Genomic DNA, 143,272 nt, shown 5'->3' with positions numbered 1-143,272 from the left:
AATTGACCACTAGACGTGTGCCTTTTGTGACATGGTAGCCACCAATGGTGCAGTCTTCATGGAACTCTCTTGGTCCTGAAAGTGGTCCAGGTGGGTATATCCTTAGTGCCTCTTTGATAATGGCTTGAAGGTAGAATAAGTTATTGATATCTGCTTCATTCACTAGTCTTCCTTTACCAACTTTGATGTCCAATTCCTCTTGGGCTTTCTTCAAAGCGTGGCGATTGTTCAATAATAGTGAGAGTGCCCAGGTCAAGGTAACCATGGTTGTGTCGTTGCCTCCTGCTATCATATTCTGTATGGTATAAATTTTTTTTATATATATATTTAAAGAAGTTGTTCATAACCAAAATTAATGGTTCTTAAACACAAATCTACTTAGCTGAGATCATTTATTTAGAATTTCTTACATTAATTTTGATCAAACATAATTGATGTAAATAATTAAGATTACTGTCATTGTTTAAACATATATGCTTGTGCACATAATTTATCCTCGCTAGTATTGTTAAATCAAGATATCTAAGGCTGCAATTGTTTAAGTGGAAAGCGAATTCCACATGTTTTTAGTATTTATTATAGTAAAAAACACACATCAATGGAAAACATTTTCAATGATCAAGGAAAAACAAGCCCAATTGAGCCGAAAACGTTGTCTTACTCTTTAAAAAAATTGAAAATGTTTACTAGAACATTACAAACTTGACAGACCATCACAAATAAACTTCAAATCATCATTAAAAAAATCTTCAAATGATAATCTCTCTCTCTCTCTCTCTCCAAAGGCCAACGGTTGACAGGCATTTGAAATTTTACTCTTTTTTTTTTTTTTTTTTTCTCTATATGACACCACACAACACAAGTCACTAGTTCCACCTAAATTGTCAGGTAGATTTCAAACTTAGGTTCTGCTTTTCCATAAGGCTTTTTCTTTTCATTTGGGATCTGTTTTCCTCACAAAAACCTTCTTCTTCTTTTTCTCATTTTCAAGCCACAATTAAATATAGAATAATAAAAATATTTTTACTCAAAAGAAACCAAAAAGTTGTAAAGTTTCCTAAATAATCAACATTATTATAGACACACCAATTTTTACATTTAATTTTATAATTGGTTGATTTATGCGATTGTAAATGATTAACTAAAAGTGATAAATCCACGTAAATAAAATAGACAGAAAGTGTCAACTACTCACAATCACACGAATGAGCATCAACATGTTGTTGGATGTGGTAATGTGAAATTAGATTTCTCCCTAGAATTATTCCCAAATAATTGATTCAGATACATATAGCATTTTATATTACTTAGGTATACGTACCAAACATGTGGCTTTGTTGACGGTATAAGCATCAAATCCAGCAAGGTCAACACCCTCTAGGATTGAAAGCATGACATCCATGAAATCCTGATGCCCCTTACCCTCACCTGAAGCTCGCCTCTGCTTGTGCTCCTCCAACCACTCAGTAACCAAAAAGTCCATCTCTTTCGCTGTTTTCTTCATGGCCTTTTCATGTCCTCCCAATAATGAATCCAACCATCCAAGCCAAGGAATAGCATCTCCCACAAGAGACAAACCCAACAGGTGAAAGAAGTCCCTAAAAGCCTTTTGACACCTACGAGCCTTAGGTGCCTCTTTCTCATCACTTGTAGCCATGGCACCAAAGAATCGCTTTCCAACAACCATTCTAAGAACCACGTTGAGTGTCAAGTCCCCAAACCATTGCTTCATCTCTAGAGAAACAGAACCTGACCCAATATCCTTCTTCTCGGTCCAGACCTTGTACAGCTCTTTCAAAGAGGTCTCCATCTCTGAGGCTCTAACATCTTTGAGTAACTCAAGCCGACGATTTGAGAGTAGCTCCAAAGCGACTATTTTGCGCATGTCACGCCAAAAAGGACCATAAGGACTGAACCCAAACATGGCATAGTTGTAACTAAAGTGATTAGCACCAATGAATTTGGGGCGAGAACATGCGGCCACATCATTGGTGGTGAAACATTCCTTAGCTATTTCCCAACTACTAACCACCAAAGCTTGATGAACCCCAATTCGGATTGTGTACACTGGTCCATACTTTTCTGCTAAGGCTCCTAAACTTATGTGGGGGAGCAGGGATCCAGTGAATAGGTGCAAGTGACCAATTAGAGGCCATCCTCCAGCAGCTTCTGGTGCTTTTTTCCTCTTAGCAGAACCAATCCTCCTGTTGATAAAGTAGGAAACGATGAATATGGCAATCAATCCAGATATAATATTGGTGTTTAGATGTGGTAAAAGGAAGTCCATTATTGTAGCTTAATCTGTTTTAGGAGATGGATATTTTTGGTTACTCGTAACTTGTAAAAGAACAGATCCCAGATTGACAATTGACATATTTCATATCTGTATCTTGCCTGGATCAATATCTATCTGAGGAATGCATCTTCTATGCAATTGTTATTTTAAGGCCGGACATGGCCTACCATCGTTGATCTTTTGATGTGTTTAATGTATCTTTTTGCATACCCTGACAAGATAGGATAAGATTTAATAATTCGTTTGTTGAATCCTTCAAAGTAAAAAATAAAAAAATCATTTGCAGTAGGTTTATGTGATTCACTAGTTATGAATGATGATGTCCCACTTGTTACTACCCTGACAAGATAGGATAAGATTTAATAATTCGTTTGTTGAATCCTTCAAAGTAAAAAATAAAAAAATCATTTGCAGTAGGTTTATGTGATTCACTAGGATGAATGATGATGTCCCACTTGTTACTACCATGCAGGGGGGAGGGGGGGGGGGGGGGGGAGGGCTCAAGGCCTAGGCAACTTAGGCCTAGGCCTAGGGCCCCACAACCAAAAAAAGAATTCCCTACTAAAAAAGAAGGCCTCATTTCCATTTGTAAAGGCCCAAAATTTTATAAAAATATAATATTTTTTAAATAATTAGTATTTATTTTTTAAGTGATGTTAAAGATACTACAAATTTTACTATAGGTTTAAGTTTAAATTTAACTAACATGTCACCAATCACATAAAAAATTAATTCAAACACAAATAAATTAAGTTGTTGAATTTTATCAATTACAGTCATTATCACATTATATTGTGAACATTTTTTAAACCAATTATTCATTTCTAACAAGGCTTCCAAAATAGGAGACCAATAGAAATTAAAACCAATTGAAACCCTAAAATGTTTCAAAATAAAATGCTGCAAATGTGATAGAACATCAATGATGACTAATCTCCTCTAATAGTTTGAGATCTTAATTTTTGTAAACTAATATCCTACAAAACCACGCTCCAAATAATATTTATCTATCTCTTTCTCTTAAAAAGAATATATAAATTAAAATTTAGGTTACAATTGTACTTAACTATGCATAGTTATATATCCAAGTTATAGTAAGTTTCTTTTAAAAAAAAAAAAAATACTTTTTCTAGTTCTTTTTGTTTAAATTTATGGTTCAACTATGATATTCAATTCTCTGTATGAAATTAACCTTAGTTTAATTATTATTATTCATCAATTTCTGTATTTACATCAAATTAGTCTTAATTTAATTTGTATTATATATATTTATTTAATTAATGTTTACATATAAAAAGGCCTCATATAAAATTTCCGCCTTAGGCCCCAAATTTTGTTAGGCCGGCCCTGGGGGGGTGAGGGGGGCACCTGCCCCCTCTGACTTGTCCTAAAAAGTCTATTATATATATATATATATATATATATATATATATATGCTTATGTAAAGTGAGTTAGCTCCTGACATAAAATAAAAAAAACAAAGAAATAGTTTGTTTAAAAAAAAAGAAACAGTTTTCCTAAACAAATTGTAAATGACATGTAATAAATAATAAAATAACAAATTTTTCAATTGAGAAAGTTTAGAGACACAACAAAATCTCATAATATTTTCACATTATTCTTATTTTTTGTTGAGATGAATCTCAAAATAATTTATTTTATTTTATTCTGACCAATGATGTACTAACACCTCAATTTTTTGTAAAAAAATATTTTGAGATTTTGTGGTGTTACAAAAACAACTCCTTCCACTTTAAACAATCTGACACAAGATAAATGCCACCAAACTAAACTTGTTAAAGCTGTTTACACTTTTGACCAATATTTACTCTTTTTATCATTTTCTTTTTTCACTTACCTAAATTTCCTTCTTTTCTCGTTTGAAGTTCTGCCCATGGAGCTCTAATTACACCTAATAATATCTTGTATGGTACTAAAGCATTAAAATGTCCATTACTCTTTCCTCCTCCATCTCTTGCATTTTCATAGTTTCAAAATTTGAGTTTCTACCCTAAATCCAAAATTTTAAATAATTAAAAGAATAGAGAAAAGTTGAAATTTATTTCCTCAATTTATTTTGAGGAATCAAATTAGATCTCTAAACCTTATGTACATAGATTAATCTCTTACTTTGATGATTGATCATCAATAACTATGAATTAGATGTTTTACAATTGTTTATTTATTTTACAATTGTTTAATTTTGATAGGCTTTGTATGACAATTATTGTTTGTTTATAATTTTATTATTAATATCAATTAATAATGTTAGGTTATTTTTTTATTATTGTCTTTTGATCTTGCCTCCTAAACTAAAATTCTGACTCCGTCACTGCTACCATGGTTTTCAATCCATCTTCCATTTGATTGGTAGATGGAATGAAAGACCTTTGCAACGAAATCGGGTTGAATCTTTGGGTGTACGCTTGCTAGAGAATTCTTGTTCTTCTAATAAAAGCCCTTTTTTTATATATATATAAAGAGGAAAAGCCCATGTTAAAATCATATCATAACATATACTAGTATATAATAAAAACAATGTCCACTTCTTTTATACGAAAGGTTTGGTACTTTTGGGCTTATTTGCAATTCATGGATTATTCTGCAGAGGCTTTTCTTGGTGGGCTTCCTCTTTCTTTAATACATTTTGGGCCTTTCGTGGGGCCGCTTTTGCTTTTTCTTATGGGCTTCATGGTGAAGATTGTTTTCTCCCATTTTTCTCAACTGTAGGTGACCAGGCTTCTGCTAGAGGAATTTTGCAACAAGTCCTCTTTTTAGGCCACTTAGCCGATTCTTCTTTCTTTCCCTGCTCTCTTGGGCTTTTCCCACCAGGCCTGGGGTTCTGTTTGCTGGCCCATGATATTAAAAAAAGGGCATCAACATCAGTTAAGCTACAAAGCCTCTTGACAGTGGCTTAATTCTTTTTGGCAATGCAAGACATTCTATATATTGCACTGTAGTTCGACAAAAATTATAGAAGACTTTAGCCTTTACTTAATGATTCAAAGTTCAGTAATAAAATTTCTTTTTCATAGAGAAAGAAAAATATACAAAAAGATGCTTACTAGATTCAACACCCAGCTGAAACAGTTGAAATTAATGGATGCACAGACAAACTTTTGTTAGTGTGTAATAAGGGTACGTATATCTCAGCTTTTCGTCTGTGGGATTAACAATTCCCAATAAATAATAGAATTCAAGATTGGATCGAGATTGTTAATTTGGACCCAGGCGGGTAGGTCGGCATGTACTTATCCAATTTCTAACCTCTTCTAATAATTTATGTTTGTCACTCATAATTATTTAGGTCAAAAAGTTACGAATGTTAGTAGGTGAAATGTACCAGGGAACCTCGTTGTCGCTTTCTTGAGTGATGACTCAAGAATTTATTGGGGTCAAGTCAATTAGATTGGATAATATCCGAAGACAAGAAAATATCTTTTTTTAAACAAAGCCAAAATTATGTTGAGAAATTTTAATTTAACTTTCTATAATCACTTTAAAATAGAATAATGTTGAGTGTAGTGCTATAAAAATTTGAATGTATCTTCTTTATTATCAATTAATTTTGAGATAAAATAGTCCCCTCAGGATCGGACAAAAAATTAAATTTTTGTCCTTATATTTTAAAGAATATTTTTTTGGTATTTTTGTTTTAAAAACATTCAATTTGGTTTTAGAAAATTTTTATTTGGGTACTTGTCGAGTGATGGAACTTGATGGCATGGCTAACCAATGATTGTCTGGTATATACATTATTAATAAAATAATAATAATAAATATTTAATTAACATTAAAAACTTTTTTTTTGGTATTTTTGTTTTAAAAACATTCAATTTGATTTTAGAAAATTTTTATTTGGGTCCTTGTCGAGTGATGGAACTTGATGGCATGGCTAACCAATGATTGTCTGGTATATACATGATTATTATTAATAATAATAATATTTAATTAACATTAAAAACTACTTTTTTAGTATTTTGTTTTAAAAACATTCAATTTGGTTTTAGAAAAATTTTATTTGGGTCCTTGTCGAGTGATGGAACTTGATGGCATGGCTAACCAATGATCGTCTAGTATATACATGATTAATAATAATTGTAAGTGCACAATTGCACTTACGACAATCACGGCAACGACGAGCCTTAAACATGATAAAATTTGTAGAGTGTGGGGCAAACCTAGGTTAGAAGTGCTGGGAGCTTGATAACAGGTTTTTAGAAACAAATATAGGTAAATAACAAACGATAATTGTAAAAGGATCTCCTCGGACTCGAGCCGAGGACTGCTTCTTTATTATTCCTCTTTATTCCTTAAAGATTACAATTTCTTAATTTTCTTTCTTAGTTTTCGATCCCCCTTCTCCTTGGCCTTTACCCCCCTTTTATACTTCCTTCCCTGATACTTTTTGAACAGTGACTAGAAGTTTCCACCTCACTGTTCAGGGGTCACCTCCCCATTAATGCGGCCAGGGAGGTAGGTGCAGAGCCTTTAATGCGGAGGTGGCAGCCTTTACTCTTGATATTTTATTTAATACTGGTGCATCTAGAAGATTCAGGATGTCCCCTTTTAACCATTAGTCTTTCCAGAGTTGTGCCTTGACCTTTATAATGAAATCTTGAGTTCTCTTGGATCTGTCCGAGGTGAAACTCTCCCTCGGCTGTATCCTCGGCGTATGGGCCAACTCATAGAGTTTAGTCCTGGAGCAGGTCGACCCTCCATGTTACAGCCCAAAGGCCCATATCCCCACTTGGGTCCTTTTACTCCCCACAATAATAATAATAAAATATTTAATTAACATTAAAAACTACTTTATTTGGTATTTTTGTTTAAAAAAATTCAATTTGATTTTAGAAAATTTTTGGCGTAAATGCACTTTTAGTCCCTACATTTTGACGTTTTTTCATTTTAATCTCTACATTTTAATTTTATCACTTTTAGTCCCTAATTCAATTAACGCGTTCTATTTTGGTTCTTTCCGTCAGTCAACCGACAAAAATAGCTGAGCTGCCAGAAGAATTAAAATATTATAAAAATGTCACATCATCCATGACATGTCAGCATATAAATTTAAAAAATTAATTTATTAATTTTAACTAAATAATAAAAATAAAAACTAAATTAAAAACTAAAATTCAAATTAATTAAAATTGTTCTTCATCATTCTTCAATTGTTCTTCACATTCTTTCCAAATCAAACCCAGCAACCAAAAAATCAATCCCATCACAAGAACACAAACCCAATAACTCAAACTCAGATCAGACATCAATGAAAACAAGAACACAAACCCAAGAACTCAAACCCAGATCAGACATCAATGAAAACAAGAAGAAAAAATCCAACAACACCAAACTTTCAAAAACCAAACCCAACCAAATCCGAACCCATAGAACAAATCACAGCCAAATTCCCATCGCCTGCAACCAACAACAGCAACGGCAATCCACAACGAAAACCCCACATCCACCAATAGCAACAACAACCCATCAACACCAACACCAACCCACAACACACATAAGACCCATAACGAGCAAAACTCACAACCCCACGACTACCCACAGCCACCCATAACCCCAACGACCCCACACCGGTCTAAAGCCCACCCACGCAAAGCTGATCTTGAGAAGAGAGAAACCCCATCTTAGCGCCATTCAAGATGCTCTTACCTTGTAGATTGGAGACTTCAGAAACCCCATCTCTTCCTTGTGATGATGGAGATGTACCGAGCCAATCGCAATGACTCATGGGCGAGCTTCTCGAAGATATCGTAGATGAAGCTGTTCATGATCTTCTTCTCGGCCTTCACCGGAGCTTTCTCCGCCGCCACTGGCTTCTTCTCCGCTGGCTTCTTCTCTGCCTTTGTGGGTGCCATTGATTTTTGAGAGAGAGTGAAAATTCTAGAGAGAGATTCGGAATGTGAAAAAGCTTGCAATGAAAAAAATGTGACGAAGAGGTTGGTGGGTTTGTTTGGGAGAGTTTATATAGGGAGGCAAAGTAGGTTCTTATTGGAGGATAGGGTTTGTGTTTGAGTTGGGTTTGTGGTTGAGCTGGATTTGTGTTGAGCAATAAGATCATTGATATCAAATTCTCCCAAACCCAGAAACCCTTGAGCAATAAGATCATTTTGGGATTTTGAATTCCTTCTTTTTATTTTGTTTTTGTGTTCTTTGTGTTTTTAAATTTGAGTTTGTGTTTGGTTATTGGTTGGTTCTGGGTTTGTTTTTGTGTTCTTCGTGTTCTTTGAAATTTGACATCAATGATCTTATCTGTGAATTTGAGCAATAAGATCATTGATAATTCTGTTTTTATTTTTATTATTTAGTTAAAATTAATAAATTAATTTTTTAAATTTATATTCTGACGTGTTATGGATGATGTGGCATTTTATAATATTTTAATTCTTCCGGCAGCCAGCTCAGCTATCTCTGTCGGTTGACTGACGAAAAGGACCAAAATGGAACGCGTTAATTGAATTAGGGACTAAAAATGGTAAAATTAAAATATAAGGACTAAAATGAAAAAACGTCAAAGTGTAGGAACTAAAAGTGCATTTACGCCAAAAATTTTACTTCGATCCTTGTGGAGTGATGGAACTTGATGGCATGGCTAATGAATGATTGTTTGGTATATACATGATTAATAAAATAATAATAATAAAAAATAGTTAATTAACATTAAAAACTACATCAACATTTTAATAAATAAATAAAATTCATCTCAAGAAATAAAAAATGTTTTAAAAATGACTTAAAAAAGAAAACTCAATTTACTACGTTATTATTATTTTTTTTTTACTTCCAATTTCTTGGCAACCAAACACGTACCAAAAATCAAGACTAGTCAACAAAGAAATGGATCAAGAATCTTTTTTCTTTTTTTTCTCTTCCTTCTCTCTCACTCCAAATGAAAACATTGAAAATGTTTTCAAAAAGCACTAGCCACACCAATTATTTGAAAAGTTAATCGCATTTTGTCTGTAATGTTTGAGCGTGTACTTAGAGGCTCTTTTATTTTTTTTGGTAAAGGTTAAAAATTTATATCTATTATAATTTGGAAATATATATTTTTATTTTTAAAACAAATAAAAATGATAAACTTTAGAGATAATCAGTAATTATAATTTCTTTTTTGAACGTAATGGAAAAAAATTCTTAAATTTTAGAAATTTTCTTTTTGAATTCAAAATTAAATTTATTATTTGATATTTATGACCATAATTTTTGGTGAAACTACATTATTGATCCCTGAAATTTACCTTATAAGTATAATTGGTCCATAAAATTTCAAATAAATATTATTTGTCCCTTAAGTTTAAAAAATGGATTATGTTAATCGTTTTGATAACTTCCATAAATTTTATTCTTACATCGATGTGTCATATTATAACTTTTATAATCTGACGTGTAAGTTTGTGAATTTGCCAACTTAGCATGTGACTCATTGGGACCCAGCCAACCCTTCGTCTTCCTCTTCTCTTCTCTTTTCCCAAGCAGGTGTTGCTGCCATTGCCACCACCATTGTTAGCCACTCTTTCCTCTTGTTCCAAACAGTTGTTGTTACTCTATTAGCCAACACAAGCATCTCTATGTCCTTCACCAATCACCGTCAACTGCTAATCCTTAGAGTTCTCTATATTATTTTGTTCTTAAGCTTTATTAATTCCAAGGATCTACAAATGACATAAAATTATTTAAATCTATTTTATTAGTCTTCAAATATTTGAATGATTTTAGGTATTATATTTAGATCTTTTTTTTTTAAGTTTTTGCAAAGCCCAAAATCAATCTCTGTGGGATCATCGGCTTTTTTTTTTTATTGCAAAAATCTTTGTTGGGTTTCTTACCCCCAATCTCAGACTACTCCTATTAACAGGAAGGATTTATGGTCAATGATCCAGATTTGAGAGAGAGGGTAGATCTGCTCACTTTGTCAGCATAACTTTGTTGGCTTTTCGAGGTGCTTTGATGACTCCATTGGAGGACCAAAAGACAGCAAAGTGGAGAAAGGAAAAAATAGGGGAGGAAGGGAGGCCAAAATTCTAAAGCCAAGCAGTTTTTTTTTTTTTTTTAATTATTATAATAAGGGTAAAATGTAAAATTGAGTCTCTAAGATTTTTCAAATTTCATTTCAATCTTTCAATTTTGCTTTTGTTCATTTCAATCCTTTAACTTTCAAGTTTATTCAATTAAGGCTTTTTTATCAACTTTTGTTATATGTTGTGGTTCATATTTCAATTTTATAAATTTTTCTTCAAATTTTTTAAATTAAAAAAATTTAGTTAATGATTGAAAAAAAATTTCCAGATTTTTTTTTCCAAAAATTTTTAACAAAAGTTAACGGAAATGTCTTAATTGAATAAATCTGAAACTTAGAAGACTGAAATAAATGAAAGCAAAGTTAAATGACTTAAATGAAATCTAAAGAAAGTTAAAGGGTTAGTTTTGCATTTTAGCTTTATAATAAATAATAATCAATTAAAGATTATATGACAATCTTATCATTAAATAGGTGACGTATCTTTTGACACCTAAGTTGACACATGCCACGTCATTATTCCATTAGCCACATAGGCAATAAAACTAACCATAGTTAGTAAAAGGACTAACATTGCTTAATTTTTAAACTTGAAGGACTAATAGTACTCACTTAAAACTTAAGGGACGAATTATGCTTAGAGGGTAAATTTCAGGGACCAATAATGTAGTTTTGTCCTATCTTTAAATGAAGTTACCATTCATTAATGAGGGTATTTTTGAACCGCATAAAAATCCAGTTGAAATAGGAGAATCTTCTTTTATATAGTATAGGCGTTTCTTTATTTGATTCCTAGAGAAAGAGAACCTAGGGTTTCAAGAGAAATGATATATTTGATGTTGTGATAAATAATTTGCAGCAATGATGTTTTGCATGTGTCACGAGGAGATAGAATCTCTATCGCCATATCCTGATCAGGGGCCACTAGAATGCTTGTTGAATATGGTGTCTTTGATTATTAAATACAATGATCTGATTATTAAATATGGTGTTTTTTCTTTTCTTTTCTTTTTTTATAACCGATTATTAAACATAACGTCAAGATTGTGGAATGGAGCAAATTGCATTGCTACAAAATTAATTCTAGGGCCTAATATTAAGTTTATGGACTGAAATTCCCTAATGAACTAAACTTTAGCATCCAATATCATATATAATCCTTATTTATTTTACATCAATTTAACAATAACCATAAATTTTTTGTTGGGTAAATCGCATATTTGATCTCTATCCTTTATATCATATTTCAATTTGGTTTTTAACCTTTCAATTGTGTCAATTTGGTCTCTAACCTTTTAATGTCGTGTCAATTTAATCATTGTCACTATCTCTTGGATGGAAATTGTTGATGTGATAAATTGCCAAAAATAAAAAATTAGTTTCCATTAATGTGGCAATAAACTAATTTTTTATTTTGGATGTTTGTCACGTCAACAATTTTCATCTAAAAGATAATAGTAATGACTAAATTGACACAACACTGAAATGTTATGAACTAAATTGACACAATTAAAAAGTTAAGAACCAAATCAAAATATGATATAAAGAATATGTATAAAATACGCAATTTACCCTTTTTTATTTTAGTGGTAAGAGCAATCATAAGTTTCATGCTTGAACTATGTAGCTCAATATAAATATCATAAATTGTACGGCAAAATCTCATTATAATTAAATTATTATTTATTTTAAACTATATTATAATATTTTATTACATTTTGTTTTTTATTAAAACTGGAATTCACACCATGTGCATATATTGGCATTTTACTTGAAATAACTTTTTTTTTTTTCTCTGCTAACTATTTTCTTTAGTTTATATTTATTTCTTTGATTTAGACATGCAGTCAAGGCAAGACATGTTCGCGTGCCCACGCTAGGTTACCATGGCCTAGGCTAAATGCACGCAGGCACGCCCACACTGAGCTATCATGGTCTTGGCAACCTGCATGTAGGGCTGCCAACATGCCCAAAGGAGGTTATTTGGGCATGCCAGCGTGCTTGCGGGCGTGCCCATGTTAGGCTGTCATGGCCTTGGCAACCTACATGTAAGGATGCCATGGACATGCCAGCATGCCTAAAGGAGTTGGGCATGCTAGTGTGCCCACGGGTATGCTTGCGTGCACACTACATTACCTCGCCATATCGAAACATAATACTAGTATATACCACAAAAAAAAAAAAATCATAGAATTGACAATGCCAGCGTGTTACATGTGACAAATTGTTTTAAAATAATATCACTTTCACATAAGTTCATCACTAATACCAATTAATTGTACACAAATTAATAAATAAAAAAAAAGTTTATCTCTAAACTGTTTTGGAAGAAAATTCTTCCAACCCACTACATGCTAATTTATAATACCATTGTATATTAACATCTGCTACTTTTGGTCTCATGATTATATGTCTTATTTAAATAATACACATTAATGAGCTAATTGATGTATATAGAGATTTCATCACAGTGGGTTCTAATTAACTCAATTAGTAAAGTCTTTAATGGTTAAATAAGCATTGATTTGAATAGCGTCCCGCAGCAGGTGTTTGCATTTTTTACTGGGTCTTGTCAGTGCACGGGACCCACAAGTACGGAAAACGAAAAAAAAAAAAGCAATAAATCTGGGTCTCACGACACTATTCACACATTTAAAAATTATTTTGCTACAATGTTGTTAGTTTTCAGTTTTCAGCAATAAGCGATATCCAAACAGACCTTAAGAAATCTAGGGTTCTATCCCTGCCTATACCAAAAACTAACTGATATCTTAGTCTAATGATAAAGAATTATTATCAAGAACAGGTGATATGCCTGAAACTCTCTAAAAACATTAAAATAAATTAAAAATTAAATAAATAAATTGGTAGTATGCTTTGGGCTTGACTCAACGTTCTATTAGGCTATTACAGTGCCACATCTCTGCATAGTTGGTGAGGCCGAATGGATCAGGCCCATTAACTCATTTTCCTGCATTAAACAAATAGTCTTCCTTCTTTTTTTTATATAGAACAAACATACAATGGAGAAGAAAAAAGATTCTAACACAAGGTACACCACAACTCCACTCAAAAACCATTGTAATATATTCATTAAACAAACTATCTAGTTTTGAGTAATATATTCATCAAAGAACACATACTCCTATATGATAACGGAAAAAATAAATAAATAAATAACAATCCGTATTCCATATACATCATGGTAAAAGAGGATTAAAGCTCGGTATGGATTTAGATGTAACTTTTATATTAGTAATTTTCAGTTAAACATCACAGAAAACCTCTAGGACCAGACTGAAACGAGTTTAGCTGAATGGATTATAACTTATAACTCAGTCTAGACTTCAACGTCTTTCCAAAAAACCAATCCAAGTTTCTTTGCCTTTGTTGAGGCCTCATTTTTCTTTTACCAAATCACAATATGGGTCTTATACAAACCTCTTACCTTATTTTATTGGGCTTTAAGATGTGATTATCACCTGCAAATCTAAATGGGCTATAAGACCCACAAATAACCCAGACTTCAGGATCCGCAAACCCGTACGTACTTAAGCTGGGCTAAGCCACTAGTAAATCTAAGTGGGTTGAGAGACTCATGAACAAGCCAGACTTTAAAATCCATAGCCCTTACTTACCTAAACCGGGCTAAATGACCCACTGATTTATTTGGGCTAGAAGATCCATATTCCACTCAGGCTAAATGGTCCATAACCTTAAATACCCCTACTTTATATGGATTTTACCACGCCTAACACCTCATTTATGGTTTAGATTATAATTAAGTGTGTATTTACTATTTAGATCTTGATTATAAGAGCAACCACATCAGCTCTTCAAATTTTTTGTCTATTTTACAAGAAAAAACTTACTTTTTCTACTTTACACATCCACTTCTACAAAATACCCACATCAGTTTATCTATTCTACCCGTTTATTTAATAAAATATTCATTCTTTTTACATTTTTATTATTTCCTTCCCTCTCCTCTATGTGCCTTCTCCGCCCTCTCTACGTCTTCTCCGTCGAGCCATAACCACACCCAGCCACCCTTCAACAAAATCCTTCAGCAAACCACACCCATAGAGCCACACCCACACCCATCTTTCAACAAACCACACCCACCAATCCATTGAGCCACACCCACACCCAAACCCGTTCATTGCCCACCCAATCGGCCACCCACACCCAAACCCATTCAACCCACCCATCAAAATCCCAGCCACCATCAACCCGATCAATACCCACGGACCAATACCCATCAAAACCCACCATCAACCAGATACCCCGCAAATTAATACCCATAAAAACCCACACATCACGTCCCTGAGAGCTCCGCCACGGCATCGTTTCTAGGTTTTATGCGAGTGAGATCGTACCATCTAAGCTCCGCCACGACGTCGTTTGCCTATTAAGATTGTATCGGCGATGAGTGAGATCAGTGGCCTGAGGTGAGATCAGTGAGATCGGTGGCCTGAGGTGAGATCGATGGCCTGATCAGTGGACTGAGGTGAGAGTGGTGAACTGGGGGAGAGATAAAACGATAGAGAGCTGAGAGTGAGACGACACGGTTGAAAGAGAGAGTTGTGAGCTGAGAGAGTTGAGAGGAGAGAGGAGAGAGAAATAAATAATAAAGAAAGGATAAACGAGCTACAGTACCCGTGTAAATATACACGGGTACTGTAGCTCGTTGATGATTTTGTACATCTTTGCACATTTGAACACCCACTAATGTGGGTGTTTTTTTGCTCAAAATGTGTAAATTTTGCACTTTCTTCTATTTTAGAAGACTATAAATGGACTGGTGTGAATGCTCTAAATCAGCTTATTACTTCTTCTTTTTACTATTTATAGATTTCACATGAGTTTCCTACTTATTTGCTTTTACTTTTTATTTATGGTACTTTTACTTTTAGCAAAAAGTTAAATAAGTATCTCTTATTTATCATAAGAGTTGCCCAATCAAATTGTGACCACAACAGTAGCTCCTCTTTCAGTAGTTTTTGTTTAATATTTGAATAGTGTTAAATGAGATTTTGATTATCAGTAGTAGCCCTTATGCTTTTAGTCAAACAATCTAATGTGGTATTATTTAATTGGAATGTGTAATATATGATAGACTTTAACACTACATTTTTATTGAATTAATCTTTTATACTACGTTTTTATTTGGATGATAAATCACCACCTATACCATCTCAAGATTCATGATAAAAGAAATGACGGATACGTACGTATAGCCTCATAATTCATGACATACCATCATTCCTTAAAAGGACTTTTCATTTTTCTTTTCTTTTTTTTGAGTAGTACTAGTTCATCTTTAAAATCTATAATCTGAAATGACAAAGTATCTAATAAAACTAGTTATTGGCTGCACGATTTATTTTCTAATTTATTATAATTTATAAATATTATAAGCAAACATGTTATTAAAAAAATTTAAAAGCATGGTTTATAGGAGAGAATGTGTTATTATTATTATTATTATTATTATTATTATTATATACAGAAGCCCTTTGTTGTTATTTTACGTGGTCTTCTATTAATTTGTGTTTGAATTTGATTAAAAAAATTTGTTTATCTATATATATATATATATATATATATAGAGAGAGAGAGAGAGAGAGAGAGAGAGAGAGAGAGAGTAAATGCTCAAATAAATTGTAACGAATATGTTAAAATAAATTACTAAATTCTTTCAACAAAACAATGTAAAAAAATAAAATAAAATAAAAAGTCTACACACCAATAGTTAATAATAGAAATGACATTAGATTTGCTATTTAAAAAAAAAAAAAAGAGAAAATCAATTGTAAGCTTGCCTATGGAGAACATCAACAATAATAGAACTCTATCATCATTAAGATAGGTAGTGCACCGGATCCATTCCAACATACACATTGTTAATGGAAATGCTTTCTTCATCAACAAAATTCGAATCAATTTGTCTTTTTAAAAGTAAAGTTTGTTTCAACTATATATCTACAATAGAAAAACTCAACCATAAGACCATATATTAATAAATTATAAGCTACTCAGTGTTTGTAGATCAAACGAGTAAATGATGAAAGAAACAATAAATTTTAATGAACAAACAAGGAAATTTAAATGGCTCGGAAATACAATAAAATCACTTTCTTTAGACAGTTTTTGCCTCCACAATAAGTCGTTAAAACTTAAAACTACAAACTTATCTTCAAGATACAATCAAACCTCTTGAAGTCTACAAATAACAATTTTAGAAAAAAAAACATACAAAATTTTTCAAGCGATAACTCACAACTAACCGAGAATCTACTAAAAACGCAATCCATACATTTTCATTTGTTTTTCTATTGTTTCTTTCACTCTGTCTCTTTTAAAGAGATAAAACCGCTCTTCTTCTTCTTCCAAAGTAGAATTAATTACCAACATTCTTTCACTACTAGTAAGATCAAATTTGCATTACAACTTACTTTAAAATACTAAATATCCAAAGGTCAAAAAGGGTGCATGTGATTTTTACTACCCTTCCCACTTAGGAGCATTCTATAAAGCATGGAGACAAACCACCACACTACCAGAGTACAAACCATTTCACGAACATCCTTATTTGTTTTTACATATGTCCAATTAAGAACCTGCTTATGCCAGCAACACTTCAATCTTATTTTATTCATTTACATCTCTAACATTGCCAACAAACACTTCAATAGCCATAGAGTTTGGCCGGGAGGCATGGGGTAAGAAGAACCTCCAATGGAGTTGCTTTTGGAATAGTTAAACCAGGGCTTTCAGTCATGTCAACAGGCTGATCCAATGGGGTTGCAAATTCAAAGGCATGAAGTAGACGAGCAAGTGTCAAGTGAAGGACTTGGATGGCAAATGACACACCAGGGCATGATCTTCTACCAGACCCAAAAGGAATAAGCTCAAAGTTTTGACCTCTAATATCAACATTCACATGGCTTGTGAGAAACCTCTCTGGTTGAAAACTAGACGGATTGGTCCAAACCCTTGGGTCTCTCTGAATCTTCCATACATTCACTACCAAGCGAGTGCCAGCTTTAACATTATAGCCAGCAACATTACAATCTTCCAATGCTTCACGCGGTCCTAAGAGTGGACCAGCTGGGTATAAACGAAGAGTTTCCTTGATAATTGCTTGAAGATAAACAAGGTTTTTTATGTCCGATTCTTCAACTTGTCTGTACATTCCAACATGATGCTCTAATTCTTCTTGTGCCTTCTTCAACACATTTCGATTGTTTAGAAGTAATGAGATGGCCCATGTCAGCGTCCCTGCTGTAGTGTCACTGCCACCAAGGATAAGTGCCTGCATAAAATCTATATGAAAATGCTAACTATGAAACTTTTTTACGTAGGCGAGGTCATATTTTTTATGAACTAATTATAACAGATCAACTACATTAATATGTAAGTATGCATAGTTATATATGGCTTCTGTATTTAATCTACTGCACTGAAAACATTGAACACAAGTTAAATCTTTAAGTAGTCGTATTGCAAATTCATGAGTCATATAGTTAGTTAAAGTAATGAAATTACACATCAAATAATAATGACAAAAGTTAAATAAAAATGACAAAAATTAATGGTTAATATCCAATATACCAGGCAAGTAGACTTGATGCTAGTGTCTGCATCATATCGAAAATTTGAGAGTTGACCTTCTTCCTGAAGTGACAACATGACATCAATGAAATCTTGCTCACCGCTGGCCTTAACCTCACCGGAAACTCTCTTTTGACGATGCTCCTCCAGCCAACCTCCCAATATAGAATCCAACTCCTTAGCAGTCTTCTTCATTGCCTTTTCATGCCCCTGCAAATCCAACCACCCCAGAAATGGAAGTGCATCCGAAACCACAAAAATGCCAATCAGATGAAAGAACTGATTGATTGCTTTTTGACATCTCCTTGCCCCGCCACTGTCAGAGGCAGCTGAGGAACCAAAATAACGTTTCCCCGCAACCATTCTGACCACCACATTTAGTGTCAACTCTTCTAACCAGTGTTTAAGATCAACAAGCAAGGGACAAGAGCCATTTTGAACCCATAAACTGTGGAGCTCCTTTATCCCAATCTCAACTTCAGAGAACCTAACATGCTTGAGCATCTCAAGCCGACGATTAGAGAGAAGTTCAAGTGTTGCAATCTTTCGCATCTCACGCCAGAAGGAGCTGTAGGGTGCGAATCCAAACACAGCATAGTTGTACCCCATGTGCTTTGCAGCTACTGTTGTTGGACGAGAAGCTAGTGCCTTGTCATTGATGGTGAAGCAATCCTTTGCTACTTCCCAGCTACTCACAACAAAAGCTCGGCGACTACCTAGGCGAATATTGAATGCTGAGCCATACTTATCAGCCATTGTTCCTAGTGTTCGGTAGAGAAGCTGATCACCACCACCAAGAAGGTGAAGGTGGCCAATTATAGGCCATGCACCAGCTGGTTCAGGAGCCTCTTTGCTGTTGCTGCATTTCTTTGTCTTTTCAAGCAGTGAATAGAGAAAGACTAAAGAAACTAACACAGCAACAACAGTAAATTGTAGATATGCATCCATGGTTCAGCAGGAAGATAGACATCCAATATGCATGGATATGAATACCCAGTCAAGTTATATATGAGTCCACTCCAACAACAATTTGACTAAATTCAGCAAGACTCATGAGCCATACCAAAGTCTGAAACAATTTCAGGCAAGAGGCATGGCTATCTTTTATTTATCTATAGATTTAGCCCTCAATTATAGGCTATTTATAAATAAAAAATATCAATTTGTTTACCGAATTAAGCAGCCAGATCCATGCGGTGGAACTTATGATATTCACATCTCTGAAATTGACACAGAATGATTTGATTATTAAATCTAGTGTCTATTGTTATTATATAACCAATTATTAAACATATATTGTGTCAGGATTGTCATTTATTTATTTATGTTTCGTGAAAAGTGTCAAGATTGTTGAATGAAGCAAAGCGCACTGCCACAAAATCGGTTTTTATTGAATGCCTAAATAATTTTATATATCTAATTAGGATTTTAGATCCCAATAGAGTCAAATTTTATCAAATCTTAGCCAATTTGATTAGTGTGATTAATTATGTAATAGATTTGAATTAAACAAACATCAACATTCACAAATCAAATGAATACCAAAAATGATGACCCAAGAAATTTTTTGAAACTGTGGTTTTAAAGTAAAAAACTTGAGGAGGATTTAACTTAAACAATCTTCAAAGCAATATTTCACTAATAGAATATAAGTTTGTACAATAGACTTAACCTTAAATCTACTACTACCTCGTGTAGTACTTACTCATGTGACCACACGCAACTCTGAATCCACAGACTCTTTTACTGTGAAACTATTGCACACAAACTCTTCAATTTGGGACTTTGAGATCTCCACTCGAAAGTTTAGATCATCAACTATGGTTGACTTAATGCAGCAACTTTACTTTATAAATGGATCTGTTGTTTTCACAAAGTCACCAGTTGTAGCTCTAAAAGGGTACGAAAAATCTTCAGATCTGTGTACAAAACATTATCCTCTTGAATATGTAAAATCGTGCTTTAGGGTTCTCATTTATATATCCTTAAGATGCATCAAAACCATAGATGTTGAGAAAGAAAGTGAGATTTCAGATGTGCACAAATCTCGATATGTCAAGAGATAACTGAGTCTTTCTGTGCACTTATCTTTGTCTGATTTCTTAAGTCTTCATTAATGCAAAACTTCGTTTGTCTTATTTCAGAATATTTCTACACTAAACCACTTGACAAACTAAGTTTTAAAGGTTATAATTTGTTCATGGTTGTCAACCTAAAAATAAAGACTTTACATATCCCAATAAGCTGGATCCTCGAAAGCATATAGTGGTACGTGGTTATATTTTATTAAAGATTTTAATAAATTATATAATTCCCTTATAATTTAGGGGTGATTTTAAAATTAAACCCTAAATTTTATTTTATATTGTTATCAACACCAAAAACATTGTAAATTGTTTCCAAACACACACTCAATACTTTTAGTTATATGACCTATTTAAGGACTAATGAGATTTATTTAAATAATAATACACGTTAATAGTTTTATGAATGATTACGTAATGGGTTTGACGAGATTCCTTTAAAGGAAAACTTTGTCCACCAATTAATCACATCAATAATAATGAAAAGAGGCAAGGCTATCTTTTATTTATCTATAGATTTAGCCCTCAATTATAGGCTATTTATAAATAAAAAGATATCAATTTGTTTACCGAATTAAGCAGCCAGATCCATGCGGTGGAATATAGTGTCTATTCTTTTTAGATTACCAATTATTAAACATATATAGTGTCAAGATTATTATTTTTATTATTATTTTTATGAAAAGTGTCAAGATTTTATTTTTTATTTTTTTTTTGAGATTGAAAAGTGTCAAGATTGTTGAATGAAGCAAAGTGCATTGCCACAAAATTGGTTTTATTGAATGCCTGAATAATTTTATATATCTTATTAGGGTTTTAGACCCCAATTGAGTAAGATTTTATCAAATCTTAGCCAATTAATTAGTGTGATTAATTATGCAATAGATCTGAATTAAACAAATATCAAACATTCACAAATCACATGAACACTAAGAATGATGACCCAAGAAAACTTTTGAAACTGTAGTTTTAAAGTAAAAAACTTAGGGATGATTTAATCTAAACAATTCTCAATGTAACAATTCATTAATAGAATAGAAGTTTGTACAATAGACTTAACCTTAAATCTACTGCTACCTCATGTAGTACTTACTCACGTGACCACACACAATTCATTAATGCAGCAACTTTACTTTATAAATGGATCTGTTGTTTTCACAAAGTCACCAGTTGTAGCTCTAAAAGGGTACGAAAAATCTTCAGATCTGTGTACAAAACATTATCCTCTTGAATATGTAAAATCGTGCTTTAGGGTTCTCATTTATATATCCTTAAGATGCATCAAAACCATAGATGTTGAGAAAGAAAGTGAGATTTCAGATGTGCACAAATCTCGATATGTCAAGAGATAACTGAGTCTTTCTGTGCACTTATCTTTGTCTGATTTCTTAAGTCTTCATTAATGCAAAACTTCGTTTGTCTTATTTCAGAATATTTCTACACTAAACCACTTGACAAACTAAGTTTTAAAGGTTATAATTTGTTCATGGTTGTCAACCTAAAAATATAGACTTTACATATCCCAATAAGCTGGATCCTAGAAAGCATATAGTGGTACGTGGTTATATTTTATTAAAGATTTTAATAAATTATATAATTCCCTTATAATTTAGGGGTGATTTTAAAATTAAACCCTAAATTTTATTTTATATTGTTATCAACACCAAAAACATTGTAAATTGTTTCCAAACACACACTCAATACTTTTAGTTATATGACCTATTTAAGGACTCATGAGATTTATTTAAATAATAATACACGTTAATAGTTTTATGAATCATTACGTAATGGGTTTGACGAGATTCCTTTAAAGGAAAATATTGTCCACCAATTATTCACTTCAATAATAATGAAAAGAGGCAAGGCTATCTTTTATTTATCTATAGATTTAGCCCTCAATTATAGGCTATTTATAAATAAAAAGATATCAATTTGTTTACCGAATTAAGCAGCCAGATCCATGCGGTGGAATATAGTGTCTATTCTTTTTAGATTACCAATTATTAAACATATATAGTGTCAAGATTATTATTTATTTATTTATTTTTTATGAAAAGTGTCAAGATTTTTTTTTTTTTTTTGAGGCTGAAAAGTGTCAAGATTGTTGAATGAAGCAAAGTGCATTGCCACAAAATCGGTTTTATTGAATGCCTGAATAATTTTATATATCTTATTGGGGTTTTAGACCCCAATTGAGTAAGATTTTATCAAATCTTAGCCAATTAATTAGTGTGATTAATTATGCAATAGATCTGAATTAAACAAATATCAAACATTCACAAATCACATGAACACTAAGAATGATGACCCAAGAAAACTTTTGAAACTGTAGTTTTAAAGTAAAAAACCTAGGGAGGATTTAATCTAAACAATTCTCAATGTAACAATTCATTAATAAAATAGAAGTTTGTACAATAGACTTAACCTTAAATCTACTGCTATCTCATGTAGTATTTACTCACGTGACCACACACAATTCTAAATTTACAAACTCTTCTACTGTGAAATTGTTGCCCACAAACTCTCTAGTTTGTGACTTTGAGATCTCCACTCGAAAATTTAGATCATCAACTATGGTTGACTTTTTTTTTTTTTTTTTTTTTTCAGGAAGAACATAAAGCATATTATTAAGAAAAACCGACAATGTCAACAAGGAAAACAGAAAGAAAAGGTGGTGGAACATCCTTCATCCACACAACAAAATTTGAAATACGTAATGAATGTCTAGCTAAGCTATGGACAACCTTATTACCTTCTCTCTTAAGATGAGAGTAACGTAATTGACTAAAAAACCTAGTAGCCATTCGAATATTATCAATAAGCAAACCATCCGAAGATAAAAACATATAATCATTAATCAGAGCTTCTATTAGAACCTGCGAGTCACCTTCGAGAACCACCTATGAAAAACCCAACTCTGAAGCAAATCGGAGAGTAGCTGCTGTGAAAAACCCAACTCAATCTCCAGAGGATTATAGACTTGGGACACTTGATGGGATAATGAGGCCAAAACTGAACCTTGATCATCTCTGAGTACCACGCCAATCCCAGACCGGTGCTCCTTAATGAAGATTGGCCCATCAAAGTTAGCCTTTACCATGCCAAATGGAGGAGGACGCCACTGACATCAAGACATAGGGGGACGAGAAGGAGGAGCGAGCTACACTGCCAAGAATTCTGCAAGTCTTTCTTTCGCCACATAAGTGATTTGATGGGGACTACAGCTAGGCTAATGCAAGCGATCTTGGTTCCGTTGATTCCAAATAGACCACGCCATGACACAGAAAATGTCCAGAGGAAGCTGTCCTTTAAGAAGCCATGATAACAGCTCTTTGAAACTCAAGAACGTCGTGGTCCTCCAACACACCCACAAATCATCAGCATCCCAAACGACATCAAGTTCTGGGTATAACCACAAAGCATGCAGCGATACTTTACTTTATAATTTGATCTGTTGTTTTCACAAAGTCTCCAGCCATAGCTCCAAAAGGGTATGGAAAATCTCCAGATCTGTGTACAAAACACTGCCCTCTTGAATATGTAAAAGTGTGCTCTAGGGTTCTCATTTAAATATCTTTGAGATCCATCAAAACCCTAGATCCAATAGTTGAGAAAGGAAGTGAGATTTTAGATCTGAACGAATCTTAATCGATTGAGATGTGCATCTCAATCGATGTAGATAAGTGAGTCTTTTTCTACACATAACTTTTTCTGATTTCTTGAGTCTTCATTTATGCAAAACTTCATTTGTCTTGTTTCAGAATATTTCTACACTAAACCACTTGACAAACTAAGTTCTAAAGGTTACAATTTTTTCATGGTTACCAACCTAAAAATATAGACTTTACATATCCTAATAAGTTGGATCCTAGAAAGCAAAATAGTGTTACGAGGTTTATTTTTTAAAATATTTTAATAAATTATATAATTCCCTTATTGATTTAAAAATTAAACCCTAGATTTTATTTTACCTTTTTATTAACTCCAAAAATGTTGTAAATTGTTTCAAATCACACTCAATACTTTTAGTTATATGACCTATTTAAGGACTCATGGGATTTGTTTAAATAATAATACAAGTTAATAATTATATGAATCACCACGTACATAATGGGTTTGTAGAGATTCCTTTAGGGGAAAACTTTGTTCACCAATTAATCACATCAATAATAATGAAAAAAAATTAAAAATTTTGTGTCATATATATATAACCGAAGCATCTGAAGCCTTTGAAGCTCTCACAATTTTCTACGTCAGCACAATATTAAAATAAAATTATCATTTTATTTAAATAAAATTATTATTTTTAGCTTAAATTTAACCAAGAATGAAACTCTAACAAGTCCAACTTAAACTCAAACTCATCATTATCATTTTTTTAAAATAAAATTATTTTTTTTTAATCAAAACTTAATAAGGAGTGAAACTCAAACGTTGATAATCTATATAAAAATAAAAATTAAGATAGGACTAAAAAAAAAAGACTAACGTTGAAAAAAAAAGACTCACGTCGATAATCGTGGATTTGGTTTTTAGGTTGAAATTTCTACTAATTATTTTTTTTATTGTACATGGTTGATAAATTTTTATTTGGTATGTTATATATAAATTTGTTGAATTTGGTTTGGTTCTGAAGTAGAATTTGAGGATTCTATAAATTTTAAGTTTTAAGTCTTGAAATTTTTGGTATTTGCGTATCAGTATATTGATCTTAATTCATCACCTTAAATGCTTTTTATTTAAATTCATGTAATTTTTTGTTTTCTTATTAGAAGCTATATTTTTTGTTGATTAATTATTAATTTAGATTAATTTCAATTAAAATTTTTTTTTTCAGAAAGTCTATTTACTCATTGTTGGATTTTTTTTTTTTTTTTCAGAATCAATAGTTTTTTCATGCATCGCACGGATTAGCGACTAGTTAGACTAATTGATGTACACAGAGATCTCTATTAGGCTGTTACAGAGGCACATGCATCTCTCCATGGTTGGTGAAACTGAATGGATCAGGCCCATAAACTCATTTTCGTGCTTTTTTTTTTTCTTTTTTTAACAAACAAACTATACAGTTTTGAGTAATAATATTCATCAAAGAACTCGTTCTCCTGCTTGATAACGAGAAAGAAAAAAAAATTCACAATCCATAACCATCATCGTAAAAGGATTAAAACTCAGTATGGATTTAGATGTAACTTTTATATTAGTAATTTTCAGTTAAACGTCACAGAAAACCTTTACGGCCAGACAAGCGATTTTAGCTATAGGTTCTAAGTTATAACTCAGTCTAGACTTCAACATCTTTCCAAGCAACCAATCCAAAATTCTTTGACTTCGTTGAGGCCTGATTTTTCTTATACCCAATCACAAGTTGGGTCTTATGCCCAAAAGCCTCTTATATATACCTTGTTTTATTCGGCTTTAAGCCCGAAAGAAAATCAAAAGGCTTTAAGATGTGCTAATCACCTGCAAATCTAAATGGGCTAAATGACCCACAAATAACCCAGAATTCACGATCCGCAACCCGTACTTTAGTTAGGCTTATAAATCCCTTGTAAATCGAAGTGGGCTGAAAGACTCATGAACAAGCCAGACTTTAAAATCCTTAGCCTTTACCTAAACCAGGCTAAATGGCCCACAGATTTATTCGGCTAGAGCCTAGAAGATCCATATTCTCTCAGGTTAAATGGTCCATAACCTTAAATACCCCCACTTTTTGGATTTTACAACCCATAACACCTCATTTATGCAGTTTAAATGCTTTTAGATATTGATTATTAGTCAGTTTATTACTTATTTTTCTTACTATTTGTAAGTTTTAGTAAGTCTTCTACTTTTTATAATTTGGATTTTACATTTTATTTACAGTAGTTTCAGCAGAAATATTTCAGTAAAAAATTAAATAAACTGTTCCTAAATAAACACTTTGTCTCCTAATTTATTGTAGGAGCCGCCCAATCGAAGATTGTGACTGCAACGACAACTTTTCCTTCATAGTTTTTGTTTTTGTTTTGTTTAATATTTGAATAATGTTATATTTTGATATTTATCGTAGGAGCCGCCCAATCGAAGATTGTGACTGCAATGACAACTTTTCCTTCATAGTTTTTGTTTTTGTTTTGTTTAATATTTGAATAATGTTAGATTTTGATATTCATAGTAGCCCTAATGTTTTAGTCAAACAATCTGATGGCGATATTATTTAATCGTAATGTGTAAATATAAACATTTATACTACATCTTTATTGAATTAATTTCTTCCTTTTAACCTAAATTGTTTTCTTTAGAGCAACCACATCAGCTCATCTATAATCTTCTAAAATAGAAAAAAGTACCAATTTTACACATTTTAACTCAAAAAACACCCACATCAATCTTTGTAAAAATGTGCAAATATACACCATGACCGTGTAAATGAACAGTAACCGTGCATATATGCACAGTTACTGTTCACCATGTAAATGATTTTTTTTATTCTTTTTTTTCTCTCCTCTCTCTACTTCTGACTCACCTCACTATGTAAAGAAATGTGTATAATATTTTATTTGAATATTTTACACTATTCACCATGTAAAGAAATGAATATTTTATTTTGAATAAATATGTATAATAGATAGACAAATTGATGTGAGTGTTTTGTAAAAATAGGTATGTAAAATTAAAAAAAAAAAAAAAAAAAAAGTAAGTTTTAGATGTGAAAAATGATAAATAAATAAATAAAAAAATCCGTTTTGGATGCTCTATACAGTATATATTTGCCCATTTTGGATGATAAATCACCACCTATGCCACCTCAAAGATCCATGATAAAAGAAATGACGAATACGTGTAGCCTAAGAATTCATGACATTCCATCATTCCTAGAAAGACTTAGTTGTACTACATCTTTAAAATCTATCATCTGAAATGACAGAGTACGTAATAAAACGGAGAAATGAATTTAAGTTGAAGATGCATTGATGAATTTTGTAATACATACAGTGCCTTGTCAAAAAGCAAAAAAAGTTTTCTGTGCATACAGTGAAAATTGTAAATTGACTGGACACCAACACTACAGCAAAATCTTCATATTACAATACAAAACAGCAAATGATGAGGCGGCAGATGACCATAGAGCAGCACACGTGGTTGAACATCATTAAAAGTATAAATTAAGAACTTGATTTTATGAAAATAAATATATGCACTCCAAGAACAATTCCTAGGACTTTTAGCAAACCCTAATCATTCATGTTTTAGGTCGTACAGAAACAATGGTACACTACGTAAATCTATATGGTGGAATGACCATGATAATGGAGAGAAGGCTGGCTTTAATAATCCAGAGACTCTATGTCAATATGTCATTAACATAATCATGAATGACAAGATTGGTGTTTACCAACAAAAAAAAAATGACAAGATTGGTGATTTTGCTAAGAATATTAATATTAAAAAGGACAATTGTATACATGAATATCGATATTCAATCAACCATCATAGATATCTATGATGGTTTATCGAATAACCATGACATGTAGGGATGGCTGTAAACCAGAGTACAAGACTCTATGCCATTACATAATCATGAATGACATGATTGACAACATTGCAAAGCTCAGTAGGACAATATGTCCCCCAATATCAACCACGGTATGATAGGTTTTTCATCATTTCAAATTTTTAGAATAAAAAAGGTATAAGGATTTTAGGCTTTGAGATTTTTGAAGGACTAAAATCGAGCCCTGAAAGAGGTTTAATTCTCATGTTTTATGTGAGTTGAAAAGTTCATATTGGAATTATAATTCTTGAAAAGTTCATGGGTATTATAATTCTTAGAAACTTTTGTTTAACAAACAATCAATTAACCATTTTTATTTCAAGCTCATGTGAGATTCAGGTCCAATGTAAAATGTAATTACTTCTCATTATCCTCACAAAAATTTTCATCTTTTCACTTTTTAACTTGGTATCTTTTTGTATTCAATAGTTGAGATTATATTTATAAATTTTAGCTTTTAATTTCAATCCTTTAAAATTATTTCAGTCAATAAAATATTCTATATAGGTAGTGCACCGGATCCGTTCCTACATACACACTATTAATGGAAATGCTTTCTTAATCACCAAAATTCGAATCAATTTATCTTTTTGAAAACTAAAGTTTGTTTCAACTATATATCTACATAGGAAAAACTCAACCACAGGACCATAAATATGTTATAAGCTAGTCAGTGTTTGTAGATCAAAATAGTAAATAATGAAAGAAACAATAAATTTTAATGGACAAATAAGGAAATTTTTAATGGCTTAAGGGCACAATAAAATCACTCTCCTCAAACCAGTTTTGCCTCCTCAATAAGTTGTTAAAGCCTTAAAACTACAAACTTATCCTCAAGATACAATCAGATTTCTTGGAGTCCTCAAATAACAATTTTGGAGAAAACACACAAGATTTCAAGTATTACGCTCTGTTTGTTTCAACATTAACATTTTCTGAAAAATGGTTCATTTTTCAAAAAGAATTTTCTAGAAAATTGTCTTATTTTCCAGTGTTTAGTAACGACCTTGAAAATGAGCTTGAAAATGTTTTCTGGTGTTTGGTATGCAATTTTTTAAAATATTTCTTGTATAATTTAAAACATGTATATTATGTAAACTAACTAATGTAATCATTATAAATAAAAAACCAAGAATGAATTTTGTTTTCATACTAAAATTTTGACAATAAATACAATTAAAATTAATTAGTTGTCAAATTTTCATGATCTCTACCACTCATCTTGCTCATATATATAGACAGTAACGTACACACACACACATCAAACATTTGTCTACTATGGTCAACCACAAGTCTTCAATATTACTCTAAATTATGTATTTACATAATGTACTGCATATATAATATATCATCACTGTATAGTATTTGCCATCAAAAAAAGTATTTGCCAACAAATGCAATTCTCCTAAACAATTATCATTCATTATATAAAAATATTATTAGTCCACGGTAAAGATTGTCCCATGTAAAAGCAATTTAGAGCAATATAGGTATTATGTTTAAAATTTTCATCTTTTACTTCATTCATTCATTCTTTCTTCTTCTTCTTTTTTTATTTTTTTTTTCACTTTATGTACGAAAAGAAGTAACTTCTACCTGGAATCCATCAAACCAAAAATTTCTTAGAGAAAAAAAGAAAATCAAGCTTGAAATTCAAAGCAAAGAATTGGGATTTTAGTAGAGAGAAATGAAATAATTACCGTTGTAAATTTGTTCTCCTTTGCAAGTCGGAGCTATTGACCGATTAGTGAAGGAAAAAAAAATCTAATCAGAGAATTGTGTTACAGAGGGGAAGAGAAACATGGAGAAAAGAGAGAAGGGAGACAGTTAAAGAGAGAGATCTATGGGAAGAGGAGAGACCAGAGTTAGTGACAGTGAGAGTGTGTGGAGAGAAAAAGCAAAGGGAAGAAAGAAAAAGTGAGAAAAATTACCATAAAAGAGAGAAGGCGCCAAAAAATTATGTTTCCCATAGTTATAGATGAAGATAATATTTCTTTTGACCAAAAATAGTTTTCCATTGATCAGGTTCTTTTTTGTGCTACCAAACACTATAAAATGTGGAAAACTATTTTTACAGAAGGTTTTCCAGCGAAACAAACAGAGCGTTAGATTCTTAGTCAATCGAGAATCTGCTGAAAGTACAATCGATACATTTTCATTTATTTTTCTATTGTTTCTTTCACTCTATCTCTTTTTAAAAGAGATAAAAAGGCTTTTCTACTTCCAAAGTAGAATTAACCAACATTCTTTCACTACTAAAGTTGGATCAAACTTGCATTACAACTTACTTTAATATACTAAACATCCAATAGTAAAAAAGGGTGCATGTGATGTTTACTACCCTTCCCACTTAGAGGCATCAATCACACCAGTTTAAAAAGAATAAATTACTTCACACATGTAACTTGTGCGACTCTTCTTGACTGACCATGTAATTTGTTATACATATTATGACCAAAGTAGTCTGAATCAATTGTAAATTCATATACTTAACAATAAATTCATTCAAGATTAATATGTTTATTTTATAAATATATGAGCTTACAATTAATTTGGACCACTTAGGTCATAATTAATATGGGTAACATAAACATAATTCCTCACCATAGTAATTGCACAAATTGGAAGTGTATTTTCCTCTTATTCTTTGCCAAATGTAAGATTGATGCCAATGAATATCATAAAGGTACAAATAATAATAATAATAGTAACAATAATGTAAAATAAAGGAAGAGGTAAATTACCAATAAAATCAGCCACATGATTTATGGGTACACTTTCCAGTAGAGGGCTCCCCGCTCCCTTGTCTCATCGTAAAAATGATCTAAAAAAAAAAAAATCAACACACATTGTCATACACGTACTGTCGTAATATAAAATGTTCTTGCTCTGGGGTTCTTTATAATAATAGTTTGGGAAACCAAAGTCGTATATGAATGAATGAGGGGCATGAATGAAGTTGGGATATTCTGTAACACCGCATGGAACGGACACTAAAAAACAATGACCAGCCAGTTACATGCCAAAATAACATCAAACCTTTCGTCCCCCAAAAAACAAAAAATAGTGCCAAGGGACTGTTCTAGTGGTTTTTGTAACATCCATAAGTCTTGCATTCAAAATCATTGGCCAATATATATATTGGAACACAACAAAATATTCCTCCTTATAATTACATAATATATTATATGTGTGGAATAAAATAAAAATTCTACACAAACTCAAAGAAATAATTAGGTGTTTAAAAGAACTCTAAACACTTAGGCAGCAAAACGAAACATAAAATCAAAGAAATTCATATATTTAGGCTTCTGTTTAGTTAAATTTTGCTCTTTATAGTCATTTTCATTTTCATGTTTATTTTCAATGAAAAAGTTAGAGCAAGACCTTGTCAGTTTTGCGACATTTTTTAGAGTCCATAAAATTTGATTTTTAATTTTCTCAATTTCTTTTTTTCCTTTTTGACAATTTCTCTTATTTTCATAAACAAATTTCGTGCTAAACATGAATTAGGATTTTCAATGGTTTCTTAAGGGTCCCCTAATCATATAAAGATTTATTTTCTATAAATTAGTGGTTGTAGCCCATTGGAAATTTAGACTTTGCTTTATAAAATTTTCTTAGAGGTTTTCTCGTTTTCTTTTTTGGTGGATTTCAAGAATATTCATTGTGAATTCAAGGAACATCTTATAGATTTAAAAGTTATTTTCTCAACATAAACATATTTAATACTTTGTGGCTTTTCATATGCGTAAATGGGAATGTAAATTTTAGAGGCTGTGCCCCAAATTTTTCTTTACATTTGGAATATTAGTCATTATTATGATTCCTCTGCTCTAAAGTAAGAATAATACATCTAAATTTAAGTACACACATTCACATTTGCTTCTTTAAAATATATATGCATTTTGCATCATCAAAACCCACTAATTTATTTTACATAATCACTCTTCTAACACACCTGATATCGTTCTTTATTCTGCATTCCCAACACATTAAAAACATATATTTACCACCCAGTTGTTGCTACAGTAACACATGGATATGCTAATAGAGAGGGGGGAATTAAAAATAATGATATACATGGTGCTACAATAATATTTAATTTTAGATGTTACTGTGGTAACATGTATTGTTATCTACAATAATAGATAGCCCAATGGACTGTTTTAATGATTTGGGTTTTTACAATATAATGCAAATTGCACTTTGCATTATCTATTGGAAATGCTATTGATTATTTTAAATATTCTTCTTTATCACCAAAACAGAAAAGAAAAAGAAAATGGGGGAAATTATCTAAAACACCAAAATGCCCTCACTTTGGGAAAGGCAAAAGCAAAAGGCAAAACAACCCCTAGGAAGATAGGACCACAACAAGAAGTTTCAAATATAAAAGTGAAGCAAGCACATGTAGTGGAAGATCTGGGACAAATCGGATAATGAAAATGGACATACTTTTTGTGCAGGAATCTTCTTTCACAAACACATATATAAATATAAAATAATTAATATATACATTGCATACGTGCGTGCGTAATGATGGACAACACGAAATTTAGCGGAATGTACCATGAAGATTTTCATAATTGTCTGGGGACTCTGTCGTGAAGAAATCATTCATTTTCTTCTCAAGAGGACAACATACAATGATGAATGCCTCTTAATTTTCTTTCAACCTTTTTTTTCCTCTTTCATATTACCACCAAGTTTGGGTTGGGTTAACCTTTTCCTTTCTCAAATCCGTCCCTACCTATATATACTGTTGCTTGTAGTCAAATCTAAACTCTAATACCATATTTGAAGGTTCATGAATGTAAAAAAAAAAATGCCCATAAATTGTGCAAGAATGGAATAGAAACCAATAGATATTGTCTCTATTTTGAACCACATATATTTTGAGTGATTATTTTCCAAAAGAGTCTAGGAGGAATGTTTTACGAAGGTTTTCAAAGAGTGCTTAATTTTCTTTCAAGCTTTTGCTCTTTCATATTAGCACAAGGTTAAGCTTGATTGGGTAATGAAGTTAATTAAAGGCCAAGAGTCTACAAAAATTTGTTTAATATATCATCTTTGTACGGATAGGAATACTAGCTATGATTCATAGTGGGTGTCATTGCGGTTGTTTGATGTAAAATGTGAAAAACACTATTCAAAATAGAGTTCTTTGGAGTCTTTGAAGGCTCCTACTTCTTTTTTTGGGGGATAACTAGCTAGGTTATGGGTTTGTTTATTTTCGCTCTGTTTTTTTGTCTGTTGTTCTTAGTGGCAAGGTGTTTTGTGCTAGCTAGCTTTACTAATGTGTTATTTTTGAATTGGTGTCAGGTTTTAATGAAAATTTTCATTTATTAAAAAAAGAAAAGTAAAAATAAATAGTAGAATGGATTCAATTAAAGTGAGTATTCATTTTTTCGATGTGTTTGAAAGTTTATAAAATATGTGAAAGAAAAAAAAAATGTTATTTTTACTATTACAACCTTTGTATTTAATAATTTTAATTTAAGTAAAATAAAAAAACAAAAATATAATTTCTCCATAGTTAATTATAAAAATGGATCACTCTTCTAACTTGGAGGAGCTTTTTGGCCGCACTAACCTCGTTGGTCTTCTTAAAACACAAACCGCCACCACACCATTGGATCAAAATCAGGTTGCATCAATGGTGTCGGTATGGTTATTGAATGCTTCGATTGCTTGAAAGAAAAATAGAAAATAAAATACACAACCATACATACCCAAACATATCTCAAATGAGAAAGAAAACATATTTAGATCTCAAAACTCAGTAGATCTAGAGACCCAAAAGATGCTTTAGTGCGGTGGTTCGAGCTATGTGGTGGTGTAAGAGACCAAAGAGGTCAGGGGAGGAGAATGGTGTGGCCAACTCAGCTTAGGCCAGTTTCATTGATTCCGGTCAAAGCTTGAACAACCCTACCGTTAACTAAACAAAATTTTCTCTTAACCTAGTTTAGTGGAAGGTTTCTCCAACTCACTAATTAGCGACTTAAATGATAATTCACATATATTTTTAGTCATATAAACTATTCAATAATCGTATAACTGATTTAGAGAAATATAAGTGCACAGTGATTTGAACGGTCACATACTAAGTTAGAGAAATCCCCTTGAACCTGACTTGATTTATTCCTCCAAACTGATTTGATTTAAACAGAGAAGATTCACTAAAGAAGTTGACTTGATTTTTGAAGTTTGAGCAAGTAAATTTGGCACTACTAAATACTAATAGGTGAGGAATCAAATTGAACATTTCCCTACAAGGCTACAATCGGAGGATCGAATTAATAATTTAGCCTAAAAAGAATAAAAGAAAAGAAAACTTTTGGATATTTGGTTATTTACGGACTCTGAGTCTCTGACCTGAAAAAAAGGTTTAAAGAAAAAAAAAAGACCAAAAAATTGTTTAGCACATTTATTTTGCTATGACCGGCCCTCATAAAGGGAAACAACAAAAAGGTGTGTGTTCCTGCATGCATGACACTTTTTTTTTCTCATTTCTAGTGAAAGGTCCAAAGACTAAAAGGTTAAAAAGCATTTATTGGTAGTGGGCCGAAGTGGGCAACAATGAATTGAGCAATTGGGTTGCTAAAAACCTCGTCCACAATTTTGTACTGCGTTTGGAGGCAAATTGCACTCTGTAGTATGTAGTATGTACTATCTGTATCTGTTTGTGGATCACTCACAGATAACAAATCTGATTTCTGGGGGGCCTTTTGAAACTCTCAAAATGCGTTGTATGTGTTACTGTCCCTAATCTTCTATAGGATTCAAGTCCATAGCCATCTATATTATGATTAGGTAGAAGGTTAAATCAATTCAACAAGTTTCACCCAAAGGAGGGAGAAGGAGAGAGAGTGATTGAAATCATTGTTCAAGATATTTCACACTAACTTGACCCACCTCTTGTCTTTAATCTGGACCTCTTGTCCTTGATCTGGACCCTCCAATGGGCCTGACTTGGCTCAAGTATGGCCCATGGGTCCATGGACTGAAAACTATCATGATTTTTTACTGAATTTAAGGTCCTTCTGATAAAGCCATCAAAAGAATGCCTTGGAACTCACGGAGCAAAGTGTTTCATATAATAGAGTTGTACCATGTCACTTTTCTTTTTTCCCCTCCAATCGAGACAAAACTCAAATAAATCTGGAACAAAAATCATGCAGAATTAGATAACTTTTTTTCCCCCATATTCACGATGAAATAACATTAACAAATAGGGATATATGCTTTTGCTCGTAGTGTTTAACATTTGAGAAGGGCTAACTCAGTTGAGGACTCAACATAGTCCATTTGCCAATTTGGCCTTCCTAGAGTGAACTCCAGATTAAGCAATGTATTCGATGGTGACATTGAGCTAGAGTCCAACCTCTCCTTCACACTATCAGACACATTAACATGGGGGCCTTCAATATGGTGTCCGTCCTCCTATTTAAAAAAAAATGATAATTAATCATTATATTAATTTACAAAGAACTGAATATTTTACAAAAAGAAACAAAAATTCAACATGTTTGGTCTTGTTTTTGATGATACAAACATATATATTCATATATATACCTTGGTATCCTTTGCCTTGAAATCAGAATATGTCAAAGCATTTTCATGACTTGATCTTCTCCCGCTGCTTGTCTCCATTCTGCTCACAAATTTATTGAGATAATCAAAATTAATATGTTAGGATTAAGAATGAAGACATTAGCACAAAGACAAACAAGAGAGGGAAAAAAATGCAAGGCTGTAGCAGTGCTAGGTAGTGGTTTTTTTGGTAGGTGGGTAGGGATCAATATTCTACGGGAAATTAGTTGTTAATTACTTGGCAAACACAGTACTGAGAGGTTTTAATTTATTTGGAATATTGAGTTAGAAATATAAAAAAAGAATTCTTGGAATCTCAAATATAAAACCTATGTTAACAACGAGATAGAGACCAATTAATTTGCGGAAAAAAGTTTACTACGTTTCTTTAGGTTTTGTCCCTAAAGTTTCTCAATTAAATTTAATTATGCATTTATATTTTGTATATTGACCAATGCGATCAATGTTATCATTTTCAATGGTAATTGAATTCAAATATATGACATTTTTGTCAATGCAAACACATTTTTGAATTTGATCAAACAATGTAAAGTACAGCAATAATATAATTTAAGTATTATCATGGGACAAGATAAAGGTTAATCCTTATTCATCTAGAGAATACAGCACTATTGCAGAGAGATAACATCTTCCTTCCATGAGATCATGCTTAATTATCAACTGATGAATCCTAGTACTACTAAATCATGAGTAAAAATGTATCTAATATCAAAGTTACTTGTTGTTCATCTTCAAAAGTTAATGCTGCGTTAAAACACAAGGCACTAAAGCAGTCCTCCTTATGTACCTTTTTTGTCAGTGTCCACAGACATGGTGAAATCAAGAAAATGGCAACCAAAGATGAAACTTTAATCAACTACTCGATCAGCAAAAAGGCAGCCTAGCTATTACAGAGGTACCCTTTGTGAGCTGTGAGTTAAGAAGCATCCTTAATGTATTCTTTAGATTACAACAGCATTGAGATTTGAACCAAACCCTTGACTTTAAGGACACATTGGGATCAATACTTTCAAAATCTAACGGATATGGGATGTGGGACTTGTTATAAGGGCAAACGTTGATATCACCCTCACTATTCCTATAGAAACCCTAGGCTTTGTTCACCAAAATCTATGACTTGAGACGCTCACTAATAAATCCTCATTATCTACACCATCAACAAAGACAGACACCTTGTTGGACCAAAAAAGTCCTTCCCCTAGGCGTTTGTGAATATTCATGCATGTATATGCTTGCACAAAAAAAAAAAATGTGTGCAAAAAATTAATGACCTATTAACACTAGTATTAACAGTATTATTCACTATTCAAAGAGGTGAAGTTGCATGTTATAAGAAACAAGCATAGGCATTCACCTTTGGGTTTTTTCTAGTGTTGTGATTGGACTAGCCTTCTCACAAGGTAAGACTCCTTCCACATTAACAAGTCCTGGCCTTTGTTTCAATCCAATATCTGTCTGCCCCAAACCTGCAAAATTCATCATAGATATAGAGCAATTGCTCTAGCTTTATCAGACACTGATCCAATAATTCACATGGGACTAAGGTCAGTCCTAGCCCAACTCACAGTGAATCAAATGATAGAGTTTCTGTCGCACTTGGATATATAATATCCAAGCTAGCTCAACAACAAAGAGAATAACAGGAAGAGAAATAAAGCTTGGTGGGGGTCCGTAGGTGTGGGGAAAATCCAATTACCTGATCCTTTGTCAGTGCTCTTCACTGTTCTATACATCTGCATGAACACCATGGAGAAAAAAATGAGACAATAGTCCACATTGCTAAGATTACCCTCTAGATGCCCTTTTGTCCTTACCCTTTGTTTTCACATCCCTCACTACAAATGGATCTTATCAACTACAAAGTCTACAATATAGAAGAATATGTATGATAACTAAAGAGTGAAAAACAAATCTGTGTTCAAAGAAAGGGCGATTTAACAGTACAGTATAACCCCCACCTGCAAATGACTCTTCACGTGAGCTAGGGTTAGATCCTTCACATTCATCAACTCTAACACAGACTTTGGTGTTGCTCCTGTTAACAAGGGGGGAAAAAAACCAAAAAAAAAAGTGAGCTTGTTAAAATGTAAAACAAAAGATGTATAATCAACACTTTTGTGCTACATAAGGGAAAAAATCCTCCTAATAATCATGAGAGATAGAATGAATAGGTCCAAATGCTATTCACAAGAACTTGTAGCTTAGTGACATTCTCCAATTCTTCTTATAAGAAGAACTGAGGTTCAAATAGCCCTACCCACTTGTTATAAGCAAAATATATAAATAAAAATAAGAGTCTGGGACTCGGTCTATATTATTACTTTCATGGCCGCCGAGAAGTTCTACTGCGTGAACAAAATGGGCATGGAGGGTCGTAGTCCATCTCATTCTTGGAGCTCTGACACTTCTTTTCACACCACTAATCAATCTTGCATTTCTCTTGAACTCACGGCCGTAGATTTGAGGTTGATGATTGTGTTGATGATGGTGTTGGTGTTGGTGTTGGTGTTGGTGTTGGTGATGGTGATGGTGATGTTGATGATGGACTCTTGGTAGAAGATATGGGGGACTCAAATCTGACATTTCAAACCCTAAGCTTAACGTGGGCTCAGTAAGACCAAGATTATAAGCCCCAGCTGGGTAGAAGCCGCCATTTTCATGGCTTAAATCGCTTCCACTGCTTCCAGAATCAGTGGTTGAGCTCCTATCACTGTGGAGTACTGCTTTTCTTGTTATCAATCCATCATAGCTCACTTCCTTAGCTTCAAAATCTGCTGAAACTGTTACTGAAGGTGGGCTGATCTGTAAGGAAAGGTCAGGCAAGGGTGATGGAGTAGTACTAGTAGTTCTCATTATAGGGTTTGAGCTAAGAAACATGAGGGCCGTGATAGAGATCTAATAGCTTAATCAAAAGACCCACTCGGGGTTCTTAAATAAACAAAGAAATGAGAGAGCTAAGGAACAAATAAGGAAAAGCAAGAATTGGGATGAGAGAGAAGTGAAAAAGAAGGGTGTGAGTTGTGATTATATCATGAGTGCCTCATGATTTGCATTGGTATTAAGAGAGAGAAGAGGAGGCTAATAAGATAGGCTTTTCAGTAGGATCCTATATACTAGGGTTGATGGAATAGCAAAATATATAGAGAGGTTAATAAGAAGAAAAAAAAGCAGAAACTACTCGTCAGATTAAAAATGCAGGAAAAAGAAAGAAAGAAAGCAGAGTTTTTTTTTTTTTTTTTTGGGGGGGGTGGGGGGGGGGGGGGGATGAAGGCTTGAAGGAAAAGTTTGTGAAAAGGGTAAGTTGTGTATTTATGGGTTCTGAGGGATCAGAGACCTTTCCACAAAGACAGTCACACGGTAACACAGAGAGAGAGAGAGAGAGAGAGAGAGAGAGAGAGAGAGAGGGAGGTCCGTTTTAATAAATACGGAATGAATGATAAAGGAGGACCAGAAATATAATGGTGGTTTCTGAGGGGGAATGGTTGGAATTCGAGAAAACAAAAGGGGTACTGTTCTAAGGAATAATGGAATGGGAATTGAGTCACACTCTCTCTCTCTCTCCCTCACTCACTCTCTCTCTCTCTCTCTCTCTCTCTCTCTCTCTACATTGATGGATCGCGACCCATTTCAATTCTCCTACTCTTTTTGTATCTATCAGATTCTATTTTTATTGTTTATTTCTTATAAGCTTGTCTTGATTTGGTATATTCTCTCTTTTTTTTTTCATTAACGAGGATTGACTGGCAGGCTAAAATATCCTTGTTCAAAGTTTGCCCTTATATAGTTTTTGTTCTTGTGGACGTGGCATGAACGATTGTTAAATTTTGAAGGATTTTTTATTTTGAAAATTCAACACAAACATTATGACTATGTTGCTCATGGCATGAATGATTGGTAAATTTTTAGGTTTTTTTTTTTTTTTTTTGGGGAATATAAGCTTAAGAAACAATGTCTTGGACATTATTATGAGTTTGTGACCATAGTTACACTTTCAAATAGCAAGTAGGAACAAGCCCCCACCACTCAAGAAAATTTATAAAAAAAAGGTTGAAAAAGATTAAGAACTTATATATCGATTTTGTGGATATATAATTTAAATGTGACATATATATATATGACCACTAATGATTTTGTTTAAAATCTAAATTCGGAAAACGAACTTGGTATCATTTTTTATTATTTTGAATTATTCTAGTCAAACAAAAGACCATTATATGTGTGGTTTTTTTTTGGGGGGGGGGGGGGGGTGTCGGGGTCTTGAGGTATAATGTAAATGACTAAATGTATCATATTATTATTAAACCCTTAATAATTTCCTAATGATCACCAGAAAAAGAGCCCTCCATCTTGGGATTCAGTACAACCCTATAACTGAAGCTAAACCGACCATTGCCAGCCCTAGCTAGGCTATATAGTTTCTCTCCATTGACATGAACAGAAGCCAGTGTTAACTGTTCTAAAGTCTTTGGTGCACGTAGCGAAATTGCCAATAAATATCGAGCTGTACACGTGCGAACCTTATTTAACAAAAAGAAAATCAGCAAAATAAAAATGGTCTCGTGAGAAATAAGGAGAGGAATATATATATATATATGGACTAATAGAAAAGAAGTAGTGTCAGAGCGGCTGGGGTGTCCGGCGACACCAGGGTCGCAGCCCCACATGCTATTCTCGATGACCCACTTCTCATTTTAATGTTTAGCGGTACGCGTTTTCCTACTCTCGAGCCACCCTATGGGGTGTTTACTGTGCTTAGTTACTAGTCTTTCACCATCACCTCCTACCACTCAACCTACTGTCAAAGTCTTCTATAATAATTGAGAGCCAAAAAAAGTTTGCTTTCTTATTTCATTTTTTTACTATAAAAACTGGAATAAGAGTGGTTACAAGTAAAACTTTGTTTAAGCATGAGATCCCTTGATATGTGTGTTTCTTATTTGAATAAATCCATTGGTATCTCATTGAACACTAATATAACAATAAATAAAAATGAATAGTTTTAGGGAAGCACTTGTATACTTAATTTTATAACTTGTTGATTTATGTTATTATGCGTAATGTACACTTTTTGTTCACTATTGATTATATGAATCTATCACTTTTTATTAATTATTCATAATCACACAAGTTAACAAGTTGTGACAAATAGTTGTATTTGCAAATAGATTGATCAAAATTTTATAAGCAACCCTATAAAAAATGTACAACTTTGTTAAAGATGGAAGACAAGCCTTCCATTAACTACGATCACAAGTTATCATTTAAATTCTTTGATTGTTGTATTTCATGTGATAATATCATTATTTGAAATAAATCAATTTAATTGTTCAGATTAAATTTATAAATATATGAATTGACACATTACTTAGATTTTTGAAATACATGACACTACATGAATGGTTAAATGTAGGAAATAATTCAAATAAACTCTCTCACTATGAAACTAAAAATAGAGAATCTTGTTCCAAGTTGAGTGTATAAGGTTAATGCCACAATTGAGCTTTAACCTAATGTCATAAAACCCAAACCCAAACCCAAAAATCATGTATAATTGGCGCGTGAGGTAGAATGAAGGTGAAACATGCAGGTGGGTATAGTAGTAGAGTGAAGAAGTATACAAACTTCTTAAGGTTTCAATTCAAAGGCCTAGCTAGTGTTTGTCTAATCTATAATCAACTCTCTCCCTTCCCCAATATTCCCTCTTCCATGTCCAATTATTCCTTTGGCTACATATCCATCTGTGGAGCCCCACCCGCGCGTGCATGGAAACTCACGAAGTGATCGAAAGACCATATTCCACGGCGTCAACATGGGGTTCCCATCACGTGACTTATGGACGTGACCTTGTCTAGGTGATAGGCTCTTCTTTGTTCTCTTCCTTTGTTTCTTACCTATTCTACCTATCTCTCCCGTTTAATATGCTGCATATTCTGTGTTTTGTTTACTTATATATATATATATATGCTCGAAAACCCATGCTCCTTTTGCCTAAACTTTTTATTCCATTTGTTTATATTTGCTGATTACTGTAACAACAAGATGACTAGAAAACGTTAATCATTTGTTAATACTTTCCGAAGCTGCGGTCAGCGCCTGATGCGCTCTAGATTCTCCGGGAAATGAAACTTTTCTAACTTTTTCTATTACTACTTTAATACTAAATCATTAGTGCCAATTAATGCTCTCTCTCTCTCTCTCTCTCTCTCTCTCTCTGTATCACTCTTTTTTCTTTGGTTGGATTATTGAATACTAATAAAGTTTTGCAAGTGTGGGTATTATCCGGTCAACATGTCTCTGTATGGTTCGCTACTTGCAAAAGTTGTCAAAACTCTAGGGCTATATTCCATTATTCCATGTGTTTGTCCTATAAGACCATTTCACAGTTCCTACTCTCTTTCCTATTTTGGATCTTATATACCCATTAGTTTTTTTTTTTTTTTTCTTCCTCTTTCATTTTCTGACAACAAGGACCTCAATCCTTTGGTTTCTCTTTGAAGCTATCTCTTGCGTGTTATTGTCATTAGGCATCTTTATTATCTTAATTCTTAACTTTGTACGTATATATACATACCTTAATCACCGTTTGCTTTTTTCTTCAAATTTGAGATGTTATACACATGCCAAAGATCTCTTCATCACCTAACCACACTCTTGACTATCTTTCAAAAGGGTAAATTCGAATTTGAACTATCAATAGGAGAATTCCATGGTGCATACATTTTTTTTCTTATTATACATACCTAATTAACCTAAATCATTAGATAAGATATTGTCTTATTTCATATATGAACTTGATTATGTGATGTACACATGGTAATAATAGCATTTCAAATTTTTTTTTAGCTAATATGAGTGTCCATAACTCTTTAAACTCCTAGCTATATATTCTTTAGAGTGTGCATAATTTTCTTGAACACATAGTGTGCTACAAGGCTTGAACCTAGTATCTCATGGATTAATATATGACGTGCATTAGACCAACCCCTTAAATTGACTTGTCAAAATTATTGATAATATAGTAAAACTATATACGTGTACATCATGTGAGTAAATTCATTAACCTTCAATAAAAATACTAATAGAAGTTTTGATTTGTCATAAATCTAAAGTTCAAAAGTCTAATTGCTCAAGTTGAATGTGCAAGAATTAAATTGACAATCATGTCAAAGTTCATGGGTGGTACTTATCAAAGTTCATGGGTGCTCAAGTCAAATGTGCAAGATTACACTCCTCCATCTTTTTTTTTTTTGAGGAAATACACTCCTCCATCTTAATCATTAAGTACTCTTTTTTTTTTAGAAATAATTACAACATGTGCTAACCCCACAGCTCAAACCCTTTCCCCCCTAGACCCCCAAGCACTTTGTACATAGGGAGATGTCAATTCAACTACAAAGCATTTGGCAATCATTAAGTACTTAAGTAGAGTGGAGTTACCAATATCTTTAACATTTAAACAAAAATTAGATAGCACTACTTTAATATATATTGAAATTATTGATGATGTAGTAAAAATATTAGTTATTTGACATATGCCACATAACATTAAAATAAACACTTAATTGCTTACCCCTGTAGTGTATGAAAAAATCTATTAAATAATATTCATTAATGATATATTTTTATTAGGAATAAAAAATCAAATGAAATAACTTACAGAAAATGTAGATGTAATTAAATTAAATTAGAAAAGAATAAAAAGAATATATTTAATCATAGCTTGTTTAAGATTAGGTTGCTTTACTCTAATAAAATAAACCCCATCCAAAATTCTCTCTCTCTCTCTCTCTCAAACAAACATGAACACCACAAAAAATGATATTATCACTGGATATCATTTGAATACTTAATTATTTATTTGCCATATATATTCAAAACTATATAAAAGTATTCTCTAAACCTCTGCATATACAAATTGAAAATTTACTTCAATTGTGAATTCAATAATAAGAGAAATCATTTCAAACCTCTTTTTTTATGTAAGGTTTTCTTTCCTTCCTGTCCTCTCTTTTTGGTTGGAACGTGGCTTTGATTAATTCTTAGAAAAGAAATATTGAATTGGTGCTCAAAAGAAAAAATTAGACCAAAAAAAAGAACAGAAAAATTGGGAAGAAATGAAAATGTACTACGGTTGAAAATTAAGGGTTCCTCAACCAAAAAAAAAAAAAAAATATATATATATATATATATATATATATATATATATATACACATATATAAAGAGAGAAATACGAGGATGCGCATAAATTAAAAAAGGAAAAGGAAAAACAATGAAGAGATTTAAATTCCTTGTGGTAGTAGATAAGACAAAATGGAGTTGGAGAAAGGGAAATGAGGGCTTCATAATTAAATCTTGGTGTTCCCAATCTAAGAAAGTCAATGATCCTAATAGAATATATTTATTTATTTATTTTGAGAAATATTTAATTTATTGAGAACTTGACAAAATCAAATTCATTTATTTCACATATAATATAAGTTCGCTTTTAGTTTTCATTTTGACATTTTATTTATTTTTTAATTGCCTCAAAGATAGGAATAGCTAATTTCAAATCACAAGATTTAAAAAATTCCCATGTTTTACTAAGAGATCCCCATCCATAATTAAATCTGCATACTTATTAATGAAATCTGAAGGTTTTACTCCTAGTTTGAATTCTTTCATAAGAAAACAAAAAATGGGCTTAAATTAAATTAAACTAATTACTCATTTTTTATGCATATATATCGTTGTGATGGGTGAGTGGAAAAGCAAAAACTAAAAAGACATTAGTTTGCTGGTTTGACATATAAGATAAGTCCAGCCTATACTTTTTTTTTTTTTTGAGAAACACACACACACACACAAAGTCCAGCCTATACATGACCATAGGCAAAGTTTTTTTTTTTTTCTTTCTTAGCCTAGCTAATCGGAAGAATATTAGCTTCTTCATGGTTATTCGTGAGATTAGGATACAGCCATACAAGCATGTGTTGCATTGAAATTCGAAACTCACCTTCTCCACAGTCCACCCTCATCACCCTCTTCCTTTGAGTATCAATAAAAAGACAAAAAAAGAAAGAAAGTAAGGTATCTCCGAAATCAACGCCGTTTAGGCTCAAGTGCACCGCGACATTACATCATTTATATTCTACTGGGAATAAATTTTGGTCACTATTCCCAAGCAAAATTTCGTCATGTCTTGTGTAGTATGTATTGACTATTTTTTTTCTTCTCAAGTCCCTATAATAAATAATGGTCCTGAGATTTGAGAGCAATGTAAGACCAAGGCTTGATGATAGTGATTTGCTAACAATCATATTGTGATAATAATGAATTCATCATGTGGACAAAAACATGGATACATAGAACTAACTTCAAGAGTTTCAATGTTTCAAAAAAAAAACTTCAAAAGTTTCAACAGCTTTTAGAAAGAAGTCCATCACTTTTTTTGAAGAAACATAATTGACAGCAACATTTCATCAATAAAGAAGTGGGTTCACTGCTTCACAGTTCACCCACACACCACCAGAGCCCACCTAGCTCAGCAGCTGGAGCAAGCTTTTAAATTGGCTATAATGAAACCAATAAATTTAGGAGGGTACAACAAAAATTATTAATTTCATGATTATTAACATGTCCTATTGTAATTGGTGCATAATAAAACTAATATTAATGATGAAAAATAGGAGAGTGACACTACTGTTATCATTCATTAACGAGAGTAACGTTACTCTTATCATTCATTTATGAGTAATGCTATAGATACAAACTATTTTATAACATTTTTATAAACTACTAATGTAATTAATTCTTACTAGTTTTAATATAGAAAATGCTTACAATAACTATTTGGAAAATGTTTTCGTCACATCAATAGCTTGTAAAAATATTATAATTATAAAATAGTTTGTCTGTAACATTACTCTTCATTTACATCGTAGTAAGTTGTGAAAAAAGTTATGATCATTAACACCTTGGTGCATAACAAAGTAAGTTTCTCACTATAATTAATTGAAAAAAAAAAGTGTTTTTTTAATTAGCTCTTTACTAAGAATTAGTAAAAATAGAGCTGTACCCAATTTTTATTTTATTTTATGAAACAGTAATTTAATTAACAGTGAAATAAATAGTACAATCTGTACAAAGACCAAAGGTCACATTCCTAACTAATACAAATTCCTTTGTCCCACTACAAAGCAATAAGCAAAATAACTACTAAAATAAAAGGCTAATTCTAACTGATATAGGTCAGATCATAAGCAAAGTAGCAAACCTTACATAATTAATTTTTGAGTTAGAAACAAATCTCAAAGCTTGTCACTTTCAAGATTCAACGTTTTTCTACTGTCGGGCACCACTAGTAATAAAAATCCTATATCCTATTCGGCAAAACCCCTTTGCCGTTTGCTTTTCGTCAATTAAAGCCCACATGGCTAGGGAATTAATAAAATATAAACTAAAATTAAATTATATAATTTTCTCAGGCTGACTTTTGGCAATTTGTTTTATCATTTTTTGTGCTCTATATAAATAATTTTGAGGATTTAGAAACTAAAAAAATATATTGAGGAGTACAACACAAGTTGAAAACAAAATTTAAATGTGCATAGACACAAATAGCGTACTAAAGAAGTCTTGGACTTTTATGTATCCTTCTTATTAGTAGGAAGAAGAATGTTCTAGTTGCAAATTAAGGTCAGGTCCACGTAAGATCACTATAGCTTGTTACAGACTTTATTCTTTTATTTTGAACAAAATAGGGCATGGGCAATAAGGTTGAATCCAGCTAAGGGTAGCTCCTCTATATATTTTAGGGGTATTAGGATTTTACATTCTAAAGTTTGGCAGTGTTTGAATTTTACACCCTAAAGTTTCATAATTTTGGAATGTAAAATTTAAACACTCACAAACTTTATGAGGTAAAATCCAAATTCTAAAAGTCAGGGTATAAAATTCAAACACCCAAAACTTTAGAGGATAAAATCCAAATTCTGAAATTTCAGGGTATAAAATTCACTCACTCCCAAACCTTAGGGGTGTAATTTACAATTTACCCTAAGAATTTTCAAAAAATAGGTTTGACGAGTCAAGTGTGTCAAACCCTATGGAGAAACTTGACACATAGAGATATATTAGCCAAGGACATATAAAACTTGAATTTTATGCATCCTTCTTATTTGTTGAAGGAAGAATGATTTAATTTTTATTAAAACTGTTAATATTATTATTATTATAGTAACTAATATCTTACATATTTATAAATTTATAAGGTAGTTAATAAATTATACTATTATTATAATTTATAGGAAAAAATTAAATAATTTATTAAAAATGAAATGTTTCATGAATTACTTAATATTTAATTTAATTAATTAATCAATTACTTTAATTTTCTTAAAATGTTTCATTTTCATTTTCATCATTATAATGTAAGATTGCTGATATAGGCATAGAACATCCAAAATAATGTCACTCTGGCCAAGACATACCTTTATTTTGTTTTATAGTATTTTGACTTTTATCGTAAGGATTTTCATTCACTTTTGTAAAAATTCATAATAAGGATATGACTACATTTATATTAAGGATTGTGAGTTAGAAAACAAGTTGACATTTTGACAGCACATTGCCATAATTTTTAAAATAGTTATAGATTGACACCAAGATGCTAATTAGACTCATTATTCATTAACCTCCTCACTACGTGAAATTATTAGACATTGCCAAAAGCTTTATAACTCAACCAGTATCTTATGGTCTTCTAATAAAGACGTTTATAATTCAAATTCTCGCATCTCCAATTATTGAAAACATTAGTTCTTAGGTGGGGCTGAGGTCAAATTATTGGCTCAAGCTCAATCAACCTGAGGGAGTGCTGCTAAGATGCTTAAAATTTGAATTTTCAACGTGCCAGGGAATTATTATAGTCAAGTCCAAATAAGATCACCTAATGTCAATGCCAATTCAAGGTAGTCAATACCGTACCAGTATCGGCCGATATGTACCATACCGGTACATATACCAATATCAAAACGTCTATATTTCGTACCAGTTTAAATACCGGCTGTATCGGCCATGTACTGGCCATAATGGCCAATTTCGGGTAGTACCAGGCGTACTAGCCAGTATAGAAATTTATTTTTTTAAGTTTTGTAATTCTTGAATTTTTGTTATGGTAGAATGATAATTTATTAGTATTATTTGTTTTCTTAGCATGCAATGAACAATTAAGCTTTCTATTTTTTATATTGTGTTTTTGTTTTTCTTTTAATTGATACTAAAATCTAAAACCATGAATAATTTGTTCTGAATTGAGGAAATGATTTATGGTAAAATTTTATATTTATTATAATACACACACACACACACACATATATTTATAAATATAAAAAATAATGGTAAACCCGAAACGGTACACCGGTATTGACCGGTACCGAAATATATCGTTCCACTAATCAAACCGATATAGTCTCCGGTACGAGATTGACTCCCTTGGGCCAATTGCCTTCCCCCTAGCCCCACCAAAAATACCCCACCCCCATTTTCATTTTGAAATAGTTTCTTTTTATATATACATTTATTTATTTTCTTGTTTATTTATATTTATATATATTTTTTTTTTTTCATTAAGAAATTAAAAAATAAAAATATTCTTATTTTATCAAATTTTTAATGTTCCAAAATTATAAAAGAAAAACAAGAATTTTTAAAAATTAAAATAAAGAAGAAATGTTTTAAATGAGAAAATAAACTTATACCTTTTAAAAGGGTTAAACTTTGTTCTTTATGTAATAAATTATTAATTTCACAAAATGAGCATATGAATAATAAAATTTGGAGATAATTATAAAGTAAACACCATTAATTTGATATTATTTTTAAGCTAAAAAGTAAAAACCTATAAATTATAATTGCACAAATACGTGCTATATGGCTTAAAATTGTTAATTAAATCATTTTATGAGTTTAACAAAAACGAAATAAGTTGTACTTGGCTTTATCTAATTTCTAAAAAATCGTTACATAATAATTAAAGGTGAAATTATAAGAATGAAAATTTGCAATATGACTAATTCATATATAAAAATCTAACAAATAAATACAACATAATAAATATGCTATCTATTTATGGGTTTGAAGATTAAAACACTATATAATATTCACACCAATAAAATTTGATTTTTTAGATTAGTCTTACGTACTATATATAGTACGTAAGACTAATTTGAAAAATCAAATTTTATATGTGTATAGACACATGAATGTTAATCATTTTATGATTTTAAGAAAAATGAGATAACCTTTTTTTTTTTTTTTGAGGAAGAAAAATGAGATAAATTATACTTGAGTTTTATCTAATTTTTGAAAATCTTTTTTCTTCTTTTTTTGGATAAGTTTTGAAAATCATTCTATGATAACTATAACTAAATTATTAATTTCAATGAAAAAATGATAAAGTTTTCCTCCAAACTGATTTGGAGAAATCTTTTCTGACCAATACATGGTGATTCATAGAATTATCTATGCGTATTAAATCACATGACTCATTCAATATGTAAGGTTACTAAAAATATATGTGGATAATCGTTTGAATCGCCACATAATGGATTAAAGAATTTTCCTCCAAATTGACTAGTTTGAAAGTAAACCATATCTATATGAAAATATTATTCGGCAACTTGTTTTTATATAATGAATATATTATCTATTTATGAGTTTTCTAACATTGAAGCTCTATATAGTATTGACATAGTATAATTTAATTTATTGTCCAGTAGATCTTAGTATTATATCATTAATGCGTATGCATTGTGGGTGTGCATAATGTGTCTCTACATATGTCTAAGTATATGAACACATGTATGCTACCTACAAATTCTATCCCCTTAAATCAAAATTTGACTAAGCCACTAAAGTGTCCCCATCTGCCCCTCTTTCTCCTAGGGGTAAAAAAAGTGAGTATAATTTTGATGTCCAATTGATCTTAGTATTATATCATTAATGCTTATGCATTGTGGATGTGCATAATGTGCCTCTACATATGTCTAAGTATATGAACACATGTATGCTACCTACAAATTTTTATCCCCTTAAATCAAAATTTGACTAAGCCACTGAGTTGTCCCCATCTGCCCCTCTTTCTCCTAGGGGTAAAAAAGTGAGCCAGAAGATTACCAATTGCCATTGACCAAGGCTTGTCAAAAAGTCCCATTAAATTTCACAGAAGGCCCACAAGATTGGCACATAATTCTTTCTGCATTAATGGAGACTTGAAATGTATATATCACTATCCTTTCATGCGAGTAATAAAGCATGAGTTGGTAATTCAAGAATTTCAAGCCCTTTGTCGTTCGTATTTCGGTTTCAATCACAGTCACAATGGAATTTAGGTGCCATGAAGCTGATGGATGAATTTGTAACATATCAACCAAAGTAGTCCTGTCTCTCTTTTTCTCTCTACCATAACATTCATGTGTTTCAAACCTTTGCATTTTTTTTTTTTTTTTTCTTTTGGATATTTTTATTTTTCTTTGGAATCTAAGGTATATGGTACAGAATGATTCTTTTCTCTTAAGAACTGAAAGTGAAGGAAGAGCTCTAGGAATAATTTTTGGACTGGGGGATGAGATCATATTCATGAGAATGAACAGACAGAGAGGGTGGATAAGGTCTAATATTCCAAACCAGGTCTGAGAGAACGTTTTCCAATAGGACAAAGAACAAAATGGTTTATACGTTTTGGCCTGGGAATTGCATAAAATGCTTTGAGTTTGAGGTCCTCTTCTTCTTTCTGTTTTATTTTTTCTTTGTTGCTGTATAACAAGGTTGGACTATTTCTTTGTCAAGGGACCCACAGAGAGGCAGATCGTCATGTGGGTGTAGCCAGAAACCAGTTCTTGTTGGGTATTTCAGAATGGCCACTGAAATCTGGCCCGTTCATTTTTGGTCTCCAGAGCTGCCCACCTGACCCAGTTGCCAATTATCATCGATGCATTGAACATGAGAATAATAGAAGGGTGAAAACTTTATCACCATGGAGGTGGTAAGGTTTTTACCAATATATTTTTTAGCTTTGACATCTTTGTATACTTTGTATCAAATTGTTATTACTGCTAAAAGTCTCAACACCTCTCAATCCTATCAAGAAATTTAGGACTTGTTTGGATACCATTTATTTTACTGAAAATTGAAAACTAAAAATTAAAAACATGATAGCAAAATAATTTTTAAATGTGTGAATAGTACTGTGAGACCTATTTTTAATGAAAATTTTGCTGAAAAATGAAGTTTGTGGGTTCCGTGAACAGTGCACGAGACCAATAGAAAAACTAAAACGCGCTTCTTAAAAAAAAAAGTCAAAACGCAAACGCCTCAAATTTCATCATTCAAATGGATACTTACTGTTCAAATTATAATTTATTATTCTTGTGAGAATCTGCACTTAGAACATCATTTTTATATATGTCATGAAGTTAACCATTATGAAAAAAGTTATAAAAAATGGGTTTTGTTAGACTTATTGCTAATTGTCATGTTTATCAGTTTATCTTCAAAAATTACTCAACAAATTCTTTAGAGGAAATAAAAAAAGGTTCTCACTGAAGCATTTCATTTTCTTTCATTTTCACTCCAACCCTTTCGTTTTCCTTCAATTTTCTTACCATTTCCCAGAGCTCCAAACCTGGCATATGTCAATGATCTTCTGGTAGTCCAATACTTTATTAGGTACACCAATTACAGAGTGTTGTAGATAGCTTTTTCGTTCGAAAAAATTGTTGCTTATGGTAATTATAGAATACCATCCCCATCGCTTTCGTACTCACATCCCCTCCTACTTTTCTTTATCATTACAAATTTTTTATTTTTTATTTTCCTTTCCTTTTCTATTGCCTAGGGAAAGTGCCTTTAAAAATGCTCGTGAAACTGTCTCTCTATCATTTTCCCACTGTCGTTGCATGGACCACACGAGGTACAGTTTTTGTTTGCTTAAAAAAATTTATTTGGTGCATTGCCTATGTTTTTCATTTCCTCCATTTGAATCATTCTAACAGTGCCATAAATAAAGAATGCCACTTTCATATGCTGTCAATTGTCTTGCTCCTCATCAATAATATATAAGAAAAGAAAAAACTAAACCTTAAAATTGTCAACATCAAACAAAATAATTCCCCAGGATGTCTGTGGGTTTGAACTTTGAACTTGGTACTAAATTCACTGATGACTTTGAACTTTAAATTATTCAAACACTTCTAGTAGCAATGTTCTAGTTCTAACATCTGCAAAATAAATATTATTCTTGAAATAAATACATTGGAAAAGAACAAAAATTGTTGTTAATGTTCTAATTGTGTGCCAACAATATTGAAAATGACATAAAGAGTTGAAAATAGGCAAAAAAAAAAAAAATAGACGTCGTTTCTGTTTGCCGTTGGATGTGACTTTGCAAGAACACTATCCTAGAATTAAGAATTAAACAAAGTAGAATAATGTTTTTGAAGAAGCAAAACAAGCTAAAAATATGGTCATCTTGTTGTTGTCCTTATTGAAATATCATACCCATTTGGATTCTCTATGATATGGTCAATGCAAGGAATGTAATTTTTTTTTTTTTTTTACCTGTCATTTCAATTGGGGGGAGATTAATAATTAGAAAATACAATTAGAACAGTAGAATCTCTCAAAATGGGAAATGCAAGACACATGACTATATCAGATTCTTAAGTACTCCACCCATATTAAAAAAAATGAAGTAAAAAAAAAAAGTCAGATCAAGTAGAATTCATCCAAATGTAGCCTGGAAGGAGTGTCACAGGGTCACAGGCACAACAGCACTCCAGCCAAAATAGAATGAAGAGAGATCATGTGAGGCCAGGGAGAATAGATCACTAGTCAATGATAGCAATGATTTAAACAAAGATGGAGAACTTGGGGTAGATAAGATGGTCCAGGAGTATAATTGCTGGTGATTTTGAGTGTGAAATTGGTCATATCATTGCTGCACAGATGGTCAAGCTATTGCAAAACAAAGTCCCTAGCTTAGATCCTATTAATTGTCTCATACATTTTGAATATATGCACTTCACATGGGAAAAAGGAGGATAGTGATATATGAAATACATCCAGATATAAAACACACCTCCTCCATTTTTTTTTCTTGCTTTTGTTCAAAGATAGAGCTATGTCGTACTAATAATCCTTCTCTGTTTATAAAGAGAAAATTAATGATCGATTACAAACTTTTGTGTCACAATTTAGCTATAATTTTAATCTGACAGATAATAAATGATGAGTTAGTCTGCCACGTAGAATAAGTATGTAAAATGGTGTGATAAAAATTATGAATCTTATGATCCTAAAATAACTCATTCATAAATCTGCCAACTTGAATGGACGAAGTTTGATCCGAGTGTTTTATGGATAGCAATGTACAATGCTTGTGTGTGTGTGTGTGTGTATTTGACTGGTCAAGTTTGGAATTCTAGACCGGGGCCATGATCATAGAGAAGTCCTAGTATTTTCTGAATGGGTTCCTTTTTGGGTCCAACCTTTGTTTACGCTGGGCCTAGACTGACCGCAACTGATTTTATATTGGGCCTAATTCAAAATCATCAAACCAGATAGTGTGGACCCCAAGGCCACCATCCCTCTGTTTTGCACAGTAGTAAACTTCGTCAATCATCAAACAACTAGGCCTTATTTTATTTTATACAGGATGACCTCACTAACACACAACAGGCTTGTTTTTGGTAGCCCATAGCCTTTGGGGTTCAAATTTTCTAAGTAGGATATTGTTATTGGGACCATTCTGAAAGGATTTAGAGGGGTATATATGTATTAGAAAATACAAAGTTACACACACACGTGAAGAAATAGTCAAATTATCAAAGAACTCTAAAAGTCTTTTTTTTTTTTTTTTATAATCTCTAAAAGTCATAATCAAATTTTGATACGCACTACTTTAATTCACTTTTTTTTTAATCATTTTCACTTTTTTTTAATCATTTTCACTTTTTTTTTTTTTATGTTCATATATTTTCTCTTTTTACCCATGTTTTCATCTCTTTCTATTGTATTTGGGAAAACATCATTTTGTTATACTCTCTTTAATATAAAGTGGAATTAAAAAAAAAAAAAACATTTATAGCAAAATAATACTTCATGTTGTTATACTTTCTCTAATTATATAAAGAGAAAAAAAAAAACTCTTTTTTATAGTTCAAAAGTTAGAGAAGGAGATCATCTCCTTTAGAAATGTCAAAATGTATAAATTAAGTTATGAAACTCTAGAAAAAAAAAAAAAAAGGAAATCACTCACATACTCGTAGCAAAACAATGCTATTTTAGTATTGTGAGGGTAAAATGATTAAAATATGTATTTGGGCCTTGGACCTGATTTGGTGGATTAAGTCTGTCCAAGCAAAGCCTTTGAGGCCCGCAAGCCAGTTCATGCTATAAGGGTTGAAGGAGCTGTCAGAGGAGGAGAATCTCCTCGGATGGGTCAAGTAAAAGTCATGGGAAATGCCAAGGTGTTTAGTGGGAGAATTCTGGAATATCTGTTGGGTAAAGGCGTGACCAACACGGTTATTGGAAGGAAGAACGTATGAGAAATATCAAAGGGGAAAAAGCTGCAACTATCACATTAAAGGCCCCACACCTACCTCCCTGACCGCATTAATGGAGAAATGACCTCTGAACAGTAATGTTCAGCCTTCTAGCTAGTGTTTGGAGATTTCAAGAATGTGCTGGATGGGACAAGTATCTAATTGGAAGATCTGTGTTACACGTGGAAGAAGAAAGGAAGAATAAGATGGATATAAAAGAACAAGAGAGGTATGAGAAGAGGAGGGAGACAGGAACGGTAGTTGTAATATTGTTCTTAAGGAGAGAAAGGCAGTACAATTGGTCCTCGGATTACGTCCGAGGAGAGTTTCTTTGCTATTTCCATCTATTGAACATGCGGATAACGGCAATCTAGCCTGATTCTTCTCTTTATCCAACATCCATAGTCTAGGTTTTAAGCCCACACTCTACAAATTTCATTGTATAAGGCTCTTTGGGTCTGAGTCCGTCTAGTGATTGGACTCGGTACAAATTGTGCACTTACAATTGGCGTCGTTTGTGGAGACCTAGTGCTAAAGGAATTAGAACATTATGGCAGGCTTAGGTTCACATCATGCAGAGTCCCAAGGGTCCCAACGTGAGGATCACTTTGAGCATCTTGAGCGTCAGAGGGATCGAGAGGGAAGTGTGCATACGGTATACCCCGGTGCATGCCATTCGCGTGGTGGAAGCAGAGGCACCCATGAGGATGATGTCAAGGCCATGCGGAAGGAGATTGACCACCTTAAGAAAAAGTTACGCCATGTCAAACGAAGGCGAGCCTCACCTCCTTCCAATCCTTCCTCTAGGGGCTCCCAGGGAAGCAGTTACAGTCCAAGGTCTAAGACTCCTCCTAGTGAAACCTTCTCTTACAAGAAGGATGAGCTTCCGGGTTGTAGGCAGGGCGTTGCATCAGATCTCCAAATCCCCTTTCTCACGTAGGATCGAGAAGGAAAAGCTTCCACGACGGTTCACCCAGCCCACTTTCACCATCTATAATGGCAGGACGGACCCAATTGAGCATGTGAGTCATTTTAACCAGAGGATGGCGGTACACTCTCAGAACGAAACCTTGATGTGCAAAGTCTTTCCTTCTAGCCTGGGACCTGTTGCTATGAGATGGTTTAACGGGCTGAAGGTGGGTTCTATTGATTCTTTCATGGAACTCACTAGGGCATTCGCATCTCGGTTCATTACGTGCAGCAGAGTTCCTCGGCCTTTGGACTTATTGTTATCTATGGCCATGAGGGAGGGTGAGACCTTGAAAACGTATTCTGACAGATATTGGAAGATGTTTAATGAAATCAATGGCGATTTTGATGAAGTGGCGATTAACACTTTCAAGGTGGGTCTCCCAACTGATCACGATTTAAGGAAATCTCTGACCAAGAAGCATGTGTGGAGTGTACGTCGGCTCATGGATCGCATTGACAAGTATAAAAGGGTTGAGGAAGACCAACAACAAGGTAAGGGTAAGGCAAAGGTTATCCCTTAGGAGAGGAGGGATTTCAGGTCGGATAGGTACAGTAACAACAGGCCGAGGAGAGATTTCTCTGGGCAATCTGGTTCAGCCACTCCTCAAGTAGTTAACACCGTATTCCGAGAACCAGTGCACCAATTGTTGGAAAAAGTCCGCAAAGAGCATTACTTCAAGTGGCCTAGTAAGATGGCTGGGGACCCTGCGAAGCGAAATCAAAACCTTTTTTGCCAATACCATCAGGATGTAGGCCATAATACTGAGAACTGCCGTACACTTTGGAATCATTTGGAATAGCTGGTCAGTGAAGGAAAGTTAAAGCAACATTTGTATCAACCCAACGGATAAGGAAACCATTTGGGTCCAAATAATCAGAAGAACAACTCATCTCGGCCACCCTTAGGAACGATTAATGTTATCTTCGCTGCACCTGGCAAGACTGGCTCCTATCCTACAAGGGTGATGACGGTGTCACATACTCCGGTCGAGGAGTCTGGCTCGAGGCTAAAAAGAATCAAAGGGAGTACACCTATTTTGGGATTCTCGAATGAGGATAAGGTTGGGACCATTCAACCGCATGACGATGCCCTGGTGGTTACATTGAGGATAGGAAATTATGACGTGAGGAAAGTGGTGGTTAATCAGGGTAGTGGTGCGGATCTTATGTACCCTGACTTATTCAAGGGGCTTAAGTTAAAGCTAGAGGATCTCACTCCCTATGATTTGCTGTTGATAAGCTTTGAAGGGAAAGTTGTCATACCGAAGGGACAAATTCGTTTGCCCGTAAAGTCGGGTCTAGAAACAGTTGATGTAGATTTCATTGTGGTTTATGCATATTCCCCATACACGGCCATCGTCGCAAGGCCTTGGTTGCATGCTCTGGGTGTTGTTTCCTCGACTTTACATGTTAAGGTGAAGTTCCCTTCGGGTGGGTTGATTGAAGAAATTTTTGGGAGCCAATCAATGGCAAGGCAATGCATATCGGCTGCAGTGCTGCATCAAGCTGAATCAGAATCCTCGGCCTCAGCTGTGGAAGACTTATTGCAATTAACAACTCTGGATGCGCCCGGTGCGGTGACAACAGAGAAGGCAACGTGCGAAGAGTTAGAAAGATTTCTTATTGATGATGACCCTGAAAGATTCTTTCAGGTTGGTGGTCGGCTACCGCATCAAGAGAAAATGGAGTTGATTAAGTTTTTAAAAGATAATATTGACGTGTTCGCATGGGATCCCTACGAGGCTCCGGGGGTTGACCCAAGCTTCATTTGCCATCATTTGAATGTCAATCCTGCTATTATTCCCAGGAGGCAACCACCTCGGCGTTCTTCCAAAGAACATGCTGAGGCCATCAAGGAGGAAGTGCTCAAGCTCAAAAGGGCTAGGGCCATTAAAGAAGTTTTCTACTCGGAATAGTTGGCGTATACTATTGTAGTAAAAAAGAAGAGCAGGAAGTGGAGAGTATGCGTGGACTTCACAGACCTGAACAAAACCTGTCCCAAAGACTCATTCCCAATGCCTCGTATCGATCAGCTGGTGGATGCTACGGTTGGGCATCCTCGGATGAGTTTTTTGGATGCCTTCCAAGGCTATCACCAAATACCTTTGGCATTGGATGACCCGCAGAAAACCGCCTTCATTACCCCTACGAGAAATTATCACTATAAAGTGATGCCATTCAATTTGAAAAATGCAGGGGTTACTTACCAAAGGATGATGACCAGGATGTTCAAGTCCCAGCTTAAAAAGACTATTGAGGTATATGTGGATGATATGGTGGTGAAGAGCAAGACGGTACCTATGCATGTGAAAGATTTAGATGACACATTTCAAACGCTTAGGAAGTACAAGTTGCGCCTTAATGCCTCCAAGTGCTCTTTTGGGGTGGGATCTGGTAAGTTCCTAGGCTATATGGTGACTCATAGAGGAATAGAAGTAAATCCAGCATAGGTCAGGGCCATCCATGGCCTGCAATCACCTCGGAATCCGAAGGAAGTTCAAAGGTTGACGGGGATGACTACTACTCTCAGTAGGTTCATTTCTCGGTCTGCTGATAGGTACAGACCTTTTTTCCAGTTGCTAAATAAGTGAAAGGGATTCCAATGGTCTGAGGAGTGTGCTTTGGCTTTTCAACAACTTAAAGAATATCTTTCCAGGCCACCCATCATCTCTCAGCCGGAGGTTGATGAGGTCCTATTTGCATACATAGTTGTAGCTATCCATGCAGTCAGTTTGGTTTTAATTCGGGACGACAGTGGAGTACAGAGACCGGTTTACTACGTTAGCAAATCTTTGAATGAAGTCGAGGTGCGATATCTACCTTTGGAGAAGGCGATTCTGGCCGTAGTTCATGCTACGCAAAAGCTTCCTCATTACTTCCAATCCCACACCGTTGTGGTTTTGACTCAACTTCCTTTCAAGTCGATATTGCGAAGTGCTAACTACTCAGGGAGGATGGCCAAGTGAGGAACTATTCTAGGAGCTTTCGATATCAAATATATGCCTCGCACCTCCGTGAAAGGTCAAGTCCTTGCCAATTTGGTGGCAGAATTCGCCGAACCCTCATTAGAAGAAACTGCACAGGAGTTGCACATGGGTGAAAAATCAGTTGGTATTATCACAGGCAAAGGGCTTCCAATCTGGAAAGCATATGTTAACGGTGCGGCTAACCAGAGAGGGTCAAGCATCGGACTTGTTTTGGTATCCCCTGAAGGAATCACCTTTGAAAAATCGTTGAGATTAGCGTTTTCGGCCACTAATAACGAGGCTGAGTACGAAACTGTCTTAGTTGGTATGGATATGGTCTAGAAAATGGGGGGGAAGTCAGTTCATATGTCCTCGAATTTTCAGTTAATCGTGGGCCAGGTAATGAAAACTATAGAGGTTAGGGATCCGAGAATGCAAGAATACCTAGCTAAGGTCAAGTGTTTACAATCCAAGTTTGACTCTTTTATCCTAACGCATGTCTCTCGAAGTGGAAACACACATGCAGACTCATTGGCCACTTTGGCAACGTCATCAGCTCACGGTTTGCCTAAGATTATCCTCGTCGAAGATTTGCTGAAACCGGCTTTAACAACCGTAAGTGCCATCCGTATCCATCTGATAAGGCTTGAACCTAGCTGGATGGATCTCGTAGTTTCTTTTTTGAAAAGCGATGTTTTGCCTAAGGTAAAGTCTGAAGCAGATAAAATTCGTCGAAAGGCATCTCAATTCTAGTTGTCTGAGGATCAGAAGCTGTATAAACGTTCTTTTTCCGGACCATACCTGTTGTGTGTACACCCTGAAGTGACGGAGGCACTTTTGGAAGAATTGCACAAGAGGATTTGTGGAAGTCATACTGGAGGGAGATCTCTAGCCCATAGAGCTCTGACTCAGGGATATTGGTGGCCCACTATGCAGAGAGATGCTCAGGACTACGCAAGAAAATGTAACAAATGCCAGAGATTTGCTCCTAACATCCATCAGCCTGGAGGTGTCCTTAACCCCTTGTCTAGTCTTTGGCCATTCGCTCAATGGGGGCTGGATATAGTTAGGCCCTTCCCGAGGGCTGTGGGAAATAAAAGATGGTTACTCGTGGGAACTGATTACTTTACCAAGTGGGTTGAAGCTGAGCCTTTATCGAATATTAGGGATGTAGACACCAAGAAATTTATCTGGAAGAACATTATCACTAGATTTGGGATACCTCATACACTTATTTCAGATAATGGCATGCAATTTGATAGTAAAGCTTTCAGGAAGTATTGTAGCGACTTGGGTATCACAAATAGATACTCTACCCCAGCTTATCCTCAGGGAAATGGGCAGGCCGAGGCCGTTAACAAGGTTATAGTTAGTGGACTCAAGAATAGGCTAGATGACGCAAAGAATAGATGGGCAGAAGAGTTACCACACATTTTGTGGACATATCGGACTACATCGCGAAGATCCACAGGAGAAACACCCTTCTCCATGACTTACGGGGCTGAGGCAGTGATACCTTTGGAGTCTAGGTTTCCGACGTTAACGACGAGTTCTTTCAGCCCAGAAAATAACGATGGCCTACTAGAGAAAAACCTAGATCTGGTTGAGAAACTGCGAGAGGCCGCTTTGGTTTAACTGGCTTATTATCAGCAGAAGCTCAAACGAGGATATGATGCTCATGTGAAACTAAGGCCACTTGCACCTGTAGATTTGGTCTTGAGGAAAGTCCTAGGTACTTCTAAAAATCTAGCATGGGGAAAGTTAGCACCTACCTATGAAGGACCATACCGAATCAATTCTGTAGCGGGTATAGGGTCTTATCGCTTAGCTGCTCTAGATGAAAAAATTGTACAACGCCCTTGGAATGTAAATAACCTACGAAGGTATTACTATTAATGAAAGTCACTTTTTTCATGACTGTTTAATTATCATTATATGATACTTCGATTCGTTATCCTGAATATCAAACAGAAACTTGGTCATGTATGGTCCTCGGACCACGTACTTCGTGGAAATTGATATCTTATTGGTTGTTAAACAGAACCTTAGTTACATAGGGTCCTCGGACCTTCTACTTTGGAGAAATTAACACTTCGAGTTACTGATTATGAATATCAAATAGAAACTTGGTCATGTATGGTCCTCGGACCACATACCTCGTAGAAATTGGTATCTTATTGGTTGTTAAACAGAACCTTAGTTATGTCAGGTCCTCGAACCTTCTACTTTGGGGAAATTAACACTTTGAGTTACTGATTATGAATATCAAACAAAAACTTGGTTATGTATGGTCCTCCAACTACGTACCTCGTGGAAATTGATATCTTATTGGTTGTTAAATAGAACCTTAGTTACGTCGGGTCCTCGGACCTTCTACTTTGAGAAAATTAACATTTCGAGTTACTGATTATGAATATCAAACAGAAACTTGGTTATATATGGTCCTCGGACCACGTACCTCATGAAAATTGATATCTTTTTGGTTGTTAAACAGAACCTTAGTTACGTCGGGTCCTCGGATCTTCTACTTTGGAAAAATTAACACTTCGAGTTACTGATTATGAATATCAAACAGAAACTTGGTTATGTATGGTCCTCGAACCACATACCTTGTGAAAATTGATATCTTATTGATTGTAAACAGAACCTTAGTTACGTCAAGTCCTCAGACCTTCTACTTTGGGGAAATTAACAGAAGCCATGCCTCATGAATATTGATGTATTGATAAACCATGGTAAGTTCGATGGATTACTTTATGCCCCAAACTAAATACTAAGTTAAGTCTTACACTGTGTGTTGTTGTATTACATATATTACGGTTTTGAGGTATAATTTATTTGCCGATGATTAAAATTGATAAAGTGTATGTACTTTTATTTGGAGTTATTGGTGATCGAAATGTTGAGTTAGGATATTGAGTTAGTTCTTCCATACATGTAATTTACATTAAGGTAAAACGAATTAGTGTGTTACTATTGGAGATTGGAAATTAGTTAAAGAACAACCTTTTAGGTCTCTCATTAATTCTGTCAAGGGATACATTGGAAATGAAATTTTGAAATAAAAAGGTAAAAGTAAAAGCCCTAATACAAAAATTCGTTACATGAGGAAAATGGGGTCCTAACTGGCCTATGCTTTAAGTCTTGGTGGGGGGATCCTGCTGGGACTTGCTGGCAGCTTCTTTGGTCCTGTCCTCCTCCTCTGTTTGTTTAAGCTCCGCTTCGAATGAGCTTTGGACTTGTTTCCCTTTGTCCTTCGCCACTGGTGGAGGAACGTTTGGCTCGGCGTCCTTGCTCGGGCGCTTCTCGGCTTCCTTACCCTGTTCCTTCTCTTTGTCGAAACCAGCAGGTCCTTTAGGAGTTGGAAGGGGTTCTTGAATGATGGATGACTGCGTTGAAGGCACTATCTCGGGGGTAGATGTGATAGGAGGGAGCTCTTCGAACACTTGGATGCCCCAAGGAATCCAAATGTTCTCAGGTTTCCTTAACTCAGAGGTTGTGGGGATTCCTGCCACGTTCAGGGTTTCTGCCCATACTTGTTGGCAATATTCCCTACATAGCTCTGCCAACTCCTCTGTCAGTCGATCTTCTGTTGCCTCTACCCTTTCATTGTAAGTAGCTTTCTTCGCATCCTCCATAATTTCCTTGAGGTCACGGGCCTCTTCCTTCGCTCGGGCAAACTCCTTATTTAAGTTAGAGTTCTCTTGCTGAGCTTTAGACAGGTCCTCGTCCTTTTGACGCAGAAGTTTGTATTGCCCCTCCACCTGAGTTTTGATCGTTTTGAGACCAGCCTTGGCATCGTTTCTTTCCCTCTTCTCATCTGCCAACTGCTTGGTCAGGTTCTTGTTCTCTGCCAGGGCTTGGCCTAAAGCCTTCTTGGTCTCCATTCTGACCTCCAGTTCAGCTGTAGCCTTTTTCCGAGAATCTTCCACCCATTTCTCTGCAGCAAAGACTTCTTGAATGGCCTGCATTGAAATATTGAACAAGTGCATTATTGTTAAAGCAAATTCAAATTGCGTTTGAACGACTTTATGCAAAAGCATAATGACAGCAGTAATATGGAGGTAGTTGGAGGACACTCACCAAAGCCAAGTCCCTTTTGAGGGAGAGAAAGAGATGCGGCTGACTCATGTTATGTAGAGCTTCCATGTCCTTCGGTAGAAGAAGAGGTTGCTCCAATGCATTAGCCAGATGATGAGCATGTCCTTGTTGGAACGCCTTAATGCTGGACTGGCAAGAAATGGAGGCCCCATCTAACCTTAGCGCGGGAGACCAATTGGCCTGCGTACGGCACACCTCGGCCAGGTCATGGCTTTCCCCACTCTCTACTGAGGAGGCACGCGTTTTACGTTTGCCTACTTTCTGTTGTTGTTATTGTTACTTAAGTTTCTTCCTCTTTTTCTTAGGCTTTGGGATGGGAATCTTAAGATCAAGGAGGAGGGGGTGGTGGCAGAATGGGAGGAGGTTGCGACCCAACCGCGCCCTTTTTGGGAGCCTGTGTGCCCCTCCTCGTCATCAAATTTCTAAGGGTAGACATGTCGTCTTCCTCGGAGGTAGAGTCGGGCTGTGCTATTACCAAACCCTTTATGCCAGAATTTTCTGCAGGCACGTTTTCTTCGTCCGAGAGGATGACGAGTTGATCCTCTCGAGGTCTCTTAGCTTCTTCAAGGCGAAACTGTTCAATTTCCTCGTCAAGCGATTGTTGCGAAGATGACGGTTCTTCTCGGATGGCTGTCGTCTGGGAATGCGCTGAGAGAGGAACTGCTGCGATGGGGCGAGAGTACAATATGACAGAGGGGTCGTCCGGAAGTTCGTGGGCGGAAAGAAAACTCAGTCTTGAAATATCTATCCTTTTACGTCTCTAGTCACCCGCGATGATCGCATTGCCAATCTCTTGGAAGTCGTCTGATAAAGGCTTGTATCCTAATATCAGATGGGCTGCCCTCACTTGCAGACCTTCGTTTACGAAAACTTCGGATCGAAGAACGCGATTAAGGTCCGAGACGCTGCAAAGACTTAGACGTTGCCGTACGTGTTGTTTGTCTGCAAAAACATCCGAAGAGACAAGTATGGTTAGGTCAGCAGCGAATGCCAACTAAAAGGTAATAACAAACAATATAACTAGAAATGGTGAAGTTAATAGGATTAAGTCATAGGTTAGGAAATCTAACTCCTATAGAATCACACCTGGGTCTCCCCATTTGACTGGGCAATGAGGACCGTTAGACCAATTTTTTGAAGCGATTAGGTAGTCTTCTTTCATGCCTTTGTTGGATTTGAGAAGGCAAGATATGAGCCTAACAACGCTAGATTTGGATTTAAGGTAATACCCTACATCTTTAAGTTTATGACACTCGTACATGTAAACAACGTCGTGCCATGTAAGGTTCAGACCCATTTGCTCATTTAGAGCATCGACACAACCTAATATTCTAAACACATTGGGTGTACACTGATCTGGGCATAACCTATAGTTGCGTAAGTACTTGCTGGTTACGTTTTATATGGGAAGGATCATCCCACCCTCTAGGAATGTGATAATGGGGATAATAACTTCTCCCTTTGTTCTAGCGTTACCTATGGCTTCTGCAGGGCAATATCTTAGGCCTACGTCTTGGGGAATATGGTACTTGGCCCGAAAACCCTGCATACCAGAGTCGGTATCTACTAAACACTTAAATCTACCCATTTGGTGGGGGGCAAGAGCAGATGCTAAGAGAGGGAAGAGATGTAATCTATGGCTGAGGACAATGGCCGAGGAGAAATGAATAAAATAGATTGAGAACTTACGGGAAATAGGTGGACGATCCTTCACGAGCTTCTCGAGAGGAAAGAGAATAGGAAATTCTTAGATTTAATTGATTTCTGAAAGGATAGATTGAAGTTCAGTTTCCTAGGCGTTTTTGCGTGTGGGAGGTGGCATTGAATCGGAGTTATCCCGCCCAAATTTTTAGAAGGGATCCGGACCGTTAAATGCGCATCTCACCGTTGAACGTGGGGAACATGGAGTAACTCATAGCCATTAATGCGGGTGTTACGGATTTCGAAGTGTCTGGGACGATTTAAAAGGAGCGATATGACCCTTTCACGTGTGGCGATTCGCAAAGCATGTAAAGGTTGTGCTGTTGGTTCAAAACTCCATTTCTCTCCTCGAATGGGGAGAAAAACGAAGTTTTGAGGGGCTATTGTGAGGGTAAAATGATTAAAATATGAATTTAGGCATTGGGCCTGATTTGGTGAATTAAGCCTGTCCAAGCAGATCCTTTGAGGCCTGCAAGCCAGTTCATGCTACAAGGGTTGAAGGAGCTGTCCGAGGAGGAGAATCTCCTTGGATGGGTCAAGTAAAAGTCATGGGAAATGCCAAGGTGTTTGGTGGGAGAATTCCGGAATATCTGTTGGGTAAAGGCGTGATCCACAAGGTTATTGGAAGGAAGAACGTATGAGAAATATCAGAAGGAGAAAAAGCTGCAATCGCCACATTAAAGGCCCTGCACCTACCTCCCTAGCTGCATTAATGGAGAAATAACCTCTGAACAGTAATGTTCAACCTTCCAGCTAGTGTTTAGAGATTTCAAGAAGATGCTGGATGGGATAAGTATCTAATTGGAAAATCTATGTTACACGTAGAAGAAGAAAGGAAGAATAAGATGGATATAAAAGAACAAGAGAGGTATGAGAAGAGGAGGGAGACTGGAACGGTAGTTGTAATATTGTTCTTAAGGAGAGAAAGGCAGTACAATTGGTTCTCAGATTACGTCCGAGGAGAGTTTCTTTGCTATTTCCATCTATTGAACATGCGGATAACGGCAATCTAGCCTGATTCTTCTCTTTATCCAACATGATGCAGGTTTTAAGCCAGTATTTCTACAAATTTCGTTGTATAGGCTTTCTTTAGATTTTGAGTATACAGTGATTGAGCCGGAGATTACAAATTGTGCACTTACAAGTATAATAAATGTCAATCAAACAATTTTTTCCCCTTAAAATAACTTATTAAAAATAAAAAGTTAAGGTTTAATTTTCAAGAGAGCTTTTATTAATTTTAAAAAATAATAACTTATTATTATTATTATTATCAAATAGAATTATAATTTTTACTTTATGAAAAATTATTGAATACTTCATGAATATAATAAATACATACTCTCATTTCATATGAATTGTGGTTCTACCATAAATTTTAAAGTGAGCGAAACTCAAATTATGTGATATAAAAAAACACTCTGAAACTTTCCAATAATTACCCCCAGTTTACTACCAGTAATTTATTGGAGTATTTTGTTGTTATCAAAAAAGTAATATATCATTTTGCATATTTCTTTCCCACAAGTGCTCACAACTGGTCTGGCACCGGCACACTAATCACCATCAGAAGATTAGAAATTAAGGTTAAACAAATCAGGCCACAACTCCAGCCCTCCATTCCTTATTAGTCGTTTGTTAAATCTCACTATTAATAGTAACTTCAGACACAGAAGAGAAGAGAAGAGAAGAGAAGAGAATGACGGTGTTCCACTTCTTCAACTGCGCAATCCTCACCTTCGGCCCCCACGCCGTTTACTACTCCGCCACTCCCTTGTCAGTTTCCGTTTACTCTTTCTTTTTTTTTTTTTCTTTTTTTTTTTTTTTTTTTAAAGAATTTACATCTGTCTTCTTCTATTCATATTATTATTAATTTTCCCGATCTGTTACATTTCCGGAGCTCAATTCTATGTTATAACGGAAACCCTAACTTATTACAATCCCGATCTGACTTAGGATGTTTATATTCTATTTACTATGATTTTCTGTTTATATTTAGCTCAAACTTTTCCTTCTAATTACAACATTGGAACATGTGTAGTTCTTGTGTTTTTAACATAGTGCTGTGATAACTAAATTAGACCTGAATACTTTTGTGTATAGAATCAATTCGTTGGAGATTGGATAGGGAGTAGGCTAAGGTCATGTGTAATTTATCAATAAATACTACAACAACAAAGCTGCCTTAGTCCCAAATTTATTTGGAGTCCGCTATGGATCCTCAACAGATTAGTACTATTGACGATGTGTATTCTTTTTCTTTAAGTTATTTCTACTAATGTTTTTTTTTTTAGTCTTGTCATTCTTTTGCCTTTGATTGTTCCCTCATCTTGAATTGACTCATTGTTTCTTAAAGAAAAAATTTTCTGTTTTGTCAATTTGTAAATTGGTTTTGCATTAATAATAAATATGCGTGTGCAGATCCGAGTATGATACGCTAGGTACCTCTATTAAGGCAGCTCTTGTCTATCTCGGAACAGCTTTAGTAAAGGTTCGACATTGTTGTTATAGATGCAACTTCTAGCTTATGTTTGGTTTTTCCCTGATGAGCTATATGTTGTGCTAATGCTTTCAACCACTTTTTTTTTTTTTGGGGGGGGGGGGGGGTTTGCAGCTTGTTTGTTTGGCAACCTTCCTAAAGGTATCCGAGAATGATAGCTTTGATCCATACCAGGTACATTTGTCTTTTGGCTTATAAAAATTGCTTGTATTAGTGTGCGTAGGATTACTTGAAGGAATTATTATGGTTTTATTTATTAAATCCAAGGCTTATAGATTTCACTTGTAGTGGGTTCCAATATGTCAACAGCAGAACTTCCATTATTCACATAAAGAAATACACTTATTGTTTCCCTCCAATCCTTCCCTGCCCCAAAATGAGTGTGCGTGTGTCTATAGTTTCGCACCCTAGAATCACTTATCCTTGCTAATTCAGAGCAACCTTCTGTTGAATCAAGGATATTCTAATTTAGCTATGGATGGAATGTAGATAAGTTGTAAAAGTGAAGGGTGAATAGATAAAAAGGATATAATTCTCTGTGTCTGTGTGTGTTTGGGGAGGGGGGGGGGGGTTGAGAGAGAAAGAGTCCTACATTCAATGAACTTTTCGAATTATCATATAAATTTGAATGTCAAAATCCATCTGCAGGTTGCAATGCTTATTATGTCTCCCACAAATCTCTGAATCTGTTGGTTTTCTCTGCAATTAATGCATGTGGACGGATTGAATAATCTCATATCTATATTAGTTGTTGGTGTATATTGGATGGAGAGAGAGAGAGAGAGAGAGAGAGAGAGAGAGAGATGTTCTGGAATTACTCAAATCTAAGTTAACTAGTCTCTAAGTTAGCCAAACCAAACATCTTAAACCTCAAACTTTAGAGGATACCAGATTTCTGATAGATATGCTTATCAACAGTGTTTAAGGATCTGAATGAAACAATAAAAACATTTTATGGTCATACTCCACAACTTTGTCCCACACTCCCACTCACCCTTCATAAGTCTCTGTCTCTACATACAGTTCCCCTAATAGAAGCCCTAAGCTACCAAAGAAAAATATTGCAAAAGGATCTGCTCAGGAAACCTCAGATCCGTTGCCATCCTGAAATGCTTCAGATTGAATGTAACTGCCTCCCCTGCCACTGCTGCCAGTTCACATTGGCTTTCTCAATTTCAACCAGTTTTGATGTTGGTTTACTAGATTAGGCTGCTGCTTTGCGGTATCGGGATCTGGTTGTGACTGACATTTGGGTGTGGTGGTTTGGTGTCTTAAGGTTTATATATATAGATGTAGGTATAATAATTTGGGTTGGTTTGGAATTTGGGACTTTGGTAGAGATGAGGTTGTTGGTAGTATAGGTTTTTTATGGAACTTGTGTCTTTGTAGAGTGGTTATGGTGTTTGGATTTGGCTGTGTGGGGGGGTTTTGTATTTGGAGAAGAATGGGTGGAAGATATTTGGTTTATTCCTTCTTGGGTCTAACCTTTTCTTTCAGATTTATCTCAAAGATAAATTTTTTTGACTGAAAAGAGAAATTCAAACTAAAGAAAGTGGTTGAACCGCTTCTTCTTCTTCTTCTTCTTCTTCTTCTTCTTTTTAAATTAAGAAGAGATTTGGTCCAAGGAACGTAATCATTTTCGGTCATTCACAGCGAATGGAAGTGGGATGAAGGGTTTAATTATGTCATTTTTTGATATCTCACGGATCAATAACACCATAATTGGAACTACAAGGGCCATTTGCAATTGATCAACCCAGGGGGTCTTTTTGCATTTTTCCCAAAATTGGATATGGAACATGGTAATATATTCAAATGCTTGTTAAGAATTTTCAGTTTTGAGGGTTCATGTGCATCACATCTAGGAGAACTACTTCTGCTAATAACAAAAACCAAGTGGCCAATGAGCTCTACCTTAACTGGCTCTTTTCTACTTACAAGTGTTAAGTGGAGGATGAGGTCGTTGGTTTGAGATGCAACTTACCAATCAAAAAAGTAATAGTATGAGTGTGTGTCTATATATATATAAAGGCAAAGATTAGAGAAAATCCAATCAGATTTTAATTGGATTCTCAATTTTGCACCATGTGTCTCATTTAATATTTAATTTTTTGCCAAATGAATTATTGATTGTAAAAATCGAAGAGACCAAATCCAATTAAATTCTAAATTGGATTTTAATCAGAGTCTAATTTTTCGCCACATGTTCATCTAAGTTTCAAATTTTTGTGGCAAGTGAATTATTAGGTACAAAAACCGAAAACTCCAAAAGCAATTACATTCTAAATCGTGTGTGCGTGTGTGTGTGAGAGAGAGATTTAGAAATGTATGGTTTAAAAAAAGTGTAAGCTAATTCCACGTATAATTTGAATCTACTCTAAAAAAGAAAGGTATAATTTGAACCGTATAGTTGTGATTATTTTTAATTGTACACGTACATTTGCTCGAGGTTACACACTAGTTATTATAATAACAAAAACCAAGTGATTTTAAGTGGTGGCTTTGGAGGCTTTCTGTATAGTTTAAAAAGAGTGTAAGGTAAGTCCACATATAATTTGAATCTATTCTAAAAAAGAAAGGTATAATTTGAACCATATAGTTGTTATTATTTTTAATTGTACACGTACATATGCATGAGGTTACACACCAGTTATTACAACAACCAAAACCAAGTGATTTTAAGTGGTGGCTTTGGAGGCCTCCTGTCAGATGCTTGAATATACAATTCTTGATTGCTCTTTGGACTTTGGGCAATTGTGAATAAATAAAGCTCCAGAATAGTGTAGTTATTTTTTCTTTGAAACATGAATTTTCTATTGTATTGACTGAGTTTGAGTTGTTAACCTTCTTTCATTTTCAGGAACTGCTGAAAGCTCTGATTGGTTTTGTAGATGTCGCTGGGCTATACTTTGCCTTGACTCAGTTGACTCACAGGAACATTGCTCAGAATCATAAATTTCAAGCAGTTGGACTTGGTGAGTTAAAGTTAAAATATCTATTTTAAAAATCAGTTGCTTTTTCTTTGAATTCTAAATCAATTTTCAAGCACTTGTCATCTTCGAATATTATCTTTTTGTGACTGCATATTTGTGAACTTATTGGGGTTATGGCACCTTTTCACCTGTTGATAGGGTGGGCTTTTGCTGATTCTGTTCTGCATAGATTGGCACCTCTCTGGGTTGGCGCAAGAGGACTAGAATTTACATGGGATTACATTTTGCAAGGCATTGAAGCAAATGCGAATCTGGTATATTATTCCTTGTTTCTCATCTATTTTCCATTTTTTGTGGCAGCTTCAAACTGTATCCTTAGTTTTGTTTTAGACTTTCAGCTTAGGGGTTTTGGACAGATGGCAGGGCCGGCCCAACAAAATTTGGGGCCTAAGGCAGAAATTTTATATGAGGCCTTTTTAGTAAACATTAATTAAATAAATATATATAATACAAATTAAATTAAGACTAATTTGATGTAAATACAGAAATTGATGAATAATAATAATTAAACTAAGGTTAATTTCATACAGAGGATTGAATATCATAGTTGAACCATAAATTTAAACAAAAAGAACTAGAAAAAATATTATTTTTTTTAAAAAGAAACTTACTATAACTTGGATATATAACTATGCATAGTTAAGTACGGTTGTAACCTAAATTTTAATTTATATATTCTTTTTAAGAGAAAGAGATAGATAAATATTATTTGGTGTATGGTTTTATAGGATATTAGTTTACAAAATTAAGATCTCAAACTATTAGAGGAGATTAGTCATCATTGATGTTCTATCACATTTGCAGCATTTTTTTTAAAACATTTTAGGGTTTCAATTGGTTTTAATTTCTATTGGTCTCCTATTTTGGAAGCCTTGTTAGAAATGAATAATTAGTTTTAAAAATATTCACAATATAATGTGATAATGACTGTAATTGATAAAATTCAACAACTTAATTTATTTGTGTTTGAATTAATTTTTTATGTGATTGGTGACATGTTAGTTAAATTTAAACTTAAACTTAAACCTATAGTAAAATTTGTAGTATCTTTAACATCACTTTAAAAAAAAGTACTAATTATTTAAAAAATGTTATATTTTTATAAAATTTTGGGTTTTTACAAATGAAAATGGGGCCTTTTTTTTAGTGGGGAATTTTTTTTTTGGTTGTGGGGCCTTGCCTAGGCCTAAGTTGCCTAGGCCTTGAGCCGGCACTGACAGATGGTATCCAGTTTGACAGTTGAAAGATTTAGGGGTTGTGTGCATTATGTTGTGTATTTGGCAGGAACGCAATGCTCAAAGTTTTGAGGACCATAAATGGACGATTCCTGAGCTTAAGCTTTTTCTCTTAGAAACTTTGTTTGATTGGATGTTAGCCTTAGGCTCTTTCTCTATGCGTTTTCTTCTGAATACACTTGATCTTTGTACTTTGAGAGCATGATTTTATTGTTCCCGTGTACTCCCTGTGTACTTGGGCTATTTCTTTCAACAATAAGATTGTTATTTATCAGAAAATTTGGCCAGATTATAGGTCATTTTGTTGATGTAGAAACTTGGCTTTCTATATAGCTTCTGACAATATCCTTAGTTCTAGACTTCTAGGTTAGTGGTCTTGGGCAAATGTAAATGATTTTGTATTGGTCAGATTCCAGGGGATTGTAGGTCATTTTGTTGATGAGAAACTTGGCTGTTCCATATTTTAAACTGTTATTTGCATGTTTAGTAAGTTTTTGTGTTTGTTGGTTACTTTTTCTGCCATTATTGGTTTTTTTGAATCTGTTTCTGAATTCAGGTGTTGAGTATATCCCTAGCTGCATTGGGATCTTTGATTTGGCTCCGGAAAAACAAACCCAAGACACTGATTCCCATAATATATGCATGTGCAGTGATTGTGGCAACCATGCCATCTATCACAAGGTGTGCTCCTCAACATTCCTCACCAATGTCTCATTAGAAGTTTTGGGTGTACTTTTGCATAGAAAACAATTGAATTTGAACCATTATTACCACACCTTCATAAACTTTTATAATCCTAAATTCCCTACCAACTACTCATTATGTGTAGTGTAACTCCTATAGCAAAATTCATTCTTATGTGTAGCGATTCATTCTGTTTATGCTCCCCCCCCCCCCCCCCCTCTCTTGTTTTGCAGCTATCTGAGGCGAGGTTTGGGTTGGCATTTTCCAAAGGTGGTTGGCTTTGAACTGTTCACCTCACTTGTGATGGCTTTCATTAGTTGTCAGCTCTTTGCTGCGTGTCAGAAACCCTCCGCCTAAAGTAGCCTATTCTTACCCCTCATATGGCGGACTGTTTGTCAAAGATAGGTCTTCAAGGCGGCATAATTTTCAACGGCACCTAGATTTGATTATTCATTCCCCCTAAGGTGGCGTAGCTGTTTTGCCTGAGCTTCTCATTATTTTTAATTTGGTCTGTAGAAATTGTTGGTCTATTTTCTCTGTAGATGTAGACACTTTTACACATCTTTGAATAGATTTTCTGCTGGGTAACCTCAGTAAAATTTGCTTGGATAGAACTTATCAAGATTTTGGATGGAAATTGAGTTAAGTAAGCTTTACATTCCATGCCTTAACTTTGTGGACCATCCATCCTTAAATATTTTTTTGATAGGTATGGACCATCCATCCTTAAAGCAAAATGGACCTTAACAAAATTGAACTATTAAACTTCTATTTGTGTTTCGTGGACAAACCTGTCCATCTTCAAAGGCAGGAATGGACATTATATCGTTGATGATAGAAATGGAGAATTAGAATACGAAATAAGTTTTGTATCTAATAGGTAATTTATGGGAAATATTACTTATCAAAAAAAAAAATTTATGGGAAATATTAATTTTTTGTTCATTCAATTTCATTCTTTTCAAAGCATTACTTCTAAGAGAGTGAAAAGAATACTTCACTTTAATATAATGAATGAACTTAAAATATCAATTTTATCTATATTGTGATAATAAATAATAGAAAGTGAATAATAATAAAATTTTATATTTATTTATTATTCTTCTTTTATAAAACCATAAAACACACTTAACCCAAAAAAAAAAAAAAAAAACCCGTAAGTCATAAGCTACCAATTTCAGTACAATCAATCTATTCATCAACTCCCAAGCATTGTGCTTCCTTTTTAGCTCCCGCTCGAAATATATGAACTTGCATCACAGTTTGCGTGACAAACTCAAAAATGAAGGTGTCACCTGCTCCAACTTTATTTCCTCTACAAAAGTCAGGCCAACCACTTGTCATGTTCAAAAACCCATCAGCCACCAAATCAAGTCTAACGGGCCATGGGCTTCCACTTGGATCAAGAAGCATTGCCCTCTTCTTGCTACTTAGGTCTTTCTCTATAGCTACGAACTTTGGAATGGTCTGCAAATTTGAAGCATCAAAATACACAAAATTTAAGCTTAGACAGAGCTGTCTCAAGACAAGAAAATTTTATTCTTGCTAAGCAATGTTTCAAGGAACTATACACTAAACTCACCATATAGTATTGGCTATACCAAGTCCAAGTTGCAATAAAGTATGAATTTTCTGATTTGAAAGAAGATATCGACTTCATTCCTGATTCTTTTATATCATCGTTAATAAATTCTTCACCAAACTTACTACATCCAGCTAAACACCATGAAAAAGACGTAATACACACATGATAGAGAAATGCAAATTAAGGATAGTACAAACTTTATTACATAATCTTAAAACCAGTCACTATTAATAAAATAAAAAAAATTAATTCAAACATTTTTTTTTCTTGAAATAACACAAATCATATTTATCGTTACTTTTTATAATAAAATTTGTAATAATATTAGCATATTCCATATTATTTTTTTATAATAAAACATATAATAACAATAGTATTTTTAATATGATAGTGTTAAAACTTAATAATCAAAAGAGAAACAATAAGAAATAATTTAACTCACAAATTATTTTTTTGGAGTTAATTGCTTTTTGTCCAGAGCTCTCTTTGTAAGAATCAGGTTTGAGTTCCTCAATGATGGTGTTTTCTTGAATTTGTTTTCCTTTTTTGATAGAAGGAATTGGATATTCTTCTTTCCTCTTGGCTAACCTCACATCCTTCTCGCATGCATTTCTACCATATATCTTGACTTTAAACATGGAATTACCATCGTATTTGAAAACAAGGAAATCCCCTATGTCCAAAGAATTATCTTTCACAAAGTCATGCCAACCACCCCAAAAGAACAAGTCATTGTTCTCTCTCTCTTCAACTCGTACTACGTAAACTTTTCCAGTTGAGCTTCTAAGCGAGCATTTGGAAAGTAACCTAACATTAAAGTTCTTGACAAATGCAGGTGGTATACACTACAAATAATTGAGCGCAAGTCAATTAAACAGAACATATAAACTCAAGAAAATTTATTTTGGAAGGCAGATGTAAGGAAATCAAAGTATTCTTACTTTTAGAAATGATATTTGAATTTTAGAAATCTTTGTTAGCATTCTATTAATCTAAGAAAAGAAGCTAGGTACATTACCAGTTGCTCAGAGAAGTCACCAATAAGGACCTTGAAAAAGGATGGTCCACTACTTTTGTAACACTCTGGCTTTCTAGCCATTAAGAACTCTTCAAGAATAAGAACAAACTCAAACCCAAATGTTACGCCTAAGCAATTGAGAGATAACGAGATTCCACCCCTAGTTAGCTTTATATACAACAAGGCTTCTGAGTAATTTTTGAGAAGCTCAATGGTTAATTTATGTGCATAGTTCATGCATCTTTGTTTCACGGTGGTTCTCTATTAATGAGTCATTTTAATGAATCAAGAAACAATGTATAGAGGAAAATCGAGGCCACGTCATGAAACTCTTGGTGAGTGCAATTTCTTTTGTCATGTACTAACAAGTAATAACAAACACCATTTTCTGTAGTGTCTAACTGTCTATTGCCTCTTCCTGTTCCCCAAATTTTGCATTAGCATGTAGTTAGGTGAAATGAACACAGTAATCAGACTAATTCAAGGAGCGGAAATTAAAAAACTAGTTTTAGCAGTAACATTAAAACAGGGTTTCAATTATCCAAAAAATAAAAGACATCAAACTCCAAGGAATGGAAAAGAAGGTAAAATGGAATGAGATCTACCATTGAAATGTGTTGCAACATTGAATTAAATAAATAATGACATTACCATCCGATTCTCATTTCAATTTTATAACGACACAACATTTCATTCCATTCAAATTTCAATTTTTATTTTTAATTTTTAATTCAAGGACTGAGATCAACCATCGAAATGTATTGCACTTGGTGCAATCAAATCTTGATTAAAACATCAAATCTTAATTTGTTTTAATCTAGCAAGGTTAGGGACAAACATTTTCACAATCTTCAACTATTCACATGGCATGTTGTGATTGGAACGACAATTTCACTTGACACCATCACGTACATTACTTTTATTTACACAAATCAAAACATACCGCCTCAACAATTATTCAGAAGATTGCACAAAATAAATTTTATGTTGCTACTCGCTAGGCAGATTGTTTCAAAGAGTGATAGCAAACCACAAAGCAAAATTATATAATTAGAGAGGAGTCAGACTCACACTGCATTCCACTAAACATATTAACAAAAACAAGGGTCACTAAACTACTAATTACTACAGTCCCCTTGAAGCATTCACAATAACAGTAAGTAGTCTGGCAATAAACTTATTTGAGCGCACAAAAGGCTTGTATGTTACATAAAGTGCAGTCCACAGGTAGCAGAACAATTTTCCCTCCTCAGATATTCTAGACCACAATGAGGTTGCACATCTTGTATGAGTTACAAGCTTATGCTTCAGTGGATCTTGATTGAATTTTTCCTACCCCTTTTTCGTGGTGGAGTCAATAAAGTCCGAGGGCTAATCTCTTCGACAACCCGGAAAATGCTAACATCCAGGACAGTCAAGCCATCCATTTGACCAGCAGGCTTGAAGAGGCAGGCATCAAATTCCTCAAGGTTGTTGTCTATCACAAAATGTTTCCACCCTCCCGTAATCCCTCCATAACCACGAACTCGATTATGGTTATATCTGGCTCGCCATGTATCCTTATTAAAACGTAGATGGATTTCTTGGTTTTCCAGTGACAGATGATTCGTCGCCCATTCTAAAGGGATGTACTAATCAAGCAATAACGCAAGAACAATTAAGTATACTCATTGAACACAAAGACAGATTTTCAAATAGCAACAAGTGTATCCATTTTAAGTGAGAATTTTGTTCAATATTAAGCTGAAAATGTAGAAGCAATACATGAAAAAGGACAAAAGTAAACACAATGACAAGATTAGCTATATAATCAAAGTTTGCAATAGAGAACACTCACCACAAAGAATCTCTTGTATACATGTGTGGGTCGCATAACAACAAGGTAGGTATCATCGCTTGATGCTGCTTGGGCCAAAAGCAAGGCATTCTTGATCTCATCTTCAGATACAAGCCTTCTATTTGACGAATATTGCGGGCCTTGTGACAAATTCTTAAAGATGGGTGAACATTCAGCATCTGAACCATTCATGAACAAAATACTTTTATCAAACCAACATATTCTTGAACTACACGATTCATTGTTTAAGGATGGCAACTAGCAAGGTAATATAATAGCCACATGCAGCTAAAAAATAGTGGGAAGGGGCCTACAAGGTAATTCCGTATCAAAAACAGATAAGCATAGTATCATATGTGTTAAAAGGTTTACCATCACTTGCAGCGGACTTCACTCCCTCTCCAAAGGTAGCAGGTTCCTTGCTCCCAACACTCCTAGCACTCTTCCGGGTCCTTTTATTACTTACAAGAGAGATGATACATTGTTCTGAAGGCACTGTGACACTGTCATCACTTACATAGTTCAAAGGTGAAGGGCATGCAACACCATCATCCAAAGGGGTATGGACATCGTCAATAGAACCTTCCCTTGTTTTTTTCTTTGTCAAGCATCCATTGTCATTTTCAGTTGGCCCACATTTTCTGACAAAATACAAAGCCCCTTTCTCACACAAGTTCTTTCCATCAAAGATTAAAACATCAAATTGTGACCAACCATTGTACCTAAAGACCAACAAATCAGTCTCTTCCAAAGAATGATCCTTGACAAATTCTTGCCAACCATGGTTAAAGAACAATGTATCATCAATAGTCTTCAATTCTACATCCCATGTTAAACCACTAGGACCTTTAAGAGTCACACTTTGAGGCAGCTTCTTTTTCACATTGTCAACAAATTTTTTGGGGATGGCCTGCAATGTCAATACAAAAATAAGCAAACTTTGAGGATAAAGCTGCAAGAGAGGGGCAAAGTGTTGCAAGAACAACAAACCAGAACTTGAAATAACTGACCAAATGTGAAACATTCCCAGCAAGATATAACCTCAACTAAAATTCATCAATTGTAGCAAAGATTCACTGAAAACTAACTCAAGACTTCTATCCAAAAAAGAAAAAGTAACTCAGGACTCCTTGACTCCATGTTCTCTAAAATGGGAACTAGCCCCATTCATTTTGAATTTAGGATTCCCTCTTTTTGTATGACCAAATTCACAATGAAGATCTTATCTTTTGTAAATTCTAAAATGTCACATCATTAAAAATTTCATTAGTAACTGATTTTAAATAATGTAACCCCACGTGCCCCTTAGGATCTTGGGAAAAGAAAATCTCCACCATGGATTAGCTTTTGTCCATTTCATAAGCAAATACAGAGGTTCTGTGACATAAAATACTGATGTACTTCTAACTTAGAATGTGCTCAATTTGAGTCCAAACAGCATTTAAAAATAACTGAAATCATGTTTTTACATACAAGCACCCCCCCCCCCCCTTCCCCCCAAATCTTTTTTTTTTCTTTCCCTTCAACTGGGTGCACAAAAATTAAAATTAAAAAAAAAAAAAATCATAACACTCTAAATAATGAGCTACCAAGCAGAGGAACCCCAAAGTTTCCAATTTTTCCATGTAAAAGAAAGGACCTTTTACACTCTAAAAGGCATGTTCAACAGCCTTTTTAACGACCATGCAAAGCTACCACCTTTAGTGTTTTTCATAAACATAAAATTTCATAGATCCGAAAAGGTAAAAAAACAAGCTTAAAAAACTTACAAGCTGGCGATCATAATCACCGAGGAGATACTGAGAGAAGTGAATTGTTTGGAAATGGTCCCAATAGATGCCCTCTGCCCATTTGCTCCAATCTTTGCATGTTTCTCCCATTTCCACTAATCAATGGCTCTGGAGTCAAAAATCAAAGATTAAAAGTAAGACTTATAATTATAACTATAAAAATAAACCAAAGATAACATTTTTAAACACAAGAAGCTCCAGACATTGAAAGATCAAAGAAGATTAGACCCACTTTAGCAATTTACTTACCAGAAGCAACACCCACCTCAAAAATTGAAGAGAATTTCTTGCAACAAGTGAAAGAAACTGACTTTACCAGTAGAGAGAGAGAGAGTGAGAGAAGGGTAGTTTCAACAAGTTACGGTGCTGGCTCATTAGCATTACTATTCTTAAAAAAATATATAAAAAAAAATAATGTGACCAATAAAAAATTTATTTTATTTATTTTAATGCATCATTTTACATATATATATATATATATATATATATATAGAAGATTTTACTGTACTCTGAAGCCTAAAGGCAATAATATATCATTTTTTTTCAAAAAAAATTATTGAAAATTAAAAAATTTAACAATGTTTTCAATCCCAATAAATTTTTTCAAAAATAAATTTGTTAATGTACGTACTTATCACCTCATCAGACCTATATATAAAAAATAAATATTACTTTTCTTTTCTTTTCTTTTTGGTTTGGGGGGGTGAATATTACTTTTCAATATATGATACATCTTCTGTTCTTTTATCATTTTACTTATCAAAAGCAGCACCCACCTCAAAAATTGAAGATAATTTTTTGCAATAAGTGAAAGAAACTGACTTTACTAGTACAGAGAGAGAGAGAGGAAGAGGAAAGAAGAACCACGTACAGTGCAAGTGCTAGCTCAGCTACGCTATTTTTTTTTTTTTTTTTTCACCAGCATCAGCGGATCCTTAAAAAAAAAAAAAAAATTTAAAAGCTATTTTGACGTGTCAAAAAAGCTAATAGTGAAGTCACTGTTTCTATAGATCAAAAGGACCAAGAGGTTTCGAATTCCGAAAAGATATCACGGAGAAAGGCATCAAAGGGGCTGCAAGAGGAGTGGAAGAGAGAGAGTTTAATAAATAAAAAATGTAGCTATAGCTCCATTGGTGTAGCATATATTTTAAGTATTGGTAGTACTAAAAATAGCAATATTATTATTTAGTACTACTATTACTAGTGCGCTTAATTATGAAAAACCAATGTATAAATTTTTTAAATATAATATTCAAAAAATAATGAGTAAATGCATCACAAAATAATTCATTCAAACTTGAAAAAATATCTAAATATTACAAATAATTAATCACAATATGTCAAACAAAATAAACCACTACAACTAATAAGTTTATATACTTAAAGTTTTGAAAGTTATATTGGTGGAACAACATTTAGTTAAACAAGTCAAATAGGTTTCATGACTTCAACACAAACACGACATGTTTATTAAATTGGTTCGTTTGTGTCAACTCAAATATGATATAATTCCATTAAGCCTCAACTTTTCGTGTCATGTTCGTGAATCGTGTTGGATTTTGCCACCCCTATAGGGCACCCCACAAGCTTTCACACTATTTGCAACACCTGAAGAGTTAATTGGCACTAATAGAAGAAATTTCTGCTTTCATTGCATATGTTTTTCATTCTTACTTCGATATTAATAAAATACAAAACATCATTCTTCTCCAAAAATAAATAAATAAATAAAAGTGATGAAAACCTAAGCAAAGCTAATCTACTCTAAACGGCACAACGCAGAAAAATCAAAACAAAACTATGCATTAGCAAGTTCTAGGCTAATTTTCAAGACCACAACTCATACATCACATCAAAAATAAGACTCCGGTTCAAGAAATATTGGCCCAATATAGAATAATGAAAGTAATGTGGTGTGTCTTTGTGTTAGAATCCATTTCCCTTGTGTGTGTGTGTTTTTGTTTCTCAAAAAAAAAAGTAAGCTTAGTCTTTTCTTCTTCTTCTTTTTGTTAAAACTATCATTTTGTTTTGAATGTATTAGTTTCTGCTTGGCTGATTGAAGAATTGAATGAAAGAAAAGAAATTTAAAATTTGAATATTTTGCATTGGTTCTATTACTATTAGGCTTGTTGGGATTTGTATTTTTTTTTCTTGACATAGTTAAATTCAAATTAATGCATTCCACCCAAAATAATTTGTTTACTGCATGACTTACAAATGGCAAGTACATCATATCATGCTTTCTAATTTATTTATTTTTCATGTGAAAAAATACAGATTGACCAAACCTAACCCGCAACCCAACTTGCTTTCTAACTTGCGTAAGCTGACCTATTTTTAACCCAAACTCATTTTTGAATTGACCTTACCCGCTTGTCATACCTAACTTTTATTACCTCTACAAAAGTCACCCCACACAAAGATGCCCCTAAAACTAAATTAATATTTGAAAAATAAAATATTTATTTAGTGTTAATAAAGTTTTTTTTTTAATCTCAATAATCACTTTCAATTGTGTTGTTTTGTCGATGACAAGCTTGACCCCATCTCTCAATGTACTAAGTATTCATATTTGAAAACATTTGTGGTATGCTTTACAATGGTAAGGATCGCATCTAATCTATCATTTCTAAATTTTGGATGAGACCTTGATATATAAAATAAGCTGCATGGCATCATATCATCTTGGCAACTTTATGAAAAAATATATTATAATCCTTTACTATATGATTTATAATATCACAAAATTTTCCATAAAAAAAACTTCTAATTCTTAAATTCATCAACAGAAATACATCACGTCATGAAATCTAAATCTCGTATGGTTTATTAAAGAAAACTATGAAAAATAGTCATATCTTTATCCAGCAAATATTCAAATCAAGAAGGAAATAACATTAACCTACGAAGGTTGAAAGCTATATCTATTATATCATTATATGTCCATCTTCTAGTTAGAAACAATTACGTACGTAAACAAAACAAACAAACAAAAACATAACAATACAAAACGCATAGATAAAAATAAAAAAAACACCAACACAAAAAATCTTTTATAAAACTTTTCGGTCCTAACTCCAAAGTCTAAACCATATATATATAGTATTAATAAAAGAAATTCAAAATTTCATTGGATGCCATAGCCCCCCTTTGTATGAGAATAGTTCCATCCCTCGTTGCAATAAAGCATGATATTTCTGAATTCTCAATTGCCCGTTCTTCCTCATCATCACTAACAGTAACAGGTTCCTTGCTAGACATATTATATTCACCTAGACACCGGAAATAGCACATAAGTACAAATATATATAAAGTTTACAAAAACTAGAAATCAAAAGCAAAACAGTAAGATATAGTTTAACTCACAATTTATTTTGTTGGACTTAATTGCTTTCTTTCCAAAGCTCTCTTTTTCTTGGACTGGTTTTCCTTTCTTCTCTAAGGAAATAGGATTGTCATTGTTCTTCTTGACTACCCTTATATCCTTCTCACATGCATTTCTACCATATATCTTTACATTAAAAGTTGATTTACCATCATATTCAAAAACAAGGAAATCCCCTATTTCCAAATAATTATTTTTCACAAAGTCTGGCCAACCATTCCGAAAGAACATTTCATTCCCTCTCACTTCCACTTGTACCATGCAAAATTTCCCAATTGGGCTTCTAATAGTACACTTGGAAAGTGACATACCATTGAAGTTCTTGATAAAAGCAGGTGGTATACGCTACATGTAAATGAAGTAACATTAATTACTTGCATTGTCAACCCAATAGCACAAGTCAATTAAACAAAACATATAATCTTCAGCTATTCAAAAATTTTAACAAAATAAATGTACTAATTAGCTTGTAAGAAAATGTATAATAATAGTCAAAAGCCTTGTAATTGACTGGTAACCTCCTAGTACATATAAATAGATACAACTAGAGTTCAAAACTTCAAATCATCCTCCCCCAATTATCAAATTATCCTTAAAATATATGAACCCCCAAAGTTTTGCAAAATGTTAGTACTACTAATTTGTGAGTTTTATGATAAATATTAAATATAACCAATGCAATTAGACAACAATATTCCTATTTTACCCTTTGCTTGTCTGAATGGAGGATGTACTACTGTCGAGTGCTGATTTTGCACCTCTTCAATAATATATTGATTTCTGATTTTTTTTTTAAAAACTTTTAAAAACACCATAATTTTATGGACTAAAACACTAGACTAATTTTATCTCTTATTTAATTGAGTAAGAGAGTTCTTAATTTACCCTAATCTTATCGCTGAAATCTTTTGAATTTTCCAATTCATCTGATTTGTAAACATGTTCCATCCAATAAATCAAGTACAAAAAACACTATAATAGGAGGCAATGTTCTTTCATTGAGAAATCGTAATAGAGTTCTAATTCTACCCTTAACTTATTGATGGAACCTCTACTTTCTCTTTGAATATTTCGATTTATCAGATTTAAACAAAAAATATGATAAACCAATGATTAAAGACATTATAGTAGTAATGTACGATAATTACCTCTTCATTGGAAAAAAAAAAAAAAAAATCTATTGATGAAATAAATCTAAGAAAAGAGGTGAGGTACATTACCAGTTGTTCAGAGAAGCCATCAATGAGGACCTTGAAAAATGATGGTTTACTACTTTTGTAACGCTCTAGCTATTTAGAACTCCACTCTTCGTCAAGACCAAAAAAAAAAAAAACTCCAACCCAAGTGTTGACACTTTAGGTTCAGGCTTCAGGACTAGGCAATTGAGATATTAAAGAAACGGGAACGAATCCCCTACCCTACATTTATATACACCATGGCTTTCGAGAAAACCTTGAAAAGTTCAAAACTTCAAATTGTTAAATGGCTTAAATTGAGGATATTTTTATTTTTATTTGATAATCCAATAGTTGAGATTGAGAAGATTTGAAGTATTTAAGTATCAACATAGTTGTGGGGGGTAAAATGATTAAAATATGTATTTGGGCCTGATTTGGTGGAGAAAGCCTGTTCAAGCATAGCCTTTGAGGCCTGCAAATCAGTTCATGCTATAAGGGTTGGAGGAGCTGTCCGAGGAGGAGTATCTCCTCGGATGGGCCAAGTAAAGGTCATAGGACATGCTAAGGTGTTTGGAGATAGAACTCCGGAAGATCTGTTGGGTAAAGGTATGATCCACGTGGTTATTGGAAGTAAGAGCATATGATAAATATTAAAGGGGGAAAAGGTTGCTACCACCACATTAAAGACCCTGCACCTACCTCCCTGGCCGCATTAATGGAGAAATGACCTTTGAACAGTAATGTTCAGCCTTCCAGCTGGTGTTTGAAGACTTCAAGAAGATGCCGGATGGGACAAGTATCTAAGGGGAAGATCTGTGTCACACGTGGAAGAAGGAAGGAAGAAGAAGATGGGTATAAGAGGTCAAGAGAGGCACTAGAGGGGAGGGACGAAAAGAACGAGAATTACAACATTTTTCTTAAAGAAAGAAAAGCAATACAAGTGGTCATCGGCTTTCGTCCGAGGAGAGTTCCATTGCTATTTTTGTCTATTGGATACGTGGTTAATGGCAATCTAGTCTGTTTACTTTCTGTCCAATATCCACAACCTAGATTTCAAGCCCACACTCTACAAATTTCATTGTATAGGATTCTTTGGGCCTAAGTCTGCCTGGTGATTGGACCAGGTACAGATTGTCCACCTACAATTGGCGCCGTCTGTGGAAAATCTAGTGTCTGAGGAATTGGAGCGTTATGGCAAGCTCAAATCCACATCACGCAGAGTCTCAAGGGTCCCAGCGTGAAGATCATTTCAAACGCCTCGAGCGTTAGAGCGATCAAGAGGGAAGTGTGCATACGGTGCACCCCAATGGAAGCCATTCGCGTGGTGGAAGCAGAGCCACCCATGAAGATGATGCTAAGACCATGCAGAAGGAGATTGATCACCTTAAGAAAAAGTTGCACTGTGCAAGACGGAGGCGGACGTCATCTCTTTTTTATCCTTCTTCCAAGGGATCCCAAGGAAGCAGTTACAATCCAAGGTTCAGAACCCCTCCTAGAGAAACCTTCTCATTCAAGAAGGATGAGCTTCCAACTCGTGGGCATAAAAAATTCCCCTCCAAGGGCTTGGGAAACAATGCTATGAGCAAGGCGTTGCACCAGATCTCCAAGTCCCCTTTCTCACGCAGAATTGTGAAGGGAAAGCTTCCACGACGTTTTTCCCAACCCACTTTCACCATCTATAATGGCAGGACAGACCTAGTTGAGCACGTCAGTCATTTCAATCAGAGGATGGCGGTACACTCTCAGATCGAGACCTTAATGTGAAAAATTTTCCCCTCTAGCCTGGGGCCAGTGGCTATGAGATGGTTCAACGAGTTGAAGGCGGGTTTTGTTGATTCTTTCATGGAGCTCACTAGGGCATTTGCGTCTCGATTCATCACATGCAGCAGGGTTCCGTGGCCTTTAGACTCATTGTTGTCTATGGTCATGAGGGAGGGTGAGACCTTGAAAACATATTCTGACAGATACTGGGAAATGTTCAACGAAATTGACGGCGATTTTGATGAGGTGGCGGTTAACACTTTCCAGGTAGGCCTTCCAACCGACCACGACCTAAGGAAATCTCTGACCAAAAAGCCTGTACGGAGTGTACGTCGGCTCATAGATCGTATTGACGAGTACAAAAGAGTCGAGGAAGATCAACAGCAAAGTAAGGGGAAAGCGAAGGTTATCCCACAGGAGAGGAGAGATTTCAGGTCGGATAGATACAATAACAACAGGCCGAGGAAAGATTTCCCTAGGCAGCCTGGTTCGGCCACTCCTCAGGTAGTTAGTACCATATTTCGAGAATCAGTGCACCAATTGCTGGAGAAAGTTCGCAAGAAGCCCTACTTCAAGTGGCCTAGTAAGATGGCTGGAGACCCCACGAAGCTGAATCAAAACCTTGTTTGCTAATACCATCAGGATGTCGGCCATACTACCAAGAATTGCAGAACACTTTGGAACCATTTAGAACAGCTTGTCAGTGAAGGAAAATTGAAGCAACATTTATATCAGCCCAATGGGCAAGAAAGCAATTCGGGTTCGAATAACCAGATGAATAATTCATCTCGGCCTCCTTTTGGAGCGATTAATGTCATCCTCGCGACTCTAGGCAGGACCGGTTCCTGTCCTACTAGGGTGATGTCCGTATCACATATCCTCACAGAGGAATTTGGCTCCAAGCCGAAGAGAATCGGAGGTGCTTCTCCGCCTATCTTGGGCTTCTCGGACGAAGATAAAGTTGGAACCATCCAACCGCATGATGACGCCCTAGTGGTTACTCTGAGGATAAGGAACTACGATGTGAAAAGGGTGATGGTCGATCAAGGCAGTGGTGCGGATATTATGTACCTTGATTTGTTTAGGGGGCTTAATTTGAAGCCCGAAGATCTTACGGCTTACGATTCACCATTAATAAGCTTTGAAGCGAATGCCGTCATACCAAAGGGACAAATTCGCTTGCCGATGCAGTCAAGTCCGGAAACAGTTGAGGTGGATTTCATAGTGGTTGACGCTTATTCCCCATATACGACCATCATTGCAAGGCCTTGGTTGCATGCTTTGGGTGTTGTTTCCTCAACTCTGCATGTTAAAGTGAAGTTCCGATCGGGAGGACGAATCAAAGAGATTCTCGGAAGCCAATCAGTAGCAAGGCAGTACATTTTGGCTGCGGTGCTGCGCTAGGCCAAACCGGAATCCTCGACCTCGGTTGCGAGAGGCTTATAGCAATTAACAATTTTGGATACGCCCGATGTGGTGACAGCAGAGGAGGCAACGTGTGAAGAATTAGAGAGATTTGTTATTGATGATGACCCCGAAAGGTTCTTTCAGGTTGGGGTTCGGCTACCACATCGGGAGAAGGTGGAATTGGTGACGTTTCTGAAAAACAATATTGACGTGTTTGCATGGGATCCTTACAAGGCTCCGGGAGTTGATCCAAGTTTCATTTGTCATCATTTGAATGTCAATCCTGCCGTTATTCCCAGGAGGCAACCACCTCGGCGTTCCTCTAAAGAGCATGTCGAGGCTGTCAAGGAAGAGGTGCTTAAGCTCAAAAGGGCTGAGGCTATTAAAGAAGTTTTCTACCCAGAATGGTTGGCGCATACTGTTGTAGTAAAAAAGAAGAACGGGAAGTGGAGAGTGTGTGTGGACTTCACAGACCTGAACAAAGCCTGTCCCAAAGACTCATTTCCAATGTCTCGCATCGATCAACTGGTGGATGTTAGGGTTGGGAATCCTCAGATAAGTTTTTTAGATGCTTTTCAAGACTATCACCAGATACCTTTGGCGCTGGAGGACCAGGAGAAGACCGCCTTCATTACTCCTACGGGAAATTACCATTATAAAGTGATGCCGTTTGGTTTGAAAAATGCAGGGGCTACCTACCAAAGAATGATGACCAGGATGTTCGAGTCGCAGCTTGGAAAGACTATTGAGGTATATGTGGATGATATGGTGGTGAAGAGCAAGATGGTACCTATGCATGTGAAAGATTTGGATGACACTTTTCAAACACTTAGGAAGCACAAGTTGCGCCTTAATGCCTCTAAGTGCTCTTTTGGGGTGGGTTATGGTAAGTTCCTAGGTTACATGGTTACTCATAGAGGAATAGAAGTAAATCCGGCATAGGTCAGGGCCATCCATGGCTTGCAACCACCTTGGAATCCGAAGGAAGTTCAAAAATTGACTGGGATGACTGCTACTCTCAGCAGGTTTATCTCTCGGTCTGCTGATAGGTGCAAACCTTTCTTCCAGTTGCTGAACAAGTGGAAAGGATTCCAATGGACCGAGGAGTGTGCTTTGGCTTTTCAACAACTTAAAGAGTATCTTTCCCAGCCACCCATCATGTCTCGGCCGGAGGTTGATGAAGTCTTGTTTGCATATATAGCTGTAGCTATCCAGGCTGTCAGTTTGGTTTTAATACGGGACGACAGTGGAGTACAAAGACCGGTTTACTACGTTAGCAAATCTTTAGGTGAAGCTGGGATGCGTTATCTACCTTTGGAGAAGGCGATTCTGGCTGTAGTGCTTGCTACTCGAAAGCTTCCACATTATTTCCAATCCCACACTGTTGTGGTTATAACTCAACTTCCTCTCAAGTCGGTATTACGAAGTGCTGACTATTCAGGGAGGATAGCTAAGTGGGGAACTATTTTGGGAGCCTTCGATATCAAGTATATACCTCGCACCTTCGTGAAGGGCCAGGTCTTGGCTGATTTAGTGGCAGAATTTGCCAAACTCTCGTTAGAAGAAACTGCAAAAGAGTTGCACATGGATGAAAAATTAGTTAGCATGATCACGTGCAACGGGCTTCCGGTGTGGAAAGTATATGTTGACGGCGCAGCGAACCAGAGAGGGTTGAGGATCGGGCTTGTTTTGGTATCCCCTGAAGGGATCACCTTTGAAAAATTGCTGAGATTGGTGTTCTCGGCCACCAATAATAAGCCTGAGTACGAAGCTGTCTTAGTTGGTATGGATATGGTTCAGAAAATGGGGGGAAGGTCAGTTCATATGTCCTCGGATTTTCAATTAGTCGTGGGCCAGGTGGTGGGAACCATAGAGGTTAGGGATCCGAGAATGCAAGAATACCTGACCAAGGTCAAATGTTTACAATCCAAGTTTGATTCTTTTATCCTGACGCATGTTTCTAGAAGTGGAAACACACATGTAGACTCATTGGTTACGTTGGCAACATCCTCGGCTCAGGGTTTGCCTAGGATTATCCTCGTCGAAGATTTGCTGAAACCCGCTTCAACAACTGCAAGTGCCATTCATATTCATCAAGTAAGGCTCGGACCTAGCTGGATGGATCTCATAGTTTCTTTTCTAAAAAACAACGTTTTGCCCGAGGAGAAGCCTGAAGAAGAGAAAATTCGTCGAAAGGCACCTCGATTCTAGTTGTTAATATCCACAACCTAGATTTCAAGTCCACACTCTACAAATTTCATTGTATAAGGTTCTTTGAGCCTGAGTCCGCCTAGTGATTGGACAGGGTACAGATTATCCACCTACAGTAGTCAATTTCGTAAAAGAATCTATTTGGATATAGTCAAAGGAACAATATTTTAGTATCAGTATATAATATATGTATATACCCGTTGGTTTACACTTTACACTCTTCAATAAGGATATATCATATCATCATATTACTAAAACATAAATACATTTAATCACACCAGATAATATCTCAATAAAAACTCTATTTCACTTTTTTTTGAGGTTAAAAAAGTACCAAAATCTCATCTCCCTCCTCAACTCCTCTTAGAACAAGGAGTACCGAAGCCCGAACCTCCATTCCAAATGTTACACCAATAAATATTAATTATTTTCCAACTATTTGCCTAATTAATAGCAGTTTTTTCTCCCTCCTTATTTATTGCTTACCAACGGGCAACACCACCATTTCATTGAATTGATTTGAATCCTTCCTTTTTTTAACTTATAAAAACTGAATTATTAAAACAAAAATAAGGAAGCTCAAAAAATTTTTAACGCTGAAACAGAATTTCATTAGTGAAATTAAATAAAATACTCACATTAAAAATAATAATAATAATCTAATGATCCCACCGGGGTGTTATTAGTCAATTTTTTTTGTTCAAACTTCAAAGCCAATTTCGTTTTTCCTAATTCACTTTATATTTCAAAACTTGGACAATTTGCTTAGAAATTATTTTGAGTTGTTTTGTTGATTATTATTATTATTATTATTATTATTATTATTATTATTATTTCTTTAGTCGATATTTGATATTTGATATTTGGCCGATCTTCCCTAACAGGAAGCCTCACATACTGCAGCTGCAAATGTGCAATACACTGTTTTGAAGTTTTCTTGACATATCATCTGTTACTATACTCCTCTCCTCTGTACTTGTTTGTAATTCAATGGAGTTTTATCAAATGAAGAAGAGCAAGTGGAGGTGCCCCGGTGGGAAGCAATAAATAAATAAGTTGTAAAGCAATTAATATTAAAAGAAGTGCTACTTCTGTAAAATTTTCACAATAAATTTTAGGTGATTTTTATAATATAAAAAATAAATCTTAGATGGTTATTTGTTATTACTTCAAATTTAAACCCATCATTGAAATTGATTTTTTTCACTATTAATAACAACAAGTAACAACTTTTCACTTAAAATTTATTGGAAAAATGTGGTAGACATAACATTTCTTTAATAGTGTTATTTTAATATCTAAAAAATGCTCATTTTAATATCTAAAAACTTAATTTATCTATTTTACAGTACAATTTTACAATTTACACTACATTCCAATTCTTATTTTTCACATCACAACCAATACTATTTATTTATGTTTCTTATTTTTCACATCACAACCAATACTATTTATTTATGTTTACTCTCTCTCTCCACCCACATATCCAACCGGCCGACATCACTGTCTCTCCTACACACCACCACACCAAACCAAACAAGAAATAAATGTGCAGTTTTTTTAACATTCTTGTATATGTACAAATTAGTTAATCATTATGTTATATTTTTTAAAAAACTTTTTAATAACATTTTTCTCCATTTATATAAAACAATATTATAATTATGCATTTTAAATCTTTTTATTAAATTACATTTTTCGTATATATATATATATATATATATATATATATATATATATATATATATTATTGTTGAATGCAAAACAAATTATATGTTCAATTACATAAAACTTATAAAAAATAAAAAAATACTTTCATACATTATTTAACCTACAAATTTTACATTATATTTTTACAAAGTAAATACATTTTTCTGCGCATTACATGAACTTGTGACTAGTTTTTTTTTTAACAAAAAACTGTTCACATAACATGTTTGTATTGGAGTGTAACTTTCACCAGGCCTCACCACATTCACTACTTTTATTCATACCACTCAGCAATTATGAAGAAAGACTTAAAAATAAATAAATAAGTTGGCCTATTGTTTCAAAGAATGAGAGCAAGTGGCAACCACAAAGCAAAATTATATAATTAGAGAGGAGTTGTAGCGCATTCCACAAAACATATTTACAAACAAGGGTCACTAAACTACTAATTAATAAAGTTCCCTTGAAGCATCCACAATAACAGTAACTAGTCTGGCAACAAAAGGCTAAATATGTTACATATATAAAGTGCAGTCCAAAGGTAGCAGAACCATTTTCCCTGGCTCAAAATGTAAGATATTCTAGATCACAATGAGGTTGCACATCTTGTAAGAATTACATGCTTATGCTTCAGTGCTCTTGATTGAGTTTCTTCTACCCCTTTTTCGTGGTGGATTCAATAAAGTCCGAGGGCTAATTTCTTGGACAACCCGGAAAATGCTAACATCCAGGATAGTCGAGCCATCCATTTGACCAGCAGCCTTGAACAGGCAGACATCAAGTTCTTCAAGGTTGTTGTCTATAACAAAATGCTTCCACCCACTGGTAATCCCTCCATAACCACGAGCTTGATTATGGTTATATCTGGCTCGCCATGTATCATTTTTATAACGTAGATAGATTTCTTGGTTTTCCAGTGAAAGATGATTTGCCGCCCATTCTAAAGGGATGTACTAATCACACAATAACACAAGAACAATTACTATGTAGAAACATTTTTTTTTAATTGTTATTGAACACCAAGAAAGATTTTCAAATAGCAACAACTATATCAATTTTAAGTGATAATGTTGATCAATATTATGCTGATAATGTCGGAGCAATACAAGAAAAAAGGACAGAAGTAAACACATTGACGAGATTAGCTATATGATGAAAGTTTGCAATAGAGAACATTTACCAGAAAGAATTTCTTGTATACATGCGTGGGTCGCATAACAGCAAGGTAGGTATCATCACTTGATGCTGCTTGGGCCAAAAGCAAGGCATCCTTGATCTCATCTTCAGTTACAAGCCTTCTATTTGACGCATATTGCTGGCCTTGTGCCCCATTCTTAATGGTGGGTGAACATTCCACATCTGAATTATTCATAAACGAAATACTTCTATTAAACCAGTATATCCTTGAACCACATGATTCTTTGTTTCTAGCACGGTACTACAATAGACACATGCAGCTAAAATATGGTGGAAGGGGCCTACAAAGCAATTCTGTATCAAAAATAGGTAAGTGTAGTACCATATGTGTTAAGAGGTTTACCATCACTTGCAGTGGACTTCATTCCCTCCCCACAAGTAGCAGGTTCCTTCCTCCCAACACTTTTAGCACTCTGCCGAGTCCTTTTACCGACCAGAGAGATGATATATTGTTCTGAAGGCGCTGTAGCACTGTCATCACTTACATAGTTCAAAGGTGAAGGGCATCTAACACCATCATCCAAAGGGGTATGAACATCATCGATAGAACCTTCCCTTATTTTTTTCTTAGTCAAGCATCCATTGTCATGTTCAGTTGGCCCACATTTTCTGACAAAATACGAATCCCCCTTCTCACATAAGTTCTTTCCATCAAAGATTAAAACATCAAACTGTGACCAACCATTGTATCTAAAGACCAATAAATCAGTCTCTTCCAAAGAATGATCCTTGACAAATTCTTGCCAACCATGGTTAAAGAACAATGTATCATCAACAGTCTTCAACTCTACATCCCATGTTAAACCACTAGGACCTTTAAGAGTCACACTTTGAGGCAGCTTCTTTTTCAAATTGTCAACAAATTTTTTGGGAATGGCCTGCATAGTCAAAACAAACGTAGGCAAACTAGAGTAAACAATTGAGGACAAAAATGCAAGAAAGGGGCAAAGTGTTGCAAGAACGAAAAACCAGAACCTGGCTGTACTAACTGACCAAAATGTCAAACATTCCCAGCAAGATATAACCTCAACAAAAATTCATCAATTGAAGCAAAGAATGGCATCATCACTATTCAGTGAAAACTAACTCAAGACTTCTATCCAAAAATAAGAAAAAGTAACTCAGGACTCCTTGACACCATGTTCTCTAAAATGAAAACAAATTTATTTTGAACTTCGGATTCTCTTTTTGAATTTAGGACTCCTTGACAGGATGGAGATCGTATCTTTTGTAAATCCTACGATGTCACATAAATTTGAATTTCTTTAGTATCTGATTTTAAATAATGTAACCCTACGTGCGCCTTAGGATTTTTGTGAAAAGTAAATCTTCACTGTGGATTAGCTTTTGTCCATTTCATAAGCAAATACAGAGGTTCTGTGACAGAAAATACTAATATGCTTCTACCTTAAAACATAATACATCTAAACAAAGAGCTACCAAGCAGAGGAACCCCAAAGCGTCCCATACTTCAATGTAAAAGAAAGGACATTTTACATTCTAAAAAGACGTTCAAAAACCTTTTTAAAGACCATGCAAAGCTACCACCTTTAGTGTTCTCATAACTCACAAAATTTCACAGATCAAAATAGGTAAAAGACAAGCCTAAAAAACTTACAAGCTGGCGATCATAATCACCGAGGAGATACTGAGAGAAGTGAATTGTTTGGAAATGGGTCCAATAGATGTCCTCTGCCCATTTGCTCCAATCTTTGCATGTTTCTCCCATTTCCACTAATCAATGGCTCTGGAGTCAAAAATCAAAGATTAAAAGTAAGACTTATAATTATAAAAATAAACCAAAGATAACATTTTCAAACACAAGAAGCTCCAGACATTAAAAGAAGATTAGACCCACTTTAGATGTCCAGCAATTTACTTACCAGAAGCAATACCCACCTCAAATATTGAAGAGAATTTTTTTACAAGAAGTGAAAGTAACACAGAGAGAGAGAGAGAGAGAGAGAGTGAACAGGGTAGTTGAACCAGGGACACTGCAAGACTTGAATCGTAAATAAATGAACCATGAGGGTATGAGTGCAAAAAGACAAGATTCACTGACACAAATCTCCATTATCTATCTATATATAAAAGGTAAAGACTAGCATCTCCCCGAGGAAGCTGCACTAGCAGCACACCTGGACTCCAACAATTGTATGATACAGTAATTTTAGTACTTACTTTTTTTGCTTTGTAGTACTTTTAGGAGGGTGTTAAAATTGCAATTACATCATTCACGTGTATCAGGACGTACCAAAAATTTGCTAAAACTGTAAAATTTTTATTAAACGAACGGAAAAATGGTAAAAATTAATTAAAGTAGTTTAATAAAATTTATAAATAATATTAAAAAGTACAATAAAATTTATATATAATAAAAAAATAAACTAAATAATAAAATAAATTAACAAAAATAAACTAGTCAAACATTATTCAACTATTTATGAATAATTTCTAATATTATTTAGATAACGTGAGACCAGTGTTCCAAGTTCCAACCCTCACAAGTAGACAAGGAATTTCTTGCATTGTTGCATATGATGCATGGAATATATTAGATATGTCCATCTCTTGCATTAATTGGGTTTCGGAAATCGGAATAACTAAGGCCGCATTTGTGTTAGTGTAAAATATTTTTCAGGTGTAAAATGATTTCAGGTGAAAATATTTTTGGAAATGAAAATATTTTTAGGTGTTTGGTGGCATTTTAAAAAATACTTTGAAAAATATTTTCAAGTATTTGGTTGTGATCTTATGAATACTATAGAAAACACACATTTTCTACTTGATGGTCACATTTTCTCAGCTTCTAAACAAATATATAACATCATTTCTCAGCAAATAAACACAAAAGAAACAAAACCCAAAAATAAAAATCATCAAATCCCGGAGAGAAGAAGGAAGAGAGAGAGGCGAGATCGCACGATCGAATGCGAAGGCTTCGATCGCGCGGCGGAGGCTTCGATCGCGCAATCAACGACGAAGGCGAGACGCGCAGCGGAGGCAAGATCGAGTGGCGGAGGCGAGATCGCACGATCGGGGACGACTGGGTTCGAGATCGCGCGGCATTAGAGTTGATCTTTGCTTGATCGGCAGTGAGAGGCACGGCCCCGACAGTGAGATTGTGCGGCGTTGGAGTTAATCTTGGTTCAGTTCTTTTTTTTTCTTTTTTCTGGAAATGGTTTGAAGGTTATGGTTTGGAGATGGGTTTTGGACCGTGGGAAATAGTTTGGAGATGGGTTTTGGACCGTGGGGCTGTACGATCTGAGCTGGCCGGAGCTTGGTTGAGGTGAGCTTGGAGATGGGTTTTGGACTATGTGAGAAGTGTGCTCGAGCTCCCTCTTCAGGTGTGGTTTCCGAAAATTGTTTGAAGGTAAAATCAAAGTGTAAATGATTTTCTGTTCAAATGGGCTTATTTTCCGGTTAAAGCGGAAATGATTTTTCGTTGACCGTATTTTTAGTCCAAACAAACGCAGCCTAAGTGATAAAGAAAATCTTTCAATTGGGCAGTTACAGGAGCACAAATTATTTAACATTTTTTTTTTCATAAACATGATATATTGTGAGTCAAACATCACTTTTTTGCTTGACCTCACCGTAAACAATTTTTTTTCTAATAATAATTACTATAAACATTATTACTTTTAAACAATGTTTTAAAAACCGGACCGGACCGGCCGGTCCGACCGGTTCAATCGGAAAAACCGGTGCAGTCCGGTCCGGTTATATATATCTCAAAACCGGTCAATAACCGGTCAATAACCGGAAATTTTGAAAAAAAACGGTTTTATTCCCGGTTCGGTTTTTAAAACCATGCTTTTAAAGCAATTAAATCCGTATTATATTTTCCATAACAAATAAATAATAAATAAAAGACATCCATATTCTATTTGCGTTTTTAATTATTTTTGCATTTTACTGTAGACACCTAAAAATCCCTCCACACTCGGTTTTTTTTTTTTTTTTTGTGCTAAAGAATCCCTCCACACTCGGCGTTCACTAGTGAGATTTTGCATTTTGCTACATCACCATCTAAAAATAAATGTCTACCGTAGCATGTTATATAAAATAAAATAAAAATTCTCTCTCCTCTATTATCTACAATAACAGTTTTTTTTTTCTTTCCTTTTGTTGCTAATGTGTATAGAATATAGTACTATTTTAATGAGATGAGATGAATTACAAAATAAAGAATAGAATGTATGGTGTATTGTTAGAATAAATGTAAAATAGATAAAGTCATTTTTTTTGAGATGCTTAAATGTTTTTCTTTTCTTTTTTCCATTTTCAGATGTGAAAACTCTTATTATCCAATCACAACATCTCATCTAGGTTGGTGAAAACAAAATTATAAAAAAAATTTGTGCTCCAGACTTTTCTCTATATATAATGTCAATGCTAAAGCAACAGTAAATTTGGTTTATTCAATACGCACTATTTCGCGTGTTCACTTGCTTTGGTGGGGGGGGGGGGGGGTTAAAAATGGCTGATTGAACACACTTTTCATTTTTTTTATATGCATATCAGCTACTCTAAAAAAAAAAAAAGTATTAACACAAAAAATTGCTACAATATTTTTACAATGATTGAGGTATTAATTCCTTATAGGCCAAAATAAAATAATAAAATATCATACTGGAAACAACTACAACTAAAAATAAAGGTATTGTGAAAAAAAAAATGCGACATCCATAACATTTTTCACAATACTTTTATAACAAATCATAGAAGATAAATTGTTATTGGTTACTTTTTTGCCCACCAATAATAACTTGTAACAACATACTATTTATATTTTGTTGTGGACATAACATTTCTCTTGTGAAAATATTAATACAATTTGTTGTTGTCATAACTCATAATATTCTCGCAACTACTAAATTATCAATTCTTTACGAATCAAAATAAAATATAACAAAATTACAGTACTACAAAAATTTTGTACCATTATGTTGTTGTAAGGGCACGATTCACGCCACAACCCAAATGGTATAGACAATGGCTTAAAGAGTCCAAAACAATGAATTTATCAGAGAGTGGACCTCATATTGAACGTTCAATGAGTTAGATGATGAGCTAGTTAATGTCAGAACAAACAAGACATATAATTTAGATAAAGAATGATACTCCTCAGTCAAGTCTGAGGAAGGTCTGTTCTTATATATATGTTTTTCTTGAACATTAAAATTCTTACATAGTACTATTTACTCTCCTTCAATCTCAGATGCCCCCTTCTATCATGGGATTCGTCCCTTTTATATATTCTTCTCCTCTTTCATCTTAACTTTCCACGTGTAGATCAGATTACTAACTTCTTAATACTTGTCCCATTAGCATCTTTTTAAAGTCTTTGTGGGTAGATGTAAAACTGGAAACTATTGTTCAGGTATTACTTCCACATTAATGCGGTCAGGAGGTTAGATGCAAAGCATTCAATGCGGTGATAACAACTTTATACCCAGATCTTTCTCGTCTCTATGGTGACTCACCCCTAACTAAAGCTTATCCTCTCAAGCATGGTTGTCCACTGCTCAGGATTTGATGGGTAGTCGGACTTTAGACCTCTAACCTACTGTTCAAGGAGGACTAACTCCTCGGACAACATCACTCGTTTATTGTGATATGACCTCTTCTTTGGTTTAACAATCTACCTGTCTTCGTCAACATTTATCTATCCTCGGGCTATCTGATGTTTTCGAACGAGGCCCACGGCCCAATATCCTTATATGGGCCCTTCACCCCTACAGTTGTGTTTTTAGATTTTTTTTTTTTTTTTGGTTTAGTCAACTTTGTTTAGCCAAAATATACTGTTTCACATACAGTTTTCTCGTGTTGACTTTTTGAATTTTATTTAAGATAAAGTTTAGCAACAAAATTGATTGTAGCCTTAGATTATAATCTTACTCAATATTTTTTTTATTAGAGGTATTCTACAACCTTACTCAATATTTTTTTTATTAGAGGTGAATTTTGACAAATCCACCATTGAATTATATTTTATTCTTATATCTTTCATGCTTGCAAAATTTTAAGAAAATTAAAGATCAATAGCTATGTCATCAATAAATTGTTTAAATTGTAAGTTTTTGTAATTTAAAATTATGCATAAAATATAAGTTTATAGATCATATAGTACATAATATTCGATTGACACAAAATTTGACATGTGTATTAAGAGCGTAAAGAACATGAAATTCAACAATTAGTTTTTCAAAATATGTAATAATATTTATTATATTTAGTAAGGTTGTAACCTAAGGTTATAACTCACCTCCAATAAAAAGATATTTAGTAAGGTTGTAGCCTAAGGTTACAACTAATTTTATAACTAAACTTTGTCATTTTTTATTGTATTTTTATCTTTATGCACCATTTTAAGTAAAAACACATGGTTTTATACACACACACACACACACAAAAAAAACCTTAGGATAAAAACACATTTCATCCTTTATGTTTTAGATAGTTCACAGTTCACAGTTCATCCTTAAACTTTAAAATCAAGAAATTCTCTTCTTAATATTTTGGAAAAGAGCAAATATGTTATATTGTTATTCTCTCAGTTAAACCCTAATGAAAACTTATGATTCTTAAAATATTACATTGTGTAATGTCTAAAATACTCTTACTAAATTTTAACATTTTAAAAAGTTTCTTAATGTATTTTGAGTTTTAGATGGTAGTAATGATTAGAATGTTGGAATGATGATATAAAATATTTTATTTATTACTTAAAGAATATTGATTTTCTAAGTTTAAACCTTCAAAACTTATAATTTATTTAATGGAAAATTTAAGACACATGCATTTGTTATCTATATATATATATTTTTTTTTTTTTCTTTTTCTTGCCTAAAATGGGTGTTCATTAAAAACTAAGCTAGCTAATCATTGTACCTAGACTTCATGTAAATATAATAAAGAAGAAAATATGAATGAAAATTTTTTCATTGTGTATAGTTGAAGGTATTTGATGAAATGGTTCAATTGTAGCATATGACCTATTTCATTATGAAAATTTAAATATTGTGATAATGTCTTAGCAAAACTCAGCTGCTTATTGTTAGAAGATGATGTTCTTTATTATTCATAGAAGTTTTTAGTGAGTGAATATTGTCATTAGCAAATAAGTACTAAGAAACTATTATAATGAAATAGATATGCATATGTTAAATAACTTGCCTAACTTTGCGTGTGACATACAATTTTTTTTTATTTTTTTTTATGTATATAGTTACATACTTCTTCAAATGGAAATTTTATCTTTATTTTCTCACTCAAGAGGTGCAAGTGTCTTGCTCGTTCCACCCTAACTAGTTGTTTCAAATAGTGCAAGAAATTGGCATCAAGAAAAGAAAATTGTATAACCACACGACTTAAACATATAAACATACAAAGATAGCCCGAGCCTTCACTAAACACATGAACAAAATCACTATTAAAGCTCACTTGAAGCAACCTCAATAAGTAGTGTGGCAACAAGCCTAACTTAAGAATTCAAGAGGCAAATATATTACATAAAAAGTCCATTGGCAGCAGAACCCTCTTTCATGCTCAAAATGTATGATATTCTAGATCACATCAAGGTATCACATCTTATATTAATCACAAGCTTGTGGTTTGGTGCTCTTGATTGATTTTGGTCTACCCCTTTTTGGTGGAGGAGTCAATACAGTCAGAGGAGTAATTTCTTGAACAACCCGGAAAATGCTAACATCCAGGACAAAAAAGCCGTCCATTCGATCAGCAGGCTTGAACAGGCAGACATCAAATTCCTCCAGGTTGTTGTCTAGAACAAAATGTTTCCACCCACTAGTAATCCCTCCGTTACCGCGACCTCGATTATAAAAATATTTGGCTTGCCATGTACCCTTGTTAAAACGAAGATAGATTTCTTGGTTTTCCGTTAAGGGATGATTCATCACCCATTCGGTAGGGATCCACTGATCAAGCAATAAAACAAGCACAATTATAAGGAGGGAAAATAATTAAAAGAAGGTTCATTTAAATCCAAGACAGGAATTCAATCACCAACAAGTACATCCATTTTAAGAAAGTCTGTTTATAAGCTGATAATGTAGAAGCAATATAAAAGGGGACAAAATTAAACATATAGAAAAGATTCATTATACAATCAAAGCCGGTGATAGAGAACATTTACCAAAAAGTGTCTCTTGTATACATGTGTGGGTCGCATAACTACTTGGAAAGTATCATCACTTGATGCTGCTTGGGCCAAAACCAAGGCACTCTTGATCTCATCTTCAGTTACTGGCCTTCTATTTGACGCAAATTGCTGGACTTGTGCCCCATTCTTGTTGGTGGGTGAATCTGCAACATCTAAATCATTCATAAATGAAATATTTCAATCCAATCAGTATATCTTTGGACTACATGATTCTGTGTTTCTAGGATGGCAACTGGCAAGGTACTATAATAGCCATATGCAGCTAAGAAAAATGGTACAACCTAGAGTAGTAATTCCTTCTTAAAAAAAAAAAAAAAATACAATATCAAGATCATGTGTTAAGAAGGTTACCATCACTTGGATTGGACTTCACTCCCTCTCCATTAGTAGCAGGTTTCTTGCTCCCAACACGCCTAGCACTCTGCCGGGTCCTTTTTTTAGCAACCATGGAGTTGATACATTGTTCAGAAGGCACTGTGACACTGTCATCACCCATAGAGTTCACTGGTGAGGTGCATCCAGCATCAACATCCAATGGGGTGCGAACATCATCCATAGAACCTTCCCTTAATCTTTTCTTAGTCAAGCATCTGTTGTCATGTTCAGTTTGCCCACATTTTCTGACAAAATATGAAGCCCCCTTCTCACACAAGTTCTTCCCATCAAAGATTAAAACGTCAAACTGTGACCAACCATTGTACCTAAAGACCAACAAATCAGTCTCTTCCAAAGAATGATCCTTCACAAATTTTTGCCAACCATGGTTAAAGAACGTTGTATCATCATTAGTCGTCAATTCTACATCCCATGTTAAACCACTAGGACCTTTAAGAGTTGCACTTTGAGGCAGCTTCTTTTTCAAATTGTCAGAAAATGTTTTGGGGATGACCTGCAATGTCAACACAAACATGAGCAAACTAGACAATTGAGGATAAAGATGCAAGAGAGGGATAAAGTGTTGCAAGAACAAGAAGCTTAAACTTATAATTGACCAAAATGACAAACATTCACAGCAAGATATAACCTCAACAAAATTCATCTATCAAAGCAAAGAATTGCATCTTCACTCACTATTCACTTAGATGTAAATCAATACTCCTTGACAACATGTTCACCATCAATGGGAACACACCCCCGTAGTTTTGAATTAGGATTCTCTCTTTATGAAATAGACTAATAGAGAGTGACCAATTCACAAAATAACTTTTTTTTTCTTTCACAAATCCTATAATGCCACTGGCCATCATTTAAAGTATCATCCGGCTGATCCATTTTCTGAAAGACTTGCAAAAATCCTTTGTCCCACTTATTGTTATGCTCCACCAATCACAGAATGCCATGTATCTGATTTTTTTTTTTTTTTGCCATTTTAAACTTTGGTTTGTTTATAAAGAAAGTAAAAAGACTTTGGTAAGTTGTAATCCGTGGAGTACAAAGTGATACACAAAAAGTGGGATTGAAGATTTGTATTTGAATGATAACTGATTTTAAATGATATACTGCCACATGCACCTTAAGATTTTGTGAAACGAAAATCTTCACCATGAATTGGCCTTTGTCCATTTCCTAAGCAAATGGAGTGGTTCTGTGACAGAAAATACTGATATAGTTCTAACTTCGAATGGGATCAACTTCAGTTGCCAGGAGTTACCAATGTACATTTAAAAAGGGGGATGAAAACTAAAAGTCATAAGTTTTTTCTTTTCTTATGAAACTGTAATGTAAATTTCATGATTTTTTTATTAAAAAAAGGTGCAACATATTCCACTATTAGTTGCCTTGGTCAGAAATTCTTGGATTTCACCCCCTCCCCTTTTTTGCTTCTCAAAAATTTAAATTTACACAACACATCTAAACAAAGTGCTACCAATATAGTTTTCTCTTACTCCACAAGAACATGTAAGAAGAAGCAGAGGAACCCCAAAGCTTCCGCTTCTTCCATGTAAAAAGAAAGGACATTTTGCACTCTAATAAAAAAAAAGTATCACATTTTAGCAGACCCCCAAATCACTTATGTGGCCATGCAAAGTTGTGTAAAAATACATGGTTTGTAAATTTATACAAATCCTGTTCATTTTGCATTTAGTTTTGAGGATGAAGGAAGAGAATGCATTGCGGGCGTGTGAAGAAAGATAAATAATTAAAAATAAATAAATTTTTTTGATATTTTAATAAAATATAGCGTAAAATAAATAATATGAGGTAGATAATGTTGATAAGTGAGAATGCAAAAAATAAAAATAAAGAGGTTCTTGCGTGCTGGAATAAACAGGAATTTTTGAGCTTTTAACTTACATTCTAAAAGGCAGGTTCAAGAACTTTTTTAACGACCATGCAAAGCTACCACCTTTTAGTGTTTTCAAACTTTTCATAAACATGAAATTCAATAGATCCTAAAAGGGAAAAGATAGTCCTTAAACTTACAAGCTGGCGATCAAAACCACTGAGGAGAAGCTGATAGAAGTGAAACGTTTGGAAATGGGTCCAATAAATGTCCTCTGCCCATTTGCTCCAATCTTTGCATGCATCTCCCATTTCCACTGAACAACGGTTCTGAAGTCAAAAAAATCAAAGGAAAGAAGACAAAAAGTAAGATTTAACAGTAAATAAACCAAAGACAACACTTTTTTTTTTTTTTGACATGCCAAAGACAACACTTTTAAACACAAAGTTGCACTTGATATTGAAAGAAGATTAGACCCACTTAAGAACTCAAGCAATTTTTACTTAACAGAAGCAGCAACTACCTTAAAAAAGAAAAAAAAAAAAGAAAAAGACCCTTTTGCAACAAGTGGAAGGAACTAACTTTACAAGTACAGAAAGAGAGAGACAAAGAGAGAGATATTCGAGGCAGCAGGGAACCATGTACAGTGCAAGACTTGAATAGTGAAATGAAGGTATGAAGCTTTGACTGGCAGTAAGAGAAAAAATAACAAAGGGTGAAACTGACACAAATCTCCATTATTTATTTGAAAAGACTAGACTTTACCCGAGGGTACTGCTGGAGCACTAAAGGTAACCATGGTATGGTACTATTTATTATGGTGTGCAAAACTGAACAGAGAAGTACTCCTTTTTTTTAGTAATTAGGGATATCATTCACAAGGAGAAAATGTTCCCAGCAAACAGAACGATAAAATGTGTGCAATTTTTTTGGCATGTAGTTGTGATAATAATAGTAAGATTTTGTAAATGTGCGCCATTAGGCCACACAATAATTTATTATTTTTTTAAAACTTTTTTTAAAATTTTAACAACTTTTTAATTTTCAAGAAAATTTTTCAAAAATAGAAGAGTACATGTTAACCAAACCATAATAGTAACATACAATAATTTCACTTTTTTTTTTTTTACCATTACCCGTCTTAAAATCGCTTTTGTGGTTATGGTCTTGTATTGCCATAGTAGCACACTTGGAATCCAGTATTACAGATAGGTTCGATGGAAAAAAGTTTTTACCAAATGGAGATTACGTTACCCTTCTTTTTTAAGGCAGGAAAAAAAATTGCTCTCAATTTTATTTTGTTACAGCCTTTAAATACTCATTTAAAACCAAAATTTGTTAGGTAAAACCTAATTTGTAATTTTAGTTATTAATGGAGTCGCAACAAATCTGATTACTGAGACTTTCCCAAAAATGGCTATGGAACTATGGAAGGTGTTTAACATATCACTAAAAAGGAAAATGTTACATAACCACAAAGGATACAATACATACACTGATACACACACATATATACACTGATATAAATTTGAATATATGACATTTGTTCCATTACTGTTGTTCTTTATTACTAGGCTAAAACATCAATTTCTTTGTTTTTTTTTAAAGCAAGGTCCACTTGTATCTTCTTAATAATTCAAACACAATGTTTCCTCCAGGATAATTGGATAAGAATTGACAAAAGATACACAATAGCAAAGCGAACTTGTGTATACCTAATTAATGGTTCAAAAGAAAAAAAAAAAAATTATTCAATACTCTCAAAGCATATCAATGCCTCCTCTTACATAAATGGTAAGTTCTACCATGATTTTAAATGGTGGAACTTACCATTCATGTGAAAGAAGGAATATCACCTTGACATACTATAAGAGTATTAAGTGAATAATTACTTCTCAACAATTACTTCTTTTATCAGCTACAATCTCCACCCAAAAAACCAAAACTGGCTCAAATTTGCAAGTTTCTGCCTCATCTGATTTTGTCAATGCTTAAAAAAGGATCACCCTGCACAAAAAGAGTTCAGGCCTCTGCAAACTGAACTCCCCAAGGAATAAAAGCAAACTTAACAGTAAATTGGTGAACCTAAGAACCTCCTAAACTGCAAAAACTAGACCTTCACTGTAAACTAAATTTTCCAACATTGTATCTAAGGACTTCAGGAAAATACATAGAAATCAAAAGTAACAAGCTGTTGATGGTTTTAACATTCAAAAAGATCATTTAAAGATTGAATTTTGTTTCCCTATAGCATGGGGAGAATTAAGATCGCACATGCACTCCAATTAAAAGAAAAAGGTGCAAATAGCAACACTGACCATAATTATATATACTTCATTAAGGTTGATCTTTTTTACATCAATCATAAAGAAGGCTTATTGCTGGTATATGTCACAAGAGCTAATTCATTATCTGCTCCACTTTGATGGTCAAGCCCTTTCTTACCATTTCCAGATATATGCACGAGCATTTCACATTCGCCAACGAGTTCAAAAATGCAGATATCTCCAATCTTAACATCATTCCCACGAACAAAGGCCATCCACCCACCACAAAAGGTATGGCCCATTCGCCCCTTTGAGTCTGGGACAGAATTCACCGTCCAACATTTTCCTTTTAAATTCCGAAGCACAATCTCTGTTTTGCAGTTAGGGAGATGTGCTGTTGAAAATTGGTATGGGATTTTCTGCAAGATAAACCAATTGGTAAATGGGAATTGATGCCAAAAACCTTTTTCAGGAAAACATAACAAGAAATGTGCAAGCATGGATATACAAGACTCACGAGAGTATATGAACCACTGATGTTGAACTGTTTCATGATCCTCACAAAATTAGGAAAAGATGAAGAAAAAGATCGAGCTGCTCTTTCTTCATCAAGTGCTAACATCATTCTCATACTGCCTTTAGTTTTTGAGCCAACTTCATCTTCGATGACTTTTCTCCTCTGAACTGTATCCATTTAGAGTTTGGAAACTGATTTAGAATAGGAAGGGAAAAAAAGGCATTTTGAACAAATCTTGTAGATGAAAAGTAAAAGATTTGATACACCGTATCCGTATATGGTTGCTAGCAATATGATACACTGGTGCTGCTCTAAACACAGTGAAAATCTAAATACACTAAACTAATATATATATATATATATATATATATATATAGAGAGAGAGAGAGAGAGAGAGAGATGGGTTCAAGTTATACCTAAAGTAACTCTTGTAAAGTTACACCTTTTTTACACCGTAGATTTGTAAGTAATTTAACGGCTAAACGAATATCATTAACTATTACTTTCTATCTCATTCATAATTAAAACTAGTATTTTCTCTCTCTCTCCTTATTTATTGTTTTTTGCATGATTAAAGAGCACACTGCCATTGTTAACAACTTGCATTTCTATACTTGAAAAAAAATAAAATATACAAGAAAAATAACTGAGATAGATAATGCAGCTAAGCCCCCAAACACCATTTGCTTCACTGACTTTTCTCTTCTTCGGAATCACACTTCCAAGGTTTTGTTTGTTCAGCCATGGCTTTGTGTCCTACCCTTCAGCAAATTCAGCAGCTGGGTTCAACTTCACCTTCTCTGACTCCATGTTTCTCTTCTCTTTAATTTTCAATTTCAAATTGTGAATGGATCAATGGTATCATGTGTTAAAAGAAAGACACTGACTTAGAGGCTAAGCTGCCTAAATTGATATAAGAGTGGGATTGACTGTGATACTTGGTTGGAATATCAAAACCGGTGCTAACTATAAACAGTGAACATTATAATAATAGTAATAATAAATTATCTTTTGTTTTTTTAAAGGTAGATATGCAGTGTCAGTTTCTTATAAGTAGTACTCTGCTGCTGTGTTGTTGTTTGTGTTTGTATCCGTATCTGTTAAGATTTTTTTTCAAGTATAGAAATGCAAGTTGTTAACAATGGCAGTGTGCCCTTTAATCAAGCAAAAAACAATAAATAAGGAGAGAGAGAGAAAATACTAGTATTAATTATGAATGAGATAGAAAGTAATAGTTAATGATATTCTTTTAGCCGTTAAATCACTTACAAATCTACGGCGTAAAAAAGGTGTAACTTTACAAGAGTTACATCAGGTATAACTTGAACCCATCTCATATATGTGTGTGTGTGTGTGTATATATATATATATATATATATATAATTACAATTTACAAGTACATAAAGAAAATGACAAGCTTAATTTCTGACCAGAAATATAAGCAACTATGGTCCATTCTTGCAAGCAATTGACCAAGAGAATGTGGAAGTCAAAACCTATGGTGAAGGCACTGATCCTTCTATTGAAACCAATTCCTAACTGCAAATTCAAATAGAATATAGTTAAAAACCTTACCCAACTTTTTGTTGGCAGCTTTTGACTGAGAGCCAACTGGAGCTCTGGTATAAGTCTTTGATGCACTACATTGTTTCCTTACATCAATAGAGAAAGGCACTTCTTGACGTCTCTTTGATGCTTTTGGAGATTTCCCCCTTGTTTTCTTTGGCAAAACTTTCGAAGTTTTATGTGAAGAGGGTGCCCGACCACCACTTGACCTACTACAAACTACTTTTCCATTTTGGCAGTCTAGCCCTTCCCTTCCAACCCCAAGAATGTGCACACGCAATTCACACTCACGTACAAGTTCAAAAACACAGATATCTCCAACCTTGATGTCATTACAACGGACAAAAGCTATCCATCCACCACATAGAGTATGACTTGTATTCACTCTTGTAGTGGGCACAGAATTCACAGTCCAACATTCTCCTTTCAAATTCTGAAGAACAATCTTAATTTTGCTGTTTGGAAGATGTGCCATCGAAAATTTATATGGGATGTTCTGCATGAAAAAAAGCAGTTTGAAAAGAAAATTTGATGAACAGACCGCTTGCAGAAGAAAACAACAATAAACTGAAGTATAGTGAATGATCAGAAAACCCTTGATGATAACCCTGAGTTGCCTAACCCACAACTGCCAAAGGAAGTTGCATATGCAAGAGAAAAAGGAATTTCTGTCAAAAAAGCTGTCCAAACCCACATCTGAACAAGGACAAAATTCATTGCGATAACATAGGGCTTAAGGGTACCAGGGTTTAATTGTGCCAGATTTAATAGGTAAACCCGTTAATTCCCACAGGAGAGCAGCACCATACAACAATTAGTATGTTTCTCAGTATGATGTGACAATAGAAGATAGATGGGTTGTAGAATTCGTTGACCAACAGTTGCACTAAAATATCAGAATCAAGGTAGATTTTTCATCATGTGGGTGCATAAGAATAAGATTACTTTTTGATAGGTAAAAGAATAAGATAAGATTACTAGGCCAAGAAAAGACATTTACTGATATATCACTCCATATTCATAAAATCTTTTAAACCTTGATTTAGAATATAGTGAGCATACTGCATTATGGAGGTAATTTGATGGACAATGCATAAAACTTATATTAAAATATGATTCAATTGAAAGATAGAAACGAGAAAAACAGAAGAAACAACCTACCAGAGTATATGAACCACTGACATTGAAGCTTTTCATGATTCTCACGAAATAGGGGAAAGAGGAAGTAAATGATTGAGCTACTTCTTGTGCTGACAACATCGACAAACAAACTCTACCATGCATGTATAGATCATCTTCTTTTCCGTTCCTACTCTGGATGGAAGCCTTTGTATTGAATTGAACAATATCCAACACTGCAAGCAAGAATGTAAAATTTCATGAATCATATCCATATCCAATCCATCTAAATAATTGTACACATTCATACAAATTTAAGAAGTTTTTTTCTACATGGTTAAAATTTGAGTATGAAGCATATGTAGACCATTTTCTACACAGATAAAAGTACGTTATGCAAATTTGATTCTTTACATTTTTTATCTAACAAGAAAATAATAGACTTCTGCGCCTTATTTTACAAGAAGATTACTCAAAAAACATGGAAAAAGTAGCAGTATTCTGTAGTCCCTAAAGCACTGCCAATTCTGCTGCAGAAGGTGGATTCTTGTCCTCAAAACCCAAGAAATGAACAGTTGGTTTCATTACCTTGCTTTTCCTTGGAAGCTTTTGATTGAGAGACAATAGAAGAATTCCTCAAAGTACTACCACAGTGCCTTGTTTCTTCAGGACAAATTGCTTCTCGCAATGTTTTAGCCATAGCTACCACCTCATGCTTACATACCTCCCCATCATACATATCCACCTTGCCTTCTTGGTTCTTGACTGTGCATCCTAGATGGAGTTGTGATGAGCTACCTCTCAATTTCTTTGGCACGCCTTCAAAAATTTTATCTGAAGGGGAAGCACCCTCATCTCTTTCTCTTTTCTGCCCCATACTATTACCAAGGTCACTAGGATCTTGACTGCACTCAGAATGAAATGCAGCCTCTTTCTCACATGAACTTTTATCAAAAACTTGCACGGTGAAATGCAACTCACCATCATATCTGAAAACCAAAAAATCACCAGATTCTATGAAATGGTCCATAACAAATTCTGGCCATCCTTGATGGAGGAATAAATCATCATTCTGTTGAATTAGCTTCACATGCCATCTGTTCCCACTTGGACCCTCCAATGTAACTAATCCAGATGTTCTGCCTTTCATGTGTCTTACAAATCGTACTGGAATTTTCTGTAACAGATTTGAGTTGTGTCACCATCTAACCGTGCAATACAAATAACATCAAATACTGATAAAAAATAATCATAATAAATCTACTATACTCCCAACAAGATTTAGAGTCCGTTTGGATAGAAATTATTGCTGAAAACTGAAAATTAAAAACTGAAAATACTGTACAAAAATAATTTTTTAATGTGTAAAAATTACTGTTCATCCCAAAAAGTACTGTTCATTGGCCTAAAATCACTGTTCATGTCCAATGAACAGTAACATATGCGCGTGGAAAAAAAAAAAAAAACGTGGACGCAGCTGGAAAACGCTGCATCCAAACGTATTCTTAATCAACACGGCATCTCTTAGCAGATGTATGGAATATATGACAAAGGTGGAATGTTAGAATATTTCTATTGATTGGTAATGTCATATAGGCTCGAGTCAGACATCCAATGGCTTCGATTTGAATTATCCGGCGGATGCCTTATATAGATACAAACAACAGTTTACATATTCGGGATACTTTTAGATGCAACTTGTGGATAAAAGACTTCTAGCGGTCTTTAAATTCACTGACTAGTCTACCTAGGAACTCGCTTCATTTGCTATCTTGCAGTAAGTTATCTGGCATGCCAAAGCCATATTACTTGGAAATAATTATAGACCATAAATTTTGACCGAAGAAAATGAATTATGCAATTAGTTTCTAAAAATGCTATACTTTCTAAAAGCTCTACACTATTTGCAATAGATGCAACATGGGTGACATAAATTTGCAATGATACAAGACAAATTCTATTGTAGCTCTATTTTCTATTTCTTTTTTTTTTCCAAAGCTTCTTTCTTTTGTTCTAGCAACCAAAAGAGACGTACTTCAAGAAGAAAGAACGATGTGATGGCCACCAAACTAAAGACTTTAAGTTGAAATTTTAGCAAACAGATACAAGACTAACATATTTGAAGAAATAAACACCTAACTGGTATTTGCAAGTACAAACCAGATTTCTTATGTTTCACAAATCTTTATCTTTCTATTTTTAGAATCTTAATGCTCCCTCTGTCCTTTTTTTCTTTGCTAAGTAAAAACACATGATAACATAAGATCTTGTCAGGAGTAGCTGGTCAGGATATCACATATTTAGGAAAAATACATATCATTGGGAATCCAAATGATTCTTTTCATCATCCAACATCTAATTTAAAGAAAACATCAATCATGTTACAAATTCAATAGCCGTGTAACCTATCAAGACTACTCTCTCAATTGGTCATGTTAAAAAAAAAAAATGTATCAGCCTTGTCACCAAGAAATATCCTACAAAACTGAGGAAACTCGGAGCTAACGGAAGAATTACAAGTTGGAATAAATACATGTAACAAAAAACTTCAATATAGCCTAATGATAGATTCCATGATAACAATTCTAAGTTTTCGATCACAGAATTGCAATTTTAGGCGTAGTAGCATAACCAAACACTTGACTCACCAAAATAAAATAAAATAAAAACAAATAGAATCAATAGGTACAGAAAAAAGAAAATGAAAAATGAAAACAAGAATGAAAACCTTTGGACGCATGCTTTGAGAGTTGAGAATTTATGAGAAGAAAACGTAGGGGGACGTCTTGCTGCACAAGCCTTGTCCCAAATTGTTATTCCTCTATTCCATTTCGGGACATCCCAAAATGTAGTTCTCTTTGAAAATTCAATAAATAAATTTCCTAACTCGCCTTTCACTTTATTTAAAAACCCAATACCCCTCCTCTTTCACTAAAGTTTAAAAATTAGGGTGGGTAGTTTTGGAAACTTGTACATTTCAATTTAAAAGACAATGCATAAAACAATGTTATCTTAAAAGGTTTGTTTTTTAAAACATGATCAATAATACAGGACAGAGGCAGTATAACCAAAGGGGCCTTTTATACTCTTACACAATTGACACTCACTTATACAATGCCTCACTAATTCTTCCATTAGTACTGCAAGTCTCTATCTCTACTAAATAACTAAATTTTGTAGTGAGAAATGCTCCATCGACAACATTTTCACAATAATCCTAGGCGGCAAGCTGTTACCAGTGGGTAAAAAAGTGATGTTAATAGTGGGCCTAGATTAGAACCCGTAACAATTTGCCACGTAGATCGTTGTGAAAATGTTGTGGATGCATGCAGCATTTCTCTTTTGTAGTTTCTTTTCATGGGTCCCTTTAAATTTTTGTTTTTTAAAATTGTTCCACGGCTAGTTTTGGAATCTCAGTTTTTTTTATCTAATCCAAAAAACTGATACTATTTTCAAGGAATGCCCAAAACTATTTACTACTAACATAACACCATTAACAATAAAAACATAGTTAAGACTATAATCAGCCTAATGCAGGGGTCAAATCCCATCAATATTAACATTAGTAATGAATCAAACACCATCTTCACTATTAAAGGTACTTTTTTTTTTTCAAGGGATTACTAAAAGTGCTTTAGAGTAAAATTAGAATATACACAAATTAGGGTCCAAGACTAACATGCAAAATCAACATCATAGTATTTTCACTAAACCTAAATTTCTCTAACTAATAAAAAAAAATTTTGAAAACACATACATGTATAATGAAAGAAAGAACAAATTTTTATATATAAAAAAAAAAAAGAAGAGAATTTTTCTTATAAAAAAAAAATACCAGTCTTTGAGAGCTGAAAATGGCAGAGTAAACGTCAAAGAAGTGAGGGCGTTTGGCATTTGGCATCTCCTGGCGAGTTTCTTTATCCATCAGAAGCCACTTTCTTTTGTTTTGACTTTGTTTGTGTGAAATTTTCTGAGGAACCAAACAGGTTGCGGAAATTTCTTCTAGGAGAGAGAGAGAGAGAAGAGAAGTTAAAGGAAGAGAAAGTGGGCGTGTTCCATTTGAGATTTTTGATCAAATCGAAACAATATGGGATTTTTCAGAGTGCAGTCATGTAAATGTGTTTCGTGTGTGTTTGTGTTTGTGTTGATCTTTGGTGAAGATGTCAGTGGGTGCACTGGGAAAGAGGAAGGATTGCACGTGTGAGATTTGGAGGGTGTGATTCGCACGTGTGAGAGGTCCATTTTTGTTCCTACCAGGTCATTTGTGTCCCCACAAAACCATGGGAGAAAGCTGATAAAAATAATAATAATAATAATAAATAAAATTAAAAAAAAAACTATGGGAGAAAGGTTTTTGTTTTTGTTTTTGGTTTATCAGTCCTCAGTAGTGGTCAGTAACTTATGTAAGGTTCAACTTCAACAGAATGTTATATTTTAATAGGATTGCTTTGTTAAATACATGAAACAAAATACAGGGACTAAAATTGTATTTTTATCTTAATATACTCGTGTTAGTATATGAAAGCATTTATTTTATGGTTCAAAGAATTTATCACATGATAAGATTTTAATGAAATGTCTAAATATATAATAGAATTTGATAAAGTTTTGATTTAGGATAAAATATAGAATATAACTTAAAATCAGTAACATATATTGTAAGCGAGTCCAACAAGTTAAGCCCACTTAGAGTAGTGGATTTAGGTTAGACGACCCGATACAATTAATTTGTTAGAGGATGCCTTCTCAAAAAAAAAAATATATATAAATTAGTTAGAGGATGAGTTCCTGAGGTCAACTTTAATGTACTAGTATGATTTAAGCTTTAAGTGGATGGGTAAAAGTTAGAGAATTCAAGGAAGAAGACAAGATTTTTAGAATTAACACTTCCTCAAGCCTGGGCGAAGACCAGTTGTTTATATAGATTGTTCAAGTTTTAATCATAGAACAATGTTACACAATATCAGTATTTCTTTTTCACTTTTTCGCCCCCCGTTCTATTGGGACTTCCTTTCTATATATAGTTAGCTGAATTACATCTGAGCCCTCTACTTGCATAGTCACTAACCTTCCTTTAGATGTTTGTTTCATTAAGGTTTGGCTAGAAGTGGTAGAATGTGCTGCAAGCTGTTAAGACACTGTTCATAGGTTATTCTTCCATTAATGTAGCCAGTTGAGTTGGTGCAATGAATTGAATGCAGAAGTGATAGTTCCTTTGTCTGGATACTTCCCTTCTTCTTTACTTGCACGTCTCTACCATCTTCTTCGGCATTCTGTTATCTAGTGCAAGTGGCCTACCCAACAATTCCTGAGGAATGCTCGCTGTGTGTGTGTGTGTGTGTGTGTGAGAGAGAGAGAGAGAGAGAGAGATAGAATAACGATGTGTACAATTGTAAGATCTAAAAAATTCATGTTGCAAAATATTAAAAAGTTTGATAAAAAGTCAAACATTTTTGGTTATATATATATTATTAGTTTTAAGTAAAGATAAAATTCATCCAAACTAAACATAAATTACAACCTACAACATTATCTTTCTTAATTCTTGACTATTAAATCAAAATTCATGAGAAATATCGCATGAGAAAGAGGACAATAAAAAACTACAAAAATCCTAAGAAAGGTTAGTCTTCGCATACAAAACCATTTGTTACATTTATTAACTTCTTTGAATTTGGGCTAAATTTAGTCTAAGGGTTTCATTTGGATGAGAGAGAGAGAGAATAACGATGTGTACAATTGTAAGATCTAAAAAATTCATGTAGCAAAATATTAAAAAGTTTGATAAAAAGTCAAACATTTTTGGTTATATATATATATATATATATATATAGATTATTAGTTTTAAGTAAAGATAAAATTCATCCAAACTAAACATAAATTACAACCTACAACATTATCTTTCTTAATTCTTGACTATTAAATCAAAATTCATGAGAAATATCGCATGAGAAAGAGGACAATCAAAAACTACAAAAATCCTAAGAAAGGTTAGTCTTTCCTTACAAAACCATTTGTTAAATTTATTAACTTTTTTTAATTTGGGCTAAATTTAGTCTAAGGGTTTCATTTGGATGGAGGGGTTGAAAAGTGGGAGGATAGAAAATGGTGAGAGGATGGAAAAATTGGAGGATAAAAAAACATTTTAATTTCTCTCATTTTTGTTTAGTTGGGAATAGAAAAGTTGAGGGATAGAAAAAGTGAGTTTGTATAAATTTACTCATACATCTTTGTAAAAAAATGATGGTCAATTTAAGAAAAAAGTAACAAATAACCAAAAAAAAGAAAGAAAGCAATCACCCAATTTATTAAAAAATATAAATCATGTCCCAAAAAAAATCATGTTTAGTTAAACAAAAACAAAAACAAAAACTATCACACCCACAGCCAGAAAATCAAAAATAGAAAGAAAAAAAAGGCAACGTACAAGAGGAAAACAAGAAAAAAGAAAAAAGAAAAAAGAAGCAACGTGCCTAGGAAAGCACAAAAAGAGGGGGAAAAAAAGAGAAACCTATTCTTATCTATTAAGTAGCCTCATTTTCTCCCTTCAGTTTTTTCTCTATTTTGGTAGAAAACTTTTTTTTAAGTTCTGAGAGAAAATACCCAAGCCCCACTATTTATTTTCATTCCCTTCAGTTTTCTCTCCATTTTGGTAGAAAACTTGTTTGTAAGTCCTGAGAGAAAATATCCAAGTCCCACTATTTATTTTCCTTCCTCTCTGTCCAACCAAATACATTCCAAAATTTTCTTTTCAAAGTTTTCCATCCACCCTATTTCACCTCTAAACAAACACACCCTAAGAGATATTTTGCTTAACAACACCTTACAATTAATGACCAAAGAATAAATTTCAGAGTTAGTTCAACACTTTTTCACTCACACATATTTCTACAACATTTAAACAACGATACTAGAACAATATTACCAAAGTGCCCTAAAGGAATGACTACCAAGACAATCAGAGGCTCATTTCTAAGTGCCCAAAGTTACACAGTAATACTAGTAGCTATCGCAATAGCTCTTGAGAAGCCTATAACCCAACAGCATCAATAATCTCTGATAATATTGCCACTCTCCACCAAATATGGATTAATCAGAGAGGAATCACCAAGGTTGAGTTTAAACCAAGAGCCAGCAAAATTACACCATTTTACTTCTATGACATTCTTGTATCTTATCTTAATTTGCATTAACATAGATTGATAATGTTAAATTGTGCTGTTATGTCATGTTGTTTTAGTCAGCTTTTCTTATGATAAGGGTTTTGGGTTCAAATTTTGTCTACATAAAATAAAAATTATTATCTTTATTTGATGAACAATCATCATGGAACGAGTATTATCAGTTTTAAATCTTATCATAATAAATAAATAATAAACTTACACATTTTTGGTTTAGGTAATCTTTTCCAATAAAATGTATTAGCAAGATGCATTAAGCTAGCGTTCAGACACTGTATTGATAATATATACCACAGAAAAATGTAGCCTGATAAAAATATATTAAAATATAATTCATTATGTCATCTAAATCCAAAAGAATAAAAATAAAAAAAGTCTTAGCAAAAAGTAGCCCTTTTCTAGCAAAAAGTATTTGCAAGATGCATTACGGTAGAGTTCGATAACTCCACACCCAAAAAAAAAAAAAAAAAAAGTCTAGCAAGGGTTAGAAAGTGTATTTTAAGTTTTTAACCAAATTTATTAAAACATAATTCATTATGATAGAATGCATTATTATTAAAAATTGAGATACAAATTGAGTTTTGTTTGGATTAAAAAGAAAATGAGGATCCTAATTTGACCACATCAGACTCGATTTGATCATCTTGATTTCTCGATCTTACAATATCAAACTATTTTTCTTATTCTATTGGCAATACCTATTGTAAGTGCACAATTGCACCTGGCCCCAAGAATAGTTACGGGCTCAGGCCCAATGAGCCTTAAACAATATGAATTTGTAGAGTGTGGGCTTGAAACCCAGGTTAGAAGTGTTTGAGGATTAACTGACAAGCCAAAGATTGCAAACACCTTGAAACAACAAGGAATATTGTAAATCAACCTCCTCGGACGTGAGCCGAGAGTTGTTCTTATATTATCTCTTCCTCTTTTTTCTTTTTCCTTTGGGTTACAAAAAAGTCAGTCCCCTTTTTCTGTTCTAGGTTGCTCCTTAAATACTCTTCTTTTTGATACTTTGTACACGTGTTGCCCCAACTCCCCCTTAGCCTAGATATTTCTTTTCTCAGTGCCTTTGAATAGTAACCAGAAGTTTCCCTTCCACTATTCAGGTGTCACTTCCCCATTAATGCGGCCAGGGTGGTAGGTGCAGGGTCTTTAATGTGGAGGTGACTGCCTTTATCTTTGGTATTTCTCTAACATCGGTGCTTCCAGGACATTCAAGGGTTCACCCCCTTTAACCATTGATCTTGACCGTGTCATTCCCTAAGCTTTACCATGAAGTCCCAAGTTCTCCGGTGTCTGTACGAAGGGAAATTCACCCTCGGCTGGATCCTCGGATCCTCGGCGTATGGGCCGACCCGTAGTACTAACAAGTTCTAAACCCAAGAGCAGGTCGGCCTTCCTTAGCATGGCCCAAAGGCTCGTATCCCCATCAAGGTCTTTTTACTCCCCACACCTATAGGTAGGGATGGCCATGGGTAGGGTATACCCATATCCAATCCAAGTAAATTTATCCATGGATACCCAATTACCTTACCCAATTAGTATCCATACCCAATTGTCACCCAGTTTGTTTACTCATGGATATTCATACCTTACCAAAATCCAATTTTTATAAAATTACCAAATATGCTCAAAAACCACTAAAAAGACCAAAATATCCTCAAACTCACTAAAATGAGCAAAATGTCCATGAACCCTCTAAAATTGCCAAAATATCCTTAATATCTCTAAAATCACCAATTATGCTCAAAAACCACTAAAATGACCAAAATATCTCAAAATCTCTTAAATGAGCAAAATACCCATGAAAATTTTAAAATGACCAGAATACCCCCAAAATCACCAAATTTGCTAAAAAAAACCACTTAAAATGACCAAAATACCCCCTAAACCTATAAAATGATCAAAATATCCCTGAAACCTAAAAAATGACTAAATACCCACGAAACCTAAAAAATATCCAAAATACCCTCAAAACCCAAAAATTACCAAAATACCCCCTAAACTTAAAAATAACCGAAATACCCCTGAAACCTAAAATTTGACCGAAATACCCTTGAAACTTAAAAATTACCAAAATACACCCGAAACCTAAAAAATGACCGAAATAACCCCTAAACCTAAAAAATGACCAAAATATCCCCGAAACCAAAAAACTTACTAAAACACCCTTGAAACTTAAAAATTACCAAAATACCTCTAAAACCTAAAAATTGACCGAAATACCCCATAAACCTGAAAAATGACCAAAATACCCCAAAAACCTATAAAATGACCGAAATACCCCCGAAATCTATAACATGACAAAAATGCCCCTAAAACCTATAAAATGTCTGAAATACCCTCAAACCTATAAAATGACCAAAATACGCCCAAAACCTCTAAAATGACTAAATACGCCCAAAACCTCTAAAATGACCAAAAATAACCCTAAACCTCTAAAATTTGCAAAAATACCCTGAAACCTATAAATCGACCAAAATAGACCTAAACCTCTAAAACAACCAAATACCGCCAGAAAATATCTAAAATGACCAAAACACCCTTGAAACCTTTAAAGTAACTAAAATACCCCCTAAACCTGTAAGATGACCAAAGCAGATTTGTAACCTCTTAAATTATGAAAATAGAGGTTTGGGGTATTTTGAATGTTTCAAAGGCATTTTTGTCAATATTAAAGAATCTAAGAATAATTCAGTCATTTTGTAGGTTTTGAGGAAATTTTGTAATTTTTTAGGTTTCGGGTTATTTTGTTCATTTTTTAGATTCTAAGGGTATTTCAATCATTTTTTAGATTACAGGGGTATTTTTGTCATTTTTTAGGTTTTAGTGGTATTTCGGTAATTTTTATATTTTGGGGCTATTTTGGTAATTTTATAGATTTTGGAGTTATTTTGGTAATTTTAAGGTTTTAGGGGTAATTTTTATGTTTTAGGGGTATTTTGGTCATTTTTTAGGTTTTGGGGGGTATTTTGGTTATTTTTTAAGCTTTGGGGGTATTTCAGTAATTTTTTTAGGTTTTGGGATCTTTTGGTCATTTTTTAGGTTTCAAGATTATTTCAGTCATCTTTTAGGGTTGGGTGTATTTTTATCATCTTATAGGTTTTAGGGGCATTTTTGTCATTTTATAGGTTTTGGGGTATTTTGGTAAATTTTTAGATTTAGGGGGGTATTTAGGTTATTTTATATTTTTTGGGGGCATTCTTGTCATTTTATATGTTTAGGGGGTATTTCAGTATTTTTAAGGTTTCGGGGGTATTTCAGTCAATTTTTAGGTTTAGAGGGTATTTTGGTAATTTTAAGTTTATGGGGGTATTTTGGTCATTTTAGGTTTTAGGGGGTATTTCGATAATTTTTTTTTATGTTTTAGGGGTATTTCAGTCATTTTTTAGGTTTTGAGAGTATTTTGGTTATTTTTAGGTTTCAAGAGTATTTTGGTCATTCTTTAGGTTTCAGTGGTCTTTCTATCATTTTTTAGGTTTAGGGTTTATTAGGTCATTTTTTTAGGTTTCATGGGTATTTTGGTCATTTTTAGGTTTCATGGGTGTTTCGATCATTTTTTTTAATGTTTCGGGGTTTTTTTTTTGGTAATTTTTAAGTTTTGGGGGTATTTCGGTCATTTTTTAAGTTTAGAGGGTATTATGGTAATTTTAAGTTTATGGGGGGTATTTCAGTTATTTTTAGGTTTCAGGGGGTATTTCGGTAATTTTTTTTTAATGTTCGAGGGTGTTTCAGTTATTTTTTAGGTTTAGAGGGCATTTTGGTAATTTTTGGGTTTCGGTGGTCTTTCGGTCATTTTTTAGGTTTATGGGGTATTTTGGTAATTTTTAGTTTTCAAGGGGTATTTTGGTCATTTTTTAGGTTTTTGGGGGTGTTTCGGTCATTTTTAGATTTCGGGGGTATTTTGGTCATCTTTTAGGTTTAGAATGCATTTCTGCAATTTTAGAGGATTTTAGGAATAATTTGGTCATTTTCAAGTTTTAGGGGCAGTTTGGTAATTTTGATTATTGAGTAATTGGGTGGGTTGAGGTTTACCCATAATAATTTGGTTGAGTTAGGTTTGAGTTAGATTTAATTAATTAAATGGGTAATAATGAGTAATATCCAAACCCTACCCAATTACCTTCTACTCATTAAGAACTGGGTATTACCCAGAATAATTGGATCGGGTAGGGTTGGATATCCATTACCCAATGGGTATGACTATCCCTACCTATAAGCATCTTTATATTGCATTAGTTAGTGTAATCACATGAATAAATTTTTAATTGGAAAATTTAAGATGCATGTATCATTTAAGGAATTGTACATAGTTTTTGTCTCTTTTTTTTTTAGAGAGTTTTAACTTATAGCGTCCGCTCTTGATAATAGTTCTTTATCATCAGATTAAGACACCAATCGGTTTTTAGTGTAAGTGGGAATTGAACCCCAGATGTCTTATACAATTATCAAAAACTTTACTAGTTGATGCTATTTTTGCCCTTATTGATACTAGGGTCTAAGAACTATTTGCCAACAATTGCAAATATATAAATAGTAATGAGCTTAACAGCCGTTAAGTGTTTTGTGTTTAAAATTTTTTTTAAATGACGTAACAATATATACACTCTTAAATACATTTAATAAAATCTAGTTAACGAGGATCCTTATCCCAACTTAACAACCCTTAATCTTCTCAAAACTTAACAACCCTTAACTTAATAGTTAAGTGTTTGCTAATCTTATTTACAAAATACATGGGGTAAGAGTTAAATATAAATAAGAAGGCGAAGTTTAAAAAGATATATCTAACAAAATAGATTTCAAAATAAGGGTAAACAAGGAGCACTTTAAAACTGAACTTGAGAAGAAATGAGAATTGCTACAAAATGTATGTTTCTACTCTTTAACTATTAGCTATTAAGACCCAAAAATGAAAAATTAGGATGTGAATAGAGGCTTCTTTTTATCAAATTATACAGCATATTAATTCACAATCTAATGCTCAAAGCTCAATTACAACTCTTCTAATTCTGATGAAGAAATTCAAGTATAGGCTTCACGTGTCTTAAGTTAAGACTCTTTAACGCGGTCTAATCTCTTAAAACTCTCACCAGCTAGCTCTTACCTTGTAAAAACACTAAGCCATTGGGCTAAGTAAGTCTATTTTGGTTTTTTAAGGAAGACTTGGTCATTGCTAATCTGTCATCTAACAAACTTAAATCCAAAATTAGCTTATTGTGCTAAAACCCAAGCTTCCAAAACACCCATAATTAGAGACATATTCCAAATAAAATATACCCAAAAAAGTTATAACAAACCCATCAAATCTGTGGTGCTTGAGGAAAACCAATTTCTTTTCTTGGCTAAAACCGCACAGAAAATTCTTGCACACCCTCTCATATATCTTCCATACACTTTGGTTATTTCCCTCAATATAACACCCTATTTTCTTTCACCATCTCCACCCAAACGATTCTATAAGCAGCCTTGGGTCTCTCCAAGGTGGCGACGCTCTTCAAAACTTTCTATACAATGCAGACCTTAGGCTGCTGCTGCTGCTGCTTATTGCTCTCCTTCCTTCTATTCTCATCATTCTCTTCAGCGCTATCCGATAAAGAAGTCAATCTCATTGCTCGTCGCCAACTCTTAAGTTTGCATCCTCACGGTGGTGATTTACCTGATGACTATGAGTTTCAGGTTGATTTGAATTGTACATTTCCTAATCCTAGGCTTAGACGTGCCTACATTGCACTCCATGCATGGAAAAATGCAATCTACTCAGACCCTTTGAACACCACAGGGAATTGGGTTGGTACCAATGTTTGTGATTACAATGGTGTATTTTGTGCTACGTCTCTCGATGAAGCAAAAGAAACTGTTGTGGCTGGCATCGATATGAACCAAGCCGATATTGCTGGGTACCTTCCGGCGGAGTTGGGTTTATTGACAGAAATTGCTTTGTTCCACATCAATTCCAACAGGTTTTGTGGGATTGTTCCTGAGAGTTTCAATAGACTTACGCTTCTCCACGAGCTTGATATCAGCAACAACCGGTTTGTAGGTCCATTCCCTAAGGTTGTTCTTTCAATTCCAAATTTAAGGTACCTTGATATTAGGTACAATGACTTTGAGGGAGAGTTGCCTCATGGGCTCTTCGACAAGGAATTTGATGCTCTATTCTTGAACAATAATCGGTTCACATCCACAATTCCTGATAATTTCGGAAACTCTCCTGCCTCAGTTATTGTAGTCGCCAATAATCATTTCAAGGGCTGCATTCCAAGTAGTATTGGAAAAATGGCTGGCACATTGAACGAGATTATATTCTTGAACAATGATTTTTCAGGATGTTTGCCTGCTGATATTGGATTGCTTGGAAATGTGTCGGTGTTGGACATTGGTTCCAACAAATTCAGTGGAATCTTACCAAAGACATTCAAAGAACTTTCCATGGTTGAAGAGTTGGACATTTCAGGCAACATGTTGACAGGGTTTGTGTCTGAGAGCATTTGCCGATTGCCTAGCTTGGTGAACTTCACATTCTCCTACAATTACTTCAATGGTGAGGCCCCAGAATGTGTGCCTCAATCTAGTAAGGACATTGTTTTTGATGATACAAGCAACTGCTTACCAGATAGGCCAAAACAAAAGTCATCTAAAGTTTGTGCTCCTGTGGTGAACCGACCGGTTGATTGCAGCAAGGCCAAGTGTGGAGTCTCATCACCACCTCCTACACCAAAACCATCTCCTCCCAAAGCATCACCACCACCACCACCAGTCCATTCTCCACCGCCGCCACCAGTCTATTCTCCTCCCCCTCCTGTTCACTCCCCACCACCACCAGTACATTCCTCACCACCACCACCACCACCAGTCCACTCTCCTCCACCGCCAGTACATTCCCCACCACCACCACCACCACCAGTTCACTCACCTCCACCACCGGTATATTCCCCTCCACCTCCAGTTCACTCTCCACCACCACCCCCACCTCCAGTATACTCACCTCCACCACCAGTTCACTCTCCACCTCCACCACCACAAGCTCCGTCTCCTGCACCATCTCCTGATCCTTATGATAATTCACCCATTATCAGGGAACGACCTCCTCCTCCCCCATCTCCCTCACCACCCCCACCTGTGAAATCACCACCACCACCAGTCCACTCTCCTCCCCCTCCTGTTCACTCCCCACCACCACCAGTACATTCCCCACCACCACCACCACCACCAGTCCACTCTCCTCCACCGCCAGTACATTCCCCACCACCACCAGTTCACTCACCTCCACCACCGGTATATTCCCCTCCACCTCCAGTTCACTCTCCACCACCACCCCCACCTCCAGTATACTCACCTCCACCACCAGTTCACTCTCCACCTCCACCACCACAAGCTCCGTCTCCTGCACCATCTCCTGATCCTTATGATAATTCACCCATTATCAGGGAACGACCTCCTCCTCCCCCATCTCCCTCACCACCCCCACCTGTGAAATCACCACCACCACCAGTCCACTCTCCTCCACCACCAGTTCATTCCCCTCCACCTCCAGTCCACTCTCCTCCGCCACCAGTACATTCCCCACCACCTCCAGTCCATTCTCCTCCTCCCCCAGTACATTCCCCTCCACCACCAGTCCATTCACCTCCACCACCAGTACATTCACCGCCGCCCCCAGTACATTCCCCCCCACCCCCAGTCCATTCACCGCCGCCACCAGTAAAATCACCACCACCCCCAGCACACTCACCGCCACCACCCGTACATTCCCCTCCACCCCCAGTTCACTCACCGCCACCACCAGTTTTCTCACCCCCACCACCAGAGTTCGTTCTTCCCCCAACGTCAGGCTTTGAATACAGTTCACCACCTCCACCTATATACCCAGGCTACTAGATAGCTAGCACAACATTAATCTCCTTGCTTCATTTTTTTATTTCAAATTCCAAAAAAAAAGAAAAGAAGAGACTCTATTTTCTAGTTTTAACAGTCTCACATTATACCCCCACTTTTGTTAGTTAATAGCTTGAAATTTGATATGAATGAATTTGTGATGTGTTGCAATTGCCTCCATAAATGACACCATCGGCCAAATGTAAATCTGATAACCAGAGAGAAAATCGTTTGTAATTACTGCTCTGTATTTGTTCTCTAAATTTATTTTTTGCTTGATGTGTGAATGTAGCTATTGGTTTGGTGGGTTTTTTTCCCCCCCCTGAATATCTCCCAACCTCTCTTGCTAATAAAGAAAATTAAGACGTCCACATCTGTACGTGCAAGCATGCAAAATTTGAATTGTGAATTACAAATGACCATATGTACGATGTAAATTTAAAGAGGTGGGGGTGCTATTTCTATTAATTTTGGCCTTAGACTATAATTAGTGTCAGAAAATTCCAATCATATTGAATGTTTGGTACATAGTTATTATATAATATAATAAAATTGTTTAGAAATTAGAAGATGTCGTGAGCTGTAACGTAATTAACTCAACCGATGAAACCTATTGTTTTCGAATGAGAACATATTTGAAGGGTAATTTAATTAGAGATGAACCAAGTTTGGACTAAGCATGGCTGTGAGTTTTATTTATTTAACCATAATATGTATGGTAGCTTTTTATTTCTTTGGTCAAAATGTAAAGAGACTATAAGGGGGTTTGGGGCTTTGGGCCATGCTGCAAGCTTCTTGGATTTCAATTTTTCTTATCATATTTATATTGAAATTGATCCTTATATTAAAATTCCACCTGTTCATTATAAAATATTCATTTATAATGAAAAATTTGATAAAACGTATATAAAATCATTTTTTTAAAACTATTGAATTAATGTTGCTTTAAGATGCAAACTTCATATCTTGAGAGGTCGATTAAAGGGGTAGTAGCCATTTCTGAAGAGAGATGCCTGCGAAACACCGTAAAAATCGCCATAAGATTCATTCAAAGAGAGTTAATAGTATGATCTCTCAAGTCTCTAAACTAAGTTTTCCTTTTTCTGGTGTGGCAACTTGCATTGCAACGACCAAATAATGACAGGCCTGCAAAGCTTTTGAAAAACTCTTCCCCAAGTAGAGGCTTTTGGAGACCTTTGCAATACCTACAATCCTGGAAGCAACTACAATTCTCTGCCGATTAAATAGCTGGACCATAAACTCATCCCATTTGCAAGAGATTGGATATATCTGATGTTTTTCATCTTAATGCAACATAATTTCAATGTCTTTTTTAACAAATTTTATATATATTTTTATTCAATTTTATTTTTTCAAATTATTTTATTGTTGAAGAATAATTTTTATTTAAAATTTTGAAAATTTTATAATAAAAGTGGTCAAATGCAAGATGTGATCAGTCATCACTCAAGCGGAAAAATTTTAAAATTGTGGCCAATTTCACGAATATGAAAATCTCATGAAATTAAAAGAAAATTTGAAATCTCAAGAGACTAGTTTGCAACTAACCTAAACCCCAAGGATATTTTTGCATTTTGCCCCCTGTTTTTAGTATATGTAGATAAAATTAAAAGTTTGGCCTAAAGAAAATAAAGTTAGTTGGAACTCTAAAAAATAATTTGTTGATTGATGATTCAAAAAGTTTACACTAAATATAATAACACAAAAGCTATGTAAAACTCACCTCTCATGTCTCAATCACTCCAAGACTTCTTGAAGATTTGTCTTAATCTTTATGGTTTCAAACACCAATCCAACGACACAAATGATAATATTTGTGTTTTGGAATAAAAAACCTCTCGAGGATGATCAATGAGAAAGGTAAGAAAGCAAAATAAAACTCTCTAAAGGTTTTTCTCTTGTTTGCATAGCCGTCTTTCTATTCTCACGAGATTATGGTTGAGGTCGGCTATTAATATAATCCTGAAAGAAAATCTTAGAGTTTCTGTTATAGTGTATTGCTAATTAAATTGAGGTCTTCAATCTTGATTTTTTAAACTTCTTTTTTTTATCTGCAACTTTTTTAATAAGCCAAAATTTAACATCAATATTCTATATAACTGTGGTTGAGCACAAGGTCAGCTCAGTACAATTTGAAGTTTATGACAACAATTTCATTAGACATTTTTCTTATATTTAAATATTAATTAAATTATATATAATCTTGAGTTTTTTTTTTTATTCTTATAATTCAATTGAATCATAGGCGTTTTCGTTGGAAACACTAGAAGATGTTAGTGTCTACTAAGTTGTACATAAAAATAAAAAAATAAATAAAAAGTGTGAAGCTGTCCCCTCTTTGATTGTCTTGGTCTAATCATGGCTTAAAAACAAATCATGGGCGTGAGTTGAGTCGTATCATGTCATTCGACACTAACTGAGGTGTTACAAGCTCTTGCATTATTAATTCTCACTTTGCCATTATGAATTCTACGATTGTGGTAGCAGCTGACCAGGCTTTCTATTTGGATAGCTTTGATCGTGCAATATAGTACCATATATTTGGTTGTAGTTACTATTTTTGGTGGGAACTTGCCTGGATTTATCAACAAAATTGGATCTTGTAGCCACCTATAGTGCGATCACCCATGGACACTGGTAGCTCACCAAGTCCTCAAACAGAATATATTTTTTTTTTTTGTCCCCTTTAGAAATTGACCCAAGTTCTTCATGTCTGACTACTTGCCTATTTGTACCAGCTTGGATTATTTTGTGGTTTAGATTTTGAGAAGTATACATTCTTCAGAAACCATTTCTTAGAGAGAGAGAGAGAGAGATTACTCTATAGCATGCATCAAAGCAAAACCCATAGGGAATCGGTGATTTAATTAGACACCTAGTGTTTAGCAACAATAGGAAGGAAGAAGAGGACCATATATGAGTACCCAACTGGACATATTCGATGTCTCCTCACCATCTCATACAACAAATGGCTCTCTATTTGCCTTCTTTGATCAACACGAGTACGTCTTTCTCAATCTTTATCCCACACCAGTTTTTTATATACTTTCAATATGCATGCATTGTTTGTTCTTGGTCTCGATTGGGATCATTTCAGCATGCATTAGTTGTTGAGTACGAGATACTATATGGAGTTATTTATTAGGTAATTGAAGTCTATTAATCATATAAATTGTTACATCAATTTGTGATACTTTAGTAATTGTCTTTTTCTTTACTTGTTTATTTTTGGTTTTCGTGTACTTCTTAAGTACTTTTGGAGTACAGAAAATGATATTTCTTCCTTTCACATTAATGGTGGGGTTTATTCATTAAATTCATGATAGGTCTACCATGAATGTGAGTGGAGAAAACATCATTTCTTTGTATTCCTAGAGTATTTAAGAATTTTTCTAAATTATTTATTGTTGTTGTCATCCACATTAAATTATGGGTCATGCTAACGAATGCCCTTAGGGTATTGACTAACAATCCATTTTAGGAAAGTTTTAATACCACTTTTATGAAAAATGAAAAAAGCTGTCAAAATATTAATTGTTTTATTTCATTTTCCCATAAAAATTTTCTTTAAATGGATTATTAACCAATACCTTTAGGGCATTCGTTAGCATTTCTCTTAAATTATTTATGAGATTCTTTAAGTGTCTACTTCAACAGGTCTTTTAGATCAACCTAATTATTTATGAGATTCTTTAAATGTCTACTTCAACAGGTCTTTTAGATCAACATAATCCAATACGGGTCAAAAATAGGTCAAAATTATCCAAATTCAAATGGGTTATTATTTTTAGACCCGTGAGGGGTTGGCATGTGGTCAAGCAATTACAGGTCTTCTCTTGCAAATAGTAATATATATATATATATATATATATATTGGGAAATGCTAATGAATGCCATTAGAGTATTGATTAATAAACTATTTAAAGAAAGTTTTTATGAGAAAAGAACATAAAATAATTAATATTTTGACAGTTATATATATATATATGGGTTAAAGAACAAAACAGTAAAAATTGATTAATTAATAGTATCAAAACTTCTTCTTTTTTGAGAATCTAATAGCATTAAAACTTGGTCAAATTAATCTGAGTTAAAACTAACCCAAATCTAATAGCATTAAAACTTATGCAATAAAATAGCAAATCTAACAAAATATTTCAATTAGAAATGTATTTATAATATCAACAACCAAATTGGTGACACTAGTAGGTTTTAATTAACTCAGTTAGTGAAGTTTACGATGGTTAAATAAGAGATCTAGGGTTTAATTCTTATCTACTCCAAAAATCGATTGGTGTCTTGATCTAATGATAAGAGCAATTGTCAGGAATGAATGTCATAACTTGAAACTCTCAAAAAAAAAAATTGATGACACTAAAAAGGTAGGTTTCAATTTTATAATTTTTGTGAGTTTTGCATACAACACAATATTAACAACCATATACAAAAAATTCGCCCTAAATTAGTAGGTCGATTATCACAAGATTAACACAATCTACTGCCATTCAAGTTAAATAACATTTAACTATTATTTATTTATTTTTTGTTTACCAATAACGATTAAAATGGCAAGACAACCCTAAAAATTCACAAAAATGGGGCTTTTGCTAATTGATTTTTTTTGGTTGTAAATTTATGGCAAAATTGTGTTTTAACCACTTAAGTCAGCGGGTGAATCCCATAATTAATCCATTTTTCAAGGTTTGGATTTCTAGTTGACCCATTTTCCTTGGGTTAGAAATTTATCTAGCCATATCCACTTGTTTTCTTCAAGCTTGACTGTGTTGACAAATCCGGGTTTAATTTTGTCAAATCTATTAAAACCATAAAATCTAATAATTAATATATTAATGCAAAATTAACATGTTATGTCCATCGCCAAAGGTTTTGTAGCTGAATTGGTACCTTCCCATGTATAAAGTGCTTGGGGGTTTAGGGGGGAAGGGGTTCGAGCTGCGGGGTTAGTAACATGTTGTAATTATCTATAAAAAAAAACATTTTATGTCCATCTCATTGTCAAAATTAACAAAACAATTATCATTAGTTTGTAATATCTATTCTAATCAATGTTTTAATTTGAGAAAGTTTCAACCTATGGTGTCCGCTCCTAATGATAGTACTTTATCATCAGACCAAAATACCAATCAGTTTTTGATGTAGGCGGGGATTGAACCCCAGATCTCTTATACAACCATCAGAGACTTTACCAATTAAGGTAATTGGAACCCACGTTAATTTGTTAATTTTAACATGGGAAAAATACACAAAACACCCCTATGATTTTCCCCTAAAACATGAATCTCTCTTCAAGTTTTAAGTGTAACACTTGACTTCTTTATGGCTATTGTTTTATGTGTAAATTTTTCATTGTGTAACACTCTTATGGGGTTTTTGAGTGTAGCACAAAATCCCCCATCTAATTTCATTTCATGTGAAAATGCAACTCTAAATTTTTATATTTGTGTTATACTAAAAAATCTAATGGGTTAAGTGTGATTTACACATAAAACAATACCACTAGGAGATAAGTACATATTATACTCAAAATTCCAAGAGAATTCCATGTTTTATTGAGAAAATATAAGTGATTTTGTATACTGTCTCTTCTAATATTAATTATTGATAATGAAATACACCTTACAAATTAATTTGGAATTAAGGTGTTGTGTAAAATATATAATTTAACTTCACATGTATAATATATAACTATACTTATTCCTTTCCATTAATGTTCTGACTAGATCGTAAAGGTAATCATCCTAGAGCTAATGGAGAAGTCATAAATTTTTGTTCGGGATGAAAGAAGTATGGTATTAATATATTGGTAAAGATAAACTCAAAACAGATACTGCAAGTGTATAAAAAATTTTAAATCTTAATTTTCTAAAACTAAAGTAAATTACAACTCATAAGTATGTGTATATAAAACTATCAACTCTTTTATATATATATATATATATATATATATATATATATATATATATATATATATATAATATCATATTTCATCTTTCATCTTTCATCTTTCAAAACTCCAACAAATATATAATGACAAAAGGAAATGTTAATAAGAAATAGATTGGTTAAAATCTTTATTTATTTCTTTTTTAGGAGATTACTTAGACTAGATTTTTTTTTTAATACTCAAACAATTCTTCTACCATCACACATTTCATATGTCACACACATTTCATATGTCACGATTTTTGTTATAACTTGATGACATGTAAGATCGGTAAATCATCACTTTCACATAAATTTACACTTTTTTTTTCAATCACTAATAATTGAAATATTATCATGGCTGTGGCACAAAATTTGTGTCCATAAAATCTCTCTTAAGAAAGGTAGTTGATTGATGGTTAATGTTTTCGTTCCTTTTTAGGGAGGGGGGAGGGGGGTGTCATTGGATTGGTTCAAATTGTTTTAGGGGGGACAAATCAAATTTTTCAATAGCTTTTCTAAAATAACGGATGTTATAAAGAAAAGACAAAATTTCCTAAAAACAAACGAAGACAAATTGAATCAATGGCCCCTCAGGTAGCAGCACGCTCCGCCAATGCATGAAGCAGATGATATAACGTGTGTGACTACAACTGCATTTAGCAGATGCAACGTTTCAAATCATGAATTTTGAAAATCCAATACTAGTTTTTGATTTTTTAAAAATACCTCTAATATAATGTGGGAGTTCATAAAGGTGTCTAATAAACAAGGTCTCCTTAGTCCTTTTCTCTATCTAACTTGCAAAAATCAATGGCCAGCATAACACATTTCCTTCAAGAATTCCAAGCTACACACTTTGCCACCTCTGTTGCTCTTGGTGGTCTGTCTTTGTTTATTTTCTTCTCCTTCTTCATACAAAGATTTCGTTCTACCCAGAAGAATGGAAATTCCAAACTCCCTCCTGTACCAGGTACTTTTTTTTTTTCCTGGTGTCTTAATTCCCTTTTGGGTTATATTGATTTTTTCATTTTTTCATTTCGATATGGGCTAGTTGAATTTTTTGCATCATGCACTATGTAATTTGGATCATGTTTTGGAAATTGATTAATGAGTTTTTGGGACTTTGGGTGGTGCATGCAGTGGTTCCAGGGTTGCCAGTGGTAGGAAATTTGCTGCAAATGAAGGAGAAGAAACCTCACAAAACGTTTTTAAGGTGGGCTGAAATATATGGACCAATCTACTCCATCAGAACTGGTGCTTCCACTGTAGTTGTTCTCAATTCAGCCAATATTGCCAAAGAGGTACGTACTCTTCTTCTTCTTCTTCTTAAGCCTTGAATAAAGGGGACTAGCTAGCACCAGTACAGTACTGTACCACTTTACAAAGCTTTTTCAAGTGACCAATCGATCACGGTACTAGTGCACTCCACTTCAATGGCACTGGTATTATTGATTGAGATTTGAGAGTAATGACAAGGACAGACACCACTTAAGTCTTAACCCTAGGATTCGGTGGGCCGGGTCAGATACATTAGGATGTGGTTTGAATATTTTAGAGTCTTTTTGGTAATATTGTTTGAACGATAATTTTCATTATTTAAATAACACATGTATTTTTACAACATTTTTTTATTTATGTATATTTTTACAACTTTTAAACAACATTATTAGAAATCTTATACCAAATGGGACCTTAATTTTTTTGATAAACTGGATTTCTTTAAATCAAATAAAATAGTCAATAATGCTATCTTCCTTGAATAAGTTGTGGTTTAAATAATCTTTCTCAAGTCATGACTTATACAGGATATTCCAAAAGTATAATAATGTCATATTCATTACTTTTTTTATTTATATATATATATATATATGTATGTATGTATAAAATAAATTTTATCATAAATTTAATTAGTAAGATTCTTTAATGATGGTTCAAGATTAAGTCTTAGCCTTAAATTCCCTCCTCATTCCAATTTTATTTTTGAAGGTTTTGAGCATCGTTAAACACAAAAAAAAGTGAGTTTTGCATTTTTTTTTTTCTATCTTCAAGAAGATCCCCAAATTATTGGGGCTATATATATAATATTATTTTAATATACCGAGGTAGGGTATGAGTTGGGAGATGCAGCTTGTGTCCTCACCCCAAACCCGCTGCATGTGTACAATCCAATCTAACCTCTATTTAGTTCACGGGTCAAGTAAAACCCGCCCTATTCAAGGCAAGGTGGGGTGCGGTGGGGTGGATTCCTACGGGTCGAAAGCAACTTACCATCCCTTTGCACCACAATTTCATTAACTTTATCTTAGATTTTGTTTCGTTGATTATAGTTGTAATGTTTTCCTTTTATCTTTGTTTTTAGACTTAGCTTTTTGCCTTTGCATTTTATGATTTGTTGTTCCAACATCAAATTTTTTTTTTTTAGCATTATTTTGTTTGCCACTTTAATTTGGGTGACATGTATGCCAATTTAGGCCAACTAAGAAAAAGGCAACCCCCCCCCCCCCCCTAAAAAAAAAAAGAAAAAGGCAAAAAGTAGATGATGTGGACATGTGATGTGGTTTATTTTTGGTTCTTTATGTTTTATTTTTATTTTTATATTGATTTTTTTATGTTTCAATATTTTTATTTTGGCTTTTTATGTTGGATTCTTTTTTTTCTATTTGGTCCTTTACATTACAAAATTTTCATTTTCATGAAAGGCTAAAATAAATTGTCAAAATAAAAAATTTGATACATAAAGGACCAAACAAAAAACTATATCAAACATAAGAGGCCGAAATGAAAATTTGAAAACGTAAAAAACAAATATGAAGATCGATTCAAACCTCAAGTGCACTTTTAGATTTTGCTTTAAAAATATTTCTTTTTTGCCTTTTTTTTCAACTTTTTTTGCAAATAATTTAACTTTTAGCTTTATGAAAATAAACTATCTTTTAACCTTTTGTCACACATTTAATATAAAATTACCAAAACTATATATTTTTTTATAAACACCATGCAAAAAGTTACTGAAATAAGCAAAAGCCAAACGCACTAGAAGAGCCAAAATGAAATTATTGAAACTTAAATGAAAACTTTGAAACATAAATGACCTCAAACTTTTATTGAAAGTATTAAAAAATCCCTTAATATATCTAATCCAAGAACCTAAATAAAGACGAGATTGTTCTTATGCGTTCAAAGTTAAGTACTAAAACAAAAACAAAAAAAAAGTTACTAATAGTTAAGTAAAAATAATATGAATTTGGCCATTTAAATTAAGATAGAAACCAGTTTGCTTTCAGTTTACTAGAAATTGTCTTCTCGTGACTGTTTTCTTGTATATTTTAGGCACCAACCCTTACTAAGATTAACCACATTTTTTGTGTACTTCTTTAATTGTTTTTCAGCAGTACTGGAATGTCATTGATAAAAATTCATGATCAAGCAAAAATATTTCAATTTTTCTTATTGCTGTTTTTCTAGAATCCTTGAATTTATTGGATCAACGCCTTAAAGAGTCTAGATTCCAGGAATTTATTACCAAAATGTTCCCTTTGCTAGATTTTCTTTGCTTTATCATCCAACATGCATGCTCGAACAAATACTAGATGATAATGGGGCCTGTTTTATATTATACATGGAATATTTCATTTCTCTGTGGTTGTTTCAGGCTATGGTGACCAGATTTTCCTCCATCTCAACAAGAAATTTATCAAACGCCATAAAGCATCTCTCCGGTAATAAATGCATGGTTGCAACAAGCGATTACGATGAGTTTCACAAGATGGTAAAGAGATATATACTTACAGATGTTCTGGGAACTAATGCACAGGTTTGCTAATACTATTCCGTTCTCCCATATATTATCTATGATGTCAAATATATATAAGTCTAATTATTATATCTATTTTCTATTCAGAAGCGACATCGATGCCACAGAGACACTATGATAGAAAATATTTCGAACAAATTACATGCTCATATAAAGAACTCTCCTCTTCAAGCTGTGAATTTCAAGAAAATATTTGAGTATGAACTCTTTGGACTAGCGTTGAAACAAGTGAGTTTTTTTTTTTTGGGTCTAATATTGATTATGTGCTTATTAGTAATCGTAACTTTAAGATTTTTTTTATGGGTGGGGTTGGGGCACCATGGAACTTTAGTCTCTAGGACATGATGTGGAATCTATTTATGTGGAGGAGCTTGAGGGCACTCTGTCAAGGGGAGAGATATTTAAGGTATTAGTGTCTGACTTGATGGAGGCTGCAATTGAAGTGGATTGGAGAGATTTCTTCCCATATCTAAAATGGATTCCAAATAAGAGCTATGAAATGAAAATTCAGAGAATGGTTTTCGAAAGACAAGCAGTGATGAATGCCCTTATCAAGGCACAGAAAAAGCGCATTGCTTCAGGAGAGGTAATATATTTATGTCTAGAAGTGCAAAATTAGTTATGAAAGTCTCTCTTACATTTAAGTGTTGTAACTCTTCGAGGATTTGATACAGGAAGTAAGTTCTTACCTTACTTACTTGTTATCTGAAGCAAAAACACTCACGAATGACCAAATTACTGTGTTGGTATGGGAGCCAATCATTGAGATATCAGACACTACTATGGTTACAACAGAATGGGCCATGTATGAACTTGCTAAAGATCCAAACCGGCAGGTATTTATAATTTCGATCACAATTGTATATCTCTTAATTTGCCAATTGTTGTAGTGCTACTTTAATCAATTGTCAAAAAATAATACATGTGACTCACTCTGAATTGCTTGTTAAGGATCCATAACCAATCTCAAAATTTAATTTTGAGACTAATATTTGGTTAGTACTACATGATACTGATTATTCCTTGTTCATGCAACAGGATCTTCTTTATAAGGAGATTCAAAATGTTTGTGGGACTAACAAGATGACTGAGGAGCACCTATCTAAGCTTCCATACTTGGGTGCTGTTTTCCATGAAACTCTGAGGAAGCACAGTCCAACTCCAATAATACCTCTGCGATACGCACATGAAGATACCCAATTAGGAGGGTACTATATACCTGCAGGAAGTGAGGTACATAGTTTTCTTATTTTATCTATCTTTTGACGTTGCAATTATTCATTTCATGACTTGACTGACTTGCACATTGTTGAACAGATTGCTATAAACATATACGGGTGTAACATGGACAAGCAACAATGGGAAAAGCCTGAAGAGTGGAAGCCAGAGAGGTTTCTTGATAAGAAATATGATCCAATGGATTTGTACAAGACAATGTCATTTGGAGGTGGAAAGAGAGTATGTGCAGGTTCGCTTCAGGCATCGTTAATAGCATGCACAACAATTGGTAGGTTAGTACAGGAATTTGAGTGGAGGCTGAAAGATAAAGAGGAGGAAAACGTGGATACTGCTGGACTCACTTCTCACAAGCTCCATCCCATGCAAGCAATTCTAAAGCAGAGAAATTAGTAGCGTAGAATCACATTTGCCTTTGTTTCATTCCAATCAACTAGTACTGTTGATTGAAGCCTCAGCGCCTATTTGTTTGTTTTGCTTCTGGTCTAGACTCTTTGTTGGAGTATTTTAATATTAATTAAATAAAATAAATTTATTTTATCGTATAAATATAAGAATGTGGGGATTAATATGAAAGATAAAGGGTTAGTAAAAATGTTTAATCCTACATTTAAAATGAAAGAAACTGTTTTTTTTTTTTTAATTGTAGTAATTAATTGGCTAATATGTATTGATTCAAATATTAACCTAGATACATTAGAAATAATTTTCATATTCATTGATGAGTAAATGACTTTTTTTTTTTAATTATGAAAAATGAAAAGTTAATGCATCCACTTGATGGATTTGTTGTTGGGTCTATTTATTTTTCAGAAACTTTTTATCATTTCCATTAATTGTGTAACTCCAGCCCATCATATTTATGTCTAGCAATTAATTTTGTAATACCCACTACATTAGAATAATGAACCTAATTAATTAAATTAATTTGGGTAATAATTTTATGAGGCCCATTGGGCCTAACTCTTTATCTCATCCGTTAATTGTGTAACTCCAGCCCATTAAATTTATGTTCAGCAATTAATCTTGTAACACCCACTATATCAAAATAATAAACCTAATTAATCAACTTAACTTGGGTAATAATTCCATGATGCTGATTGTGCCTATAAATAGACTCATTTAGACTCATTCTAAGTTACTACAATATTAATTGCAAGCATTCTTATACACTAAAAAAATACAGAGGTTCTTAGCAAGGAAGGGTGTTCCTTCTGGTGCAGAGATTGTTCTAGCCATACGATATTTGTTGGGCTGTTGTATCTTGGGAGAAACAAGTCAGAGAAGATCTAATTGCACTGGATACAAAGATTAGCCAACCAATGGCTTGAGTCTTCTTAAAGAGAGTGAGTACTATGTCTCAATCTAAATAGTATTGTGTAATTTTTCACTTCAAATTAATAATATTCAGAAGTATTATTCAGTTTCTTTTTATGTTCTTTACACTATTATTGTGTTTACACCAACACTCTTTGAACCACCATGGACAATAAATGACAAAGACTATATTCATGCTTTTCCAATTATGCTTTACTTACTAATTAGTTAATTTGATGGGGTAATTATTAGGTACTCCTGAAGTATTAAATAATTTTCCAATTTGGTTACATATAGAACGATCACTTATGCTCTGTTTACCAATTGGTTTATTGGTGATCGTATAGAATTAAATGCAAAAAGTGAAATAAAACATTTATATTGAAAAATATGTAGTACTATACATTACCGTAGTCTATATATAATAATAATAGGTAAAACTGAGAGAAAATCTAATTAGATTTTAAAATGGAATTCAATTAGAGTCTAATTTTGCGCTACGTGTCTCATCTAATCTAAGTTTTTAAATTTTTGTGTCAAGTGAGTTAATTCAATGTAAAAATTGGATTTCAATTAGAGTTTGATTTTGCGACATGTGTCTCATTTAATCTAAGTTTTTTTAATTTTTGTGCCAAATGAGTTAATTTAGTGTAAAAACGAAAAGTCCTATATAAGTAAACCATAAAAAACATAATTTTTAAATGATTTTATATTTATGAGCTTTTTTTTTAATAACTAAAAATAATTCGAATTTTTTTAATTTTTGTGTCAAATGAGTTAATTTAGTGTAAAAACGAGAAGTCTTATAGAAGTAAACCATAAAAAACAAAATTGTTAAATGATTTTATATTTATGAGCTTTTTTTTTGTATAACTAAAAACAATTCGAATTTATAAGTCATCTATATATATGTGTGTGTGTGTGTGTGTGTGTAAAGTTTAGAGAAAATCTAATTAGATTCTACAATTGAAGTCCAATTTTGCGTCATGTGTCATAAATTATTTATTTTTAGGGAGTTTTATTTTTTAATTTTGGAATCAAATGTGAGATCATATCATAAATATTTATTCAAGTGAGTTATTATCTACAAAAACCAAAGAATCTAGAATTAATGAACATAAAAATATTTTAAAAGTGGACAATTTACATTTTCTACCTAATAACATTCTTACCAGGCTTTTTAAAGAGTTAAAAAAAATATAAGAATGACTATAGTAGGGTCAATGGGCCCAGGAATACGTATTGGGTTGGCCTAAGAGTATTTGTTGGGCTAAAGGCCCAATTCGAGGACACAGAATGGTCCAAGGATGTAAGAATGTCAACCCACGAAGCAATACTAATAGGTAAAGAAGTGATCACTGATCAGGTATATCCAAGAAGGTGGTCCGAGGAGGAGTATGTCCTCGGCTATGTAAAGTCGAAGTAGGAGAAAGGCTGGTTAACGTCCACAGACAATATTCTAGAAGATCTTATAGGTATGGGAAAGCATGGTAGATGTACAAGATAAGAAGAAGGGTAGTGAAAGATCTATGATAAAGTTGTTATCACCGCATTGAATGCTCTGCAGAAGGTGGATAATATAAAAGAAAAAGGAAGACGTTCAGAATGGGGATCGGAAAAGAGAGAGAGAGAGAGAGAGAGAGAGAGAGAGAGAGAAACAATGTATACATCACCATCCATAATTGTAATCTATCTTTGAAAGAGGAAAAGATAATACAATTCGTCCTTGGCTTGTGTCCGAGGATAGATTACATAAACAGTTCATTGAGTGTGATCTTGCAATCGAGCCCATCATTTTTGCTATTCAACATCACTAGAACCTAGATTTCAAGCCCACTTTCTATGAATTTCATTGTATTAGGCTCTTTAGGCTTATCCCCTTCTTACTGTTGGGTTTGGGTGCAAATTGTGACCTTACAATTGACGCCGTCTGTGGGGAATCTTGTGTTTTAGGAAGTGTAGTATTATGATAGGCTCAGGTCCACACCATGCAGAGTCTACGGGGTCTCAGCGTCAGGATCACTTCTTGCATCTTGAGCAGGAAAGAGATCGGGAAGGTAGTGTGCACACGGTGCATACCCGTAGGAGTCATTCACGAGGGGGAAGAAGAATTCCTCATAAGGAAAATGTTAAGGCCATGCAGCGAGAGATTGATCACCTAAAGAAAAAGTTGCGTCATGAGAGGTGAAGGCAAACTCCCTCTTTTTCTGACCCTTCTTCTGAAGACTCCCAGGGTAGTAATTACAGGTCCAGGTCAAGAACTCCTCCTAGTGAGTCTTTTTCCTATGAGGAGGATAATCTTCATGGTCATGGTCGTGAGGGCAAGAAGCCTTCCTCCAGAGGTTTGAGAAATGATGTTATGAGTAGGGCATTACACTAGAGTTCCAAGTCACCCTTCACACGCAGGGTGGAAAAAAGGAAGCTCCCTCGGCGTTTCACCCAACCAACATTCACCATTTATAATGGCCGAACGGACCCCGTAAAGCAAGTGAGTCATTTCAATCAGAGGATGGCAGTGCATTCTAAGAATGAAACTTTAATGTGCAAAGTCTTCCCCTCCAGTCTAGGACTTGTGGCAATGAGGTGGTTTAATGGTTTGAGGGCCAGTTCTATCGATTCTTTCATGGAACTTACCAAGGCATTTGGGTCTCGCTTCATTACATGCAGTAGAGTTCCTTGGCCCCTGGATTCGTTATTGTCTATGGCCATGAAAGAAGGGAAAATCTTGAAAACATACTCTGACAGATATTGAGAGATGTTCAATGAAATCGATGAAGACTTTGATGATGTAGCGATAAGGACTTTCAAGGTTGGCCTTCCTACTGAGCATGACTTAAGGAAATCTCTGACCAAAAAGCCTGTAAGGAGTATACGTCAGCTCATGGATCGCATTGATGAGTATAAACGGGTTGAGGAAGATCAACAGCAAGGTAGGGGAAATGCGAAGGTTATCCCTCAGGAGAAGAGGGATTTCAAGTCAGACAGATACAACAACAACAGCTCCCGAAGAGATTTTGTCGGGCAATCTGGTCTTAGTATTCCTTAGGTGGTTAATACTGTATTTCAGGAACCAGTGCATCAGGTGTTGGAGAAAATCCAAAATGAACCATATTTCAAATGGCCCAACAAGATGGCAGGGGACCCCATGAGGCGTAATCAGAACCTCCATTGCCACTATCATCAAGAAAGGGGTCATACTACTAAGAATTGTAGTACTCTATGGAATCATTTGGAGCAGTTGGTTAAGGAGGGAAGGTTAAAGCAATTTTTGTATCGGCCCAATGGGCAGCGAGACCATTCCGGTTGAGTAAATCAGGGCAACACCTCTTCAAAGCCTCCTTTGGGTACAATCAATGTTATCTTTACTACTTTAGGGAGGACCAGTTCTCGTCCTTCTAGAGTGATGTCCGTAGCGCGAACCCATGCTGTAGAGTCTAGTTCTGAGCCGAAGAGGATTAAGGAGAATGTCCCACCAATTTTAGGTTTCTCGGAAGAAGATAAGATTGAGACTATTCAACCGCATGACGATGCTTTGGTGGTTACACTGAGGATAGGGGGCTACGACGTGAAGAAGGTGATGGTTAACCAGGGTAGTGGTGTAGATATTATGTACCCTGACTCATTCAAGGGACTAAACTTAAAGCTTGAGGAACTTAAGGCTTGAGGAACTTAAGGCTTATGATTTGCCACTGATAAGCTTTGAGGGGAAAGCTGTCATACCAAAGGGGCAAATTAGGTTGCCTGTGCAATCAAGCCCAGAAGTGGTAGACGTAGATTTCATTGTGGTAGATGCCTATTCTCCCTACACGGCCATTGTGACAAGACCTTGGTTGCATGCTTTGGGTTCCGTGTTCTCAACTTTACATGTCAAAGTCAAGTTTTCGTATGGGGATCAGATCGAGGAAGTAATTGGGAGTCAATCTATGGCAAGACAGTGCATGGCGGCTGCAATTCTGCATCAGCTTGGGCCGGAGTCCTCGGCCTCAGCTGAGGGGGGCACATAGCAATCAATGTCTTTGGCCACGCCTAGGGTAGCAACGTTAGAAGAACTTGCGTGTGAGGAATTAGAGAAGGTTTTAATAGATGATGACCCTGAAAAATTCTTTCAGGTGGGAGTTCAATTGCCACCTCAAGAGAAGGCGGAGCTGGTTATGTTTTTGAAGAAGAATGCAGATGTATTTGCATGGAATGCTTATGAGGCCCCCAAGGTTGATTTGAGTTTCATTTGTCACCATTTGAATGTCAATCCGGCTATGGTGCCGAGGAAGCAACCACTTCGGCGATCATCTAAGGAGCATTCCGAGGCTGTTAAAGAAGAGGTAATTAAGCTCAAAAAGGTTGGCGCTATCAAGGAGGTATTCTATCCTGAGTGGTTGGCCCATACAGTGGTAGTGAAGAAGAAGAATGGGAAGTGGAGAGTATGCGTAAACTTCACAGATTTGAACAAGGCTTATCCTAAAGATTCTTTCCCAATGCCTCGTATAGATCAGTTGGTGGATGCTATTGTTGGGCATCCTCAAATGAGTTTCTTAGATGCTTTTCAAGGTTATCACCAAATACCTTTGGCTTTGGATGATAAGGAGAAGACTGTCTTTGTCACTCCTACAGGGAATTATCATTATAAGGTAATGCCTTTTGGTTTGAAGAATGCAGACGATACCTATCAAAGGATAATGACCAGGATGTTTAAGCCACAGCTGGGAAAGATTATTGAAGTCTACATGGATGAAATGGTGGTGAAGAGTAAGATGGTTTCTAAGTATGTGGAAGACTTAAATGGCACCTTCCGAACACTAAGAAAGTACAAGTTGCACCTTAATGCTTCAAAGTGTTCTTTTGGTGTGGCATCAGGTAAATTTCTAAGTTATATGGTAACTTATCGGGGAATTGAAGTTAATCCTGTGCAGGTCAAGGCAATTAATAGCTTGCAACCACCTCGGAATCCTAAAGAAGTTCAGAAGTTGACAGGGATGATTGCTGCCCTTAACTGGTTTATTTTTTGGTCCGCCAATAGATGCAAGCCTTTCTTCCAATTGTTGAATAAGTGGAAGGGATTTGAATGGACCGAGGAGTGTGCTTTAGCTTTTCAACAACTTAAGAAATATCTTTCGCGACCACTCATTATGTCTCGGCCAGAAGTTGATGAAGTTCTGTTCGTGTATATTGTTATGGCTAATCATGCTGTTAGCTTGGTTCTGATATGGGTTGATAATGGTGTACAATGGCCAGTTTATTACGTGAGAAAATCTTTACATGAGGCCAAGGTGCATTATTTACCATTGGAAAAAGTGATCCTAGTAGTGGTGCATGCTACGCGTAAGCTTCCTCATTACTTCCAATCTCATACAGTTGTTGTTTTAACTCAACTTCCTCTTAAGTCTATATTTCGGAGTGCTAACTATACGGGAAGGATTGTCAAATGGGGTACCATTTTAGGGGCTTTTGATATCAAGTATATGCCTCACATATCCGTGAAGGGCCAAGTTCTTGCTGATCTGGTGGCAGAATTTACTGAGCCCTCATTGGAAGAGAATGCTAAGAGGTCAGACATGGATGAAAAATCAATTGGCATAATCTCGTGCAAGGAACCTTTGATATGAAAAGTGTACGTTGATGGAGCAACGAATCAGAGGGGATCTGGTGTGGGGTTAGTTTTGGTGTCTCCTGAGGGAATTACTTTTGAGAAATCCTTGAGACTAAGGTTCTCTGCCACTAACAATGAGGCAGAGTACGAAGCTTTACTCGTAGGAATGGATATGGTTCAGAAAATGGGTGGAAAAACAGTGCAAATATTCTCAGATTCAGTGGATGGATCCTATAGTGTCATTCCTTAAAAGTGACATCTTACCCGAAGAGAAATCCGAAGCAGATAAAGTATGTAGAAAAGCATCTCGGTTCTGGCTATCCAAGGACCAAAAGTTGTACAAGCAATCTTTTCCAGGACCATATTTGCTGTGTATACACCCTGAAGTAACAAAATTATTTTTGGAAGAGTTACATGAAGGGATTTGTGGAAGTCACACAGGAGGAAGGTCTCTATTTTATAGAGCTCTTACACAAGGGTATTGGTGGCCCAATATGCAGAAAGAGGCACAGGATTATGCAAAGAAGTGCGACCAATGTCAAAGATTTGCTCCTAATATCCATCAACCAGGGGTGTCCTTAATCCTCTGTCTAATCCTTGGCATTTTGCTCAATGGGGCTTGGACATTGTAAGGCTTTTCCCAAAAGCAGCAGGGAATAGGAAGTGGTCGCTTATTGGAACAGATTATTTCACTAAATGGGTTGAAACTGAGTCATTGTCAAGCATTAGGGATGTGGTTGCGAAGAAGTTTGTCTGGAAAAACATTGTTACCAGGTTTGGAATTCCTCATACTCTTATTTCAGATAACGGCCTACAATTCGACAGTAAGGCCTTCAGGAGATATTGTTGTAATCTAGGCATTACGAATAGATATTCCACTCTAGTTTATCCGCAAGGGAATGGGCAAGCTGAGGCTGTCAATAAAGTTATAGTTAATGGGCTCAAGAAAAGACTAGATGATGCTAAGAGGAGGTGGGTGAAAGAATTGCCACATGTTTTGTGGACGTATCGAACTACACCTCGAAGATCCACTGGAGAGAAACCCTTCTCTATGACTTATGGAGCCGAGGCTGTAATCCCTCTAAAAACTGGGTTTCTAACATTGAGGACGAGCTCTTTCATCCCAAGCAATAATGACAGTTTATTAGAAAGAAGCTTAGATCTAGTTAAGGAACGACGAGAAAATGTCATGGTTCAGCTAGCTTATTATCAGCACAAACTCAAACAGGGATATGATTCTCATGTGAAACTAAGGCCACTTGCACCTGGAGATTTGGTATTGAGGAAGGTTTTGAATACTGCCAAGAACCTAGCATGGGGAAAATTGGGACCTAACTAGGAGGGACCTTATCGTATCACTTCGGTAGCTGCCATTGGGGCATATTATCTTGAAGATTTAGATGAAAAAATTGAATCACGTCCCTAGAATGTAAATAACCTACGAATGTATTATTATTAATGAAAGGCACTTCTGCCATTTTATTTCTGTTGACACTATGTTACATTGATTATCATTTTTGCAAGTATCAAACTGAAACTTGGTTATGCCTGGATCCTCGGACCACATACCTGGTATAAATTGATATTTTATTAGATATTGAACAAAATCTTAGTTATGTCTGGTCCTCGGATCATCTACTTTAGGAAAATTAACACTTCAGTTCATATTTCTAAGTATCAGACTGAAACTTGGTTATGCCTGGATCCTCGGACCACATACCTCGTATAAATTGATATTTTATTAGATGTTGAATAGAATCTTAGTTATGTCTGGTCCTCGAATCATCTACTTTGGGAAAATTAACACTTCAGTTCATATTTCTAAGTATCAAACTGAAACTTGGTTATGCCTGGATCCTCGGACCACATACCTCGTATAAATTGATATTTTATTAGGTGTTGAAGAGAATCTTAGTTATGTCTGGTCCTCGGATCATCTATTTTGGGGAAATTAACACTTCAGTTCATATTTCTAAGTATCAAATTGAAACTTGATTATGCCTGGATCCTCGGACCACATACCTTGTATAAATTGATATTTTATTAAGTGTTGAACAGAACCTTAATTATGTCTGGTTCTCGGATCATCTACTTTGGGGAAATTAACACTTCATTTCATATTTCTAAGTATCAAACTAAAACTTGGTTATGCCTGGATCCTCGGACCACATATCTTGTATAAATTAAAATTTTATTAAGTGTTGAACGAAACCTTAGTTATGTCTGGTTCTCGGATCATCTACTTCGGGGAAATTAACACTTCAGTTCATATTTCTAAGTATCAAACTAAAACTTGGTTATGTCTGGATCCTCGGACCACATACCTCTTATAAATTGATATTTTATTAAGTGTTGAACAGAGCCTTAGTTATGTCTGGTCCTCAGATCATCTATTTTGAGGAAATTAACACTTCAGTTCATATTTCTAAGTATCAAACTGAATCTTGGATATGTCTGATCCTCGAACGATCTATTCTTTGGTCAACAAATATCTATACTTTATTTTTGTACTATTTTGCCATTATGACCACGTATGTTCAAGACTCCTAAAATAGTGATGAACAGATGGAAGTTCATGAGCATCACTTAAAGCATTTGCAGGTATATTCAACATGTTTGATCTTTGGCTCATGTCTGATTAATTTGTTAGAATCATTAGGTTATATTGGAAATGATGTGGGTTATTGTTCTATTATGACATGTAGAATTTTCAATTACAAGGTGGTTTTGTTAGATTTGGTCAATTAACTACTTCTAAATTCATCATAAGGAGTTGTTCTATATGCAGATCACAAATCTAGGCGTGTGCCACTATCTTATTAATTAAGCATTAAGTAAGGAAGAATATATATATATGCATAAGAGCAACAACTTTATATTTTCATTGATTTAAAGTTCTTTGGAAGTACAATTTGCTTACAACTGCCAAGTTACATTAACTAAAAGGAAAAAATAACATTGGAAGGAAGAATGGACGAGGATCAATCATGGCTTTAGTTTTATCGTCAGATTGCCCTTGGGATCCTTTGGAGGCCGAGGAGGAGCAGTGGAGTCAGAAGCAGGTCTGGGGGATCAGAAAAAGAAGAGAGAAAAAGATTTATGTAACCAAGAACTTGAATATTTGTATAATTCTGAGAAATATACACAAGAACATACCATCCTCGGACCTGACTGAGGAGTGTTTTTCTTTTAAACTTGTTATTCTCGTTTATTTTAGCACTAAACTAACATGTAGCGGTTCTTACTAGACTCACTAAATGTTCAATATTAAACCTACTCTCTAACAAATTCATTGTTTGCTGGCTTGTTGTGCCTTAGTCCAAACCTATTGGGCCTTGCGCCAAATTATGCCCTTACAAATGCTACAGTCACAAACTTTTCTACAATATTTTTACAAACCATTGAAGTTACAAATTCTTATTAGTTCACATTTAGGTCTGTCACTTACATCACTTTTTTACATAACAATAACCACTAATCACATCAGCAATTTATAAAAACAATTGTAACTCTAACATTTTACTCCTTTTAAAGGCTATAAAAAAAATTTGCAGATCTAAAATTTAAAACAAAATAAACAAGCCTAGAAAAATTAGCCCAACAGTAAAAATTACCAATAGAAAAAATATTTTTAAAAAAAAATTAAGCCCATTCAACTAATTTTACTCAAAACAAACAACTTGGCCCTTTAAAATTTTTTAAACAAACTAATTTTGTCCTTATCCAGCAATACAAATTAAAGACACTAAAAAAAACCCATCTGCAGCTAAACAGCAAATCTAGAGGGTGGAACCACAACATGTGGTCAACAGCAAAACCGTCCCCCTTAGTTCAAAGTCCTAACTTTGTTCCAGGTACACAAATGGGTTTACTAACATTACATGACTTCCCTTTTAAAAAAAAAAAAAAAAAAAATTACATAACTTCCACATATGCGGCACTTGCTAATGTTTTCTATGCTTTTTTTACATCCAAAGGTAGTGTGTCTTCAAATAAGAGTAAGTATGCTCCCATTTTTAATTATAATTTCTCAAAATCTCTTTCTTTGCTCAAAACGCATTTCTCCATCAATCAATTATTTTCTTACAACTATTGATATAACTTGTAGCAATGGTAATAATTAGAGTAACATAAATTTCATCTGAATTCATCATTATACCGTTCGTATTATACATAAATTATAATAAATCACATTACTAGCAACGATTATAATTTTATAATTCATGAAAAATATGTATATTCCGTAGAGTCCAATTGTTATTTTATTCACAGAAGTAAGTGAACAATAATGATATTATTTTGTTTTGTCACGTATCCCTATTCCACAACTAAAGCATCAAAGCAAAAAAGCCAAAGGGTTATGGTGAATCAGACGGCAAGGGCTTACCAACAATGGGAAGCGACAGCAACAT

At 34.3% G+C, this 143,272-nt stretch overlaps 13 protein-coding genes and 1 non-coding gene across 19 annotated transcripts in view; 5 read left to right on the top strand and 9 right to left on the bottom strand.

The window, feature by feature from the left end:
- The window catches only part of LOC142621587 (cytochrome P450 CYP82D47-like), a 3,176-nt gene extending 709 nt beyond the window's left edge, over positions 1-2,467 (bottom strand). Inside the window, exons 1-2 of the mRNA XM_075794882.1 lie at positions 1,322-2,467; positions 1-295 (exon numbers count right to left, since the gene is read on the bottom strand). The exon at positions 1-295 is cut by the window's left edge and continues 709 nt beyond it. Of these exons, the coding sequence (XP_075650997.1) occupies positions 1-295; positions 1,322-2,287 (1,261 nt within the window). The 5' untranslated portion in view covers positions 2,288-2,467. The remainder of the gene's footprint in view (positions 296-1,321) is intronic.
- Positions 2,468-16,926: 14,459 nt separating this feature from the next.
- Positions 16,927-18,896, bottom strand: LOC142622628 (xanthotoxin 5-hydroxylase CYP82C4-like). Its single transcript, XM_075796143.1, has 2 exons — positions 17,949-18,896; positions 16,927-17,649 (listed from the first exon to the last, which is right to left on the bottom strand). The coding sequence occupies exons 1-2, from the start codon at positions 18,894-18,896 to the stop codon at positions 17,023-17,025; spliced, it is 1,575 nt and encodes a 524-aa protein (XP_075652258.1). The 3' UTR covers positions 16,927-17,022.
- A 15,836-nt stretch (positions 18,897-34,732) lies between these two features.
- LOC142610181 (putative transcription factor KAN4) lies at positions 34,733-38,612 on the bottom strand. Its single transcript, XM_075781927.1, has 6 exons — positions 37,508-38,612; positions 37,145-37,221; positions 36,883-36,919; positions 36,541-36,652; positions 35,148-35,226; positions 34,733-35,015 (listed from the first exon to the last, which is right to left on the bottom strand). Exons 1-6 carry the CDS (start codon positions 38,061-38,063, stop codon positions 34,833-34,835), a joined length of 1,044 nt encoding a protein of 347 aa, XP_075638042.1. The 5' UTR covers positions 38,064-38,612; the 3' UTR covers positions 34,733-34,832.
- Positions 38,613-65,170: 26,558 nt separating this feature from the next.
- On the top strand, positions 65,171-71,594 carry LOC142622118 (uncharacterized). Its single transcript, XM_075795550.1, has 7 exons — positions 65,171-65,287; positions 65,933-66,002; positions 66,126-66,185; positions 68,872-68,986; positions 69,143-69,258; positions 70,796-70,920; positions 71,157-71,594. Exons 1-7 carry the CDS (start codon positions 65,211-65,213, stop codon positions 71,278-71,280), a joined length of 687 nt encoding a protein of 228 aa, XP_075651665.1. The 5' UTR covers positions 65,171-65,210; the 3' UTR covers positions 71,281-71,594.
- A 520-nt stretch (positions 71,595-72,114) lies between these two features.
- On the bottom strand, positions 72,115-73,763 carry LOC142640603 (B3 domain-containing protein REM10-like). The gene is made up of 4 exons (XM_075814810.1): positions 73,527-73,763; positions 73,097-73,353; positions 72,506-72,629; positions 72,115-72,390 (listed from the first exon to the last, which is right to left on the bottom strand). Exons 1-4 carry the CDS (start codon positions 73,761-73,763, stop codon positions 72,115-72,117), a joined length of 894 nt encoding a protein of 297 aa, XP_075670925.1.
- A 769-nt stretch (positions 73,764-74,532) lies between these two features.
- LOC142642765 (B3 domain-containing protein REM16-like) lies at positions 74,533-77,528 on the bottom strand. 2 transcript variants are annotated; one of them, XM_075817189.1, is made up of 5 exons: positions 77,403-77,528; positions 77,133-77,261; positions 75,736-76,273; positions 75,364-75,542; positions 74,533-75,157 (listed from the first exon to the last, which is right to left on the bottom strand). In XM_075817189.1, exons 2-5 carry the CDS (start codon positions 77,241-77,243, stop codon positions 74,834-74,836), a joined length of 1,152 nt encoding a protein of 383 aa, XP_075673304.1. In that variant the 5' UTR covers positions 77,244-77,261; positions 77,403-77,528; the 3' UTR covers positions 74,533-74,833. The 2 variants fall into 2 exon arrangements, with proteins under 2 accessions (XP_075673304.1, XP_075673311.1); XM_075817196.1 differs by having other exon boundaries at positions 77,419-77,517.
- Positions 77,529-86,042: 8,514 nt separating this feature from the next.
- On the top strand, positions 86,043-87,178 carry LOC142640524 (uncharacterized). Its single transcript, XM_075814696.1, has 3 exons — positions 86,043-86,300; positions 86,397-86,698; positions 87,154-87,178. The coding sequence occupies exons 1-3, from the start codon at positions 86,043-86,045 to the stop codon at positions 87,176-87,178; spliced, it is 585 nt and encodes a 194-aa protein (XP_075670811.1).
- A 1,985-nt stretch (positions 87,179-89,163) lies between these two features.
- Positions 89,164-92,058, bottom strand: LOC142641258 (B3 domain-containing protein REM16-like). 5 transcript variants are annotated; one of them, XM_075815684.1, is made up of 5 exons: positions 91,902-92,058; positions 91,621-91,749; positions 90,346-90,880; positions 89,986-90,164; positions 89,164-89,758 (listed from the first exon to the last, which is right to left on the bottom strand). In XM_075815684.1, exons 2-5 carry the CDS (start codon positions 91,729-91,731, stop codon positions 89,429-89,431), a joined length of 1,155 nt encoding a protein of 384 aa, XP_075671799.1. In that variant the 5' UTR covers positions 91,732-91,749; positions 91,902-92,058; the 3' UTR covers positions 89,164-89,428. The 5 variants fall into 5 exon arrangements, with proteins under 5 accessions (XP_075671799.1, XP_075671790.1, XP_075671781.1 ...); XM_075815675.1 differs by having other exon boundaries at positions 91,886-92,051; XM_075815666.1 differs by having other exon boundaries at positions 90,325-90,880; positions 91,902-92,040.
- Positions 92,059-97,409: 5,351 nt separating this feature from the next.
- Positions 97,410-101,099, bottom strand: LOC142622658 (B3 domain-containing protein REM16-like). The gene is made up of 5 exons (XM_075796178.1): positions 100,997-101,099; positions 100,615-100,743; positions 98,542-99,079; positions 98,164-98,342; positions 97,410-97,945 (listed from the first exon to the last, which is right to left on the bottom strand). Exons 2-5 carry the CDS (start codon positions 100,723-100,725, stop codon positions 97,604-97,606), a joined length of 1,170 nt encoding a protein of 389 aa, XP_075652293.1. The 5' UTR covers positions 100,726-100,743; positions 100,997-101,099; the 3' UTR covers positions 97,410-97,603.
- Positions 101,100-102,587: 1,488 nt separating this feature from the next.
- Positions 102,588-110,029, bottom strand: LOC142640020 (B3 domain-containing protein Os01g0723500-like). Its single transcript, XM_075814136.1, has 6 exons — positions 109,719-110,029; positions 106,472-107,060; positions 105,926-106,119; positions 104,774-105,260; positions 103,199-103,365; positions 102,588-103,100 (listed from the first exon to the last, which is right to left on the bottom strand). The coding sequence occupies exons 1-6, from the start codon at positions 109,806-109,808 to the stop codon at positions 102,777-102,779; spliced, it is 1,851 nt and encodes a 616-aa protein (XP_075670251.1). The 5' UTR covers positions 109,809-110,029; the 3' UTR covers positions 102,588-102,776.
- Positions 108,149-108,237, bottom strand: LOC142623033 (small nucleolar RNA R12). The gene has a single exon (XR_012842057.1). It is a non-coding gene; the product is annotated as a small nucleolar RNA R12 (small nucleolar RNA).
- Positions 110,030-118,578: 8,549 nt separating the features above from the next.
- Positions 118,579-120,945, top strand: LOC142640440 (leucine-rich repeat extensin-like protein 4). Its single transcript, XM_075814579.1, has 2 exons — positions 118,579-120,434; positions 120,543-120,945. Exons 1-2 carry the CDS (start codon positions 118,579-118,581, stop codon positions 120,943-120,945), a joined length of 2,259 nt encoding a protein of 752 aa, XP_075670694.1.
- A 6,774-nt stretch (positions 120,946-127,719) lies between these two features.
- LOC142640358 (ent-kaurene oxidase, chloroplastic-like) lies at positions 127,720-132,438 on the top strand. The gene is made up of 8 exons (XM_075814453.1): positions 127,720-127,879; positions 128,050-128,210; positions 130,562-130,723; positions 130,811-130,951; positions 131,055-131,309; positions 131,398-131,559; positions 131,762-131,956; positions 132,041-132,438. Exons 1-8 carry the CDS (start codon positions 127,720-127,722, stop codon positions 132,350-132,352), a joined length of 1,548 nt encoding a protein of 515 aa, XP_075670568.1. The 3' UTR covers positions 132,353-132,438.
- A 3,593-nt stretch (positions 132,439-136,031) lies between these two features.
- Positions 136,032-136,940, top strand: LOC142640280 (uncharacterized). The gene is made up of 3 exons (XM_075814368.1): positions 136,032-136,223; positions 136,344-136,578; positions 136,651-136,940. The coding sequence occupies exons 1-3, from the start codon at positions 136,032-136,034 to the stop codon at positions 136,938-136,940; spliced, it is 717 nt and encodes a 238-aa protein (XP_075670483.1).
- Positions 136,941-143,272: the final 6,332 nt, after the last annotated feature.

Source organism: Castanea sativa, chromosome 1, assembly GCF_040712315.1.
Source record: "Castanea sativa cultivar Marrone di Chiusa Pesio chromosome 1, ASM4071231v1".
NCBI lineage: Eukaryota > Viridiplantae > Streptophyta > Magnoliopsida > Fagales > Fagaceae > Castanea > Castanea sativa.
The sequence above is the reverse complement of the archived record's forward strand: the minus strand, read 5'-3'. Positions and strand labels throughout refer to the sequence as shown.

Excerpts from the sequence above, each read along its gene's own strand:
- LOC142622628 (XM_075796143.1), bottom strand. The coding sequence starts at position 18,896 with ATGGATGCATATCTACAATTTACTGTTGTTGCTGTGTTAGTTTCTTTA. Across the intron at positions 17,650-17,948 it reads GCATCAAGTCTACTTGCCTG|GCACTTATCCTTGGTGGCAG; the intron begins GTATATTGGATA and ends GATTTTATGCAG.
- LOC142610181 (XM_075781927.1), bottom strand. The coding sequence starts at position 38,063 with ATGTTTCTTAGCTCAAACCCTATAATGAGAACTACTAGTACTACTCCA. Across the intron at positions 37,222-37,507 it reads ACTTCTCGGCGGCCATGAAA|GAGCAACACCAAAGTCTGTG; the intron begins GTAATAATATAG and ends CCTTGTTAACAG. Across the intron at positions 36,920-37,144 it reads ACGTGAAGAGTCATTTGCAG|ATGTATAGAACAGTGAAGAG; the intron begins GTGGGGGTTATA and ends GTGTTCATGCAG.
- LOC142622118 (XM_075795550.1), top strand. The coding sequence starts at position 65,211 with ATGACGGTGTTCCACTTCTTCAACTGCGCAATCCTCACCTTCGGCCCC. Across the intron at positions 66,003-66,125 it reads TCGGAACAGCTTTAGTAAAG|CTTGTTTGTTTGGCAACCTT; the intron begins GTTCGACATTGT and ends GGGGGTTTGCAG. Across the intron at positions 69,259-70,795 it reads TTGAAGCAAATGCGAATCTG|GTGTTGAGTATATCCCTAGC; the intron begins GTATATTATTCC and ends TTCTGAATTCAG.
- LOC142640603 (XM_075814810.1), bottom strand. The coding sequence starts at position 73,763 with ATGAACTATGCACATAAATTAACCATTGAGCTTCTCAAAAATTACTCA. Across the intron at positions 72,630-73,096 it reads GCATGCGAGAAGGATGTGAG|TAAGTTTGGTGAAGAATTTA; the intron begins GTTAGCCAAGAG and ends AGCTGGATGTAG. Across the intron at positions 72,391-72,505 it reads GGTATAGCCAATACTATATG|ACCATTCCAAAGTTCGTAGC; the intron begins GTGAGTTTAGTG and ends TCAAATTTGCAG.
- LOC142642765 (XM_075817189.1), bottom strand. The coding sequence starts at position 77,243 with ATGGGAGAAACATGCAAAGATTGGAGCAAATGGGCAGAGGGCATCTAT. Across the intron at positions 76,274-77,132 it reads GTGATTATGATCGCCAGCTT|GCCATCCCCAAAAAATTTGT; the intron begins GTAAGTTTTTTA and ends TTGACATTGCAG. Across the intron at positions 75,543-75,735 it reads GAAGTCCGCTGCAAGTGATG|ATGCTGAATGTTCACCCATC; the intron begins GTAAACCTTTTA and ends TGAATGGTTCAG.
- LOC142640524 (XM_075814696.1), top strand. The coding sequence starts at position 86,043 with ATGTCTCGGCCGGAGGTTGATGAAGTCTTGTTTGCATATATAGCTGTA. Across the intron at positions 86,301-86,396 it reads CTCAACTTCCTCTCAAGTCG|GGCCAGGTCTTGGCTGATTT; the intron begins GTATTACGAAGT and ends ACCTTCGTGAAG. Across the intron at positions 86,699-87,153 it reads GTTCAGAAAATGGGGGGAAG|GTTCTTTGAGCCTGAGTCCG; the intron begins GTCAGTTCATAT and ends TCATTGTATAAG.
- LOC142641258 (XM_075815666.1), bottom strand. The coding sequence starts at position 91,731 with ATGGGAGAAACATGCAAAGATTGGAGCAAATGGGCAGAGGACATCTAT. Across the intron at positions 90,165-90,324 it reads TAAACCTCTTAACACATATG|ATGTGGAATGTTCACCCACC; the intron begins GTACTACACTTA and ends TGAATAATTCAG. Across the intron at positions 89,759-89,985 it reads TATACAAGAAATTCTTTCTG|TACATCCCTTTAGAATGGGC; the intron begins GTAAATGTTCTC and ends TTGTGTGATTAG.
- LOC142622658 (XM_075796178.1), bottom strand. The coding sequence starts at position 100,725 with ATGGGAGATGCATGCAAAGATTGGAGCAAATGGGCAGAGGACATTTAT. Across the intron at positions 99,080-100,614 it reads GTGGTTTTGATCGCCAGCTT|GTCATCCCCAAAACATTTTC; the intron begins GTAAGTTTAAGG and ends TTGACATTGCAG. Across the intron at positions 98,343-98,541 it reads GAAGTCCAATCCAAGTGATG|ATGTTGCAGATTCACCCACC; the intron begins GTAACCTTCTTA and ends TGAATGATTTAG.
- LOC142640020 (XM_075814136.1), bottom strand. The coding sequence starts at position 109,808 with ATGGATAAAGAAACTCGCCAGGAGATGCCAAATGCCAAACGCCCTCAC. Across the intron at positions 107,061-109,718 it reads TTTTCAGCTCTCAAAGACTG|AAAATTCCAGTACGATTTGT; the intron begins GTATTTTTTTTT and ends AATCTGTTACAG. Across the intron at positions 106,120-106,471 it reads AGCTTCCAAGGAAAAGCAAG|TGTTGGATATTGTTCAATTC; the intron begins GTAATGAAACCA and ends TCTTGCTTGCAG.
- LOC142640440 (XM_075814579.1), top strand. The coding sequence starts at position 118,579 with ATGCAGACCTTAGGCTGCTGCTGCTGCTGCTTATTGCTCTCCTTCCTT. Across the intron at positions 120,435-120,542 it reads GTTCACTCTCCACCTCCACC|ATCACCACCACCACCAGTCC; the intron begins ACCACAAGCTCC and ends CCCACCTGTGAA.
- LOC142640358 (XM_075814453.1), top strand. The coding sequence starts at position 127,720 with ATGGCCAGCATAACACATTTCCTTCAAGAATTCCAAGCTACACACTTT. Across the intron at positions 127,880-128,049 it reads CAAACTCCCTCCTGTACCAG|TGGTTCCAGGGTTGCCAGTG; the intron begins GTACTTTTTTTT and ends TGGTGCATGCAG. Across the intron at positions 130,724-130,810 it reads TTCTGGGAACTAATGCACAG|AAGCGACATCGATGCCACAG; the intron begins GTTTGCTAATAC and ends TTTTCTATTCAG.
- LOC142640280 (XM_075814368.1), top strand. The coding sequence starts at position 136,032 with ATGTTCAATGAAATCGATGAAGACTTTGATGATGTAGCGATAAGGACT. Across the intron at positions 136,224-136,343 it reads AAGGTAGGGGAAATGCGAAG|GAACCAGTGCATCAGGTGTT; the intron begins GTTATCCCTCAG and ends ACTGTATTTCAG. Across the intron at positions 136,579-136,650 it reads TGGGCAGCGAGACCATTCCG|GGAGGACCAGTTCTCGTCCT; the intron begins GTTGAGTAAATC and ends TTACTACTTTAG.